This window comes from Columba livia, chromosome 1, assembly GCF_036013475.1.
Source record: "Columba livia isolate bColLiv1 breed racing homer chromosome 1, bColLiv1.pat.W.v2, whole genome shotgun sequence".
Lineage (NCBI taxonomy): Eukaryota > Metazoa > Chordata > Aves > Columbiformes > Columbidae > Columba > Columba livia.
The window spans coordinates 127,226,635-127,370,318 of record NC_088602.1 but is presented as its reverse complement, the minus strand read 5'-3'; the positions used below and the strand labels follow the sequence as shown (position 1 = coordinate 127,370,318).

General features: G+C 42.9%; 1 protein-coding gene across 1 annotated transcript; it reads left to right on the top strand.

Moving 5' to 3' along the window:
• The first annotated feature begins 24,068 nt into the window (after positions 1-24,068).
• TBX15 (T-box transcription factor 15) lies at positions 24,069-121,270 on the top strand. Its single transcript, XM_005506255.3, has 8 exons — positions 24,069-24,619; positions 82,436-82,649; positions 89,332-89,433; positions 90,839-91,010; positions 91,382-91,549; positions 94,955-95,019; positions 102,813-102,910; positions 119,022-121,270. The coding sequence occupies exons 1-8, from the start codon at positions 24,418-24,420 to the stop codon at positions 119,804-119,806; spliced, it is 1,806 nt and encodes a 601-aa protein (XP_005506312.2). The 5' UTR covers positions 24,069-24,417; the 3' UTR covers positions 119,807-121,270.
• The last annotated feature ends 22,414 nt before the right edge of the window (positions 121,271-143,684 follow it).

Here is a 143,684-nt window from a genome sequence, read left to right as displayed (position 1 = left end):
TCACAAGACCCACAGACTGGGACCCATGGGCTATGGCATTTGTTAGGGAATGCGTGGCAAAGGGGAATTGCCAAAAGGAGATACCCCCTTCTGAACCTATTAAAAGGTTATGAAAGCCTTACAGGTCACATGCCAGCATATTTAGGTGGATCATTGCACTTACTGGTGCTGTGTTTGAAATTGCTGTGCTGGAATGTACATTGAGTTCAACCTGTACTCTGACAGCTCATAACCATTATAGGCCAATGGCATTTGTCAGGAAGGATTGCAATCTTACATGACTTGGTTAGTAAAACTGGGGAGAGCAGGTTCCATATGGTGCAGTTGTTTGTTTTTTAAATCTATTTAGTTTTATATGTGGTTAATTATCATAATGAGGTAATTAAGAAAGAATTATTCAGTTTTGCAAAGCACAAAGTTGTGGGCTGACTGTCTGTGGATCTGTACTAAAACCTGCATTCGTTTGTTAGGGATCTGAAGAAGAGAACTACCATGCAAGAACTTGATGATGACAGAGTTTCTAAAGTTAGTCAAGACTAGAGGAGCACAGTGGATGGAGACAGAATGATGAGCTCCCTGAGACTTCTCTGAGATGCTGCTGAAGTGCACTTAGTGGGCACAGTGGGTAGTTTCTGCAGAAGCACACTCCTGACCCCAGCCACAATGCTAGTGTAGATGTGCCCTGCGGTGCTGTGAAAGTCATTGTAAGGTGTTATTCCAGGACTGGGTGGGAAAGAGACCAAATCACATCTTTCCTAGTATAAGAAAGAAGAGTTGAAAGGTGGAGAGGTATCCTTGCTGTTTTGCTCATTATTTCAGCTTCCTTTTCTTTAGCGATCCTTTTCCTTGAATATGTGCAGTAATTTTTGTCTTAGTCTCGAAATCTCCTCCTTTCCCATTCCTGTACATTTAGTGTATCAGAAGTACGTATGTGGGTTCTGCAGTAGCAGGCCTAGCACATCCAGGTAACTGAAGAGATTCAGTTACCTTTAAAGATGAACATCAACTCCACAGTGAATAACTTAATAAGATGTAACTAAAACATTTCTGCATTTGAGACATTTACCATTGTGGCCAATGGTTCCTACTAAGTCATTTTGTCACTTATCAGAAGACGCTGATAGTGAATTTCTGTTCTGTGCTCCAAATTCAGAGCACAGAATTTACTGGGAATTTTAGATTCAGGAACAATGTTTTCTTCAGCAGAGACTCCAGATGATTATTAGCTTCCTATATTAACTGGCACTCCTCCAGCATCTACGTACATGGCTGTCTCAAATAACTGAAGTGTATGTATATTGTACATGATCCTGGAATTTGTTTGTAACTCTTAAAGATGTGGTTAAAGTATACTTAGTTTTCAGACTCCATGATCTGGGTTCTCAGATTCTCCAGAAGACCTTGTGCATAGTTCTGATTTAGTGTGTGTTTACCTACAAACAATTCAAGCAAAACTCCTTAGCAAGATTATGGTTGCCTCCATTTAATGTTAGGGAATTCACATGAGTGAGCTGAAGATTTAAAGAATCACAGTGAAATGGGGTACTTGGGGACTGATCTGCATCTCAGTGTTTTGGGACCATAGGTTATATCAGAGCAAGTGGGGTTTTTTTATCCTTGGTGGGGGCCAGCATGATCCTAACAACAGTACAGCAGTAAATAGTGCTGATGAAAGCCATTATGTCAGCTTATGTAGGAACTCTCTGATTTGTTGAGGACTGTACTATAACATGAAACTTTAACTTCTCTGGTCTCTACAGTTTGCTAGATGATTGTGTCAGCAGAACTCTGTTTGGAAATGATTAGCCAACACCAAACCTAATTCTCAGATCCAGAGCCTTTGGATGTTCTCCCAAAATGGGGCTTTCCCAAAACATCTTGTTTTTTATAAGCTACAGTACCAATTTCAGTAGTTGCTGTAGGATCGCTATGACCCAGAGGTCTGTTCTGAACGACTCATTTGTATTTTTCTTTACTACTCTGATGCATGTGCTCCTTGGCCCTGTGGCACAAGAATCATGACAAAATTCATAGAGGGTCTGCGTGTGGTTCTGGCAATAGCAACAATATGGACCCAGGTGGGTTTGAGTCTTGAATCTAGTGAGCATGTTCTTTCAGTGGTCCAGCTGGGTTAGATTTATGTTCACAACAGATGGATCTTTCACCTGTACTTATGTCTCTGAGTTTTTGGATGCTGCTTGCCTGTTTATTTATAACTGGCTGCTTGACAAAGAGTATAGCATGCTAGCATAGGGATTCTAGTGGGAAAGGTTTGTTCAGGAAAGTTGTTACCTCACCAGGAAAACAAAAACTTTCCACTATATTTGGCTATCTAATTTCCTTTAAATGATTTGGGTTTTGCTTCTTTCTGAGTAAACTTGGCAATAATAGTTGCAACAAGAATGTTACTTTAATGTGTAGTCAAAAGTCTTGGAAGGAGCCAGGCATCTCCTCTCATCATTTCACAAATCACTTATATTTTGGGACTCTGCTAGTTGCTTGAGCCAGTTTCAGGTAAAATGCTGCAGCAAAACTGTGGTCTTATGTGACATTCATTGATCTAATCAAAGTTTTTGTGTTTTCATTTGCTTTATTTTTTTAACTGACTAGGTTGTGAGAGAAGACTTCTGTTAAACTTGGGAGTTTCCAACCAAGCTTTCTATTGCATAGTCCTTTGGTGACCAGATGACAGCTGAAGTAATGGAAAATTCTCTTTATTGTCACAAAAGGTTCTGTGCTGATTAACACTGTCTTTTCTGTTGGTTTTGTTGGTTGTGCTAATGAGCGTATTGTAGAAGGTTTGACAGAACAGTATTTTGTTTTGTGCCATTCCACCTGCAGCAGTCTCACATTATTATGCAAATGGCAGGTTCATCAATCTTTTTGCTTTTAGGCAGCAGCTTTCGTTTTGCAATTATTTTATATAAAACAAAATGCCAACCTCCTGAACTGAGAAATGGGCATGTGTGCCCAGTTACAATAAACAGTTTCACATCTGGGAAGATATTTTGCTTCTGTGATAAATTGCTGTCACAGAACACCATGACTGAGGGTGAGATTATCCACTACATGAGTGGTCTTGTGCTGCCTGTGGACATGAAACTGAGCTTAATGTCCGTTGTGCTGTCGTGCTCTCAGCACTCCAATGTGGCTGTGAAACAGGAACGGCAAATCTATGCCACACCAGAAAGCTCAATTAGTTCCAGATGTGCTATATTTGGTGCATCTGCAAGATGAAATGTCAGGACAAGAGTTCCAGCACCAAAATCTTTAAAAGTTATTAAATGTTTGGCAGTAATAGCATGCTTGTAAAAGCCTGGGTATGATCGAATGGTCTTAGCCTCATTCATATGGCTGACATGAGAAGTCAAATGGCTGTATGTGATGGTGGAGTAAAGTAAGCCATCTGCTTCCTCAATACAATCAATGTAAAGACAGCATGAATCTAATTTGACGGGTTAATGGATTAACCCTTACAGGTGGGAAGCAATAGGTTTTGGCAGAGTGAGGTGGTACCAGATCTCTCTTGCCACATCTCCCTAAGCCATTCTGAAACAAGATGCTCACAGTTCAGGTGGTGACTTCAGGTTGCAGAAAGCACAGGCAAGATCCTCCATGGACAGTGTCACTTGTCCCACGTACTGTTTTATCTATGACTCTCCAATCAGTTTGATTTCTGAGGCATGTCTTCGTTGTTGGTGTGACTTAACTGTCATTCATCAATGTGAAATGATGGTCACATGCTGATAAAACCAATGAAACTTCTGTTAGGAACATTTGACCTATGTTCTCTGCTATCTTTGGTGAAACTTCGTTCCTGATGCCCCAGCATTTATAGAAACGTATCATTAAGCTAAATACAGATGAAACTTATCAAAACAAGGCTATTCTCTGGCATTACCCAGATTTTCTTGTGTAGGTGGCCTCTGGCTTCATTCATCCTGTTTACCTTCATGTTTCCTTCCCTAAACCACATCCCTTTCAGAGTAAAGTAAAATCTTGTATATTGAATGTTGTGAGGCTGACTTTTTATTGTGACTGGAAACAGTTGTTCAAATGTATTTCAAGACTCCCTTCATGATGTTTGCTGAATGAATAACAAAGGTCTCAATAAGTGCCTCTTGAGTACTCAAGCCAAGAAGGATCTTTCTGAGTGGGTTGAGGCTTTCTCAGCCCACACTTACTACTTCACAGCCTGTCTGGCAGATGTTCCTACAGCAAGAATGGGAAAAAGAGCACTTTTCTATTTAGGCTTGTGGGCCAAATGTGAACTTGGAGTGGCAGTGTGGCATCCATTCTCTTTAGGCAACCCTCATCAACTTTCTGTTGCTGACGTCAGTGCTTGCAAACCTCCAGTGTTGAAGTTGTGTGGATATTTGGGGAGGGAAACGGTGGGTATTTACATTACATTAGCTGTGGTTCTTCAAGACTTGTTGTCCACATGTGCTGTGTGTCTTGCCTTCTGTCTGTTCTGATCAGAAAGTTACTCCTGAGATTCTTGCTTTTAAATATAGGCTACACTTTTTTCTTGCAAACAGGAAGCAAGGTGTGCAGATTGAATGCTGGTCTTCAATGGCTGCATCTCTAAAAGAATGCAGTCTTACATTCCTGGCACATATGTGGAATCCATGTGGACAAGGCATCTCAAAGGACCACGGTTTAACTATAGTTTTGATGCACAGAAAGCTCCTCCCCATCACATCCAAAACAGTTCTCAAGAAGCACTGAAGTTAGTGTCTAGTCAGAGGCTGGACATGAACAACTAAACCCATTTCCTTGTCAGAGCTGGTGCGTTCCCTTGGCCTGCGCATTGACAGGCAAGCTAAAAGGGCCTTGGTGGACCTTGGGAAGACATTTGCTGGAAGAGGGTTGCTGTTGCCATTGAGACAACGGATTCAACCTGTGACACTCCTGGCTTATGTTCAGCATGAACCCCCCCCAGGAGGAAGCTGTGAAGTGGATAAGTTTACTTTGTGGTCTGCATGAAGGCTGCAGGTTGCGTAGTGTTGGTGTGACCTGTGGGGAAAGTATCGTTTTGGTGTTTAATAACCAGTGCAGAAATGGCTCAGAGATGTGCTGGGATTCTGAAGACACAGGACAGTGTTCTGTGGAGCAGAGCATGTTGCTCTGGCTCCACTGAAGATGAAATGTGCTTTTGCTGTGGGCTTATTTGTAATGGACTTAATTCCTACAGAGGAAGTGTTGTTAAAATAGACTTCAGATTGACAATATACCTGCATAAAATAACAGTGAAATGGAGGTGATGAGCATCACAGCTGTTTTGCTTACCAGCACCACATGCTGGCAGGCTGCCTTGCAATAGGAACTCCTTTAAGCCAGCGTAGACCTGACTCAAAGGGCTTCACTCTACTTTCCACTTGCCTTTGAGGAGATGGATTAGCTGAAGTGTGAATGTCATCTTTGTGGTTTATGAGGATGTTTTGGTAGATGATGAGTGGTTTGTCAAGGGAGATCTATGGGTGGCCCAAGTAGATTTAATGGATGCTGGAAGGTTGGGGTGGGGAGGTTAGCTCTTGTTAGCTTTAAAAAAAAAAAAAAAAAAAATACATAAAATGTATCAAATGCATCCTCAGCTGAGGCTCAGCAGCTGCAAATTAAAATAAATAGGGGAGATTTCCTGTCTACTTCACAGAATGTTTTTCTGCAGCTTCACAGAGAAAACAAAACGTTCATCAGCAAGGCCATTTTGGTCTGTTGGTTTTAATCTGATTTGGGTCTTCATGTGCCTTGCAGTTTTCTGCTCCTTTAGTTTTATTTCTGCAGGAAGAGTTTTGCTCTTTGGTTAAGCAAAGAAAAACTAGGAATATGTTTTACCTTCTATTTCTGTTATGCCTTTGAGTAAGTTGCTTAACTGTGCTCTGCCTCAGTTTGCTATAAAATGAAGCATAGGAGACTTCATTATGCAGGTATCGGGAGGCTAAACTAATACTTGTTAAGCACTTTGAGCCTTCCAGTTGAAGATACGTTCACTTGACACCGAGTTACAGTATTTCTTCCTGAGATGCTCTATTAGCAGTGCTTGTGGCATGAATAAACAATGAAATATGCTGGAGGGCAGACAGTTCAATCCAGTGTAATAAATAATAGATCCAATTTGTCTGCTTACAGAAACCTGTAGGCTATTGCTTTCTAACATTTTGTTCTACTGTAAAATGCCTGAAAATATTCCGAAAGAAACTTACACTACAGTCTCTACTGCAACTCCTTAATCTTTGTCTCGTCCCTGCAGCCTGCAAGTGAGAGCCTCTGGCAAGGATCTAATATCAAAAGAAGGCCTAATACCACTACAGGGAGGGGAAAAATAATTACTAAATTTCCTGAATAGTAAACAGTTTGGTGGGTTTGGGTTGGTTGTTGTGGTTTTATTTTTTTTTGTTGTTGTTTTTCAGGAGCCGGTCCCTCTGCTCTTTTGGCCCTTGCTCTGCTGGTGGGTGTCTCTAGGTTGGGATGCCCCAGCCTGCATTGTTGCAAGCCTCCCCCTACTCCCCTCCCCGAAAATTGCAGCCAATGGAGAAAACAGGTTGGGCGAGGAAAGTGTCACCGGAGTTAAAGAGCGGTGGGGAGCACTGCTCAGTCCCTGCGGGTGGGAAGGAGCTTTCCCTCTGCGGGGGGGAGCTGCGACGCGCGTGGGTCCCTCCGCGGCCAGCGGGCGGGGGGGCGCAGTACGCACCGGCGGGCGCCAGGGGGCAGCCGTGGGCTCTGGACGAGGCTGCGGGAAGGGCAACGCCCCCCCTCTCTCCGCCCTCCGAAAGGACCCCCAGCACACGGCCGTGGTGTCCCGGGGCTGCTTCTGCATGTGCCTCGCTGCCGTGCCCGCTGTCTGGCTCGGCGAGTACACGGAGATGCAGCGCTGCGTTCCAAAATCAAAACTAGTCTCCACGGGGAGGGAGCCCGGCTTAGCCCCTTATTTGCGGGCTGCGTGCAGGAGGTCTCCAGTCAGCTCCGTGCCGCGGCGCTGCGCGGCTCCGCACAGGGGCTGTGCTGTGTCCCCGAGCTCCCCAGTGGCCTCTGGGCACCCAGCGAGCCTTTCCAAACGTCAAAAACCTTTAGGAGATGTCTTGAAGATCAAGTTGCGCGTTGGCTTTCCGGGCCCCTTGTTGTCTCACTCCCTCCCTTTGGGAAGATGCTTGCTTACTGCACGGAGCAGAGCCCCAGCACTCAAGGCCGTCTAGAGATCTCGGCGTCCCGAAGGGCCACTTCCTCGCCGTCCTGTAGATTTCAGAGCAGAAAATAGGGCAGAGCTTGCACCACCTTCAAGGTAGTGAAGCCCTGCAAGGGAAACGAAGGTGACTTCAGCCCCTTTCGGTCCGTCCGTCTCCCGACGATTTTTCCCCAGCACATGCCCTCAAGCGAGCCTGAGGCTGGGGATGATTTCAGTGGCCGACTGGTTTGAAAGCATGCGGGAGGGGACTGTGTGGGCGCGATCAAATCTGCTCCTCGAGTGTTATTTGCGAAGCCCTTCCCGCTTCCCTAAACATGAAAAATACGAGACGAGGATGGGCCTGAGCCGTCACCTCCGTAACATGAAGAAAGAGGCAGAAGCGTGCTGCACTGCCCAGGAAACCTTCCATTACTTTGTTTTCAAGGGAGGGCAATAGGATCGAAAGGGCAAAATGCACCTGATCCCGCTACTTGCAGCGAGGACAGAATGAATATTTCGGCAGGTAAAGATGCCTGCCTTCTTTCGCTGTAGTACGAGTTCCGACACACGACCTTTTCCTCTTGACTTTATTCGTTCCCCGCTGCCTCTGCTAAGACTAGCTAAATATGCCGTCGAAAGATAAACAGAGACGTGGTGTTTGGAAATCCACGGGCGATCCTGGCCGTGTATCCCAACCTTGAGTCTCTTTGAGACTTGCAATGTGATGCTAAACCTCGCATGGCCCTGCACCTCCTCGCCTCCGTGGGCTCGCCGAGTTGTAAGTGTCCGAGCCCCGGCGTGGTGGGGAAGGTGACGGAGGAGAGGGGCTAATCCGGAGCCCTTCGTCTTTGCCGTCCTCCTCGTGCCCCAAACTCGTGGGTGGGCAGAACTACACGCGTCTATGTCCCCACCCAGGGGCTATCGGGGGCTCTTAAATCAAGGCAATAATTGCCTTCATCCTATTTCGGCCGAAGCGAGCGTGTTGTGCTGAGGTACGGACTTAATCTGCGAGTTGCAGAGCACCCTGTCATGTAACATTCCCCGTGGTTTGAGCTCTTTGGGATGAGCGAGAGGTTAAATTCCATGTTCACGGGAAAATACCCCAGAGATAACGTGCGTAGGAGAGGCAGCAGCGACGGGCTGCAGTGCTTTTTTTTTTTCAGACATCTCAGCGGGGAAAATTGCAGCAACTTCCCTACGACGAAAACCAATCTAGGGGAGGGAATTAAAAAAAAAATTCTTTTTTTTAAAAGAGGGTTGATACGTTTGGAGAAATGAAACCTTGAGCCCCCGGCACTGTTCCGTTGCCTTAGTTAAATGCAGCTGATCATTTTTATTCTTGTCTCGGCAAAGCCCTGAGAGTCCCGCCGGTCTCCCCGCGGTTTCAGCGGCGACTTGCGGATACTGGAGCCCGCGGCGCTGCGGTGCCGAGTGCGGGCAGCGCGTCACTTCTGCGGGGCTCGGAGCAGCCGGTCTCCCTGCCCTGCCCCTCCTGGTGCTCAGCCTGGGCGGGAGGTCTCCGATACCGGCTTCTCCCGGAGTCCCAGAGGTCAGCGCCGCCGAGTATCTTTACTGCCTCTTCTACTTCAGGCGACTGAAGCGCCTACATCAAGGATTCGCGTTACACCTCGCAAACGCCTCAAACGTTGTTGTGTCCGAAATAAATTTTCTAAACAAACATTTGCCTCGCAAATACGGATATAATCTTCCTGGGCTTTCTTTTTAATGACTTCCATTGAATCAATGCTGCAAAGCTCTTTATCTTACAGCGCAATACGGAATGTGGCGTTGTACACATATGGTTTAGTTTTTCCCCCTAATTCTTGCGACCTGGGCAGCTTTGAGCCGGGAAAGGCGTATTTATATGTATTTGACTCCTTCCACATTCTAAGGCGCTGCAGTGTTATAGGATAGTTTGAGAGATCCTTTGTCAGAGATATTAAACTAAGTCTAGGACAAATATACTTTAAAGAGTATTCCGAGAAAGCGAGTCTGTCCTTAAGACAGAGCTAAAAATGCCCTGCAAAATCGTTTTTGCTGTTGCGGAAAATAGGCTAAGCACGGACAGATGAATTGTAATGGCAAACACATCAAGAATAAGAGTTAGGATTCTGTGTGAAAAAAAAAAAAAAAAGAAGAAGAAGAAATAAAGAGAGAGAGAGGAAGAAAGAGAGAGAAAGAAAGGAAGAAAGAAAGAAAAGGAAATAAAAGAAAAAAAGAGAAAAAGAGGTACATGTATAGCCGCTTATGAAACAGGATGCCTGCAAAGCCGGGAGAGCTGCTGGACGTGGGTGCAGGCAGGGGCTGCTAATGCGACGTCTGGCGTGCAAGGTGATGTGCAGTGCGAGCGGACCCCGCCGGGGTGAAGGCAGAGGGCAGGCGGGAGTGGGGAAGGTGTCGGGCACTCTGCCCGCGCCCAGGTACGGCCGCCCCGGAGCCGGCAGCCCGGCCCCCGCTGCCTTGCCACGCCGCCCTGATAGAGCCGAGGGTTCCCCGCCTGGGGAACCCCGCAGCCGGCACAAAATCACGCCGCCGGGTCCCCGCAAATCACTCCTCCAGGGCTGCAAGGGCTCTCTGTGCCACTCCCGAAACTCATCCCAGCTGGGAGTCTTCACCCAGGGGCTCGCCGGCCTCTCAAGTCGTGTGTGTGTGTGTGTGTGTGTGTGTGTGTGTGTGTGTGTGTGTGTGTGTGTGTGTGTGTGTGTGTGTGTGTGTGTGTGTGTGTGTGTGTGTGTGTGTGTGTGTGTGTGTGTGTGTGTGTGTGCGTGGCAGCGTCCTCTGTGTGTGTGTGTGCGCGTTAAGCTGCCGTGTCCGTGTCTGGTTTCTGTTTGAAGGCATCTAGAAGTGTTGTCTCTGGTCTCCACACTACCCGCGGGCAAGGCAGAGGAGGTGAGTATGAGTGATATAGCCCCTGGTTGTGACCCTTCTTCTGTGCTGTGTCCGAGCTGCCAGGCCATCTTGTCTCGAGTGTGATTTTTATCTTCGGCTGCTCAGGAACAGTTTACTCCGGGTTCTTTCTTCCTCTTAACTTGACAGGGAAGTGTCGGTGCGGTTTTATTTCGTGCAAGGCGGTGCCTCTGAAAGCGATATATGCTTCTATCCAAATAAATATATCTGAGTAAACTCCACTCTCTGAACTATGCCACTTCTTTCCAGGCTGAACTCAAGCTCCTTTTCTAGCTTGCAAAATCTGTGTCCCTGCCTGCCGGTCTGTACATCTGTCTGTCTGTCTATTTACCTTTGGGGTCAGGCTTTCTGGAGAGGCAACCTAGGTCAAACTAGTGAGTACTGAAGTATATGTCCAGTCCTTTACCAATTTGTTTTGGGTGTGTTTCCCCTCAAGAGCTCCCAAATTCTTTCTTATTTGACTAATGAGGCAAAGAAAGACCCGTCTCCTTCCTGAACAACTAAGGCCCCGAAACCAAAACCCAATCACAGCAATCAAAATTCAGAGGGCTTCCTTAAAGGAAATGTATTTATATTTAGGTTTATATACACGAACATAGACCGTAAAAAGCTCCCGAGCCGCGCCCGCGTGTAAACGAGGTGTCAACCCCTGTGTTTGTGAAAAGAGACAACACTCATCTTCTTCTAGCCGCATCTGAAATAGGTTACCTGTTTATTGATTCCGTTTGTTTGTTTGTTTGTTTTCTTCTGGAAATAAACACTAGCTGATTTCTGAAATCGTTTCTTCCCCTCGGTATTTCCCCCCTTTTTTTTTGTGATGTAGCTGCCGTTGCAAACGGGAAATAAACGATTTCGAGGTCTCGGATCACGCTCAGAGGACGAAAAGAGTTCAGGCCGACAACCCAACTCTGTTTCTAGACAGACATAGTTTAGAAAATGTCAATACTCTGAAGAAAAACTGCTCTCCGAAAGGACGAGCTGCTCGGCGTTTAGCCGTGAAAGCGTGGAGGAGGGAAGCTCTGCAGCTGCGGAGATCCTGACCTCGAAACGTTTGCTCTGCAGCTCTTTATGATGATTATTTGTACCGGGAGCGGGAAGGTGGGGGTGTCGAGCTCTTATTGCAACTCCGCTCAGGTTTACAGCCGCGAAGGGGGCTGTGCTGTAAAGCCGAGGTACTGAGAGCCTCCACTTTGGCAGGGAAACACCTCGAGAGCTGGTGGGACACCACGATTCATGTGGTACCGCCGAGGCGTGTTCTCTCCAGCGAGGCTTTGGAGCTTGTGCACCGGCTCAGTCTCGGTCTCTCAGGGAGGGGGAAGTGTTTGCTAAATTGTTTTCCAGTGCCGAGATTAAAACGAAAAGGCGGCCTTTGAAGCCTCGCTTATGAGACGCGCCACGCAAAACCCAGAAACTGAGTCGCCAGGGATCGGTCGTGAAACTTAAAGAGGGGATGGAGAGCCTGGAAATCTTTGCAGCAACAAAGAGGATTAATCGCCTAATACGGACTAGGCGGCGTCCACCCGAGACGTGCGTTTAAGAAAATCAAAACGGGAAGAAAAAAAAAAAAAAAAAAAAAGTAGCTACAATAAAAGCAGGTCACGTAAAACCTGCACTGTAGGAGACGACCCGCATGCCCGGTGTCAGGGCGGAGGGAGGAAGGTGTGACCCAGCCGCGTGGTATCTGCCGAAGCACAGCTGAGGGCTGGCACAGCTCCACCACCGGTGCAATGGGCATTGGGAGGGGAAGGATCGCCTCGGAGGCAGACCTGCAACTAAAGGCCCGGGGCCCCGGCCCAGGGTGAGAACTGCTTTTGCACTCCTGGTGACCCAGTTCGGCCTTTTTCAGTGCTGGAGGAAAGAGTCTGAGTTGCTCTTGGTTTCCTGAGCCGAAAACAAAGCGACGCAATTTCTCCTCCGCAGTTCTCTGAGGAATTTCTTCTCCGTCTCTGCTTTTATGTACATGTCCACTAACTTTATCTTCGCGAAGGTTTCTGTTGCCAGGGTTCTAGTTACACCTCCTGAGTCGCCATCGGCTTTGTCCTTGTCGCGGGAAACCTTAAATATTTCTTCTCCCTGCTACAAGTTGAAAGGCATGACCCTGAAGCTATTAAGGGGGCAAAAGGGACAAGGGCGCGGTGACAGAGGGTCAGGAGAGCAGGGTCGAAGCCATTGGAGCTGCCGCCTTTGCGGGCTCACCCTTTTCGGCCTCAGCCAGTCGCTGTGGGCGTCACCCCGTCCTGAGGACTCAGGGACTTAAGAAACACAGAGGCAAAGGAAATATATTTCTCTTTGCAAACGGAATAAATAGATGGCACTGAGGGCCACCGAGATCCCGAAGAAGTGACCCCAGAGGCAAGCTGGGCTTGGAGAGAGCATGGTTCCCCACCTGCTCTCTTCTCCCTTCCTGAGATCCGTGATGCCGAGGGCCCCGGGTCAGGCATATCCCTCCTATCAGACGGAACAAACATTTCTCTGCCGTTCCCGAGACCTGCCTCTCTCCGTCCCCTGCGTCCCCTATCAGACCGAAGGCGTCTGCTGGTGAAATCTTCCCCTCACCGCCGCCCTCTGCTCCTTCCCTTCAACTTATTGGGTTACACTCAGTTTCTGTGTTATACAGGGCATGTGCTGGACTGTTAGAAGCCTCTATAAAAGAATAAAGACTTAGTGGCAGCCCGAGCCTGAAACTCGTTTCCCTACACGTTATAACACACTCCGCAGACGCCGTTTAGTACCGATGGGCTTGGGGCTAGTAGAAAGACGAGTCTCGTATTATTTCTATTTGATCGCAAGAAAAAAGCCGTGTAAGGTGTTTCCTGTCTGCTCGAGATTTTGTACGGCCCTTTAGGCAGGTTATTTCTTTGGAAAACAGCCACGGAACCCATTGTCTTTATCCGATGCTTGAAAGATTGGGGAGGAGAGGAAGGAGAGAAATCATTGTTAAAAACCACTTTGAAGTTGTGCAACTGTTGCTGCTCAAATTTTTTTCTCCAGTCTCCAGATGCATCAGAAATCGTTACTTTGATCTCGCGAAGCAGCAATTTATATTTTTTAATTTTTTAAGAAAATGGCTGGGTAACTCGGAGCGTAATGGCAAACATGCCGGGAATGAGGTCATCGGGCAACGCGGGGAGGGCCCGGGGAGGCGGAGAGGGAACGCCGAGAACGCGGGAAGGAGGTGGCGGGGAAGGAAGGGGCTTTCTCTCCAAACGAGCCTGGCTGCGGGAACATCTGCTCAGGGCTAGTTTTACATCCCACCTCGTTCACAAGGGATAAGCGTCTGCCAGTGCACATAGGGCTGGTTGGAGCGTGCGAGGACCTTCCCTTCCCTGCGCCTGCCAGGGGCTGGCGGCGGGGCGAGGTGCCACGGCGAGAGACGCACACACGTCGGGTGATGAGGGGCTCAGGAACTGTTAAAGGCGCGGCTGGGGACATGGTGAGGGCCAGGGCTCGGCATGGCAGAGGGGCCCGTTCTCTTTTCGTCAGAGGAGACGGGAGAGGAGGAAAGTCCGCTGCTTTCTCTGGTCAATAGCCAACCCTTTTTGAGCGTTCCCAAGTAATTGTCGCCCCATACAAAACCAGGAGCCTATGGTTCCCTGCAATGATCCGAGCTCGGGGCTCGTGGGGTGGCGTCACCAAAGCCAACCTGACACGGTGCCATGCGCCGTTCTCTGTCGTCTGCCCCTTCCTACCCGGAGGCGCAAGAACGAGATTCCTGTTTCCTACGGTCACGGCCAGGGCTGGGCCCGCGGTGATGGCAAGGGCAGTGCCAAGAGTGCCCGGACGGGAGCAGCAGACTGCCAGCTGCCTCTCCAGGAGGGTCTGAGGGGGCTCCTCGGAACACTCCCGTCTCTGACCGCCCCACAGTCACCTGCCTAAGGGCCTGACTCCCGGGAGAGACCCACCCACGCGCAGGTCGGGAGTTTATTTTGCTTAGAAAAATCAAATGTGAGGAAGGAGCGGGGGGACGGACCCGAGAGTCACCGACTCCATCACTCTGCCGTTTAAATACGAAGCAGCGCCGTGTTCCCGAAGGGCTTGCTGGCCGTGAATTGCCAGAGTGGGCTGTGTTGAACCTGTCCTTGAACGCGGGTGGTTTTCCTGCTGATCAATCGCTGCCTGGCGTTTCCATCACGAAGGTATCTACTCCGGTCAGCCTGCTCTCCCTCCAACCCACGGCAGAGTGTGAAGTGGTTCTCTCGGGACCCTGTCGTGGCCCCGGGAATTTGTTTCCAGACCCTGTCAGCCGGGTGTCCGCGCTGGAGGGAGCTGGGCTCAGGGTCTGCCGTGCCTGGGGGCACCCTGCTCGGGATGCGCTGAAGATGTGGCCTTCTCCCTCGGCGCGGCTGGAGACGGACCCCCATCAGGATTTCGGTGTGAGGCCGCATGGGCCCACGCGAGTCACCAGCGCCACAAAGACCTGGCTCCGACCCCACTGCTGCGAAAGGGTGAGATGCCTCCAGCTGCTGGTCGCTGTCTAAAGTGCCCAGGCAGCTCAGAGCAGACACCTTTCCGCAAACTGGATCTTCGCGTGGGCTGGCGTGTCTCACGGCGACGGATGCGCGGCTCGGAGCGATGGGCTGACACTGCCGCAGCCCCCTGCTCCCCTGTACGGTGCGGGCCGCTCGCTCCCTCCCCCGCAGGGAGCCTCACAGCCCGGGTACGGCGGGGCAGAGGTGCGAAGCACACGCCACCGGAAAGCCGAGGTGCCCACAGGGGACAGACCAGGCAACCAGGCACACCGCCGCCTTCCATCACAGCGTCGGGGAGGGGAAATCTGTAATCTCCAGGGGAGTGGGCAGCCCGGTACCGCTGCAGATGGCTCTCCCTTTGGAAATGGGACCGCAGTGACCCACGGGGCAGGGGACAGGATCTGTCGCCACCGTTCCGAAACAGTATTTTTCAAACGGGAGAAACGGGGGGAGGACAAAAGTGCCAGAAACGAGACGCTGACACTGAGGAGTCGCAGGGAGAGATCAACAATTGGTGCCTATAGACCACATCAAAGGACTGCAGAGCAACAATAAAATGCCTTGAAATACTTCTTAATGCAATGTTTGCATTGGGCAAGTCCACAAATGACGCCGAATTTGCCATCACAGGGGAAAGAAAGCAGCAGTTGAGGAGGTTTAGCCAACATTCCTCTGAAACCCGGCTTCAGAGGGAAAAGAGACGAAAGGAGAGGGAGAGATTTTTATAATCCTGGAAGGCAAGAGGAGAAACCACATCAACGGAAAGCCATCAAATGCGGCAGTGGAGGATTATCAGGGCACAGAGGGATCTTAACAAATGGACCGATTTGCAATAAGATTTCTGTAAAGAAGAAACCTTCCAATCAGGACTGCTACGGGGGCATTTTTGACTCTAAGGCTGTTTCTCGGCCCTGCTATTTTAAGAGGCCACACTTGTCCCCCTTGCGCATGCCCGCCCCCTCGGGTGGGATCTGGGGGCACCCACAGCCGGAAGCTCGTCCTGGTCGCTGGAGAGCTTTCCCTCGGCGGGGTGTCCCGGTGCGGGACGCCTCTCTCACTGATGGAGAGGAAGGGAAGCGGGGGAAAATATGTGTGCTGGCAAGGGAAAAGGCTCTAGGTTCCGGTCAGACTCTGCCAAACAAGCAGTCACACTCAGATGAGCGCTTAATTGCTATTGTGTTTTTGTTTTCCAAAGGCAGAACCCCTATTCCCCGAGCGCGGCTGCAGCGTGGCACAGGCTGGCTTTGTCTGGTTGCAGTGCGGTCGCTGTCGTCACGCTGATCCCGCCTGACTGCAGCCAAAAGTCAGGAGCACCTATTTAGCCACTGCCACCCACGCACGAAAGAACCGCTGGACGTAGGCGGCTGAACACCCCCTACACGGGCAGCGGGTCCGAGCCCTGCAGCCGGGTCTCCTTCCCTCGCTGTCTGCTCATCCCTGGAGTGATGAAGCCTCTTTCACTCCGACCTGTGCTGATGTGCCAGATCCTTCTCTAATGCGTTGCCTCTTCTGTCCCTTCCGCATCCAGCTCTCCCACCTCACCCGCCCGAGCTCCACCGCAGCCAGCCGGCCGTGCCAGACAAGAGCCGGCGCCTGCTGCGAAAAGCCGGAGCCCGGTGCGGCTGAGCTTCCCGCGCTGGTTTCACACGAAACCTCTCGGTTGCTGCGCCCACCTCGGGCCGCCTCGGGAAGCGCTGCCGCGCTGTCTGCCCTCTCCCCGGCCGCCCAAGGGGCTCCGCTCTCCCCTGCTGCGAGGATGTCCGTGCAATTCGGCCCCTGCGGACAGGAGCTGGCTGCTGCACACTCCACATCACCCCCTCGTCTCCCCCCACGCAAAACATTGTTCTACTAGGGGCTGAAAGGCGGCATTGAGGGAGGGGGAGAGTGCAGGCTCCCGTGGCGGGCTAGGCACGCCGGCCGAAGCCCTGCAGCTCTGGCGTCCCACTCACGCCTACCTCCCACCAACCCCCGATCCCCCATTGGTCCCGGTCTTGCTTCCCTGCGGCTGCCGAGCCCCATACCTGCCTCACGCCTCCAGCCCGGAAAGCACGCGGGAGTGGGCTTTCAGCTCCCTGGGGGTGGGCTGCAAGCTCGATCCTCCGTCCCCTCCTCCGAGGATGCCACACGCCGCTCGCTTGACCCTGGACGACTCGGTGCCTCCTCCGGGTGCAATGCGCGGGTCGGGGGTACGTGGACAGGTAGAGGCCTTGCAGCCGGGGGAGCATCTCACATGCTGCCGAGATTGCGGCTTCGGGGCAAGGTCTCCTCTGGGGTATGAAGAGATAAATTCACTCATAACAACAATATCGCGATAGAAAGTGACCCCAACAGGAAAGCTACCAGCACTGAGGCGGGAGCGGGGGAATCTTTGTAGGTTTCCCCGCGTTTTCTGCGATGTGTGTGGCAGGCGAGAAGGCTGTGCCGAGAGAGGGATAAAGGTCCAGCTGAACCAGGTGGTGCCACACGGCGGCATCGCCCTTCGTCCTGTGTTCTCTTCCAAGGCTTTTGTCGTCCAGCCGGGAGAAAGCAAACGCACGGCAAACGGGGGACCGCAAGCACTAGGAGCAAATGTTCCCGGGACAGCCCAGCTACCCCAGCTCTGAGATAGCCCTGTCTCCAGTAGCGTTTTGGTTACTATAAACTAATAAAAACAGTATTAGAAACTAAGAAAAACTAGCTTAATAATAAATCTGGGTAGATTCCCGGTGCGGAGCAAAAACGGGCGAGGTTTGCGATGCAGAAAGGCGGCCCGGGGCCGACAGTTCATGACCGTTTTGTGAGGGCCGGAGCCGAGATTCTGGGGCGCCCGCTTTACACCGCTGTCGTGTTTCACGTGGCGCGAAATACGTCGTGTTTGAAGTTCCCCGGGGATGTGCCATGTACATTGCCCGCCGTGGAGGCCGGGGACCACGGTCCTGTTTATGTGGTCGTGCCTACCGCTGATAGCGGGGCGAGATAAACGCCTGATTTCTGTAGCAGACTGATCACATCCTGCAGCTACTGCTCTTTTGAATAGCCCCATTAAAGTCCGATCCGTTTAGGATCGACCCTAAACGGGATTGTTTACAGTATAACACATCATGTATGAGGTAGAGTAGCGCACAGACCTCTCTTGGTTAAAAGAGCTCTACTCTGAAGAGAAAAAAAAATAACCTTCTTATATTTATTTTTTTTGACTGAACACACATTGAAATGTTGTGCGCACCTCGGCTTTCTTCCCTGGAAAAGCGAACTTTGAATCCCGTCTCGGTAACAAGAGGCCAGTTGTCCGCCTACAGCGCTCCATACGAGAACCATTGTGTGCGAGACCCGCAGCGTTTTCCGGTGAACGCCGCTTTTTCGGCGTGTGCGAGGTGTGGGGACAAGGAGGGGACACGACAAGGGGAGAGTGTGACTGCCCGGTGGGTCCAGCCTGGCCCGAGGGGAGGAGAGAACAGACTGGGCCGCTCCCGTTCCTCCTCCCAGCCCTACAGTCTCATCTGGGGCGGCTGCAAGGTACCGTGACACCCTGTGCGGGTGAAGCCCCAGATCTCCACACCCATCACACTCAATCCCGCGCGTTTGGGAGCCGAAGGTTGCATGTAGGCTGAGGCAAAACAAACAAACAAACCAAACCAAAACAAAACAAAAAAAAAAAAAACCCACCCTCCGAACTTCAAAACCCTCAATCTATCCAAAATTTGAATAGCGGCAATAATCTGCGAAGAAGTAGCTCTTCAGCGCGCCGACATGTATGTGCTGTTTGCTACCGGCGTGAAACCGATTTCTTTTTATTTCCCGGCAGAAAAGTGGATCCAGACGCCCTGCTGGGCAGAGGCACCTCTTAGACAAAAATCTCCCCGCCGGGACTCGGGCGTGGGCTGCCCCACGCCTGGCCCCGGCCCGGTTTTCCAGGTGCGTCTGGCATCCCTCCGGCCGCGCAGCGGCAAGGCTTAGGATGAGCGGCATCCCAGCGTCGGCGGCCCGGGCCGGGCTCGGAGCAACAGCGTTGCTGACCCAAGCACGGCAGGTCTGAGTCCTTCGGGCTCAGGAAGATGCTTGTCGCCTGGTGGGCAGCCTCACCGGGACCGGCTCCTGTGCTCCGGTTCTGACAATCAGTCTGGTTAAAGCTCTTACCCTAGAGCTTGTCTAGATACAGCCCTGGAGGCGGATTTCCCCGGCTCTTTCCGAGTCCCCCTAACCCTCTAGATCTCCTTGGAAATCCCGTAAGGGAGGTTTATTTATTGGAAAGAAAAAAATACATCAAAGAACCGCTCTGAGATCTCTCAGTCCCTTCCTGCCGGCCAACACCACCCCCGAGCCCACCTGCAAACGGGTGCAGGGTCAGGAAAAATGAGACCCCGAGGAAACACCAGCCACCCACTGCAGATGGGCCCCGGGGAGCGCACAGGGGGGCGGCAGAGCCCAGGACCCCCCCTTTCCCTTCGGCACCAGCTTTCCCCTGTGAGCGACCTCCTCTCGCTTTGACACCTCTTCTCGCGGGGGGACATATGGCTGTCTATAAGGTAAAGTGGCTGGTGGCGAGCTGTGGACAGGCTCACATGTCTGATTAAACACCTATTTTCCTCCACGCCCCTCTCCTGCTCGGAAAAGCCAAGAGGACCACAGCCTTTTTGGGGAGACCTGCTCTCCAGTGGCCTTGCCAGCCTCTGCTCTCCGTGGAGCTGCCTGCTGCCTCCTGCCTCTCGCCACCCGAGAGCAGCAGCCACGCGGATTCACCTGTCAGCAAAATCTCAGCATGAGGCAGGGAGAAAATCCGCAGGGGAAGGTTTCTTCCCGAGGAGGAAAGGAGCGGGCGCGGAGGCGGGGGCGGGGGGGGAGATAAGTATATTATAGAAAAGCAGGCGTCAGGAGCAGCCGAGAGAGGGTCCCAGGGCGCCCGTGGGTGTGAAGTGGGGTGTCCCGGGCAGGCGCACCCCCAGGCTGTGTCCGGGGACTGCAGCGCACAGGGACCGAGGAACAGACCAAGCGCGCCTGTGTGTGTCTGCGGATTTTATGCATGCAGGGAAAGCCGAAAGCTGAGAAACTCGGCGACCCTGCTTTCACTCACACGGAGTGGGTTTGTCGGCGGCAAGTGAAGAGATCATCTAGACCCTTGCTTATCGTTCTGGGTTGTTCCGAGGTTTGGAGTGATAAATTCAAGATGCATGGCTTTTAACCCTGCCTGTGTTGTTCCAAGTTGAGAAGTCAGAAGGGTTTCTAGCCGTGATTTTCGTATTTGTCTGCGGGGGGAACGTGTTTTGTTTGAATTATTCACCATAGTTGCTTAATTCCAAACTGTTCCACGGGTAGGATCCGAAGTTCAGTCAGGTCTGATTAGTACCTGCGAAGAAGCGACTCTCGGAGCTGGAGGAAGTTTCAGGGACAATTGAAGTTCCCGATTCGCTTTCCCTCCGGGAACATTGGGGCCGGGATGGGGCTGAGCAGACCGGGGGGAACATATCTAGGACACGGAACATTTTGTTGCCTTAAGCCGGGGAAACCTGCAGATGCTTTGCCTGGTCTCCTTCTACTGTGCCGAAAACAGAAAAGCCAGAAATAGTGTAAGCGCGTTGGTTTGTGGTGCCGAAACAAACGGTGGAGAAGTCCTGGTAAAATGGAGGGAAAGTAGTGGCTGGTTTTTATAGTTCAAGTGTATAATCGGATTTTTTTTTTCCTCTCTCTCTCTCCTGATAGAAAGCAGATAAATTTATGAAGGGAGAGCTAAGAGAATAATTACAGGGTGAAGGTAGTTAAATTTTATTTCGAGTCCCAAAGGCAAAACCTGACATTTTATTGCAAACATCTGGAAGGCTTAAGAGACTGGCATGGTGTTTGTTTAAACACTAATAGATATTTTGATTCTGTAAAACACAAACAAAGACCATTTAAAAACACTTGAGACTGTAAATATTTTGTGGTGGTTCAATTCTCAAAGCCTGAGAAAAACGGGGGAAGGGGAGGAGGGGAACGAATCGACGGCATAATAGGGGGATAATTATGAATTAGTTAATAATACGCAACAATACCGTTTGTGCAGAACATAAAAATAAATTGCAGGCATATTTTTTTCGCAGTCACAATAACTGACCCCGCGCAGTCCGGGAACATCACCTCGCTGGAGTTTCCAAGCGGCGACTTGTGTTCGCTTTAAGCTCGGCTCTTAAGAGAGCACGAGCCTCGAAATCCTCTGGTCCGTTTTAAAAGATAATCGACGTTGCATTAAAGTCCAGTAAATCACCGGCTCACATTATCAGACAGACTTCAGCCTGCACTCGCTGACTAGTTTTAACATTGTTTTCAATTACTAACTTAAAAAAAAAAAAAAAATATCTCCGTGCTAGGTCTGGTTAAAGGACATTCAGTAAGGTTTTCCTTGCTGTGGAACAGGGTTTGAAACTGGCTGGACTCAAGTCCTTGCGAGCAGTACATCTGGACAGCACTCCCGCCCCACAGCCGGCTCCCCTTATTTATCTTTTTTTCCCCAAATATTTCCATATATAAACAAATATTTTCAGGCTCGCTCTGCGACAACTAGAAATCAGGAGTGAATGATTTCTTTATAAACCTCGGGGCCTGGCCCTGCGACCCTTGCTCCTGCCACTTTATTCCAGAGAGCAGTTTCCTGGATTTAATGGGAACTACCCCTGCGAGTAAGGGTCTGGACTAAAGACCAGACAAAATGACGCATTCATCTCTGCCTGCCGGGGGTCAGAGTTGGATCTCAGTGGCTGAATTCAGATTAAGCCTAGGCCAACTCCAGATTTACACCACTTGCGGGGAGCGGGGACGCGGTCCCTAACACTGATCCGCCTGAGAAGAGTCCCGGGGACCTGTTGCCGGCGGTGCAGCGCGAATGCGAGATTTTGGTGCAAAGCCTGAATCGAAATCCCATCCCTCGGCTGGAAAAGCGCGGGTTTCTCTGGGCGAGCCCTGTCAGTGCAGGTGGCAGAGATCCCTGTGCGGGAGCAGCGTTGCCTTTCCCCCCTCCGCCCCATCCCTCGCCTTTTTCCCAGCACATTCTCCTGTGCCGAGGGCCGCAAGGTCGCCGCAGGGGCTGCCCATTCCCTCCGCTCGCACTGAGAAGCAGCAATGCCTTCGTGTTTATCGCTTTTGCACCTCCCGGCGCAGACGGGCAGAGGGAGGGAAAGCTGTGCTAAATCTCCCGGGCATCGGCGTAGCGGCAGGGAGGAGGGAGAGGCGCGGCTGTGCCTCCGAGCCCACCCTGAACACCGCTCTCGACCACGGGGAGAGGCTCTCTCGCCCCTGGCAAAAGGGTCTGCTCCCTGGGGACTGCCAATTAGGGACCGTATTGGCATGGAAACTCTAATGTGTTTCTGCTTGCTGCTGTGGGGGCTCTGTGCCGCTGACAGGGCCGGCATGGTCTGACATGGGCTTACGGACCTCGCGCGCCGTCCTGGAGAGCCCCCAGGTAAGAGACCAAAAAGGGGCCGGGGATGCTTTAAACTGTCCACCCGTAAACCCACACTTAACGCCGTGGAAAACGTGTTTCTGGGCCCTTACATCAGCCCCCAAATTCTGTTTAAATCGCCATACCTTTCCAACACAATTTCCTCTCGCTAAAACTCTATCAATAATCCTGTTTTCTTGGGCTCCCTTTCTAAAATCTCCCTCCAACTCTTTAAAAGCCCTGATCGGTGTGTCCGGGGCTTTTGGAAATAGATAAACGGATTTTTTTTTTTTTTTTTTTTTTGGAAATATTCCTTCGCCGGGGGAAGGACATATAGCCGGGAGACCCTTGGTCAGTCCCGCAGCCGGATCCCTTCCAGCCCCTGCCTCTGCCACTCCCTTCTTCCCGCTGCTCCCGCACTAGCACTGGTCCCCGCGGAGCCGGCGAGCGGGGCAATGTGGGGTAGGGTACACACGACACCCCCTGTGGCAGTCCCACTGTGCCCGGCGCTAAGCACTCTGCGAGTGACCTGTCAAAGGCGATATACAAGAGGGGAGGGGAAAGGAACGGCGGGGAGGGAGGGGATAATGTCGTGTTGGGGGGGTGATGAGTACGTACAAACCCTGCTCCTCGGCCTAGATAACAGGGCTTAGCTTTTCCGGGAGTTGCCGAAAAAAAAAAAAAAAAAAAAAAAGGGCTTATTTCTCGCTTTTCATCCAAAATCCCTTTCCGTGCGTGTGAACCCCGGCGGGCTGTTGTCACGCTGGCGAGAGCCAGCAGAACTTTAGGCCGGAGAGAGGGGGCTGAAGGGCCCCGCCGTACCACGCAGACATGGGCACCGTGGGATCACTCTGGTGAAGTTCCCCCCACCATCCCGCCTTCCCCCTTCGCTTGTGTCTAACCCCATAGAAAAACCTCGCTTAAGAAAAACCTCCTTCTCCTTCGGCGCTGCTCGAAGCAGCTTTGTGGCTTCGGGGGGGCATCGGAGAAACAGCAGCGAAAAATAATCCCTTCCTGAAATTTGGTGTGTATCCTCGCTCATTTTTCCACCGTGCCTCGATCCATATTAATTCTCTCCCTTATTTTATATATATATATGTATATATATTATTTTTTTTTTTTTAAATTCTTAACCTATATTCTGTTCTCAGGGTCGAATTAACCCCCGGCGGCTTTCCCCGCTGTATTTTCCCTAGACGGTGTTTTGCTTGACTTTACGTATTTTTCTGTGGTCCTAGCAGCTAATGAAAACACAGGGTGCTTCCTTCACCTTCTCAAATGCAGCCCTTTTACCTTGACCCCGCGAATCCCCCGCGCCACTCGCGACCGAAGAGCATGGGAGCAGCTGCGGACCCGCCGCAGACTGGTGGGTTTCAGGGCAGAGGGAACAGGCGAGCAGAAATAAAATGCTGAATATCACCCAGGCAAACGGCCGGGATCTTTAGCTAGTGCGTTTGTTTTCGCTGAAGCTGAAGTGGGAAGAGGGATTTATACATACACACACACACATATATATATATACATATATGTATATACATATGTATGTATGTATGTATTTCCCGCTTCCCAAAGAGAAGGCGCTCCTCTGCCCGAGGGTGTCTGGGTCTATCTTCTGCCTCTCTGCCGGTGCCAGCCCACGCCGCCCGCTCAGCCCCGCCGCTCCACGGACACGCATCGTTTTGAAGTGAAACTCTCCCGATACGTTGTTGTTGCCGCGTCAGACACCGATTCCGCCGCAAGCGCAAGTAATACATAGTATTAATGACGTTTTAAAAATAACCACTCACCCGGCACCCCCGGGTGCTAAAACCCCTCTCGGGTACTTTGCGTGGGGATCCGCTAACAGAAGCCCCTAGGAACTGGGGTTGCGGCGGAGAGAGTGCGGGAGTTGTTACCTCTCTGCATTTAGAGCTATGGGTTTCCTAATGGCTCCCCGTTCTTCAAACAGTTAATTCTCGCGGCCGGTGCTCCAGGACTCACATGGCCAAAATTCCTCGCCCTGAAGCCCGAGTCTCCCTGCCCTCCCCATTGGGTCGCAGCTTTTGGGTCTCTCCCGATCTCTTCCTCCTATTGGCCGGGGACATTTTTTTTCTTTTTTCTCTCTCTCTCTTTTTTTTTCCTTGACAGGCGCACGCAGCCTGCCCAACTCTTGGAGAAAAAAAAAATCCCAGAAGTTTAGATCAATCAGAGAGAGACAGAAGGAAAGGGGAGAAGGAAAAAAAAAAAAAAAAAAAAAAGATGAAATCAAGCCTGCAACCCCTCTGAGCGAGTGCTGGGGACCTGGGCTGAGCACACCCTCCCGGCTCTGCCTACGGAGTATCTGCAACCTCATGTAGTGCCTTCAAGAGACTGAGGGCTGGTTCTTCTGGGGGTGCAGCTGGGGAGGAGTGGGGGGAGAAAGAGGCGAGAGGCTCTGCCTCTGGTCCCCGAGCTCTACACTCCCAGCCACTGGCCGCTCATCTGCCCAAGGGTCTGGGCTGGGGGATAAGATGAGTGAGAGGCGAAGATCGGCGGTGGCCCTCAGCTCCCGAGCTCACGCTTTCTCGGTAGAAGCCTTGATTGGGACAAATAAAAAGAGGAAACTGCGAGACTGGGAGGACAAGGGGCTGGATTTGTCCATGGAAAGCCTCAGCCCCAACGGCCAGCTAGGGGACAATGAAGACCCGACTCAGTGCCTGGACCTCAACCCCGGTTAGTGCAACTCCTTTCTGTTTGGGACCCCCCATCCCGCCCCTCTCCCTCCTCGCCACTCGCCGCTAAGCCCTGCCGGGAGCTGCTCGCCGGGAGAGCGGCGCCGGGCAGGGCGGGCAGCGCCTCCCGGAAAACATCCGGGACTGAGGGTAAAGGAAAAAGGGGGGTGGGATTTTGCGGAGATTCTTTGGATTTTTATTTTTTCCGATTTACGAGGACTTTTCTCTTACTCACTACTGTTCTTTCCACCCCAACTCCATGATGTCTCGGGAGGGAACGGCTTGTCTAACCCGTTTCCTACTTTTCCCTCTCTCCTCCCTCTCCGTGCCTGTCCATAGGGATGATCCTTCCCGCGTGCCTCGGGACACACGTTTAGCCTTGCTCTGGAGCTTCCCGACTACCGCGGGGGTGCCATGTTGATCGGGGGCATAGGAGTGGGGCGCGACTTACATTCCCGTAGGAGGGATCACCCCTCTCCTCTGCCGCGCGGTTTCCCGACACACTGGCCGCCGCGCCGAGTCTGCCCCGCGGAGACGGGGCCACTCTAACCGGAGGTTTCGGTGGAGGAGAAGGCGGGCCACTCAGATCAGCGTTGCGCCGAAGCGAGGGGCGCCGGCTCCGCGGGGCGGCGGGGACCGGCTGCACACCCACCCCTGCCCCACGGCGAACTCCCACGCGGGATCGGGCCCACCGGCGCTCAACGGCGCGGCGCCCGGTGGCAGCGCGGGGGGGGACGGGGAAAGGAGGTCTTCCCTCTTCACAGGGACATTGCTCCCGGCAGGGAAAAGGGCCTCAGTCAGCAGCAGGGGCAGCGGGCGAGAGGGACTCCGAGGAGTCCGGCCCCTGCTACCGAGCCCGGCGCCTCCCGGGAACCGGAGCATTTGGAACAGCGCCGGCGCCTCGGCCCCTTGGTCGGCTGCACGGTATTTGGGGAGAGAGCGGGAGCGAGCACGAGACTTTCCCCGTGATATTTTTATTTTTAATTTTAACCTTTTATTAGATTGTTTATTTTTATTTAAAAGGGAGCTGATAGCTTGGAGTGATCATTTGGCTCAAGCGAAGCCCTCGATCTGCTCTTGTCCTCCTGGCCGTTTCGCCCCGGCCTAAAGCGACCGTCCCGCAAAAGCAGCCGCGGACCCACGGCGACCCCGAGGGGTGAAAGGGCGCTGCCCCCCTCTGCCCCCGCACCCGCCCTGCCCCCGCGCCCTTCTCGCCGCCCCCCCCGCCCGCTTTCCATCGCCTTGAAATAGGACGGGGCGGACACCCCGCTATCACAATTATAGTGTGCAGAGAAAGCGAATTTTAGGTACTTTCTCTTTACTTTTTCTTTTAATATTTGAGTGTGTGTGTGGGGAAGTTCAAACGATTTCCGTGCACGACCTCTCAAGAAGAAGGGCAGAAACTTCCTCCACTCGTCCAAGTCCACCCCGCTGCACTTGGAGAAGAAAACACCTTTTGTTGTTTTTTTTTTTTTTTTTTTCCTTGACGTTCTCCGCGCTCTCAATAAGCATCAGCTGCCCAAACTCCAGCATAAACAAACAAGCAAACGAATAAACAAACAAACAAAAAAGGGGAAATAATTAGAGATAGAGGTGTAGAAAATATCTGCTTAAATTTTTTTTAAGTGCTTTTGAAGTGAGCCCAAACCAGGGAACTCCAGAGACCTCATCCCGTTCCGCTCTCAAGGACCGCATTTCAATTCTCTTGTAACAGCAGCAGCCTTTCCCGGTGCGGATCCTAAGGAAAGTAGGTAAAATCTGCTAGCTCCCTCCCATCGGAGCGACGGGCGTAAAGGAGGGGGTACAGAAGCGACCACTAAAAAAATAGCTCACGGTTTCTGAGTCTTATTCATTCAAAATAATAAATACGCGAATGAAACGACAAAAATCTGCTTTCCAATAACAGAGCGTATATGGGCATCCGTTTACTTTAAAAAAATATTTCATTATTTATTTTTAGAACCGTTTCTCATTATTTTTTAGCCACAATAAGAAATAGTTCTGGACGGTCTAGAAGTTTAATTTGCCCATTTCTCCATGAATTTGGAATAGGAGACTGGAAAACTCCCCCTGCGCCAGACTGGAGAGCGAGGGAGAACGGCTACTAATGCCTGAAACCTTAGAAAGCAAACGTGATGTTTTTCATAAAGCAAAGGAAATCAAGAACAGTTTGAGAAATCATTTTTAGGAGGTTGATAGACTTTAAATAAAGTCCGCGACTGTAATTTGCACAGTCACTTCATTAAACTTAAATCCTTCGCGGTGTACCTTTGCTGCTGGGTGAAAATTGATTAGCGGCTCTATAATGGCCACCAAATTCCATCTTTACAAGACCCAATTAAGAACAAAATTACACCTAAAGCATTTTAATCTTGCCAAATCTCCAGCGATATAGCAAAAAACAAAACAAAACAAAACAGAAAAGGTTTTTATTGCGTCCCAAAGGTTCAAAACTCAAACTCGCTGCCCTTGTGTAGCGTAGTCAATAACACAGGGCTGTTCCTTCTGCTGGGGGGGGGGGTATGCTTACAGAGAGGCCACAAATATTAGAGTGTGCGGTGGGAAATTACGTGTTGATTTTGCGTGTGATAACGTAAATCGGTCTAGCCCGATTTATCTGTCATTTCGCATAAAACCCCTCAATGTCAGCCCAGGAAGTTCTGAAAGACTGAAAACCGTTCGTCGCGGGCAAACAAACACCGCCGAGGGAAGAGTAAAACTTCGCTCTCCTATTTTGCAGCTCTTTTCCATGTAGACGGGTATCGCGATTTCTCCCCCACACGTTGGCCACATCTCGAGGGGTTTTTCCTCTCCGTTCCCACCGCGAGTGGCGCTCGGTGGCCCGGGGCGGGGGGCGGCCGGCGGGGCGGCCCTGCTCCGCTCCCGGCGTGGGGGGCTTGGCAGGCCTCTGTGGAGCTCTGCGCTGGGCTTGTACAAAACCCAGCCTTCGGCTGGACGTGGGAGGCAGCGCTTCTCGTTTGCCCGTTTTGGCGAAATCCGAAGAATTTACATCCGTGCCCGAACCCTTCGGCCACAATATTGGCAATCCTGAGTGGCTTGGAGTGCTCAAGAGACCGTTCCCGCGGCCGCATCTTCCCGGGAGAGGCGAGGGAGTTGTCGGTCAGGGGGTGGCGTGGGGAAAGGTGAGAAAAGCCAGAGGATAAATCTCCAAGGTTTGTAGAAATATCTCTTGAACATACGAGTTATTTATGTCTCAGCCATGAATCTTGTCGCCAGAGTTAATGTGCTGTTTTACGAGATTCATTTAAAAGGGGGATAAAGCTGGATTTTAATAACGTGCGGGTTTTAATCACGAAGTTGTGAAAAGGAATTCTGGATTACAGCGGCACTACCCCCTCTCTTTTCTTCCGCTCCCACTCGAGGCGCGCTGTGCGTGAGGCCGGGCAGGCGAGAGGCCGAGATCGCCGCGGGGCTCGGTGGAGCCTCCCCCGGTCCTGCCCCGCCGCCGGGCCGCCCCGCATCCTCCGCCGACCCTCGACTCTCGCTCCCGCCGCCGTTGCAAAGGGGAGGAGGGTGGTGGGGCGCAGGCGGCGGCAGGCACCCCTCTGTCCCCTTGGCAGGTTTGGTTTCAGAGGGCAGCAAAACAATGGGCTCGGATGTCTTCGGGGTATTTATAGATTAAACCTGAGCAGCGGAAAGGTCACGGGGGACCCAGGCGTTGCTTCCCTTGATGTATATATTATTTACCATCGTTCAGAGCGGTGGCTTTCGTCGGCCCTTCCCTCTCTCGTCCCAGGAGGGCAGGGACAGACCGAGGCAGAGCCGAGCGCGCACCTTTGCTCGTCGAAAGTTTAAGATGCTTTTTGGGGAGTTTTCTCCCCGCGGACGGTTCCCCCTCACAGCTCGAAACACAGCTTCTCCCTTAGGTAGGGGGTCGCTACACAGAGAGACGCTACACAGGCGCTTCAGAGGCAGAGCAAAACGGTGCGGCTAAAAATTTGTGATTTCTCGGCTTTGGGAAGGTCCTGTTCCTCGCTAAGGAATATGCCAGAGAGTTTGCAAACGAATTTCGCCAGTGCAGTCCTCATATCACAAATCACATCGGTGTTTTTGATCGCATATATTAAAAATGTACACATCAGCTACAAATTTTCGCGAGGTTTTTTTTTTTTAATCTGTCTGTGAAGACATCGCATAACGAATTGTTTTCCGTTCCGTGTGTTTTTCTAAAGCTATGCTAACAAACCACAGCAGAGCTTTGCAACGAGAGAAAACATCCCGGCGCATTTTAAGACCTACAATGTGTTTATTACAGTTGCTTATCCATAAGATTAAGATCCGATACCTTGACAAAGCCTTCCGTAGCTGGCAAGTGTAAAACCTCCCTCGCTTTCACCATGGCGTGCAGTTTTTCTGCCTGACCTGGGAGGTGGTACGAATAACCATTTCAACCCTGCTCCACCGCAGGGTATCTACTCCTCCTTGCCCTCGAACAAACCCCCTCCGGAGGGGCAAACAAAGTTTAAGAGCGGGAGAAATGCGATTTATTTTTCCCCATTCCTTTCTTCTACCACTGTTTCTGAATACAGAGTCCCACTTTTTGAGCAGTGGTTGTTGGAATCGTGAGTGGGGAGTGACTTAATTTGCTTCCAGACGTGGTTTCTCACTTCAGCTTTTGTTTGAGTGCTCTGTGGATGGGACTACGGTTTCAAGAGCCGGCGGAGAACTTTTTCTTGTCCCTTCCCTGACGCAGGGTGAGTTGGTGTACACCATCCTTCGCATGGTCCTTGAGGCTTGCCGATGGGCAATGCTCTGTAACAACGAGGTGTAAGACAGAGAGCATCAGTTTTGCCTTTGGCAGAAGCGCTTGGGACTGGGATTTATTAATGCGATGTCTTTCTAACAAATGTGTATGTGAGTGGGATTGTATGAATTCATTCCACCTGCTGGATCATGAGTTTCCCTCCTAAAGAGGGGATACTGAGCTCAGATCCATTGCTCCCTTGTGTATATGATGGAAGGAAACACGAAAATCTGACCCTTGTAATGCTCCCCCTGTACTCCGGCTGCAGAGCTGATGCTCTCGCCCTTCCCAGAGGAGAGAGTTGCAGGAGGCAGATGGAGCTGTCCAGATGAGAGCCAGGAGAGCCCTGTGGGGGCTCAGGAAGGGGTTGCCTTGGTCAAGTTCGTATAAATCTGAACTTCGAGCCGAAGGAGACAGAGAGTGAGAAGGATTTGTCTCTGTGGTAATATGTGTCTTACTGAATTGGTGAACTCCTGCTGCTGGGCTTGTGAAACTTTTCTTGTAGAGAGGTAAATCTCTCATGCTGTATTAAGAGGGCAGGTAATAGAATAATAGAGACAAACCTTACAGTACAGCAGAGTATTAGAAAAAAGGCAGTGTGTCAAACAACCTCTTCCCTTCTTTTATATGTGTTTTAAATCTGCAGCATTTTTTTTTTGCACAGGTTTATTCCATCTGCTGGGAAGGGCAAAACTGCTATTTCAAAGGCTTTTCTTGTCTTTGACAAGAAATTTGGGAGAATCCAAAGAGCTTCTGTTACAAGCAGAAGTCAAGTAATTCCTTACAAACCATCAATCACTTATCCCTCCTCCCACTTGGGACTGAGCGCTTATATCAAATATCAGCCCAGCTAGCCTCTCCTCAGGCAGAAGTGTCCCGCTTTATCTGTATCTGTCTTTAAGGAAAACTGATGCTTTTTTCAGATGGAAAACTTGAAAGATGTCTTCCAAGAGTTCTACATTCAGGAAAGAGCATTTGCACTGTTTTACAGCACAGTCAGTGCCACTGAGGTCACCTCTGTTCACACAGAACATTGTTCCTATTTTAATCAGTTGAACGCTTGTACAAGAATCTTAGCTTGCAGTCTTATGTCTTCGAAGTTTGAAGTGTGGATTTTCTTTAACTTTTTTCTTTCTTTCTTTCTTTCTTTCTTTCTTTCTTTCTTTCTTTCTTTCTTTCTTTCTTTCTTTCTTTCTTTCTTTCTTTCTTTCTTTCTTTCTTTCTTTCTTTCTTTCTTTCTTTCTTTCTTTCTTTCTTTCTTTCTTTCTTTCTTTCTTTCTTTCTTTCTTTCTTTCTTTCTTTCTTTCTTTCTTTCTTTCTTTCTTTCTTTCTTTCTTTCTTTCTTTCTTTCTTTCTTTCTTTCTTTCTTTCTTTCTTTCTTTCTTTCTTTCTTTCTTTCTTTCTTTCTTTCTTTCTTTCTTTCTTTCTTTCTTTCTTTCTTTCTTTCTTTCTTTCTTTCTTTCTTTCTTTCTTTCTTTCTTTCTTTCTTTCTTTCTTTCTTTCTTTCTTTCTTTCTTTCTTTCTTTCTTTCTTTCTTTCTCCCGTTCTCTCTTTCTCTCTCTCTCTCTTTCTTTCTCTTTCTTTCTCTCTCTCTCTTTCTCTCTCTCTTTCTCTCTCTCTTTCCTCTGCCTTCTGATCTAGATTAATAAGCTTTCAGTAGTTTAAAAACTGCACTGAAATCAGTCTACAAGCACTTGGAAAATTCCCGGACATACTGAAACTGGCTCATATGGCATTTACATCAGTTCCTGTTGCAAGTAAAATCTAAAATCTAAAGTGTGATTTAAATCACCCCAAGCATCCATATTGAGATCTGTAGTTTGCACCGGTGATGTAAAACCAAGTTCAATGAAAGAAGCTTAAATTTTCTAAAACTGACTCTGTTTCAGAGATCAGCAGAGTCTCCTGGAGAGGCTGAGCTTCTGAGTGCCCATTGATGGAATTACAGGATTTTGTGCTAGTCCTTAGCTCTCTGATATCCTCCTGTACAATACAATTACTTTGCAGGAATGGGCTGGGAAGTTAGGTTCAAATCTTGACAGCAAAAGCAGGGTGGATATACGCATGAATGATCAGTATCTTTTAGCCCGGGAGCTGTGGGGTTCCACCAGGAAGAGCAGCCGTGGGCACCCGGGTGTACAGGGAAATGGAGGCAACTGGGGGCTTCCAGCGCTCTGGTGCCTCATCCTGGCCAGAGGAGCTCTGCATAGCAGGACGCTGAAAGGTTTGGCTTTTTTGGCTTATTATTTGAGCTAGAGTTTCCACAAGTGGAGAGTACTGGGCAGAAATGCTGAGACTTTTTTTTTTTTATAATTTTAGAAAAAACATGTGTAGCTTGTTGGTGCTTAGTTTCAATACTGGTTAAAATAGGTTACAATCCCAACCTTTCTGCCTGTGAAAGATCTATTGTCTCAAAATACAGTGCCATTGCATTTCTTGTTCTAAAAGCCATAGCATGCTTTGGTGAGAAGGGCTAGGGGAAGATAACATGGTATTACGGTAAAATCAGATTGAAATATCTTTGCAAGCAGATTAAGAAAGTTTGAAACTCTGCTAGGAAATGCAGTGTCAGTTCAAATTCTAGCAACAATATTCATGCCAGGGGCAACTTTTCATTGTGCATTCTGCAGGAACAGAAAACAAAGAATGAGTAAATCAATCCAAGAAGTGACAAAAGCACTTATTACAATAATATTTACAATAATATTTCCATATACCATTTGCTCAGTTGAGCTACTGATTTGACAATATTGTGAGGATGGTGAAAGGACTGTCCTGCCTGACAGTGGGTTGCTCGGTGTTTGCTGTGTATTTGCAAATGCAAAGTTACAGCTGCTAGAGGGAAGGCTGCACTTAGCAAATGTCGCTTTTGCTGAAGAAAAGTGTATTTTTTTTGTGTGTGTGTGTTGTTGTTGTTTTTTTAACTTTATTGAGAAACAGAGAAACTTAGGTTTTGGCCAACCTTTAAATATTGTTTTCGTATCATCAGACTACTTCCCGCTTTTAAGATACGCAACCATTTGAAATATGGGTCTCCAAACCTCCTTGTTCAAATAAATTAAAAAAAATTATAAAATGAGTTTGCATTTTAAAAAATAAGACATTTTGATTTAGATAATAATTAAATCTAGCATATGGACTTTCAAAACTGCATCCCATTTTTTCTTCTCTGACCAATCAAAGTTATGTGCCAAATTCTGTAGAATTTCACAAATAAGTTTTCATTTCTTCAAAGCCATATTATCTTGGTTACTTCCATATGTATAAATAAAGAAAAAAAGTCAGCTAAAATCCTTCACAGCAGAATTCAATCCATGTCACGGTGGACAGTTTCACTGCACTGCACCTACGCATTCTTTCTAAAGCTTTTGCTTTTTAGGAAGGAAGTACAGGAAATATTCTAGAATTGTTAAATTGACATTTTCAGCAATGTCCACATTTGTAGCTCTTAGGAAGGAGCTTGGGAAGAAATTATTGCCAACTGCCTTTAAAATAACTTATTTACAGTTTCTAAAGAGTACTTAACCAACTGGTTATAAACTGACACAAATCATATTATTAATCAACACATTTATATGAATGCAGCCACAGCAACCTAATTGTTTGAAAATCAGTGGGCCAGGGCACACAAAATATGAATGTCTCGCAGTTCTTTGACTTAAGTCAGGGACTGGATGCACTCTTGGTTAGCATTAACATTTTCCCCATCACCAATGAATTAACAAAACCAGTCCTCTACTTTTAGGAGCTTGAGGAAATAGAGAACTGCCTGATGAAAAATCTACCCCAAAAGCAAGGGGAAAACTGAAGTCACCAGAGTGTCTTTGCTTGTAATGTGAGTGAAGAATTGTGCATCATAGACTTCTTAAGAAGCTGCATCAGTTAATATCAGTATCCCTTATATGACACCAAAAGGGTTGACTGACTATGTGGATGCTTATGGACAGAAAATAATTCTGAGAACACGTTGTAACATTTTGACCTGTGTGGTGTATACCATTAATAGACTAAGGAGTCTTCAAAAATTGCTGTTTTATACCTGAGTTGCCTCCAGAGCAGTTCTGTAAGTTTTAATTTGCTGAGACAGAAAGGAACTTGACAACAGATGGAGAGATTAACAGATAGACTTTTTTTTCTTTCACCTACTTGCTCCACTTGATTGTCCTCAATCCTGCACAGAGGATCCTGTTAAAAGGTCGGTTATTAAATACTGATAAGAGTTATTGTCATGACTTCTACAAGCATTGCTTAGTTTGATGAAGAAATTATCCCAGTGCTGCCTTGTCATCCCTCTTTCAGCTCTGCATGTAGATGTACTTTGCATGGATAAAATGCCAATGTATTTTATTGTGCTTTAAGCAATCTTTCTTACTAGGGTGGAAAAATAGTAGAAGACCTGTGGAGCATGCCCTTGTACTCCCTCAGACCTCAATGGAAACACTCCCACTGGCTTTTTTAAAAGAAAACTTCAGCCTTGAGGTTGTACTGAACTCTGCTGCTACCTTAACTTGTGATAAAATACCATGCAATAGCTGGGATTTGCAATCCTACATTTTCAGTCGACATATCCTCTTGCAAACCTGTGTATTGCCCCTGAATTTGTTCTGTTATTTATCAGGTATCTACCCAATTAAAAACCAAAGACACTGGGAGTGTACCATTAACATTGCAAAATACAGTAATGTGAAGCCTGCCTGGAAGCACATTTAGGAGGCAGCTGCTAAACTGTGGCCTGATTCTGCAAGATGCTGAGCATCTTCCTTTCAAAGGACTTTATGGTGCTGATTTTCAAAAGTGAAGCTTTTGTGACCTTATTTTCAGTGGCCTTAAGGATTTGCAATTTCCAGGGAGATCTTGACCTCTTGCTAGCTTTTTGCTGTGAGTTGCCCTAAATAGACAGTGATAGCCAGAAATTACCCACCATGCCCCTCCCCCGCACAACTGTCAGGATTGGAATAATTTTGGCTTATATATGGGGATTTCTTTTTTGTCTGCTGGAATACTGTGCAAGTTTGTGTGAATAAAATAATAATGACAGTGAGGTTAATCCCTTGGTGATCACTTTTATGCTATAGAAGGATCATGTATTCCTCTGCTCTTCAGTTTTCCTGCAAATGCCTGATAGTATGAAAACTATGAGGTTGGATCAGATACCAGTTTCTGGATTATGCCCCCATGCAATTTCTAAGTGCTCCTGCCTTTCCATTGTGTAATACAATAAAATACTGCTCCATACAAGGCAACAGGGCCATTATTTTTAAAATGAGAAGCTGTTTTTCACTTCAGAAAACTTCATCTTTTATGCCAGAAGGTTGTAGGAAGCTGGGAAAATATAGAATACAGCACATGGCTGTGGGTGCCTAATGGTTTTTATTTTGTTCCAGAATTTTAAAGATAAATAGAAGATTTATTATTGTAGGATTTGAGGGTTTCCTGTGCCAAGCTCCTTGGAGCAAATAAAAAAACCTCTTCATTTACCATCAAACAACCCTAGCAAAGTCTCCATCTGCCTAGCAGCAAGCCAGTCACGTTATTCACTTCAATGCTTGGGAGTGTTACCCACATAAGACTGTAACATCACAGTTCTGTTATGCAGGTCCCTGCAACACTGATCGAGCAGCAGAAAGCCTACACTTCCCTGGTAGAGACCGCTCAGAGTATTCTGTGCATCGTAATTCTGTTTACTCCATAACTCAGGAAATTGTGCCTGGGCTGGGGAAAGGGAAGGTGGCTGTGGAGGTGACTAGCAGTATGCTGTTACTGAAATGGACAATAATTAATAGCTTTTGTGAAAACATATAATGCAGCTTTAGGAAAAAAGCCTCCCCTTCTGCCTCTTGGAATGAAAGATTCAATTATGAAGCAGCTGCTTACTCAGAGTGTTTCAAGACTGATTGCTTGAGTTACATTAAGGTGCTGAGCATCATTTATCCAGGGTAATTCAAGAATAATTGATTTTAAAAAAACGGAGAGAGGTTTGACTGGGTACATACAAGACTCAAGAGCAAGTAATTCAGTATGGTTGGAGCCTTTAAAAACAAATAGCAGTTCATCCCCAAAAGGGGATGAAAAATGACTGGGGCATTTTTTGCCTCTGTCCTTTTACCACGTCAGATGCCCTGTCCCTGGTTGTGACCACAGACACTGATTGGACTGGGATGTTCCAGGGCTTCTGCAGGTGCTGACTTGTCCTGGGGCTGAGAGGTGGTAGGGGAATAAAAAAATTAAGGAGGAGTGCTGCCACTGCTGTACCTTAGCCCAGATCAGGACTGGGTGCCCCATAATGCTCTGAGGAACTCCCTTGGCTGGAACACGGGGCATAATGCACCAGTGAATGGAACAGGTCACCACTACGTTAGCTTCATTTTCATGTTGAGTTGGGTGTGTACACTGTCCTCCTGGGGATGAAATTATGGTGAAATCAGGAAAAGAAAAGTTAATAGGCTCAAAAAGGAGTAGAAAAGCAGACAGAAATGGGGATCACTGTGGGGGAGGATAGAGGGAGAAAGAGGCAGGAAAGGAGGTGGTTCAGGGCCTCTTCTCCTACCCACCGGCTGCCCGTGGCATCAAGAGAAATTAGAAACTATTTTCAGACACTATCCCTGCATCTGAGTAATCTCATTTTTGTTTGTTTGCTGTTTCCCTTTCTTTTTCTTCTTTTTCTTTTTTTTTTTTTCCTCTTTTTCTTTTTCTTTTTCTTTTTCTTTTTCTTTTTCTTTTTCTTTTTCTTTTTCTTTTTCTTTTTCTTTTTCTTTTTCTTTTTCTTTTTCTTTTTCTTTTTCTTTTTCTTTTTCTTTTTCTTTTTCTTTTTCTTTTTCTTTTTCTTTTTCTTTTTCTTTTTCTTTTTCTTTCTCTTTCTCTTTCTCTTTCTCTTTCTCTTTTTTTCTTCCTTTCTTTTTTTCTTTTTCTTTCTTTTTCTTTCTTTTTTCTTTTTTTTTTCATTTTTTTTTCTTCTTCTTTTCCTTTCTTTTTATTTTTCCAAAATAATAAATGGCATGATTTCTATAAATGAAATAGGCTGTTCAAAATAGTTTATGAAGGAAACTGAGTACATTATACCAGACAAACACATAATTGGTTGGTATGGTTTTGGTATATAGGAGGTCTGGGGAAAAAAAAAAAAAAAAGGAAAACCTCTCAATCAAGCAGAATTTTTCAGGAAAAAAACCCAGGGTTTCTTCTCATGGTCTTTGCTCTCCAAGTTTTGATGTGAAAAAAAATGATAATTTCAAGAAAAATTAGAAAGAGTCTTCTAGATGAATTTTTCTCTCTTACAGTGAACTCCATAAGGTATTTTAGAATAATGTTTAAAATCCTATTTTCTCCTTTAACTACTTTTATTCAGGACTTCAGCCTTTTTATAAACAATAGATGTTTCACATGGCGTTGTTTTAAGTCTGTTTTATTATACAGTTTCATTGACTGTACATTATTGATTTCCATTGTGTGCAAAAATCAGAGATTTCAGTCCTTTATATTACTAATATTTAAATTGTTGGTATACAGAAGTTTTTTATGTGCCTGAAAGAACATGGTAGTCATTATCGCAATGACTATAGTTATTTATTATATAGGTACATCTAGAGGCAGTTTGTAATTGCTAATTAAATTACGCATAACAAGTTTCTTATTGTTAAGGAAGTAAAAAACCTGTACTTGTGACAATCAGCTACTACAAATAATTTGGTCACGTGAATTATCTAACTGGTATTTCGCTGATTTTTGTGTCTTTCTTGGGGATGTAAGTAGAGGGAAGAGGAAGGCAGCTTGTCTGCACAGCAGCAAAGTTTATTAGAAATTACTTGTTCTTTTAATTAAGACTTATGAATAGTATTTTATAATAGTTTCTTATTACAATTATTTGTAGTTGAATGAGAATATTTATTTGTGAACTGACCCTTAATCATTATATTTATCAATATTCAGATAACTTCTGAGTATTCATGAAAATGCTTGACAATCATCAATTAAAACATAAATAATTACATCTCAGATACTTGTATTCACTCTAGTATTTACATAGTGATGTTTGCTGTGCAGAAAAGTGGGAGGAAAAAGCTTATTATTGTTATGGTCGTCTAATGAAGTATATACTAGTTATTTTGTATTTCTTTCCTGAAAAATAAAACTGTCTCCTTTTTAGGCTTCCCCCACCCCATTTTCCACTTTGTGTTTTTTTTTTTTTTTTTTTGACTCATTTTAGTCAAGACTTTTCTCCTGTAAATCAGGATGCTTATCCGGCTTTATTTCTGAAGCAAGAGGTGATTCCTGGTTAGCACTTGGGTTGTTGCATGTACTTGGAGTGTCAAATCTTTGCGACAGCTCGATTATCTCCTTTCATTACGTTTAACAGTACAGTGGAGTGTCAATCCACATCCAGGGCTTTGGGACATTGCAGTTGTACAAAGAATAGTATTTTCAAGGTGGTGCTGGTTAGTCACCTTCCTTTAATAAGACAACATTCACACCAACCATTTACACTGCAGTTGGCTAAACTTTTTCTCATGTACATACTAAGATGTGACTGTAATGCTTATGCTAGACTTAGATTCTTTGAGCACAGGTCAAATGCTCTTAACTCTTCCCTGGTATCTCTGTCATTAGGGAAACGGAGACTTCAGTCAGGATCTGTCGTCATTTTACTTGTGGTCTGAATTTGACACAATTTAATAATAAATTCAAAGGGATGGTCAACAATAATGGAGTAGGAACTCAACATTTCAGTACAGTTTCAATCCCCAAATGAAGGATAAAGAAATAGCAAAAGTTTCATGAAGTATAACAGGGGTTTTGTGTTGTTTCAGTGCACAATGAATTATAGGTTAAATCTCCATTTTATAAAGAAATATTTTGTGAAAAATAATATTGAATTTCCTGAGACATGTTTCCTCTTTCTCTGTCTAGGATGTGGGGAGAAAATCCCTTGCATCTTGTATATCTTAAAAATAAACAAGAGAAAAGAAAGCAGTAATTTTGCACTTGTGGGTGCAGAGAGGAAGCTGAAGGCTTAGCTTGCAGCATTTGCAGAGACATTAAAAGTAACAGAACTCCCATTTCAAATTTTGGCTTGAAATGCATCCTGATTTAACAAGGAAAGGACAGGAATCAGACAGTGATTGATTCCCTTACACAAGCGATCTGTAAAATTGGAGATCTAACAGTTTCATTTTCTTCAGTTAAACTTTGACTACCCTCGCACAGATATAATGGCTATTTTTTATGAGGACATGACTTTCAAAAGTAATTTTAAATATTTGTTTATTTGTTTCTCTCCAGAAGAGTCTGCAGATACATATTTGGGTCCAGATTCAACAAGCAGCTGAGAACTCTAGCCCATCCTGTTATGTTATTTAAACAAAAGCTTAACAGTGACAATGACTTATACCAAGTATCTAACATTCCCTATTTTTTGTGAATGTAGTTCTCCTTCTCTCCCTCTCTTTCTCTTTCTTTCTTACTTTCTTTCTCCCTCTCTTTCCCTAGAATTTATTTTGTTTAAGAATTGGGGATTTTTTTTTTCAGGGAAGAAATAACTTCTGCTCTTACTAGTTCAGAAAAAGTGACTTTCTAATACTGAATAGGAAAGAATTAGTGTTCAAATTTCACTTGTTATATACTTTCTCCATATTGTGTGCATGTATAAGCCTCTCTAGGTAGATAGATTTACAATATGTACATGTATATGTTATACTAATAATACTTTGCACATATATATATGTATATTAATAAGAATGTAGTCTAATCTTTTTCTAGATCCACTGAAATAATGAATTTAAACATTTAACATATTTGAAATATTTTAGAAATATCAGTCTTGACTGATCCTATTTTGCATTTACTGTTTGTTATGGAAACAAGTATTAGACACCAGTGTTAGGTTTGAAGGTTAGAAGTAAGAGAATCATGCTCTGCAAGAGGTTTCAGGCATTTGATAAGAAAAGCTACTTTCATTTTACTAAGGAATTTAAACACCTGCTTTTGTATAGGACAGCAAAAAAAATGCCTTGCTTTTTAACAGGAGAAGCATAAGTTTATGGATTGATTTATCCAGTTAAGTTTGCACGAAGTACCTAATGTTCAGGAGATGGAGACTGAACTGTCTGCTGTCTTTGGTGAGAGCCACTTGACAACAAGAACTTTACAATTTATCCAGCAGATATATTAGTGACAGCAAGGGTTTCCCTCCAGGCAAAAGTGGAGGTGAAATCCTCTCTTAGAAGGGCAATTCAAGGAATTCCCCATGTTAAACAGAAGTGCAAAAAACTCTTGTAATGAAAGACAGATTGCAAGCATTTTCCTAAGATTATCACTCTGCTAAACTGAAGCAGAGCAGCAGAAATTCCTGCATCATTTACATCCATGAGCAAGGCAAGGGCAAAAGCTGGAAAGAAAATATTCATTAGCGTGGGAGCAAACAGTTGTGAGGAAGAAGTTATACTTTCAGTCACTGCATCTCTTAGCAGAAGAAAATAATTATTTAGTACAAGCCAAACTAAGCAAACACTGGACTGTGTCATGCCATAAATCCTTAAAGGGACACTCTCAACTTGGATTTTAAAAAATTATTAGCTCTGAAGTCGTCCAGCTTCTGCTCTCTTTAAATACTTTGGCTGGCATTTAAAAGTGTATAAAACTTTAATTTCTGTTCCTGGGATCTTTCCCTCTTTGTGTTTGCAAAGGTGGTTTCTGTTAGCCAGTTTCCTCCTTGCTATCTGAGGCCCTGATCCCGCCAAAATGTATTCATGTCCCTTATTGCGGCGGGTCTCCCATCAAAATTCCTCCCAACAGGAAAGGTGAGCTCACAGTTATGTGTTTGTAGGATCAGGGCCTAATTGTAGAGGAAATGGAAACTGCACAGAGTTCTGTCCGTGGCACAAAGTAAACAATGTGGAGTAAAATATATTTCTTTAATACTTCAGTTATAGAAATGCTAGATGTGATGTGTAACTCTGGTAAGGGACAAACCCTTCAGAGAGGAATGTAATTTTTCAAGCTATAAGTGTATACGTTTAAGCAGAAATAGCTATAAAATAGCATGTATTGAAATTATTGTAGTTGTAAGGTGAGGAATCAGATTCTTTATTTTCATTCTATACTTTCCTTTCAATCTAAAACTGTCAAGCCCTTTTGTTGCTTGCCATTGAACTCCAGTGGGACTTTGCTTTTATTTCCCTGGTGCATGATCTTGTTTTGCATATTTAGCAGTTTTAATGATGGAACTTAAAGATAAATCCATTTAGAAATTGAGGGTTTTATTAAGCCACTTGTTATGGTGGCAATGCAAGACAGAATGTTAAACAAAATGAAACTATGATCCCTCATACATCCTTATTCAGAAAAATAATTTCACTGAAGCCATTGGGAGCCGGAAAATCTATTGGATGCAATTCACACACTCACTTGAATCTAAACTCTTAAACTGTGTTTGAAAGTGAAAAAGATGTGTGCTTAAATGACTTATATGCTTTCAAAAATGCCATCAAGATTTAAACTATGGTACTGGCATGCAGGGACATAATTAAAAATCTCATCTAGCCACAGCTTGTTACTTTTAACTTGTGCTAGAGCTGGTTGAGACAAAGACTGCAAATGCGCCGTTATCTTACATATCTAGCTAAGTCAGTGCACAAATATCTATCAGGCCCAGCATGAAGAATGGGAATAATAGGGGACTGAGCTGTTAGATGAGAAATCATCTTTCTTTCTGGGTATCAGTCTGAGAGAAAAGTTGGGGAAAGGTGTTTTGCTTTTACTGATTTTTTTTACTTCAGTTGCAGAAAAGTTATGGAGAAGAGAGACAATCTTTATTTCTTGTTCTCTCTTCCCACACAGTGGTGCAGCTATTTTACTAGGAGCCATCTGCAGAGCACAGGTGAGATGTTAGTGTTTAGATCTTATAAAAAAAAAAAAAAACCACGAACAACTGCATAGCAGCACTCTAGGAACATTTTATAAGAATTTTCCACTCCAAAGGCCTAGTTTTGTTCTTCTGGGCCCTGAACTCTTGATGACTTCCAAAGAGCATTTTGGTGAAAGAAGCAAGCTTCTTGCAAGCAGATAGACAAATGACTTGCATTATGTCCTGATGTCCCCATCACTGAAATGCCAGTTCCTCCTACCCCTTCCCCAATGGCTGTATCCTGTTGTTTATCAACATTTTCAGTGCCACATACTTGTCCCTTAATATACCAACAATTTCTGTCCCAACTCCTACAGCCAGGCAAAGGGTAGCATTTTCTCTGTACGGCTCCTGGCTCAAGATGTTCTGCCTCGACAAGCACATCAAGCAAGTAGCTAAGTGAACCTCTTAGTTGGAGTGCTAATTTGGATCTTCCTTTTCTGTTTAGCCATTGATTTTCACAGAATTTGTAGAAATGTAATTTCTTTGAGACCTCTATCCCTCTGTCTAAGTTGGTTGAATATTAATTTGGATCAGTCGGTCCAGAATATTAAATGGAAAGGTAAAATTGACCAGCTGATGGTCTACTGTGAGCCTAATATCCTAAGAAATACAGCTAAAACATTTGATACACAGACAGACAATCTACCCCCGTACATTTTGGTGGGTTGGACCAGATAACCTCCAGAGGTCCCTCCCAACCCCAGCCTTTCTGTAATTCTGTGATTTTGTGTTCCAGTATGGCAGAGGGTGTGAACAGTAGGGAGCTGAGCTTGGTGACAAGTCTTGCTACTTACTTGCCGCTTAACCTTAAACCAAGCTCAGGACAAGTTGTATTTGATCCTGTTCATTTTGTTTCAGTCAGTATTTGAGTGTTCAATCCATGACAAATAAACCTGTGTGTGTGAGAGACCCATTATCTGATATCTAAAGTATACTAAAGATGAAATAAAGAATGCCATTTGAATGCAAAGATACAGTCCTAGCTCTTGTTTTAAGAAGTTTTGTGGGTTAATCTGCCTTTTTTTCAAAAAGAGTTTGGGGTTTTATGAATGTCATTTTACTAGCTTGATTTTTCTGGAAAGAGATTTGAATTGTAACTCATTCAACTGTTGTACTGTAACATTACCTTAATGCTGACTCTGACAAACCATTCAGCAGCATTTTCCTGGAGATCATTGTGCCTTTGCCACTGTCTCTTCCATTGGTCTATTTTAGAAGCCCTGGCCACTTGTAAGAAAACATTTCCCTTATTTGGTAAATGTTAACATTTTTCTAATGGTAATTAGTACAGAATTAACCTTTCATATTTTTTTTCAGTGGTTTGATATAAATAATTACATCCTATGAGTGAAAATCTTCCTGGCAGGGAAATCCAGATTAAGAACTCATTTTACCACATAAGACTAATTTAAACCCCATATTAAGGGTTTAGTATAGTTTGTTGGCTTTTGTGTGGAACACTGGATATGAATTTCACCAGAATATTTATAGATACAACATTCCTCCTTTGTATCACCATCTGCTCGCCACCTCTATTTCTCTAGCTGAGCTTCAGGGTCTGTACCAGTGTCAGCGGAAGCTTTAAAATCTGCCATTAAAATAGCAACAACAGCAGAGATCTGCTGTTAAAATAATAGCAACAACATCCCTCTGTGGGATGCTAGGGAACACTCGACTATGTACAGACCTGATCCAGCATTCCTTTCCTGCCCTGGGAGCCTTTTTTGGGGGGAAAAATAGTAAAAAAAGAATGCATGGGCTGACTCTGTCTGTGTATAGCTAGATGGAAATGTGGAACTACTTTCTCCCATTGTCCTAACTGAACACTGGGGAGAGAGTGGAACAATTCATGGAAATACTATGGGGGGAATATAAAGAGATACTCAGCACATGAATTCAATATTAACAGAGCTACAACCACCAATAATGTTAATTTCTAGGTTTTTCAAATGACTTTCCATGTAATTGTGACTGAGCCACCTTCCATATGTATTATAGTTAATGGTAGCGAGATTACAGTTAATGGGAGCACTCCTTATACCTGATAGCAGTGGGACTGGATTTATGGGTCATCCTGAAAACACAGGTACAGTTGTGAGCAAGAAAAGAAGATATGAAAATATCAGTAATAAATAAAAATTAAATTTTTGGTAAACTTTTATCCAATTGTAAGGGGAAAACCGTTACAGCAACATCAGCTGATTTGATCCATGAGTGGTTCTTTTTTGAAAGGGTCTAAGTGGCCAATGATGTAAAAAAAGTTGAGAAATGTTCCTGGATAGCATCTCAGCATATGCACACTTCCAATGAATTCACACTGTATTCTACAACACAACTTTCTAGCACATTTTAATGTGTTTGACTAGCAGAACTTCAGGTATGAAAATAAGATCATGGTGGCTAGTGTGAAGGAAAAATATGATCACAGCAATCAGATATATATTGAGAGGCTTTATTTTCATATTTTGATGCTGCTTTGATAAAAAATAGCATAAGACTTTAAGGGCATAATCTGAAATACAATATAATGTGTTTTTTTTTTTAATTAGAAAGGAAGTAAGTGGTTTATTATTTTTTTTTTTTTCCTGGTAGAAGAATAATTCAGAATTAAAGGGAACAAGGCAACCATAAAAAAGGGTAAAAAGGACAAAATCTCAGGACAGAAAGTGCCTTTGTGCGATTTCTTATCCTGAAGAGTATGTGATGTGTGTGACCATTTGCAATAGACGTTAATGGTGTAAAATCAATGGAGTCTTTAGGTGTCTAAATACCTTTGTGGATCTGGGTATTAGTGCCAGTCACATTCCCTACTGAAGACATTGCCTGTATATTATTTTGTGTAAGTCCTAGTTTAATCACAATAGCCATTAATGTGTCTTTGCTTGGTTTTTGATTGTTAGAAGGAGACTTACGTCAATAATTCCTAATGGCTGGCATCTGGGAGTGGGATAGGACAAAAGACATTCTCTGGGGCAGCAAAACCTGTGAATTTCTATCCTTCAAAACAATAAACTTATTTTAATCAGTTTACATGGAAGTAGAAGGAGGTAGATTTATTTTGATGCAAATATTTGTTGAATAACTAGGCAGAAAAACAGTTCTGTGCCTTGTGCAATCACTGTGAAGAGTAGTGCTCACTGGAGGCAGCATAAGGAATAAAGTCTGGAGTACCAAGACTCTTATTAAGTATCAGCTGTACGCCAATAAAGTGACCACCTGGAAAATATTAGTGATAATTGATTATTTCAGAACAGCAACATTGTTATTGGAAAAGTGTTCAGCCTCCAAAATGCTCAAGATCCTGCTCAGCTGTATCATGATACAAATAGACAGTTGCAGTTTGATGGCAGAGTAAGAATATACACAAAATAATTAACAAAGAGCAACACAAAATGTCAGTGTACTAAAGAATTGATTAATGTATTAACGATGAAAAAGGGTAGCAGGAATACCATCTTTGTATGGAATTTTATTTCCTCTTGTATTGTGCAGGATTTTTTACCTTACTTTCCTCACGTGTTCAGACAGTGCTGTGGGGAAAGTGGAGCACTAAATGATGGTGTAAACTGCTAGTGTCACTACTATCAGAGGGAAAAAGGCTGCTGTACTTTGTTTTCATCTAAACTGTGCGAGTCTGTCAGCAAGACTATGTGGAAATGGACAGGAGACCAAAACAGGAGGGAAAAATAAGAGATCTCCATAAGATAAGGGAATCCAATTTATTATTTTTAATGACAGGCATATGGAATAGACACTTATCCCACAGTAGTAACAAGAAACAGTCTACCATTTAATAACTGTAGAAGATAGCATTTATTTTTATGGCAGGTCAAGAGCCTGATCCACAAAACAGATGAAACTGTGCTTTCATGAGCTCAGCAGGCGAGACCAATACTATGCAAGCCACAACTGCAGTTGGACCAGTCTTTGAAGTTAGTTGTATCTCTCTTTGCAGTAACAGGCACATAAAGCCCAATAATATTAGGGAAAGAAATCTTCAAAAAATTACTGTAGAGAAAAGGGGAAAGAGAAATAGTGTAAAGGAAAACAAAGACAAAATCCACATTTTTGTGGCTATAAATCAGTTCCAGTGACCTGACTGAATTTTCCATTTTTGTTACTATGTGAGGCTGACCCAGAAAGACAGAAGTAAGAATACAGTAGCCAACTGGGTAGAACAGCAGTGAGATAAGCATTGTCTGTGTAATTGATTATTTTTATTTTTTGTTCAATAAAAGCAAAAAATGCACAGTACAAGCCATACAAATGAGGTCAGACCAGGCTTTATCTTTTCCGTGTGCTAATGACTGCCTGTCAGTAATCTACAAGAACTTGAGATGTGGTCTTGAGGCTTTAATTTGGTTTTGCACATTTAGTGCTTTTTGCTTCCTTGGTCCATTAAGGCACTGTAGGATTTCTTGTACACACTCTGTTTTTTTTCAGAGAAGCAAATCAGGATGAAATGCTTAGAAGAAGATTCCCGGCCAGAGACACAATTTTGTCAAGGGTGTACCTGCCTGGCTAGGAAGAAGTACCCATCATTAAACAGTTTATTTGGGTACATCAACCATACTCCTTCTTGCTTATTCCTGCATACTTTAAGCTACTTTCTGTTCAGCTAGTTTCTTAATATCTCTCCCCCAACCGTTCAGCTTCCCTCTTTTGTTTCAGAATCCTCTTTCTTTGCTTCTCCCTAGAAAACTCACCATGCTTATACTCTTAGACCGTCTTGCCTACAGCAACATTACTGCTGATAATTCTCTCCAGATGTTGTTTGGCACATGATCATCACACCAGGCACTTCCTAAGCTATTTACCTTCCATTAAAGAGAAAAATAAAAACAAAACCAAAGACAATTTTCTATCTGGACAAGTGAAAAAAAAAAAGCCCCAAACACAACTAGAATATGCAGAAACTGAAAAACAAGATATTAAAGATTCATAAAATCATTAACATGATACAATTAGCATAATGGAAGAATTACACTTGTTAATAAATATAGAGGAAAGTAATGTATGAATAATGTATGTGCAATACATAAATATTCAATATTATTAATGTAAAATATCAGGGCTGGGGACTTTGGCTTATTATCTGGTGAATTTCTGCCTTTTGTGTAAGTAAAGAACAGAATCTGGATTCACAAGCACTTTTTCCTCTGCTGACTAATTCCTGGAAATATGACCCCTTGAGGTACTCCATCTGTTACCAAGGTGTCCCAGAATTAGCAGGCTGCATCTTTAAGGCGGAAAGGAGGGAGCCAGTTCAAGGAGGAGACTTGTTATCTTCCACATGTGATCATTTCACATGTATGGTCTCACAGCAAGAGGGATATCCTCTCTTCCTTCTGCACCAAGTGAACTCCATGTGAGCAGCAAGCAGACCAGCAGATCCAAGGGGATGCTGCTGTCTGCTTTGAGAGCTACAGCAGCTCTGGTCACATCCACTCCTGGTGCAAGCCGAGATGACAGAAAAGGAGCTTGCGTCTCAAGAGGTTCTCCAGCGGGAAAAATCGTTGCTACAGAATATATATTAACTCGCAACTGAGACAAATACATAGATGCAACTATATATCATTAAAGTTGTTTTCAAGCAAATTATGCCAGGAAGATGAGTAGCTTATGTGTTCTCTCTCATTCCCTGCATTGACGTATGTATTTGTCCATGAAAATTACATATATTTTAGAAATTATTCCATCTTGCCTTGACTTCATCTGTGTCAGTTGCTGAAAAGGTCAAAAAAGTCAGACAAGAGCTCTTAAGTGATTATTGCTGGCTGCTATTGCTGATAGAAGAGAGGAATTCTTACCTTATTATCAGATCTTTTTGTAAGATTTGATATCCTCCTCAGGAGAGTTAATCTAAATGGGTGACAGCTGTTGTAATGCTAGTAGAACTATACATTAGATTGAAGTAAGAATTCTTTATTTTTAATCAAGATGGTAAATGGGGCAAGACAAAGGGAAAGCAGCTTTTCCCGTTTATCTTTGTATATAAAGGAAGGCTGAATAAAGAGGTGGCTTCAATTTGTTTTTGTCCTTAGTCTCCTTTTCTTAGGCAGCAGCCATCTCAGAAATTTCCTCGCAACATTCTCATTCTGTATCAGTCTACAAATATGGTTTTGCCAACAAATAGAAAACATTCTTCAGCTGAGCTTTTTATTTCAGCTGAGCTCTGTAATAATGTCCCCCTCTTCCAAGCCTGTAAGATTTCCCATTGTGGGAGGCCTCAACAGTACAGAACTGTTTGGTTTTGGCTCTGTCTGTTGCCAGATGAAATTCATGACAACAGCTTTTCAAGTCTGTAGAATGCTGTCTGGTACACATACAAGTAGTGAAAATGGAAAATAATGTGAGTAAAATTCATTTCCACAAGTTTTTTTTAGCCCATCTCAGAAACCTGTGTTCTTGCCCCATTTCTTGAAGCTCTTTTTTTTTTTTTTTTAATGTATTTTATACTTTGGACCAGATTAATACACTATAACATATTAGAAGACCTGAGATATCCAGGTAACTCATTGAATCTTTAGGCCATGATAATTTTGTGTCTGAGATTTTTTTGGGGAAATGGAGAAAACAAATGCTTTTCTTTTATCTTGACTAACAATTTTATGTGTAGCAACTGCAGAAGCTGAGCTATTTGGGCATGTTTGGAACACCACTGCTTATGAGGCATCCTGTGCTACAAGTTTCACAGTCATTGTGGGTTCTGTCTCTGATCTGTCCCCCAGTTGCTTTATTTTGAGAATTCTGCTTAGTTCCTCATGTCCAAAACAAAGAGCTATCAGCTGTTAGCAGGGCCTCATCAACTGTCTTCCCCTCAATCCACTAACAGATGAGCTGTAAGATCTTCATAGAGCGTAAGGGCAAGTCCTCAACATATCTTCAGAATCATTACTTAATTCCTGCTCTATTTAATCAAATATATTTCTACACCCAGAGACAAGAAGTCCAACATGTATAATTTTCAAGCTTTGCAACTATCTGGGTTTTAAAATTTTAGTTTATTTGTTTCTTCTGGAAGAGAAACTACATCTTCTTTGTATGAACTTGATAAAAAGGTCTAATGACACAGTATTTGGTCCTAAAAGCATCTTTTCCTGCTGCCTTCTTTTACACTCAGACTTTTGATGATAGTACTCACTTCCTCTTTTTAAGTGAGTTATCCAAGAATCCTGTATTTTTATTGTGGTTCTGTAGGAAAGAAGTCCTTAAAGCAATTTAGAAGTTGTTGGCATTTGGAGAGTCAACCTGAGATCAATAAAATCTTTTGGTCTCAAATCGCCCAGCATCTCTTCTCAACATGTTACCAGATGTTCCTTGCTGTCCCTTTTGAAGAAATTGCCATATTATCATTTTTTTTTTTTAAGCCTGTCCACCATCTTCCCTTATATAATGTTTTGTTTTTCACATTTTTAGTTTAGTTCTGTTTAACAGATTTGCAAGAAATCCAGTCCCTCCAACTCCTGTGGATTTATGCGTTTTTAAAGTACCTTTCTGCTTATCTCAGACTGAAAGAGATCCACCAGGCCTTTATCTTCACTGTTTCTTGATTTCTAAAGATGGAAAGCTTTACTGGTGACTTTACCTTTTATCCTCACCTTACAAGCTCCCCACAGAAGTTTGTTACCTCTGTTTTCTTTTAGGTGATTCTGAAAAGCTATAGGTATTTCTTTTGCCCTAAGATATAAAACAGAGTTCCATTCATTTGCTGTCAATGTAATTTGTTTTAAATTGCATTCTTTTAAAATTATGTACAGGGAGTGAGGATACTGACTGATTACACCCAGAAAGATCAAAGGAACAGGATGTAACAAGCTACTAGAGACAGGGAACACATCAGTGCCTGAATATACATCACCTGATTGACAATAGTAAGAGCATCTCCTGAGTTATGAGCTTACTGCCTTCAAACATGACCAACACCTAACAAGGTGACTAGCTTTAAGTTACCTTTTTACCTGTGAATCCTGATCACCTTGTTATATCAAAGGCTGGATTCATGAACTGATTAAAATTCTCTTACTTGTCCTAAATTTTATTTAAAAATCTTTAAAAAAAGAGAAAGTGAAAGGTAAGAGGCTTGTCCCTTGGGGGAACAGTGTGAATTATACACTCTTTTAAGTTAGCTTTTTAGAGGTCACTTATCAGAACATATCTGCCATGTTCAAACACCAGTCTTTTAAGATGTAAAGGAGGTATCTGATTAACAAAACTGCCACTCATCTTGCTTCAGATGACCTGAAGGGCAGTGTGGTGTCTGTTCTCACATTGCATCTCAAGCAGCTTTCATTGTTGGTCTGTGAAGGAGCTTCTTATAATTGTACAGTTGTGTTATTTTTTTTAAATTTTTTATTGCTTGTAAAACTATTTTCCCTAAGCTGGTCTATCATTTCACATTTAAAGATGTAATTTGAACCAGTTCATCTGTTCTGCTGGCTTTCCAGCTGTTGCTTTTCTAACATTTAAAATTAAAGGCTGTTATTGTACTCCTTTCAGCTGATAATTTTATGAACAATTTAATGCTGCCTGTTGCAATAGCAAGTATGCCCTTTAACTGATAGAGGAGATGACTAATCTTCAGAAATCTTCGCAGACTTCTTACTACACTTTGGTTACTTTCTTGCTTTCTGTGTTTAATACTCCATATTGCTGCCCTAACATCCATTGAGTTAACTTCAGTCATTCTGAATTTCTCCTGTCGTCACCTGTCTTAAATACCTTATTTCTACCCTTCTGATCACCAAGCACTGCTGTGTGGTGCACCCTTTGGGGCAAAACTGCAAATTTGAGTGATGAGCAATTACTCGTTAACAGAAGATACTGACCACTAAAGTGGAAGGTGCTTGCAAAGTGGAGAGAGATGTTAGGAAAGTGGGGACGAGAAAGAAATATTATTTTAAAGGCTCTGTTATCCTGGCCAGTGGGGTTGATTGCTACCCTGCCTGACAGCCTGCACAAGAAGCAGATGTTTGCTTGCCAATCTGCAGCAATTAATTCAAATCAAGGAAGGACAGCATTTAAAAAGCTGCCTGAACCTGACCGGCAGTGTGCCCAGTTCAAGATGGTGTCTCGGCACGTTGTGTGCCCACTACCAAGATGGGCACATCTTGCTGTCTGCTCGGAGTTTTATTTCGTACATATGGAGGGGCCCTCACCAGCCGGGGTAACTTGGCAGTGCGGAAGACTTTGGGTGTCCCCAAAGCTTTTGCTCTCTTTGAAAGTCAAGGCAAGGAAGGCACCCTGCCTTGCTAGAGAGATTTCTGCTGCCCAGACGGGGGAAGTGCTGCTTGTTATTAAGGCTCTTGAAACTGTGAGCAGTTGTGAAAGCATGTTTGGAAGCAGGATATGCTCAACAGTGATATCCAGGGCTCAGAAGAGATTTTTAAGGAGTTTAAAAAGGAAATCAGACCTGATCAAGAGAGCTGGAAGATGATAATTTAACAGGGGAACCCTATATTTTGAGGGTGTTGCTTTCCTCTGTACTGATTTTTCAAGAAAAAAAAATGCATTCGAATATTAAAACCAGAGCTTCTGGAGTATAGTTTGGATGAAATCATGAAGTGGGAGAATGTGGTGAATTTGCCCACGCAAAGCCCAGTTTAAGCTTTTCCTTAAAAAGTCACATCAAAGCCATAAACATTGCAAGATGTAAAGCCCAACAAATGTGCAGGCAGAAAAATACCTCTTTCCATCTGAGCCTACAGAGGAGGGTATAGGATAAGTTAAAACAGTAAATGCTCTGGGGTGCAAAAGGAAATAGCAAAGCAACCTTGTTCAGAATCTAATGCAAACATTAAATTACTCCTGCAGGCTTTGCTGCAAATTTACAGTCATATCCATCTATTTGAGGGCTGTCTTTAGCACGGAAGCCAGTACAGACGTGTGCTCTTGATAATACCTCTCCTGTTAACAGAGATCCTCTGGATTCATGCCATTGCTGGGGGAAGGCGAAATGCATTATGGAATTTGGTCCATCTGCATTGGAGGAAAAGGAACTTGCTTTACATCTCAGGGCTCTTTTTTTTCAGCTTTTTTTCTGATTCAGACTCCTGCTGGTCTTGGAGCACAAAAGAGCTGAATATAGTAGATAACTGATCAGTCCTGTGATGTCTGCATCCTTTTTGTAGTGAAACTCAAAAAGGACTTTTGGCTTTCTAGCTTTAATAGCATTCTTTCACAGGACTGGCTTTTACTTTTAATGCAAGTAAACACAAACACATTACATGCTTAAATGCTGGATCTCAAACCTTTTTGAGTAGCAACAGGGATATGTTGCAGATCATAGACAGCATAGACTGAGTAACCTACTGAGGGCTCCTTGTGGTTTTTGTAGGATTTTCTTGTTATTATGCTGATTAGATACAGTATTTTACTGTTTTCTACAAATAAATGACATTAACAGCTTACATGTTTCTTTTACAGTGTAAAGCAATATGTATTTGCTATCACATGGTATTAGGAAAAATGCACATATTGACTTTCTGTTTGTTTGTTTATTTGTTTGTTTTTTAATATTAAGAGGGTCAAAACCTCACACAGAAAACGGGCCATGAAGCCCCCTTGAAGTCGTCATTATCACTCAAAACCAACAGCTTCTTCATTGTTCAATGCTTTCACACAAAAGCCTCCAAGATGAATGAGCACAAGGACTGAAGGAGTTATTTATTCCTAATGAAATAATCTAAGGTGCCTGTAACTGTATGGTAAGCTTGTGTGGAGTAAGGAATGGTCTGTCTTTGGCTCTGACAACATTCTTGGTTACTTTCACAAAAATCCAGAGAGACCCTTCTACCTTCTAATCATGATAAGTAACAGAAGTTTAGACACATGGAGTTTAAGAACCAAAGAGACCATGAGACTGTCTCATTACCTTTCCATGTGTCACAGATTACAGCATCTTCTTCAGTCACCTTTTTATTTGTGTAAAAAGTGTATTTTAGAAAAGCACATAGGCTTCATCTGAAAGGTTCAAAAGCAGGAGAATTCAGCACTGCCTGCAGCAGGAGTTATCACCCCACTGCTAAGAACATGTCTTCTTTACCTCAGAAAAGGGCTTCACCTTCCTGAATTGGTTCTTGTCATTCCTTCCTCCAGGAAATTAAAGAATCATTTTGTATTTCATGTTTTGTACTGTAAGGATATTCCTGCATTGTAATAAACTCACCCTGTCTTCCTTTGGTATATGAGGCAGGCAGAGCTCCTTTCATCTTTCTCTGTAACACATTTTTCTCCAGACCAGAAGTAATTTTGCTGTTTCTTTTCTCTATCTCATTGAACTTTAAATATCCTTGAGAAAATGTGTGCACAGGACTGTATTCCAGTAGCAGTACCACTACTTCAAAAAGCTATAAAAATCTAGATTAAACTACCTCAAATTCCACTTAATACTCTCCAGTTTAAATAGTTATTTGTTTTTTTTTTTCCCATAGCATTGCACTGGGAGTTCATATGGTGTTGCTTGTCACTGTGACTCCGCACCCCTTTTCAGACACACCACTGTTCAAAACACAATCCTCAGTTTGGAGGTTTGGCTCCCATTCTTGGTTCCTAAATATATAACTTTGTATTTCCCTGCTTTATCATGCCCTGTTTAACAAGATTTATATTCCATAGAATTATATGGCATAGCTTTATTTATATCTTTATTCTTTGGTTATTTTATGAATGGGATCCCTTCCCAGCTTCCATGTTCTTCTTGCCCAGAAAGAATATCAGGCTCATCAGCAGAGCTTCTCCGCTCATCCAATTCACTTCATACTGAAACTGTTCTAGCCTTTTAGCATTCCCCTGCATTTCCAAGATATATTCAAGACCATCACAGCAGGCCAGAGATCTCTTCAGCCAAGTCTCTTAGAATTGTTGTACACAAGTGGTCTCAGCGTGCCAAGTTGAATATGCTTACTCCTAGGGAACTGATCTGAATTTATCTAGCATTCTCCTCTGTTACTAATAAATATAAATGTTCTTCATCATTCTTACATTGTGCTGTCTTACTTCTGAGTCCCAGGCATGAGTAATTGTTATTTTGTATTTATATTAATGTATCTGAGTGCACTGATCTTATTAATTCAACATTCTCAGTTTTATAGTCTAACAGCTAATATTTATTGCTGTCTTCCGGTGAAGAATGTTATACCTATAAATTCTCTGATAACTTTAACCAATGTAGACTTCCTTGCTGGTTTTGGCTAAATTTACCCTTGACTCATTCAGATAACTTAAAACTCTAGCCAAAATTGCCTCCTTTGCCAATTGCTTCCCTCAAGCTATAGGTTCCTATGGTCCCCTACTTTTTTCCTTCACAAATCCAAATTGTACTGGGACACTGAAATGAGTAATTTCTAAATACAAATATCCACACACTTTTAACCAGCTTTTGCATCAGGCTTGAGAACAGAATTTGACCCTTAAACTGTTTACCACAAAAAGTGTTAATCTTTTTCCCCCTCCCTCAAACAAACTATTTTTATGAAAGTGATTATCTCAATGGAAGCTCTCACACCTGCTATCAGGAAGCCTTGGTGCGTGCTAATACTTTGCTGTAATACTAGAATTGCAGCTGCTTCTGGACTAGAGTCTCTTGGTCCTGCTGTCATTCATACAGACACAGGGCTTTCATTCTTTGGTCTTGTGACCTGGGGTTGGTGGCTACCAGGTCACCCTTGTTGTATGGCAGGGTTCTGCCTCCATCTTCAAGCTCTGGAGGAGATCCTGATGTTTGCTCAGTTCTGAGAACAAAACATAAGTTCCATAAGTTTGAATTCTTCCTGAGTCTGCTTTCCCACCTGCAACTGAAAATCAGAGTATTGCTATAAATGCATGTATGTAATCACTTATGGGAGGGAACCATTTTTCTTCAGGTCAGTGCTAGAAGAAAATGACAGGGGAAAGGAAGAAATAGGAAGAACATTCACTTAAAACTGACTGCCATCTGGGAGATGCATGTTCATTTCTGGCCAGTCCCCCACAGAAAAGTTGGTGAACAGAAATTATGTCTGACATTCAAGCTTACAATTCAGAGTAGACAGAAAAGATAGTTACCAAGAAATGAATTGGAGACCAGAGGTAGATTTTGGTTCTAGTAATACAAAAACATGGAGGCAGGTTCAGGAACAAAATTCCTGGTGCATGTAGCAGACATCAAATCTGAATCGAGGTTCCAGGTGCTTCCACAGTTAAAAACACAAAACATGCAGAGAACACAGAATACAATATTTTTCCACTTGAAATGGTTCAAAATGTGGGCATACAACGGTGTGACATATATTCATACTATACGAATGCTTTAAAATGTAGCATCATGGTTTCTATTGTAATCCTAGAGAGCTGTTCTGAAATTTAATGTACTTGTTTTTTGCCCGGGAGTGATTTTTTTTAGTTTTCAAAACTGAACTAAAAATGGTGCAGCTGTTTGTAAGAGACAGGATGAGGGTCCAGTAAACAGCCTAAAAGAGAAATCTGCCCCCTTTCATGCAGACCTTCAGGATGTAAAAAAGAACTGGACATTTTGTGGAGAGATATTTATATTCCAATCAGATTTGGTCCAAATTACCCCTGGCTTATGTTCATTTAAGGCTTTCCAGTTTTGGCCCACCACTGCTGTGGTGGGCAGACTCCAATCATAGAGCTCCTTTATCCTGCCATGGGAAGGAACTTGGGAACAAGCAGGGATAACTACTGCTGTTTCTCCTTTTTCCTATGAGAAGGCAAGAATTCGAGAAGGGGAAAACAGGAGTGATACCAGAGCTTCTCTTGCATTCCTTTGAACTGTCAGTGCCTATGCATATACATACATTTGCATTTGCACAGAATACCGAAATATAGAGAAATATAGATTTTCTGAGATTGCTTCCTTTCCTTCATTAAAAAGAAAACACTTCCAAATAATCTCCCATGAATAACACATTGCCAAACGCCTTATTGTGTTTAGAAACAGGCATATGTTCTGCTCAAATTTATTCATTTTGCTTAAGAAAACAGCATACTCTAAAACTGATCTAAAATGTGAGATTTTCACAACACACACCGGCATTACCTCACAAATAATGAAGGGCAGCACAACCAAGGTCTTATCCTTAACCATTAGAGATAGTTACAGTGTAAAAAGCTGAAAATCCTGATATTGACAAGAAAAATATAAGCGTTCCTAAGTCTGTCAGAGTAACAGTGGGCAGGAATAAGGCAGAGGACAGCAAGAAAAGGATCAAAATTTTGCACGTGCGAATATAGATTTGCCACCTTCAAGGCGACCAGTACTTGAAACTTGAACATTACTCCAGTTCTTTCTGTACACACCATCGGTAGGTATATAGACAACTCTGTATGCAGGGATTGTGTTCACAACGTGGTGGCAAGAGATGGTGAAAAAAATCAGGGAAAAAGGTCAGACATCGAAATGTCAGGGGTGTGGGACACCAGGAGCAAAAAGCTTGATGAGGATTTGTAGTGATGCATGGCTGGACTGGTCTGATGCTTTCTCCACAGAAAACATGCAGGCATGCTGCATGACCAAGTTGACTGAGGTATGTGGGAGAGAGCGCAGAAGTGGTAACCTAGTTTATATAGGGTTTATCAAACAAATATGGACCATCAGAACAGCTGACGATTCTGTATGAAAATCCCCCACTGCTGTTGCTTTTCCAGTGATCTTGTGACTTGGGCAGTGAGCGGGCTGCAGATGAAATGAGCTGTTTTGGCAGCTCACCACTTCGGTCTTCTTGTTGGACCTGTCTTCTTACTGCTGCCATCCTATGCATTTACCTCATGAGATGAAGGGCCTTCTGATCTGCAGAAATATGTTGGGAGTAAATGTAATTCCCACCAGAGATGACAGGGTTCAAGGGCTCTTTTCAATACTCCTGGTTAAAGCAGCGTGATTAGTCTGTTACAGTTTCTCTTCATTGACACAGTTGCTAGGTATTTAATTAGTTACTTAGGAGCTCCTGTAAGCTTTTGGAATTTGTTAATACTGGAAGTACATTAACCAAGGACTTTGCTACAGACAGATATCCTGGACTGTGAATTAATTTTACTGTATTACCTAATTGACATGGAAATCCTGGGAAGCTATTCTCTAGAGATGAAGTAGGTAAAATCAGATCAAGGTAATTTTAATTCTCAGTAGAGATTTCCATTTAAGTGGCTAAATGCATTTTAGTCAATCCACATTAAATTACCAACTTCATTGGTTTAATATAGTTTTCCTGAATGTCTCTGTGTAGATAGATCCTTGAAGATGAATTCCTGTAAAGTGGTGTGAATATATTTTTTTCCAGTTTTCTTGGGACCGATTAAAAAAATAAGGAGCTTACTTAAGGTAAAGTGAAATAATCTCCTCCTCACCTAGCTTGGAGAGGTCTCCATAAGGTTCAGGATCAGCTTTCTTAGTAACATTGCTTAATTAATTATTTCTAATAGAACCTTTCTAAAGCTCAAGAAGGAGTTTTTCAAATGCAGATTGCATCCAGGCAAGCTTCTGGTGGTAAAAGATGGGCTCATATGAGCAAGAGGAAACCTGCTCACACTGCATGTGGGTGGAGGGAGGAGGCTAAAAGAAACGTTCTGCAGAAAGCCTGTCTTTTGTATGTGCAGTTTGCTGACCTGATAAAGGAGACGCATGAAAATCACTGTAACTAACATGTATGGAATTTTTCATGACGAAAAAAAGAAATCGTCATGAAAGGAAAGTGTTGTGAGAAATAACGTCATCATAAAAATAATGGAAAACAGGGGCTTGGGAAGACTGAAGAGCAAAACTTCTCCTGAAAAAGGAAGGAATCAGGAAAGCATAATTCAGGTCACATTGACTGTGTGAGAGAGAATTACAGAGCAAAATCAAACCTGAACTGGGAAGGTTTTCTGTACTAACTATACCAGTGCTAATGGCTCTAAATTGGATGTCAGTTTCAGCTAATATGTTGATAATTTTTTCTTCTTCTGTTAAATGTTTTTCGTTTTCTGGTGTGCTGAAAATATCTCTGAATAGGACCTTAAAAATATATGAACTTTTACAACCCATTCAGGCAGCAGCACAAAGAATGCTGGAGAAAATTGCTTTTGGCTTGGGGGACTCAGAGGACAATGAGAAGCTTCTGAAACAAAAAACAAAACCCCCAAAAAACAAACCTAGTTTGAATTGTGTTGTGGAGTGGACCACGGGACCTGGTTATGGGAATAATTTCACACGGAAACCCAGTCACCATCTCTCACTACTGGTTTGCATTGTGCAGCAGAAGATGGATGAGTATTTTCTGTGTGTTGGTGGGGAACAAGAACTGTAAAAGAACGAACTATTACATACTGCTCTGCAAGGGGAGGACAGCTTCACTGCTTCAGCTTTTGAAGACAAAAAAGTTGGAATCCTTCCGTCCTCCAGAAGAAGGAAAATTCAAGGGAAAGCCTGCCTGCCACACTAGAGCTAGGGAAAACAATGTGACCCTGGAAATAACAGGAAATGAGCAGTTTGTAGCCAGGCTGCACAGTATATGGCCTGTACAGATTCTCAGAACTGAACATATTTTGTCAGTTTTCACAGAATAACTATTATCGGCTATTAATAAAGAACAAAAGCTATTTGGGATAACTACTACACAGACACTAAAATGTGTATAGGTTTAAATCCAGACCTCAGCACCTGTCTAGAGCAGTTGGGGCAAGAGGTGGGCAGGGAAGTGGGGTGGAAGGACCAGAGGGAAGGAAACCCTGGGAACTGCTTTGAACCTTCTCCACAGAGTCCCCACAGCCTCTTTTGTACCAAACAGAAACTGAGCAGGCCCTTCTGGCAGTGGCACCTCTGTTTTCCTCCTTGCCACCTTTGTCTGCTTTTCTGTGGGGCCCCATACAGACCCAGGTAGTGCACGTCTCTGTTTGGGCTCCTTTGCACCGAACAAGTGTGATGATGATACTGGATGTGTATTTTGTCTAAGAGTCATGAAACACATTTACAATTCATCAACTTCTTTTGAAATTAGACTTTTTCCCTGAAATACTCTTATGACATTGTTTATTTTTGCTGCTTTTCTGCTTCCATTCAATCTTTTGATTTGGTAACATACCTTAAGCAGCATTTTGTCAGCTGTGATAACAGTTGTTGCCTTCTGTATGATCCAGGACTTCATCCAATATCATGTGTCTTCTGCTGGTTTTCATCCAGGTGTCCTCCAGCATTTTATGGAAGGTGAACTCCTCACCTTGCACACACTAGCCTTCATACACAGTCCTGGGACTCCTCTTTGAAGGTTGAAAATCGAGAAATAAGGGCAAAAAACCTCCTTGGAAACAACTTCCTCAGTCAATAAATCAAGACACATTTTTAAAACCTACCTGCAGGATTATTTTTTTTTTTTTAGGAAAAACCTCAATTGCTGTGTGTACTTATTTGTTTTGCAAGGTATTTTATAGATCTCTCAGTATTTGCCTTAAAAACCTGTTTTAATTGAACACAATCACAATCACAATCTGTTCAGGCAGAACACCGGGTGGACATTAAATCCCAATTTTTGCCTGAACAGCCTTTGCATGCAGTCACATGAATGACAACTACAAATAATTGTATGGCCAGAACACTATGCAATGCTGAGAATTCAGACTAAAGGATTCACCTCTGAAATTCTCAGACTTCCCATTTTTTGGTTAGACAAAAAAATGAAAGAAAGGAAAAGAAAGAAAAGGAAGGAGGAGAGGAGAGGAGAGGAGAGGAGAGGAGAGGAGAGGAGAGGAGAGGAGAGGAGAGGAGAGGAGAGGAGAGGAGAGGAGAGGAGAGGAGAGGAGAGGAGAGGAGAGGAGAGGAGAGGAGAGGAGAGGAGAGGAGAGGAGAGGAGAGGAGAGGAGAGGAGAGGAAGAAAGGAAAAGAAAAAAGATAAGATGAAAGAAGAAAAGGAAGAAAAGAAAAAAGGAAAGAAAGGAAAATGAAAGAAAAGGAAAGAAAAAAGAAAAGGAAAGGAAAAAGAAAGGGAAAGAAAAAAGGAAAGAAAAAAGGAAAGAAAAAAGGAAAGAAAAGAAAAGAAAAGGAAAAGAAAAGAAAAAAAAGAAAAGAAAAGAAAAGAAAAGAAAAGAAAAGAAAAGAAAAGAAAAGAAAAGAAAAGAAAAGAAAAGAAAAGAAAAGAAATAAAAAAAGAAAAAGAAGAAAAGGAAACTGTTGTTATGCCTATGTGGCATTTCTAAACTGTGCCTTGTTTCTGCCTTGGAGTCCGTAAGTGTAGCCTCTAATGACATTGCTCCAGCTGCAGGAATCTGCTCAGCAAAAAAGGAGGAGGAGAAGGAGGATGGCTGCTGGCCATTTTTGTTTCCTAACATGCATGGGTTGAAGAAAGAAGAATTCCTTGTGGGATTTGATTTAGATTATTTTGGCAGCTGTAAATTACTCACAGCATGCTGTGGAGTTTGTGTTATGAGATATTTTCAGTTCCATCGAAATCTCATGCTAAAAAAAAGCAAACACCCCTCACTAAACTCGAAGAAAAATAAGGCAGCAGGACAGGAGATGGCTGCAGACAACTTTCAGCTGGCTTGTGCCTGCCTGTTCTCTAGGAGGAGTTTTAAGGAGCTGGATTCACCGCACAGGGGATCCTGAAGAAATGACAGTGGCACTGAAACTTTGGTTTTCACTGTTAATGGCAAAGAAAGCACTTTTCTTTAGATTTTGCATTACATTTATGTGCACTTACAGAGAATATTGTCTGTTAGTTTTAAGATTATGCTGCAGCACAGGTTTTTAGAGGAATTGGGGAGTAACAAGTCAGTACTTTCTAAAACATTGTTTACTTCTGTGGTTATGTCCTGAAGGCCATTTAAGAGTGATTCTTAGTCAGAGGGCAGAGCTTATGCTTATAAATTGTATCTCCACAAATAAACAAACAGACAAAGACCTGTGCTAAAGTTAAAAATCTCTTGTAATCTTAGGAGCATTATGTGCAAATACCTCTATTTTGTGGAGGGTTTTTCTTAGACTAATTTCTGTTTTTTTTTTTTTTTTTTTTTAAAAAGGTGTATTTTACAGCTTGCTATTTCTGCTTCTGCAGCACAGCCAGAATAGCAAGAGAAATGAGATTGTGTTCCATCAGGAAAGGTGTTGCTGCAACTAGAAGAATAAAATCTATTTCAGTGGCAGAGAATCTCTTGGAAGGAGCTGAGCTTGGGTCTCAAATCCCAGGCCAGCTTGCAAGGTTACACACCCCCCCCGCCCCAACCAAGAGAAACAACAACAAACACAAATATCTCCCTAAACTTGCTTTGCTTGCCGTTTGAGAAATTAGATGGATTTAACCTAGGAATGATTGAAGAGCGGGGGAACACAGGTGTCCTTGCTGACCTTTCAGTTTTTCAGAGCACTCATGCTCTTCCAGGATGTTTTACACTGTAACAGGCCTGTATGTGGCTGTACAGCCCCCCACACCAAATGGAGCCTGCAGCAGAGCACGACACTGAAAAATCAAGTGTTATGGTGGAAAGGGAACAAGAGCTGCTTACATTTCCTTCCATCAGCTGGATCCTTCCAGCATCTGTTCTTACTCCACCGGTCTGCCCAGTATCTACTTTATTTTCCTCTTTCCTGTATCACTGTGTATACTACAGAGTAAAATATTTTAGTAAGTGGGAATACACAAGACATTTCAGAAAAATATATGGACATGATAATATTGACATTTTTACAAATGTTGGTAAACAATGCATTGTAATAATCAAAATGAAACAGGGAATTAAAAATAGTTTCAATTATGAAACAATAATAACACCTTTTTGATATTCTTATACAAAATTGCATTTTCTGAAGAAAAGCTATTCCATCAGCATTCTTTGACCAGCTTCAGCTACAATTTCATTTTACCATCACTATCTCAAGTGGGCTAGAACAAAAAGAGTCAATAAAACTGCTGGTATCTTGTATTAGTAAATTAGTGTTCATGAACTTCCAACCTCCTTGTGGCCTTCCTTCTCTCAGTGGATCCTTTGCTGCAGGTACAAATGCACACCCACAGCCACACATCCCCACACACCCATCCCTGTGGCTGGCCCATGGGCAGCCAGACAGGCACCTTCTGATCTTGCTGGATAACATGAGCTTTGTGTCATGGTCCATCTACTTTCATCTCCACTTTCCAGTGTGTACAGCCTCATAAGGCACTGATATTACAGGCTTCTGCTCAAGAGACCGATGTTAGACGACCATGGGATCCAGTTAAGCCTTCTGCTGGTGGTCTCTCAACCTCCTTTGACTAAGAGGTATTGGTGGAGGTATTGCAAAAAAATTCTGTTGTTACTGTTCATTTTGTGTAAGGTGATGTGACCCACCCTCTTTTGAAGAGGAATTTTGAAGCCTGTGCAAAATGTTTTCTCCTGTTCCTCTGCTGGATTAAGAGCTGCAAAAGCTGGGACAGCTGGGCAGTTTTAATCCCTGGGTTCCTGTGAATGCTTTCTGATATTGGAGGCTTCTGCTGGTGGAGAAGAGACAGGTCATACCTCACTTTGGGGCCAGATTATATGACAGTGGTGTCATGCAGTCATCTGTTCACTTACACATTTTCTTTGCATGTTTTCCAAGTAAATCTATAATGGCTTCTACCTGAGCTTGCACAGGATGGCAGGGGAAGTCCTGGCTTTGGCTGTCTGAGTAGGTCCATTCCCAAGGTCCTCTGCAAGATCTTGCGAGAAATACTTTCTCAAGTATATTACACTAGAGAGTTAACTGTCCTTCAGTTCACTGTGTGATCAGAAAGAGAGCACAATGGAGAATAATTAGAAATCTCTAGTACCTAGTAAATGAGGAAAAATGCTATCGAAGTTGGTAGGTGTAACTCTTGTGATCAAGAAGAAAACTGGTATTACTTTGCACTGAATTAAGTGCACACAAAGAAATACAGTAGTGAGTTAAGATTCAATATTAGAGGAGTTTCATAAATTTCTTCCATAATCCAGCATATGTAGCTTTGTGCCAACCTGAGTGCAGCTGTCTTCTTGATGCAACGTGGGCATCTCACATAAGTACAGAACTTATACCTGGGGAGCACTGGGAAGCTGTTCAAACCATTCAGCAGTGTCAGAGTAATTTCTGAATTTCAGCTTGACTTGCATTTTCCACAGTGTGTTTTTTAATTTGTTTTTCTTTCCTGTTTTAATGTCTTTTTAATGTCTTTTAAATGTCTTCATGTTTATTTTACCTTATTTTTTGCCTTTTTTTTTTTTTTAAAAAAAAAAAAAGCTGTGCTGCTACAGCTCATTTTTGTCTTCTAATCTCTTCTTGCATGGATCTCTTTAGCCTTTTCCCATTCTCCTTTTCCTGCACTTTCTCCCCTTTCTTACTGATGTGCAACCTGAAGTGTTGCTACCTGTTTCCTCTGGAAGCATGTGCACTCACGGCAGTCTTAAGAGTTTTGGGGGCAAATATGAGCCAACAGGTCTTTCAGGGAATCCTACAATCAAAGCCTTAATTTTAATAAATAAAAAATATTGTAGCCTTCCCTGTGGCAGGAGAGGTGGCTCCTGAGTGCTTGCTTTGGCTTCCAGGCCATGAAGGAAATTCTTGGGAAAGTTTTTAGTGATTCAATTTGTTGGTTAGTAAGCCTGCACTCACTGAATTATTTTGTCTATGTGTGGTTAGATTTTTCTCTTTTTGCTTTATTTTCCCCCTTTTCCTTTATTTCATTACATCTTTGGCTTTTGTTTTTGTTTTTCTTTTCTCCTCTCTTAAATTAGTTTTCTCACCATAACACCACCACATCATCTATTTCCATCCACTATGTCTTTCCAGGTCCTTTTCATCTTGTTTCTTCTACCCTTTTTGTCCTTGTATTCTTCTTGTTCTTATTGACCCATCATACTTTGCTTGCTCCATTTAAAACTACTGAGAGCAGAGAGCTCTACATGTCTAAGGAACAAGTTTTTATGATGTTAAAAGTTAAAATTTGGAGTGTTCAACTTAGGAGGTCTGAAGGTTACCTTTCCTGAGACAATAACAGAATTGGACATAAAATTCACCTGTGTTTCTCCTGTAGTGGTCCCTGCTGGATGCTCTGACTTTAGGAGCAGAGCAAGGAAACTGCCTGATGTGTCTGTTTGCTTTGCTGAGCACTCAGGTAGCAGGCAGCCACTTGTCATTGCCTGTGGCAAGGAAGAGGGGAAGAGTGCGAAGGGATATGGACTGGGAGAAGGGATTTGCTGCCCAGATTCCTCATGTCCATGGCAGATTTCAGATCTCTTTTCTCTGGAGCCTGGCTTCTTCCTTCCATAGCCAGGATAGCCCTGTGTGGGGTGGAATGTCCTTTCTCAGCCAAATGTATGCGTGTGAAGGCTATTGAACTGGTGCTAGCATTAACAAGGTGGAATTGTTTTAAGACTATGTGGTGGATCTTCCTACTATAAAGCCAATAGCGGTGCTGTAAGCAATAACTTGAGGTGGTTCGTGCAAGTCCTCAGGCACCATGAGTGAGCCTGACTCAGCATTCTGTGCAAGGGTTTAGTGTTTGTATAGGAAGGCAGTCTGGTTGATGGTGAATCTTTATGGATTTACTTGTACTTTGAGGTAGCAACTGCAAATTAATCATTGTCCCTGTAAGGGAGTGGTTCAGATTTGAGCAATTCTGGTAAGTGTAACTCAGTTTGGACTTTCCCAGGATACTTTCTATTAGAACAGCTAAGCATAGGCACAGGGAAATATTCCTGGCAGGGGCTTGAGGGCATTGTATGTAAGGAGATGTGTGTGTGTCTTTGCTCTCGTGTACATGAAACCCTTGTGTAAACACTCTCAAACCAGCCTTGGTCTAAAATAAATAAGAAATTGTTCAAGCTCATTGAAGAAGCTGAAATATGCTAGTTTTCCATGAGATATTCTGCACAGAGTTGCTTTAAATTGTATGCAGAAATTAAAACATCTATTGAGATACTGGGATCTGTACTAAATCAGTCTGCGCTACCACAGAGGTTTTCGTTTTATGGTGGATTGTACTATCAAGGCAACCATGCTGCATTATAAAGTTTGAAAGCTCTGTTCATTCTTAGGCAGACTGTGCTGGTCTGTGTGACTGATTCGTATGAACTGCAATACGTTTTTTGCTCAAGAGCTGTACATTTCTGGCAAATTCTTTCGAGTGCTTTGCAAACCTTCGAAATAAAAAGCTGTGGAGTATTTGAGTGCATAAATAAATAGGAGGAAATCACATGCAATAAATCACCAAGAGTGCACAGTCTAAGGATTGTGAAAGAAAGTGTGAAATAGCAATGATACTGTAAAAGAGATATAGTAAAATCAGAAAAAACAGGGGGTCAGGTGCTATGCAGCCTGAAGGCTGCTTTGCTCCACTCTAGAAGCTCAGTATAGCAGTTAAACAAACATTTTATAGCTGGAGGTGCACATATTTTAGTTCCTCTGAAGCTGAGTGCTGTGCTACTCTCACTGTGAAAGTGAAATAGCAGCACATAGTCTGTGGGACTTATTCAGTGGGTCAGTGTGTGGGGTTGGGACAGAAGCAGTATTCACTGCATGTAGGTTTTCATGTTCAGAGCTCCTGCTTAGTTCCCTGACAGTTTCTGACCTGCTCTGCTCAGTCCTATATACAGCAAGAGTGGGGCAATCGGAGATGGATGCTGAACTCTGTGGAGCATCTCCTGACTTAACTGAGGCAACTGGGAAGTTGTTCTTATCTTCTAAACACACTGCCTCCTGCAAGCAAATATTGGTTTTCATGCATTAGTGGAATGTCACAGTATATTAGGCTTTAAAAGTAAGAAACACAGAAGTTTGTAAGGTTGGTCGCAGCTCTGGCCCCTGGTGCCTGTGTGTTACAGCGTGACCCCAGCACCACTGTACTTAATTTGTCAACTAATAAGACAAAGTGATGAGCTTCTTGCAGTTCATCCCCTTCACTCACAGTTGCTGGTGTGCAGTGTGTTTATGGAAATTAAGCTTAAACTTGACTGTAGGAGTTTAATTACAGGGGCACCGTTATGCTTGAGCATTTTCCCCATTAAATGATATTTATCAGTAGGTGACAGTGGTGAGCTCAGCTGTACTGTAACTGTTCCAAAATGGGTCTGGTGGGGGTAAGTCTGGAGGAAGGGTTGGAGGGAGAAGAATGACCTGACTGTGTGAAAGGTCCCATAGGAGAAGTCATAGAGATGTTTGCTGAGACCTGCAGCACTTCTGTGGGTGTGAAGGGAGGACAGAAAAGGTTGAGCAGGTTCTTGAAAGGAGAAATTTCATTTTTTTGTATCATGTACTAGAAAAAGGGAAGAGTGGAGGGATGTGATACAGCAGTGGGGTCAGCTGACAAGATGGGAAATTTAGGCTCACAATGGTGTTTTACACAAATGCAACTGTGGCAAGACCGTGCAGTGATCTTGTAGTAGACATGACGTCAGTACTGACAAATCATATGAATACTGGTGCTGACAAATCTTAAGGATTTATCATAAAAAGGCATAGGTTTTGCTCATGCTACATCAGTTTCTTAATGCAGATACAGCCTGCTAGTTTTATATGTGTTTTAAGAAACCAAGTCAGAGAGAAAGGACTTCTCAGAGCTTTGTAGAGAAATGTGTTATGCAGCAAACCCAGAGGAAGCTCCAGCTCTCTGTGTAAGACCTGGTCTCGCACCTCTAGGCATGGATAATCTTTGGTAACGACTCATCACAGATCTCACAGACAGGGTGGGCAACTGGCAGAGTCAAAAATAAAGTGAGATGCCTGTCCTAGCAATGTTCAATCTCATTCTTTTTTCATGCAGTTTTCCAGAAGGAGGATTTGAGAGAACACGTTTTTTTTTTTTTTTTTGTTTAATTATCTTCTTGTCTAATGGCTGTTAGTACTGCGTAGCGCTCTCTGCAAGCTGACCTACACAGGGCTTTTCTTGACTCTTCTATCACTGTTACAAGAAAAACAGCTGATTCTTTAGCTCAGATATAGACCTGAGACTTTTTTATTACCCCTAGAGGCTTCCCTTGAACTCTTGACTGGCAGTCTTAATAAAACCTTATTCTGTTTGCTCATTTTGATGTTAATGCTAGGCCCGGGGTAGAAAATAAAAATTTAATGTCAACTACTTTCTACCAGTAGATTTATGCTTCAGTCATTGCAAAATGTAGTATTGGCCTGTTCATGTAAAGAGTAGCACTGTACTTCTTACCTATTACTTGCTCTCCTATTTGTTTTGCCCAAAGAGTTAGATGAAAGTAGGTGTAAGTATAAACATTTTTGCTTTAAGTCTTGCTGCTCTTTCTGTCCTCCTGAGTTTGATAAAAAATGTAGGTTCATGTGAAAAAAAAGTGTAACATTCCTACAACAATTACTGGTATATTTTTGTGCCATAAATACATGAATGTTGTACCAGGTGTTTTAATTACCTGTATGCATGTCCATTTAAAGTTAAGAGGGTGGAAATCACAGCATTTGTATCTAAAGATGATGCTGTTGATTATGCACAGAGAATGGAAGAGCATTTGGGTAGGCTTTTAAAATCTTCAGTCAATTTATTTCCACAAAGCTAATCTCAGATTTGAAAACACAGCATTAGCTCTAGCAGGTCTTTAGAACATAGCTAGTGGGTTACAGAGTCTTTCAGCACCAGATCAGAATCTAAATCAAGTGCAGCTCGGGGTATATAACAGTTATCCCCAGCTTCATGGATGCATAGCGGTCGCTCTTTAAGATGAGTTTGATGAGTCTTAGTTCCTCCTCCTGCTGCACAAACTGGCTGCTTAGTCTTGTCCTCAGCAGCAATAATTGTCTCTTTCTGTGTGTTTCTTGGGGGTTTAGCATAATGATTATCTGGGTCCAGGTAGACCCTTATATAAGAGGTCCTACCAGGGTCAAAATTGTTCCATGGCAGATGTGATGCTTACAGATAGCTATTTACACCAATTTTAGTGTATTTGAATCTCTGGCCTGGTAAATTATGAACATATTATGAGGTAATTTAGATAAACTGTGTCAGAGAAAAGCGTTGGAGGGTGAATTCTAAGGGTGAATTTTTAATGCTTTTTTTCCCAGTCAGATAATGTTTTCCTGCAGTACCTTGTGCGTAGGATTGGGTGTCAGGGAAGAGGTGCACTCTTGCCCAGAAGGCAGCTTGTGGTGGACCTCCAAACAAAGCTTTGTACAGACTTGCTGAAGTCTTTTGAGAAAGACTTTGAAATTTGAATTGTACCACTTTTGTAAAAGAGGGGGAACCTTGCAAAACAACAACTAAAGAGTACCTTTACTGAATGGCTGGAGCAGCTGTAGCTGTAGCACCCTCTGGTATATATTCTTATTTCTCTTAAGTATAGCTGACAACACTTATTGCTGTGAGTTAGGTGCAGGGTAGCAAGAGAACAGCATGACGCCACATTCAGAGGTGGACCACAACTGGCTAGTTGCAGGAAGGGTGTGCTGATGCATGTGCCCTGTGCTACGTGCAGGAGAGAACCATGGTTGTTCCTGGGGTGAGGGAACGCTCTTTGTCACAGACTTTCCCGAAGGAGAGGATTGCTGTGGCTCAGGTTTCACCAGGAGAGACAACGTGTGCCTTCTGGTTGTGTCATGGCGTGGGGAGTGCTCTGCCACCTGTCCCTCCAGGGAGTGCTGCATGGCCACTTGCTGCTTGAAACCCAAGGGTCCTGAGCAGTATAAATCTTAGGAGTGTGAGGGTGAATGAGTGTAGTCGTAGTGGGTGGGGTAGATGTGGCTGGGACACCACAGGTTACCCTAGCAATGTCCTGCACAGGACACTTGCTCTGTGCTCCAAGGGCTTCTCTGCATGGCCGGTTCTTACCGAATCTTTTTGATTGCCAATCAGTGTAAGGTATCTTTTACTCAAGAGAAAAACAAAACCGGAATCATGCTTGATATCGAAGTAACCCAGAAGTATTCATGGCCTATAAGTCCATGTGGAGATGCCTTGCTGGATTTAGAAACACCAGAGTTATTACACAAAGCATGTCTCATGGATGTGACCTTCTCTGGTCCTCCCACTCAGTAAACAGGGGATTCATTTATTCTCTAGCTGTGTGTTCCCTGAAAGAAAAGCACATTTAACAGTAATATACACAAACGGAAGTTAGCAGTCTTTTAAATACTTGATATAATGAACTTGTGAGGGGTTTGCTACATTTGCAGAGAAGTAATAAAGAGGCAGGGGATGTAAAAGACTTAATGTTGCATTTGCTTTGCTGACTTCTGAGGAAATGTGTTGCTCCTGTTTTCCAGTGAGGCAGCCAAAGTGCGTTTGCCTTTCTGTAAATATCCTGACTTGTTTTAGCAGTAAAAAGACACCTGTGGCTGCAAAACTGGCATTTTGCAAAGACACCTTGAGATTCAACTGAGGAAATAGCCATTTAATTTCAGCCAGCCACTTGTATTGTATTGTATTGTATTGTTTCGTTTAGTTTCATTTTATTTTGTTTTACTTTTTTCCTCTATGCTTCAGTGGAACTTGCCTACAACTATACCATGTTGTTAGCGAGGAATACTGTGAGATGTGCTGTCTGCTCAGAGCTGAGAGAGGAGTCTGCAGGTGGTCAAAAGGCTTTTTAATATTGGTTTCCTAACACCTAAACACCATAAGATTTAAAGAAAGAACAGACTCTCCAGCCAGAATTCTGGATGCCTCATGCAACAAAAGATCCTGTTGAAGCAGTCCCACATTTCTCTATTATGTTAATATTTTCCTCTGACATGGAATGGAAGTGGGCAAGCAAGCTGCTGAGATGGGTTAAGAGGTCTTTACTTACATGGGGCACACAGAAGGAAATAATCTGATCTGCTTGAGCAAATCAGACCTGCAGCCTGCAATAGAAAGCAAGACTGTTTGATGAGAGCTGTGGAAAGGGAGAGGAAGAATTGCATGGCACTGAGGACACTAGCCTTGCTCACTGTCATTCCTTCTGCCTAACCTCTGAGGTGTTTTGTGAGAAGGTGTAAGGTGTTGGCTGGTAATACTTCCTGGACCGTCCTCTCTTTACAGCATTCACTGTCAAGAAGCCCGTTCCAACAAGCTGCCCTAGTTCCCAGTGTCTTCCTTCTCTTTTCTTACTCTGTGCATTTGTTCAACTTCAGTTTTAGCCTTGTTTCCTTCCCTTCCCCTTCCCTCCCTCTCTTTCCCTGCCTTCCATAATGCCTCTCACTGAAGAGCAGCCCAGCTGCTTCTCAGACCCTGCTGGGCTCCAGGCTGGAAGGGGTGGGTCACAGTTTTGCTTGGAAGCATCACTGTGGGGCTTCACAACTACGAGAGCAAATTGCTGTGTCCTCCTGTAGCCACACGGTCAAGCTCAGCAGCATTAGAGAAAAGCCTGAGCTGCTTTTCACATCAAATTTTACCACACAGGAAGAAGGTGACCAAAGTGTGATTGAAGGGAAGGTGAAGAGATGGGGAGGAAAGCATGCTGTATTGAAACTGTCTTTTCTTTGTCTTTTCCCTCATGATGACTGGTGGATCTCTTACCAGTTTAGTGCTTTTCTCCAACCACTACATGCTGTAGGATGGGAAGGGCTGAAAGGAGCTTATGAGCCACAGATGGCAGCATTTCAGCAACAAAAATGGCATGTAGAGGATGCACAAAAGCATCAGAGATTATAAATTAAGTGATGAAATAATATGTTTAGAGGCCCAACAAGGGATGTGCTAACTGGCTGCTTGTGCATTTATACTCCACTCATCATGAAACCCCAGTGACAGTTAAAACTCTGCTTTGCTTCTTTGGTCTTCTGAGAGACTTTAGAGCTGACCAGTAAGATAAATCTACAGCAACATCTGGAAAGGATGTGAGTGATCGTTCGTATATCAGAAAAGTTGCATACTTTTTCATTAAGACCTTTCATGTGCAATATGCTCAATGGTAACAAGAACTGGTAGATATCTAAGTTCTTGGTGTGTTGGTGTCAATGGCTGTCTTTCCATCTCTGGGCTCTAGTTTGATGATTTTGATTTTCCATTGTGTGTATTTTCTGCAGTAGCACACTATCAGTTTTTTCTGTGCCGCAGTTGTTTCTGATGGAAACCCCTAATTGCAGGAAGAGTTTCTCAGTATGCAAGCTCTAATGCTGGATGGAAGAGTCATGTTCAACAGGGCTTTTTGGGAAGCACAAGGAGATTGAAAATTCAATGTCTTACCTGTACATCTGTTTATGAATGGTTAATGATATTATCACTATATTTACTCTTCAATTTCATAGTTAACAGCACAGTGAGATATGTAGAACAAATCACATCACTCAGAGCTGATACTCCAAGACACTCAGAACCCTGAGAAGCTGTTGTTACATTAAAGTATATTCTTTTAGCTGTCAGGGATTTTTGCACACTTGAGATATGCAAACTTTATTTTAAACTTATGTTACGAAGGCTAAAGTACAAGTTAATGGTAAAGCAATTTCTTCTTCTTTTCTACTTCAAAAATATATGGAATATTTGCATTTTTACCTGTAGTTGAGATTGAAAATTTTGAGAATTTTGCAGATTTCCTTTCCACAAGAAAATTTCATCCTCATTTTCTAACCAGAAGTTCTAAAGTAATTTAGCAGAATACATGATATTTCTTCTCATCTGCAGTAAGACACAACAAGCCATTCTTCCTACTGGCAAACTCTAACATTTTCAAAGAGAAGGTGGTTGGAAAAAAAGCTCAATAAATTCAAAATATGCATCTAATTTTCCAAGTGTAGTACGTGCTTTTTAAAGGTTTTAAAAGAATGGATTATGAAATAGTTTAGTTTTGCATGACCGAAAATGTGTTGGTATCCATGCATACAGAAAATTGCTACCTCTGTTTTTGACATCCGTAAAGGACGCTGAGGTCACAGAAGCCAACAGGTTTCTGAGGTCACCACTGACGCATTGACATCAGTGGTGTGGTAATCAGGCAAACCCAAGACCTTTGTAACTTCACTGCTTCCAGACTGTGTGCTTTCCAGCACATTTTTCTGTAAGGTAGAGTTTGCTGAGAACATCACAGTAGGGCATCCTGTTATTTCCAGTGTGCTGAACTGAGAGCCAGGCAGGCATAAGCTTTCTGAATTAAAGTATTTTTCATAAAATGTCAAACACAAGTGATCACAAGTTTTTACCCACATTGTCCTTGAACATATTTTTTAGATGAGATGTGGATGAGAGAAAGGAAAACAAACTGAAAATTTCCAACATCTAGAAATGCTGAATTATGCAAGTATCAAATTTTAGCATTCAGCAGTGGGATGTTTTTAAGTTAACAGATACCTGGATATTTGAATGTGATTATTCATTCCCTTTTGTCAGTTTTATTCTGGCATGGCTTCTAGCCAGAAAGTGGAAAAGTGAGCCTCATAGCAGGTAAGGACATGTAGGCACATGTACAGGTATGACTGAGAAAAATAAAGAGGTGTATATCTGTATGCACATTATGTGTGACATCTGTGAAGTGTTTCATGTCATTATGCAGAAGGGACTAAATATGTGCTTTAAGAGTAAGTGAAAGTGCTTGCTTGAATTTCTGCATGTATGACTGTGAATACCAGTTTAAGAGTACATACTTTCAGTGAAGTGGAAAAGGTTACGCACCTCTTCAGTGGATTTATAGATGAAGTGTTTGTGAGTTCTGTAAAGACGAATGAAATTTATGGAGTTATTAGAGTAAGTTTGTGATTGCCGGATGTTAGAAGATGTGTGCACATGCATGCTGGTGCATCTATTGTTTGGATAATAGGATAGACATGTGGGACAACTGTGCAGTGTAGGTGTTATTACATTTGGGATCATAGCTTCAGCAGGTGTAAATCAGGATGGTTCAGTGGAAGTCAAGAAAGTCCAGCAGTGTGTGCTTCCTGGAATTAGTACCTGTGACTGTGTGTAGGGATTTTGACTTGTGGGGTCACGCTTGGCAAAGTGTGTCGGGATGTGACTTTTGGAGCTTGAGCTCAAGACAGTAAAATAAAAGAGAAAAAGCCAAGCCACAAATACACATCCAAAGAGCATGTATGTTAAGGGAAGAGTACATGCACTGAGACTTATCCTCCAGGCTAAACAACCAGTTTCATGCTGCTATTGCTCTGTGGAAGCTGTGAGATTGTAGAATATTGATCTTTTATGTAATTCAGTTGCTGGCAACGCCTGCATTAACAAGTCATGCAGCCTGACAGGAGCAGATCTACAGAGTGAAATAGTTGGTGTTCAAGAGCTGATGTCCAGACTGTCTGGCTTTTGAGTAAGGTTAATTTAATTTAATTGCTGTGGTGGAGCTGGGGACAGCCGAGTCTCTTTCAGCCATGACCTCATTCCTTGTTGCACTGTTGCTTACACCCACTGTTGTGCCACCTCTGAGCATGGGTATGAAGCTTGTGCTTCTCTGTCCCTGCCACCTTCCTCATCCTGACTATCTGCTGGATTGAGGAGGAGTGTAACTCAGTGTCTCCTTCCTCTGCTGTACATTAAATGGCAATCTCTGGCTACAGAGCTTCCTCCTGCCCTGGCTGCTAAATGCAGTCACAGCTTGGCTCTCATTGAAGCATTGTCTTTGTATGCGTTGCACAGAATGGTACAGGGTTATTTTTGTCTGACCAAATGCCACGGTATGGAAGTCCACTCATCTGTCCTTTCTTACCCCTAGGTCTGTTTCAGCATCAGTTGTCTTCTGACAACTACAGCTGCTGTTGATGTGCTGCATACCTTGATTTTTCAGCTCATCTGGACAGTGGTTTAATTTTTATGTTCTTAAATATCAGTGCCTGGTACAACTTCATGGATATAGAGTGAAGCATCAGCTTTTGCAACATTGAGCACTCCTAGAGTTTTAACACTTTCTGTGGTGAATAAGCTCATCTTAAGCATTGTTCACTTTTGCAAGTTATCTGATAATTTTCAAGTTGTTAAGATAATTGTTTCAAATTGGTGTGAGGTACATTATTGGTTTTAGTGGAAGGGGAGACTCCATTTATGGCTTAGCATGCGTGTCTGATATTTCAGATTTCAAATTAAATTTTTTTTATATGACACGATTGCCTTTCGTAGCATGGGCTGGAACAAAGCTTCTAATGCATCTTTTCCAAGTCCATGCACCATACTCTCGTAATGCAGTGCTGTAGCATATTCAGTCTCTTGTGGTTCTGTCTCTCATTAACTCATACCAACTCCATCCCATTTTCTCACATCACTTTTAAACATATTTTTTTATGTTCCTGGCTCAGTCTTGAAACAGCAGAAGTTAAAAAAATCAGCGTCATGCTCAGGTGCTTCTGGAGGATCTTCTCTCTCAACCCTACCTGCATGGCTACATAGTCAAAGGCAGGAAAACTGGCTGGTTTGGATGCGAATCAGGCATATGTGAAGCAAATAAAAGGAAGAATATGTTTATCGCTTGTGAAAAATGTCCCAGGCTCATTGTTTAGTAAAAACATCGGGTCACTCTGCAGAGGTGATCAAAACAGAAAACAAATCGTTGGGTTACAAGAAACTTCCCAACGGAAAGTACCATTGAAATTACTATAATTTCTACTATGTGAGCCAGTGGCTGATCACTGATTTAAAAGCCAAATATATTTTTAAGAAAGCAATCCCATACATACAGTTATGTGTTTTTGTGTGTGCGTGCGTGTGTATGTAATAAAAATAGAACATATTCAGAGAGAGCAATTAAAATGTATAGAGTCAAGAAGAAGGTTAGTTGTGAATAAAATCTGAAATGATTTGGAATACAGTCAAGAAGTTTAGACAGCAATCAAAATTGTACTAGTCTTCCAAAGTCTGGTTCAGAAAAGGGTGTAGGGGGGTTTGAAAGACACCCTGGCTAATACAGCATGTAGATGAAAATAATGTAGTTTAATGATTTGTTGAACTATTACAAACCCAAACATCAGTTCCACAGGACTAGCCTGATAATTACTGTTTTCCCAAAAGAAACTTGTAGATTGTGAACAAAACAAACAATTTAAACTTGAAACTTCAGCTTAATGGAGCTTCATTTTTATTGTAAAACCTTTCACATGGAAACTTCCTGATCAATTTCCTTTTGAAATGGTTTCATTTAGAAAGGAAATACAAGTAATACATAGAGTGGTATTTATTTTGTTATGACACTGAAGAAAATGAACACTCATACTAAAAAGGCAATGCATTTTAAAGTGAAAAAGGACTCTTTCTCATCTTGTGTGCACAGTTACACGGTGGAACTCACTGCCATGTGACAGCAGTGCCAGGACCTCCGTAGGACTCAGGAAAGTGTTGGACATTGCTAAGATGCCAGCTGACTCCCTGATACTGCTGTCATGATAACCATCATGGTATAGGGAAACACATGTAATGTATGTAATGTAATGAGTTGTATTCATACCTGCAAAAATATGGCAATATTTTCCAGACGTTGCAGTAATTTTGAATTTCTTGGTGATTTCACACTGGTCTCAGGGAGAATAGGTACCTCTGCAACATTAATCTTGTGTCATATTTTCCTTTATTACAAATGATTGATTTTTTTTTTTTCCTGGTTGGCAGAGTGCAGTCCAAGCCGCAGAATCCAGAAACAGACTGTCCCAGAGCTTGTGCCCACTCCCATCAGGGCAGGGCCTGCCACAGAGCTGGGATCTGGTTTCAGACTCCTGCACAATTTGTGGTTATTTAGAACCAACATTTTGGTTTAGGCTGGTCTCTAAATATTTGTTGTATGGTTTTATTTATAAGAATAATGATTCCATATTTATGGGCTACAGCATATAGTGCATCTAATGCCTGATCTCTTATTTTTTTTAGCTTTTCCTAACTTTCAAGTGCATTTTCACTCTTTAATTTTACACAAACTCTTGGACATTGGCCAGAGAAGTTCTCTGTAGTCTGTACAGTTCAGGATCTTGGCCAGATTAAAGTTGTCATCAATTTCACCTCCTTCTTCTTTTAATAACATCCCACTTTCTCCTTCATACTTCTAGTGTTTTTAAAGGTCGCCATTCTTTGCGTTGTTTTGCATTTTCTTGAACGATATGCTCTTTTATTTTGTCTCCTGATTTAACTGAATCTTATTTTTCTGCATGCTCTTTTTAAGCCCTTTACCATTTTAAGTATGGGCTTTCTGAATATTTGCTACCGAGCAGCCATTTTGTGAGATTGTGCTGGTGATCCCTTGTCCTACAGCAGCCCTGACTGACAGCTGCAGAGAATTTCCTTGGGGAATTTTAGAAATCTCTTGGTTTCTTCTATACTGAAATTTCAAATTGCATTTTCCTCTAGATTCCGTCAGTATCTAGTTGGAGATACTGAAGGCTCCAGCTTTTTTTTTTTTTTTTTTTTTTTTTCTGGAAAGACAACAGTAAAACATCAAACAATGACTCCAAGTTTTGCTACTTCAGTGGGGCTTGTTCTCCTGAAATGTGATTGCTAGAAGTCTCTGCTGGGGAAAGGTTGTGCTTACAACATACTTCTAAGCAAAGAGGTTACCTCAATCCAGAGATGGGAGAGTTTTTAGAACAGTTTTTGGTTGACATCCATTTGATGGGATATTTTCAGTTGTGATGGATAGTCTAAAGCACAGACTGAAGAGTTGCAGGCAGTTTTCCTGAGAGAACATGGTGAGATTGGGTATCAAGTTTACAAAGAAATCCTGTTCTGTGACACTACTCAGAACACTCTTGGTCACCCAGCTTACACTTCTGTAATGAGAATTTGTATTTGCCAAGGATGACTTCAGAGCCCAGCAGCCAGCATCTCCATTTTTAGCTGATGCAGCTCAAAACTGGAGCTGGTTTCTTGAATGTCTGGTCCTAAAGTGTATGTTGGCAAGATGTGTAAGTTTTCTTTTGCTCAGTGTTCTAAAAAAAATACAAAAGATTGTGAGATTAAAAAATCACTTTAAACTTTGACTCTGGCTGATATTCTTTCTCCTGGCTGGAGCAAGCACTAACTTTTGAGGGCAAACCCCCAGGTCTAAGTATACTAGTAAACCCCAGCTGCTTTGTACTTCTTTGCCAATACTGAGAAGCCATAAACCCAATTTAACTTGCTGGTTAAACTAGACTTACAGCTGTTTTGCATTGCTGAAGTGAGGCAGAGCAGCTGGAGCATACCAGTGAATCAGGGTGATTTTTTATTTGCTGGGTCTTGTGTCCCTTTGTTGAGTCTAATAGTTGTGTTTGCCATGGGGATATAGATGTGTAGTATTTCCATGTCCTGCTGGCCTTATACTCAGCCTTTGTTTTGGTAAGGGCAGCCATCCGCTTGGGTGTATTTTACAAGCTTTGCTGGTTCAAGTAATTTCATCAAAACACCTTATAAAACTATAATTTAGGAGGATGAAGAAGTCTTTGAGGTTAAAGTGTCAGAGGAATTCTTCACTTCAGATTCCGCTTGTCTCTCATTGATTTAACTCGTGACAGTTTTCAAGTCCCTGGATTTGTCTGTGCCGTATTTCCCCACATATGCAATATCTTCCAGTTTTATCTTTTTAAGTCTTGTTGATATTTATGCCATTTTGTCCTGTTGTGGTTTCATAAAAGGGTCTCAGGCTGGAAATTACTCAAATGCTTCTTTTGGCTGAGATTGCAATGCAGCATTAGTATGTATGAAGTTCTGGGTCTAGACAAACTTGTACTGTCCTCAGATCAGTAAATTCTGATATTGGTTACAACTTGTAGTCACTAATATTACTGGGGATTTGACTACACGATCTTCAAAAGGTCCCTGCCAAACCAAACAATTCTATGACTATTATCAGCAATAAACACACTACAAATTCTAGCTATATGTAGTTGGTAATGGGCCTGATGCCGGAAGAAGGTACAACTAATATGCTAGGATATGTGAAGGAATGGAAAACAGTTCAGGGGGACAAGCCAATATATAAGAAAACCTGCAGAACTCTTTTTGTGTTATTTGTTGTGTGAAGCATGTGCATATGGTTACAATCACCTGGCATGTGTTTAGAAACCTTTACTTACAGCAAGAGCAATTGCCAGATCAGCTGTGTAAAATGCTCACAACCATGCTAATCTGAATGGCTCTGTTGAACTCCACACTGCCTCATCTTTGCTGTGACTGCTATCTTTACCATAGCCAGACTTCTTGTGTAATTTTGAAGTTACAGAGATCTTTGTTTTAACTTCTGCCCAATTATTAATTACCGTTGGAAAACAGCTGTATGCCTGAAATAGTTGTACCAGCAGCCACCATACCATGGCAAGATGAACTACCACCCTTTCAAACTGTTCAGACTTAGCAAGTTTCTGTTCTTTCACTTTCATGGGGCCCTGATGTTTTGTACCCAGATTCCAGTAATGTTATACTGCTATATGCATTGTTCCCATACTGCTGATTTTGTGGAGTGGCAGTAGCTAGTTTGAAACTCAGAAATCTAAAAAGAACCATGAGATCTGTCTGCAACCAGCAGCAGAAACAAGGTGTCTGTTCTCTGTTAATTTCAGCTGAGTTCACAGGAAAAGAGAAAAAAGCGGTGTCCCCAAAATTTTCTCTGCCCATGCATGTCCAGGATTTTGCACCTTCTTTGTAGTCTGCAGATCCTGATTGCCAGCAAATCAACTGCAGGGGAGAGGGAAAGACCACCTGTTGCACTACATGTTCACAAACTTTGCAAACAAAAATAAACAGTTAAAAAAAAAAAAGCCTAACAGCTTGTAACAGCTGCCACATTCCACCCGGGAGAAATCTTTATGCTACTGGAATCTGACAGGATCGACATTAGATATCTACATGTATGCAAATTCAAAAAAAAAAAAAAGAAAAAAGAGGAAGAGAATAAGTCTTTTGGGGTCCTCTGGGTAGGTAGTTGTTTATGTACGTCATATTGTTCTCACTCCTCACTCCTGCAGTTTGCATTCTTTTGTACTTTGGAGTAAAACATTTCTTGAACGCATGAGCTACAAACTGAGTGGTTCTTGTTTTTTTGTTTTTTTTTTTTTAGTGGTTAAATATGGGGCACAGTATCCCTGCTGTGCTCCAGCTGCAGAGAAAATTCTGCTGAAGATCCATGTATGAATTTGCTTAGGAAATTAATATCTTTTAGTGTCTCGCATACCAGTTTGCCTCTTGTATTGGACTGACAAAAAAGCGGGGAATGTACATGAAGAATACTAGGCAGCTGAGCTGTAGTAAGAAGTCAGACAGTAGCAGCTTGCTGTTTTGTACACGCAGGTTCTGATCCTAGAACACATTGTGCTGGTGCAGGAGGCTGGTTGGAGTTATTTTCCAGCATCTTGGGGCACTCCGTGGGGATGCTGACCTCAGAGTCAACATGCCTGTGAGAATGGTGTTTCCTTCCTATCTGCCAACAAGAAGCCTGGGAATTTCTGGATGAAAAGAAATCATGAGCTGAGGATTTCCAGGGCAATCTGGAGACAGTAAAAATAGGAAAGGGATTAAGAAAGAAAAAATCTGAACTAGTTTAGTGTTCTCTTCGTAATCTCAGCAATGGCCACAATATTCCTGGGAGCTCTGAAAGTGACCCTGTGGTCTTCTTGGTAGGCTCAAAGGTTGCTGAAAGTATTGAGAAATTTCCTCTCCTCCAGGTCTAACACTGCTAAACTGAAGTAGCAGGATACGTGGTCAGTGTGGCAAGAAGGGATTATGGGAAGCCACCTAGTAGGGTAGTAGAAAGGGAACAGTATTTTTGCACACAGACAGTGAAAGAGAGCTATGCTCTCTTTTGCAAGAGTCTGTCTCTTTTTGACAGATCGGGGGATTTTATGATGAGTGTGATGAAACACTGTCACGGGTTGCCCAGAGAGGTGGCAGATGCCCTATCCCTGGGGCCAGGCTGAACAGGGCTCTGAGCAACCTGATCTGGTTGAAGATGTCCCTGCTCATTGCAGGGGGGTTGGACTAGATTATCTTTGAAGATCACTTCCAACCCAAACTATTCTGTGATTCTATCAGAAAAAAAAAAAAGAACATAAGGAAGAGAGAAAATGAGTGGAAATGAATGGGTTTAGAAGAGATTTGCAAGAAGAGGGAAGTGAAAGAGGCAGAGTGATATGAACTGTGCGATCAGCAAGAGCTTTGGAGATGTTCACCTCAATAGCTATGGTGCAGCAGGAAGGGGTCTTCTTCAAGCAGACAGGTGACTGGAAGTACTTTGTAAAGAAGGGTAGGTAAGATCAGAAGGTGCAAGTTCATGCATGTCTGTAAAAGCAATGACGAACACTTTGTCCTGAGACTGTCTCAACTGAAAGTCCAGTGGAATACTGTAGGTTTAGAAGCCTCAGTTGCATCTCACTTTCGCTAGTTGCCAGCAATGGATGAGCTTGGTTTTGAACTGTACTTTCTTAAGAACTGTACTGTATCCTAGCGAGAGAAAAACATAAAACTGTTTCAATTGCTACTTACCTAAGATATGCCCAAAAGTGCCACAGATTGCAACCTAGCAAGGTTGCAAAAGCAGAGAATCTTATATTGTCACTTTGGGGTACTGAATGGTTGGTTAGAGACTGATGTATCATTAATTAGTGAATGTCTTTTGCAATTTTTTATTTGTGCCAGCATGGCAAATTATATCCAAGAACGTGGCTCTCCTTCCACTTCTGTCATTGTAAAGAAAACCCTCCAAAACTCTGTTAAAGTCAGTGAAGTGACATTGGCATGCAATCAGTCAGAGGGGGCTTTGGTCTCTGATATTTTTCTGCAGCATGCAATTTCGGTCAATTCCCAGGGTTCCCCAAGACTCCAGCCACATGCCCAGTTTGAGAGGCTGTCCAGGAAATGCTGGAATGATGCCGGGACAGCATCTAGCCAGGTGCCATCTATTGGCCATTTACCATACTACTTCAGAGGATGCACAGTTTCTGAGTGCCTCAACCAAGCACAGATGATGTGGCCTAGAAGTCTTTTTAAATGCAAACCTATAGGTTAGTACCTCATGCAGGGAGTACCTTCATGCTGGAAGCTTTTCCCTAGGTCCAGTATCTTCAGAACTCCTCTGTAGTTTTCCTATACTTTATTAGTACCTCAGAGAAGATGTAAGACTTTTGGTTAATGCTTCAGCTCTTACAGTGATCTGTGAAGTAGTCTTGCTTTTTGTTGAAGTAAAAACTGGTTAATCATCACTAGGAAAACAAATGACCTAAGCGTAGAGACCCCTACTCAGGCTTACCTGTACCAACATTTTCAGGTAGAAAAATTTGAGCTAGAGGAAGCAGATAAGGGTCAGTTTGGTCCTGCATCACCGGGCTCCTGAAGCAGGGAGTAAACGTCTCAGCCCTTCTGTACTCTCAGATTAATTCTCTCTCATGGTCACAGAATAATCCCAGCAGGTTATCTCATATTATCTGGAATCAGCTTGTGTCTAGGATATCAGTTTTTAGTGTAGTACTGGTTGCCATGGAACAATCCTCTGTTGGTAGGTTTGTGCTACTCCTTTAGAGGGTTGGACCTATTATTGTTCCAGCCCAACTTGGAAGTCAGTGGGGGACATAAAGGACCCCATATTTGAAGTGAATTGGGAGCAACACATACTGAACCTTTCTAATGTACTACAGAATTTATGCTTCGTACAGCCAGATTGTCTAAATTGTTGGCAAAGTTCACTAAAACATCCTTCAAGCAAGTACACTATCCAACGACATATTCACCTGCAGTTCTCATAGAAGATAAAGGCTTCCTGATTGCACCAGGGCTGTAAGCTTTTCATATACTATCAAGCCGAACAGTTTATGTCCATACCACTGCAGCAGTGTGAATTTTCCGGAAATTTTCCCATGTGGCAGGAGGTGGGGCTGGTGGTTCTCCAGGTGGCGTCTTCACCCCCAGCCACTTCTTTACTATGGCCCTCTGCTCTGGTGAGCAAGCTGCTCCAGGAGATCCTGTCTCTCTGAAGCACTGTAAATATGACACTCAGCCTGCACATCCTCAGGGTTATTAAAACGTTTCTGGCACTTCATTGTACAGAAGGAATTTTAGCTGGGGTGATTTGATCACATTTTTAACACAGTTTGTTACTTTTTGTCTCCTCGAATTTCCCCTTCAGAGATATCTCTTTATTTGTTGAAGTGCAGAGAAAACTTACAAATAGCTGTTTTCTTACTTCACTATGATGCTTGTATTTAGGTGATCAATGAGGACAATCTAAACTACTGTTTCTGTATCATGTTTGAAATCTACAAAGCTCTTCTTGAACCATTTGCCTGAGTGCTTCACATCACTTTATTCCTCTGTCAATCCTCTATACAGTGCTAGTGCCAATGTGTTAAAAATCAGGTTCAAAACATAAGCACATTGCCTTGCAGAATGTATAGTGAATTATTTTGGTGTAACATCGGTGTGTACTGTGTTGCAAAACAACACTGCTATTTGCAAAATTCTGGCATAGTTGTACTGTATGAGAGCTAGGACCACATATATACCATATCTAACTAATCCATAAATTAGCTATTTTTGCAAAGAAATGGCCATCTCATTCAACATGCCAACCTGGACTTTTAAACTAGTCAAACCTCATGTTTTTGTTTGTTTGCTTATTTTTTGAGCAAGATTTCTTCTTCGTCTCCCCCGTAAAGAGAGGTGGTTGTCTCATGCTCTTTTCTGCAGTTTGCTTCAGTTTATTTCCTTGATAACCTATTCCATATGTTTACTATCTCCCCTTTTTTTCCTTCAGTAGCCTAGAGCATTTTCCTCACCAAAAGCTGCATGGTTATTTTCTCAGGAAATATCATTGTTCCAAAAAATATATTATAGAAGCAAACAAAACACATCTCCAAAATGGTGCTGCCAAATAACGAAATTAAAAAATGCTCATTATTTTTGATGACAAGGATATTAAAAGAAAAAAAACAATGTTGTTTAAAAATAACCATCTCTTCAATAATAGCATGGGAGGATATTCAATTAGTGGAATGTAGTTTTCCAGTGAGCTCATCTAATCTTGGATTGAAAAGAAGGGTTGAATTATTTTTTTAATTTCTATTTTATCATCTGTATTTTTTACTCCATTCCTAGCATTGTGGTGATGTTTGTTACTATTCACATTTTATGTTGAGGGTCCTTTTTTCAGCTGTTTCTAAAACTTCACGAAAATGCCAGATGTCATGGTGGAAACCCAAAGCCCCAAACCAGACCATAAATCACAACAACCTATAAATTTACATGCGTGTGTACATATATATATATATATGGCCATTACACTGTTCTTTAGCACCACCCTTGTTGGTTTTCCTCTTCCCTCCCTTTACCACTCACAGCAGGTAGAGCTGAAGTGTCTTACCTGGTGTGTTTACTTTGCAGATTCAGAGCAGAGCACTGGGTCAGACACAGAGGTGCTGGCAGAAAGGACATCCTGCTCATTTGGCTCCCATTCGGACCTTACGTCTGGTGGCTCAGGCCCTCAGCCTCCTCCACCTTCATCCATGGAAGAGATTCAGGTAGAGCTGCAGTGTGCTGACCTCTGGAAAAGATTTCATGATATTGGAACAGAGATGATCATCACAAAAGCAGGCAGGTAAGATACCTCTGTCTGTCTAGTTAAAAACAAAAAAACAACAACAAAAAAAACAGAAACAAAATCAACAAACAACCCCCCCCCCCACTCCAAGACCTCCCAAACCCAGACTGTAACAAAACAAATGTTTGTTGTTGTTGTTGTTGTTTTTTTCTTTAAGAAAAAGAGTGCTTTTTTCTTCTTGACAAGCCAAAGGAACAAATATGTAGGAAAAATTAAATGACTGTCAGAATTTCACAGCTGTATCTCCTACTAGCTTTCCTAAGACAGGTAAAGTTGTTTCATATTGCTGTTTCAATCAGTGGCTCCAAAGGGGAGCTGGCAGCTGCAGGAAACTGTTGAGGATAGCCTTTCCTTTGAGCAAATAAATCAGGAAATAATCATTGTGCTGTTGGCTGTACTGAATTTAAGATAAGTTATGAATTTGGGGGTGAGCCATTTGAGTTTCCTTTCAAGTTCCTATAGCACTTCATGAGCCAGTTAATTTAATCCCAAATATAGCAAAATTCTAACTCACCTTTGCACCAAATGAATTTCTTCCTGCAGTTCTAAATAGATAAAATGTTAATGACTTCCTGTATCAAAAAAATGTGTGGGCTTAGCGTTTCCCTCTGCTATTGCAACTGATACCATAACAGCAGATGTTAGGAAGAGCCACTAATAAGTCAGATTATTTTAAAATTAAAAACTCACCCCGCCATGCCATTAGCCAAGGGTAAGATCTTCATTGCTGTCTGCTACTGAAAAAGGCTATAAATCTGATCACCAAAATCCAACTTGAACCTAGCTGTAAATGTCTAGATTCCTCAAACTATAAAGGATCCCAGACTTTTAGACAAGTTTGTGTTAACAGGATAGCCCCTGTTTTCATCTAACGATGTTTTAATTCCACTTGATGCGGCACAGAAGGAAGTCAGCACCACGGACAGAGGCAATTAAAGAGAGCAAGCCACGTGGCTGTCCCAGGAGCTGTTCTGCCCCTTCCACAGACGTGCAGAAAGGAATTTCCCCCAAGTTTTGGGGAAAAAAACCCAGGGGTTTCCTATTGTTTATAATTTTGTTTCCTCTCTGAGCTCTCAGATTTTGCCAGGTCAGATAGACTTGGTGTTTCGTGTTCTCATGAAGTGAGCACTATTCCCAAGAAGCGTGAGTAATTTGAGCAAAGTTGTATTGGACAAACAACCTAGATAATCCCTGACAAAGGTTATCAGAACCAGATAAGCTCCTGGTTTTAGATATGTGATATAACTGGCACAGAAAACACCTTGTATCAGGACAGAGCAGGCTGCTGGTTTTTCCCTTTTGCCTCAAATGGAAGAGACAAAGTAACTGGAATTACAACATTTGCTATTACGCATCACCTTTTCTCTACACATGTCAAAGCAGATAAAGATAAAATTATTATTATTATCCTCATTTCATGGGAGGTGAAATTGACACCTAAACAGATTAAGCGATCTGTTCATCATCATTAAATATCCCACTGGAAGAACCGAGTTTCTTGCTTCTGAGTTCATTGCCCTGGTGCCTGGGCCATGCTGTCTCAGAAAATCAAAATAATATATTGTTACTTGTTGGATTGACTATAATTAATTCTCTTGTGATACATGGAGTAGATAGACTTAACAGCAGCATAAATATCTCAAAGCCCACCAACAGCAGTGCACACTAAAATCCCCAGAGCTCAGTGACATGAAGATGATCTCAGCATCTCACATATTGCTGAATGAAGAATCTGACCTTTCTGGGATCTTAAAAAGCCATACCCTGATTACAGGTTTCTTTAAAAAAAGTCACCAAAAGAGTTGCAAGATCAATGCCACTGCAATTTTGCAAATAGTTGAACACAACTTCTTAGAAAAACCTTGGCAGTATTGGCAGGGCTCCTGGAGAAGGAAGGGTTCGTGAAAAAAATACCAAAACACCACAACAACAAAAACAAAAAAAACACACTGTGAAATATTTGAGGAGATATAACATAAAGAAATTAAATACTTTGGATGACTTCAAAAAATGAAAAAACTCTATTTGGTCAGACTGATGCCCACATACAAAAAAGATTCTATAGATCCTTGGAAGTTTTTAGGAAATTACAACATTGACTACATTGCTGTTTTTTAAAAACAAACAAACAAAACCCAAGCAACTTAAAAAAAAAATGTGTCTCTTCTGCCTTCAAGCTATAAACTCTTATTTGTTGCTTGCAACTGTCTGAAATGTGTATTTTGTCACTTTTCATACAAAACTGTTGTTCTGACATTCACGGAACTTGCCATTTGTGTTGCCTTTCTGACAAATATAGCTTCCCACATCACATATTATCATAGGAAACAATAGATATACATCCCTAATTACACAGTAACAAGAGGAAGCTGATTAAGAATTACTGTGAGAGGTACATAGTTTCTTCCATGTGGGTACACAATGCAGCTGAACTACAGTTCCAGTGAAGTACTGCGCCAGGAAAAATGAGCCCCATTTAGTGAAGAAGCATCCCAGAACCAAACATTCAGATTCACTTCCCCTGTTCAATTTTTTCTCTTTGCTTCTACCTTCTCCCGTCCCCTCCCCTCCCCGCCCCCCCCCCCTTTTTTTTTTAAAAGCTTTTATTTCCTTAGATTTTGGCTCAAAGGTTCTGTTCTTCATGTTTTGAAGGAGAAGTCTCTATGTGCTGTGGAAAACCTTGGTTGGTCTCTATTTTCTGATTAAATATCTCTTTCCCTATTTATGCAGCTGTCAGAGGTGTTTAACAGCACATGGTAAGAAAGATAACTTTATTTTAAGGATTCTAAAACAACATGTATTTTCATAATTTTTAGTAGGGAATAGATGTAGGGACACCTGTAAGGACTGTAATAATATTTGTCTTTCCAAGTTTTTTTTCTGCAACTCAATTGCCTTTGCAAGCTCCAGCCTTGATAATTTTTTCACTTACAAAAGACTATGTATCACAGTACAGAGTCATAAATTACTGTGCAAATCATATATTATTTACAATCCTAAATAATATTCTTTCTCCCTGAAAGAAGATGCTTGTCATTATTTGAGTCCTGATGGCCAACTGGCTCACCACTGGCTGCCCACACAAAATCTATATCACTATTAAATATATATATATATATATATATTTTTTTTTTTTCTTTTTTTTCTGCTTGATGATGTTCTTCTCCTTTACAAGATCCCACCCTGCAGGGTGAAATAGAAAGGCATTCTTCCCTTCCCTTCCCTTCCCTTCCCTTCCCTTCCCTTCCCTTCCCTTCCCTTCCCTTCCCTTCCCTTCCCTTCCCTTCCCTTCCCTTCCCTTCCCTTCCCTTCCCTTCCCTTCCCTTCCCTTCCCTTCCCTTCCCTTCCCTTCCCTTCCCTTCCCTTCCCTTCCCTTCCCTTCCCTTCCCTTCCCTTCCCTTCCCTTCCCTTCCCTTCCCTTCCCTTCCCTTCCCTTCCCTCTGTTTCTCTCCTCATAGGTTTGTTTTCGTAAAGAAATAGACTTTTGGCACCAGATTTGAATGCAAGGAAATATAAGGTATAAAATAGCAATGAGAACTTCAAGCAGCCCTGTAAACTCAAGCATATTATAAACACTGTGCACACTTAATCTGCAAACCTAAATCAGATTATTTTGCAGCTTCTCAACCTGATTTTTTATGAGTGCGAAATGACTACTCTGTTACTGTCAACAGATAAATTGTCTTTTACTACGATTGAAAAGCACATCCCTTCATTTTAGGGTTTACGTTCAGCAGATGTCACTCTTAAGCAAATTTAATCTTATTTAGGTTGTTGTTTACACAGGGTATAAATCATTACACTAAACGGTCATGAAATCTGTACATTAAATTTTGTCAGTCCTTTTAAACTATAATCTGACTTCTGCTCACTAAGCTATATGTATAGGAATTTTTTCAATGTCTGAAGAGTTTCAAAGAATTGCATTTGTGGTTTGAGACAACCTGCCTGGTACCTCTTAATTTCTTATTCCTTAATGGGGAATTGCCCTCTCTAAAACCAAAATGTGAAACAGAGAACAGATTTATGTTGGAAGGGATCTTTGAAGATCTTCCGGCCCATGCTCCTCTCAGAGCAGGCCAACTTTGAAGACAGATCCAACTTGACAAAAACTTCACATGTGCTGGCTCAAGGGGCACAGATAAGATTTGATATCTTGAGACTCCTAAGGGTTAGAAAACGAAGATTTATGATACTGAAAAAAAAAGATAAATCCAGTTTGGGAATAGGCATGTGATCCTCCTTCTTTGAACAGCTTTCTCCTAGAAAAATTGAAAAGTTTAGCTATACTTTTGTGTTAAATGAAAATAAAAAAAAAAATCAACAAAAAAATAATGCTGGCTGCCACAATTCAGCTACTTCCTTCTATTCCTGAAAGTTCTCAAACATGGTTCCTAATATCAGTACACTACTGTGCTGGCAAATATTATTTTGATCAAGTTCTAGAGATCATTATATATAATTTCATATCAATTTTCTTCGCTTTTAGAGTTTCAGAAACATCATTCTTGTTATGGAAGAAGACAGAAATTGAGTGGACTGAGGCACATGGCTGTTACAAAAATGCTTTTTAATATACTTCAAAGTGGTGCTAAAATAATTGTAATAACTTATTTCATATCACACCATATTTCCTCTAAAGGGCTACTGTGTGTAAGTTCACAGTCTAAGTTTAGGAAGACTGTTTTCCTGCTGAGTGGTAAAGCTAGTATATAAATAACTTGATCATCCCAAACTGTTGTTGATATAAAACCTCCTCTTAAACTATATCAGATGTCATCACCTGCTCCCTATGAAAACAGACATCCTTGGTGTCTGTAGCTCCTGAATACAAAGCTAGCTGATATCCTTTTAGACGAAAGGCTCTTGACTCTATATTAACACAGCCATATTCAAATGACCTGAGTGACTTCAAACCGTTGAGCCTCCATTTTCCTATAGGGTTAGTGCTTCCAGGGGGCCAAGAGTCAGCCAAGAGGTAACACAGGGCACAAGGGCTTAACTAGGATTACACCTGAGCACCTCCCTAAGTCACTGCTACTTGCCTATTTCTTTACCATTTTCCCATTTCTGCACAGCTGTGCTGCTGGACACCTGCTGTGACAGTTCCAGGCCACATGCTTATGGCAAAGAAACTAGAGTTACTTTTACACATGCAGAAAAAGAAAAACAGTAATAATTTACAAAACTTTAAAAGGACACTGAAACCTTAAAGAAAGCAGTGGGATCAGCTGAGCCCTCTCTGGTCATTTTAGAGATTAGCTTCTAAGCCTGTTGAATGGTCTGCGGTAATCTTTTACAAGGTATTTCATAAGCAAACAACCCAATAGGCTATACTGCAACTTTACGTTATGCTGCAGGTTTGGAGAGAGCTTCTTGGAACACACAGTGTTCAGTTTTCCCAATACAGTGCGCAGATTTAGACCCAAAGAGACTCAGATTTAATCCTGGGTTTCTCATCAACCTTCTGAAATGTGACCTACCTCTTAAGCTTCTCCCAAGCCACCTCTCTCCAATTAAGGAGAGCTAGATTGTAAAATGCCATATCCTGTACCCATTTGGCTTGGCAGATTTATTGAGCCATTGTGGCAGAAACAAGGTAATGCCCTCAAGCCACTGAAGATTAATCCATTATTCCTTTTATATCCCTGAATTGTGCAACTTGCACCATCCGTTGCACAGATCTGCTCTCTCCTTAAAGGGTTTCTGCAGATAATTTTTATGTCTCTTGTGACTCTGCGTAGCTGTGCTCCAGCAGCTGTAGGGTGGTGCTCTCCCACCCCCCATGATAATCACCCTTTTTCAAGGCAGATACAGTTACTAACAGGTCAGAACTTTCCTTCTCAGTGGCCTGAAATGGAAGAGCTGTGTGTAGAGCAAAGGCTAAGCACCAACCTCCTCCTTTCCACCTTCTTCCACAAGTGGCTGTATGTGCCCTGGATGGGAAATAATAAAATAGTTTCTCACGGTCACATCCCTTCAGTGTGAATGTTTAGAGACATGTTTGGAGATGATGACATAAACTTTCCTGTTTTCTTCCTCCTCCAAGCTGTGTCCACTGATAATACTTTGAGAAACAGAAATGTTGGGCAGAGATTTAAATCTTCTTCCCTGACATTTCACTAATCCTTGATAGATAGAAGACAGTGTGTCATGATGGTTTCTAGGGATGAATACTTTTTCATGATTCCTGCATTGGGATTTTAATTTCCCCTTTAATATCTCCTTCCATCCAAACTACCTTCACTCCATAAGAACATATTTACTTATCAGAGGAGCAGGATGTAATTTCCTGTGAGCATCCAGTACTTTCAGAGTTTCTCTTACTTAAGACCTCTATCTTCTGGGCAGAAATCATGTAATTGAGTAACACACTCCTGTAGGACCTCAGCTAAAGTTTTGCTCATTATAAGGGCTGAGAAATCACTTAAGTACAGATCAACTGGATACTGGTGATCGGAATTTTTTTAAAAAGAAATGGTGTTGTAGCCACACTAACACAGACAAGTTTTGTCATTAAAATAGTTCTGAGTTGTTCTCTTCTGAAACAGTTATCTAGCTACAAACACCTTCAGAATAGTGACTAGTACACAGCAGAGCTAAGCTTGTGCTCAGAGAGGAACAGGCAGGAATTCCTTATTCATAATTTTCTTCCATATTTCTACTCTTCTTTTCTCAGGAGAATGTTTCCAGCCATGAGAGTGAAAATTACAGGCTTGGATCCTCACCAGCAGTATTATATTGCCATGGACATTGTTCCTGTGGATAACAAGAGATACAGGTAAGCTTTTTAGGTGCAGAGGTAGGAACATTGTGAAAACTCACTGTCAATGAAAAACACATGCCATTATACAGGTATGCAAAGGTATGCTGGAGGAGACCACGTTGATTTACACCAACATAGCTGATTTGACCAGAATCCTCTTCTCCTTCTCCTTCTCCTTCTCCTTCTCCTTCTCCTTCTCCTTCTCCTTCTCCTTCTCCTTCTCCTTCTCCTTCTCCTTCTCCTTCTCCTTCTCCTTCTCCTTCTCCCCTCCCTTCCCCTCCCTTCCCCTCCCCTCCCTTCCCCTCCCTTCCCCTCCCCTCCCTTCCTCTCCCCTCCCCTCCCCTCCCCTCCCCTCCCCTCCCCTCCCCTCCCCTCCCCTCCCCTCCCCTCCCCTCCCCTCCCCTCCCCTCCCCTCCCCTCCCCTCTCCTCTCCTCTCCTCTCCTCTCCTCTCCTCTCCTCTCCTCTCCTCTCCTCTCCTCTCCTCTCCTCTCCTCTCCTCTCCTCTCCTCTCCTCTCCTCTCCTCTCCTCTCCTCTCCTCTCCTCTCCTCTCCTCTCCTCTCCTCTCCTCTCCTCTCCTCTCCTCTCCTTCTTTTTTATTTTTTTTTTACTTTTCTTTTTTTTTTTTGTTACCTTTCTTTTTTTTTTTCTTTTTGTTTCTTTTGAAAATACATGAAACAAGTCACTGTTTGTAGGTAAGGACTGAAATAGCTTAGGAGAGCTAAGTAGAGACTCAATGAAGGGCAGCACACAACAGAACTGAGAGGTGTGAAATGGCTTAGGCCGAAGGAGCTGTGTGACAGAAAGAAAAAGTGTCTAGGCAAAGCAGTGTTAGAGAAATTCATGGCATGTATAGGATGGCTAGATCAGGTTCACAAAATATCACAAAAGACCAGGAACAAAAAAATATTTTTTCCTCTAATCCAAACATTTGTGTTACTATATGGAATTTCCTATTTTGCACCATTTCAAACCAGAATTCTGTTTTATCCATTGTTGTAGTAGTATCTATTTGATTTTGCTCTTTCTGGGTGAAGACACATGTTTTGCACAGTGCATATTTCCAGAAACTACAGGGAATTTATTAATATTTTCAGAGAGGGCTTTGTTTGTGTGTATTTTTCAGCCTCTTACTCTGGCTCAGAGAGGGTTAAGGAGTTTAGAAGGCACATGTGGCAGAGTTTTACAGGAAAAATAACTGCAAAGGTGGTTTTAATAATGAATCAAGCCTGAACAAGTGGCTCGGGGTAATCTGGGTTTCATTTAGAAGGTAGGAGGTTGCAATAAAGCACATTCTCCCCTGACTGCAAATGAGAGCTTGGGGTGCATGTGGTAGGGTGGCAGGGAAGGAGGAGCCCTGGAAACATTCCTCCAGGGAGTGACTGACAACTTCACTTGGCCATTTTCCCTTCCTCTTTCAGGTACGTGTACCACAGCTCCAAGTGGATGGTGGCTGGCAATGCTGACTCCCCAGTGCCCCCGAGGGTTTACATCCACCCTGACTCACTGGCTTCTGGAGACACCTGGATGAGGCAGGTGGTCAGTTTTGACAAGCTCAAGCTGACCAACAACGAGCTTGATGATCAAGGCCATGTAAGTTAGAAGCTAATAGTGGTGCCTTCTGCCCCAGCCTCCCTCTTCTCAGGCTCAAAAGGGTGATGCTACTCCTCCAATGCTCCTGTGTCCTGCTGAGCATGCCTGCCTATAGCCACTCTCGAGAGTTATGGAGCTTTTTTCCCTACTTCAGCACTTTTCTTCAAAATGTTGCCTGACCCTATAAAGCAATAGAGCTCCTTTCTCCCTGTACGTAGCACAAATTTAATCTCATACATACTTGTAAGAAAAGGGTAATTTTCTTCATGCTGGTCCTTAACTCCATCACTGCTTCCTTGTACATCTGCATGTAGTGCAGAATATTTGAAAAAAATAAACAAATTTTTCTTCCTCTTTTGTTTTCTTTTTAGATAATCTTACATTCAATGCATAAGTACCAGCCTCGTGTTCATGTCATTCGCAAGGACTTCAGCAGTGATCTTTCTCCTACAAAGCCGGTTCCTTCAGGAGATGGGGTGAAAACCTTCAACTTCCCTGAGACTGTCTTCACCACAGTGACAGCATACCAAAACCAACAGGTAAAGCTTTGTGCCTTCAGGCTCATTTTATGTTGTGTGTTCATCAAAATATCAGTGTACTCTCTGTGTCTGAGACATTGGCTTCTCTAGGAAACATAGCTCAAGAAAAGTGTACATTTTACAGGCTCACTGTTTTTTCTTCTGCACAAAAAGAAACTGCTTGCTATGAGCTAGTACATAGACATGCGCTGTCTAGCTAAAAAACCATCTGCAGATAAGGTGCCTGCAGTTTTTATTGTGAAGTAAGGAGATGAGATCAACCATGAAGAGTTGTATTGTGTTCACTTTTTCTTGCTGCCTTGTGGTACAAAATACAGTGTCCTGTTGTGTAACGCACTGCAAACTAGTCCAGATCTGTTATTTCAGAGAGAAAACACATAGGAGTTTTTTCACTGCTAAAATGAAGGAAAAATTTTAGACAAGAAGAATCTCACCAGTTTTCTGACAAAAGAAGCCTTTGAGCATAAGCAGCAGCAGTCCATGTATTGCTTATGAATTAAATTCTCATGCAGAATACACATTTGATTCAGGTCTTGTGCAGTTCCCGATGGAGAGTGTCACTGTTGACTCCAGATACCGTAAGAAGACATTGTCATAGCAGAATCCAATCTGCAGAGGCCTTGAGTACTGAGCTTTGTTACTGATCTGCCCTTTTTCTTAAACTACGTGCTATTAAGAAATGTAATCTCAGTCCACAGTAGTGTTTGATTGCAGAATTCCCTGACTACCCCTGTTTTCCCCTAAGATATGATGTGTCTTAGAGGAAACTAATTACTAGGAAAATATGATTATTTGAGAATGTAAGCATTTGAGGAATGGCAAAAGACTTTTGGAAAGGTCTTGCTGTGGATTACACACATTTGCTCTCCCTTCTTCGGTGGCCAGTGAAAACTGGTTTCCTAGTTTTTAAGGAAGAGGTGGCCTGCTTCATTCCTTCTGCAGGCGTGCTTGTTGCACACATTGAGAGGTCCTTATATCTACCCATTCCCTTTGTAGTCCCCTTATGTATTGCTCATCTGTGGGAGTTCTCAGGAATTCCCATTAGACTTCATATCGCCTCTTGCCGTGCTTTCATCTCAGTGTACTCCTCTTCTCTTGTTCATGTACACACACTCCGTCTTACTCTCAGGTGAGAGGGGCTGTGCACATCCCATTTCCTCTTAATGCCATTCTCCTTACTAGGGTGGGGGTTGTGATAGCATTAGAAGGGACGTGTAATGTAATTTTTCCTAGCCATGTGAAACAGAATCTCAGTTTCTGAAGGTTTTTGTTGTGTTAATAATGTGTCCGCTTAGAGAGGTACTCTTGTTAACTAGAATGGGGGTACAAACGGGCTTGGAATAAAAATAATCTAATATCAAGCCTGTTAGGAAAATAGATTATACATTTTTTCTGCCATACATTGCAGAGGAGTCTTGAGTCAGAAATGGTACTTCTGGAGAATAACTTCATGAACTCAGTGAACATCATCATATCTGGTATTCTGGGACTGATGGACAGACCCATGTCAAATCAGTTTAGGGCAAATTGTCATATTTAGCCTATTTGTAACAGTTGTGAATTGTAACCATTTAGTGAATTGTTACAGAGTTTTATTTTGCAACATATAAGAGTGCACACTTGCTGACAATGCTCCCGCGACTGCTTCTGAATACCCACTCCTAACTTTTTCTCAGTCTGATCCCCTTGAATAGACTTAAATCGGGATCCAAAATGGATCAACTATTCCAGCATAAAAAAATATTGCAACACAATGGTGGATTTGCTGTCATTCCAGGACTGGAAATTTCCTGTCCCCTACACCCAAATGTGTGTACTCCACTAACTTTTAACTATAGACCAGGCATGGAAAGAGGATAAAGAAAGGAGAAGAAATGACAGGAAATAAACCTGTCATTCTTCCCTGATAACCTGATCTATAAGACATAATTACACAGGTAAGGGAGGGAACTCGCGCACCGACACTGTAAGCCACCTCACTGTAAAGAAGCACTGAAATTTCTTCCTGTGTCTCTGAATTCCAAACATTTGGGGATTTTGTGGGGAAAAAAAAAAAAAAAAAGCCCTGCCCCCCAATTTATATATATATATATATATATATATATATATATATATATATATATGTATGTATAATACCAGTAAAGGAGATTCTGATGGCTTGGAAAACTGCTTAATTAAAAATAAATTTAAGTCCCCTGAATCTGCCTGCATGCCCTCCAATGGCTGAAAAGCTTTGCCTTATTGGAAGAAGTGTCTCTGGAAACAATTGTAAAATGTTAGCAAATCCACCACAGGGATTCCCTCTGCTGTAATTCCATCCTCCACAGAACATATCTATCTCTGTACACACAAGTCCCAGGACAGCTGCAAAGTCAGGGTAGCGGAAATGAAGTTCACAAATTAAGCTTCTGCAAAAATAGGAGCTGCATTCCAGATCTGAGGTTAATATCCAGAGCAAAATCTTGGTTCTGACAGAAGCAAAACACCTGCAAATCCGCTTCAGATCAGTCTGTATGAAACCAGTATGTTTTGAGAAGTTTCAGCAAAAACACCTCTAAATTGATAGTATCTGGAGATCTTGTTCTCTTCCCGCTCTAGAGCCATGTTCTCCAGGACAAGGTGAGATGGCAGGGAGAAGGTCTCATGCTGCATTAGGTTCAGGAATAGCCAACAGAAGAAATGATATCATAGGCTGCAAGGTCAAAATCCCAATGTTATTTCCATATTTATCAACATGGAATTCGTGTTTAAAAACAAAGCAGGAAGGAAGATTCCCCAAAAGCACTCAGTCTGGCTGTCTTCTTCTTTGTTTACAGGAGGGGAAAAAAAGAAAAAAAAATTGTTTCCAGACCAGAAACCCTTGAAGGGTCACCCAGATGCTGATGAGAACAGCAGCACTTGGTACATGTGACCGGGTGGCCAGCTGCTGTCTTTAGAGGCTGTAGCTTGTGCTCTGCTTCTTCTTTTCTCCTTGGCATTGTTTGAAAGTCCATGAGTGCATCCATCTGCTGGTTGTCTAGTGTTGAGGCTGGGAAAACCCAGATACCAGTGAAATCTGAGCAGTATGCCTGCTTCCCAAACCACATGGCCCTTGATGACTTATATCTCCTGGGGTTTTGTACCTGGGTCCAAGGTGTGCCTCTTCCTTGGGAACAGCTTCTCAGCCCCAGTGCTGCATCAGGTTTCCTGAAGTGCCACATTTCTCCCTCTGGCACCACTCATTTGCTAGGCAGATAATCTGTTCATAGTTAACAGAAGGGCAACTTTATATAAGTCTGAGGAAATAGGTATGAAAGATCATAATGTAGGTGGCTTGGGCAAGAGTGGTAATCATCAGTTATTTTCATTTGTTGAAAGAAAAAAAAATTGGAGAGATCAACTAATTATCTTTTTCTTCCTTTGTAGATCACCAGATTAAAAATTGACAGAAACCCATTTGCAAAAGGCTTCAGAGATTCTGGAAGAAACAGGTAAGAGGAGCTTGTGTTTCCTGCTCATTTCTTCTCTGATGAGTGCACAGGGCATGTGTCTAAGGCTGAGGAAGGCGTTTTGTGATCCTAACTTAATTTTACAAGAGAAGTTTGCTGTAGACTAGTTCTTAAAGGAATTGGAAGGACTATTTTACCTTGCCTAAACAGAGCCAATGTATAATGATGGCTCCCTGAGAAAATACTTCTCAGGTTAGCCAGCTAGACTGACTGTATTTGTTTTCTGAAAGTCTCCTTCAGTGCTGCTCCTAACTCTGCCTGGATCCTGCAGTCCCAACCCCTGACAGGGTTTTAGATATTCTCAGACAACATATCTGCAAAGACAGCTTACCCCTTTCCTGCTTGGTGACATTTTTCTGTGACTGTAGTTTTTTGCTCTCATATATTTAATTTCCTGTTCACTGCTACATCAGTACTCCTTCTATTACCAATACTTTCAAGACTTTTTTCTTTGGTACATATGTGGGGGGTTTTTGTTTGTTTTTGTTTTTCATGCTGAATAATTAATTTGTGTTCTTTTCTGTTATTCTGTTTTTCTGTACTTTTCCACTCGTTGTTGAGAAATGCTATTAAAGCTTTTTTTAACATCTCTGATAAGTTCTTAGTAAACTGTTCATATATTACTGATATGGTGCCATGATATCCAAAGAATAAGGAAAAATAAATGAACTTGCAAAGATACTGTAGAGATTTTGTTTTGCTTTGTTTGTTTGTGGTTTTTTTTGTTGTTACTAAAATTAAGAGAGAGAAAAATGGAGGATTGCAGAATTGCAGATTATAAAACAGACAAATTGGTCACAGGCTAACACTCTGTACAATAATGAAAGAAGTAGGGAAATGGACCTAGAAACTTTTGCTTGTTCTTTATTATATGTAGAGCTGGCCAAAGGGCATTTTTAAATTTTAATTTTCACAGAAAATTCCAAAACTTGGGGCACAAATGCTTCATTTATGTTAGAAGAAAAAAAAAGTTTCTGATAGGTTTTCAGGATAGAAGTGCAAAAATGTTCTAGATTCAAACAATTTCAGTTTTTCTCCAGTGATGTCAAATTATTTCATTCTGTGTCACTTTTGTCAGGATTTTTACAAAAAGATTGAGTAGAACACCTTAGACATTATTTAGAACAAGTTATTTTTTTAACAACACAATACTAAGACAGGAAATTTAATAAAAAGACATTTTGTATTAGTAAAATACATTACAGAGTTATCACAAAAGACTAAGAAAGTTGAAACAAAAAGTTTCAACTTTTTCTGCCATTAATGGATTCAGCAGAGTGGGCAGCAGATCTAAATATTTCAAATCTAAATGACATGGGAATCCCTTAAACCAGTGTGACAAAGGCTTTAAACATTAAGTTAATTATACAATTAGACATATATAACTACATTACAAGAAGCCTAGGGTTGTAAAGCAAGGCTGTGAGCCTGCAGACCACAGTGAAAGTTGTGTGCACAGCTCTCATTTGCTGTCCTCATGGGCACTGTAATTCAGTTTTTACTTGCATGCTCCTCTTGTGTGTGTTCACGAGGATGACCACCTCATTTATGGTTTAGTATGGGAAGTATTCAGGGAACGGGAGATGGCTCTGTATTTCCCATCATCCATTCAAATGCTACACCCTTGATAATCACAAAGAGGACATGTTATTGACCTAGTGACTTCCTAACTCAGCTCCTCTTCTCTCATCTTACTGTAGCTATGCAAAAAGATGTTACCGCCCTTATTTAATCCCCACTGTGAGCATTAGTTCTGGTGCTTGAGGCACTTGTGTCTTTTACTCTGCTCTCCTCTCTTGCATGGGTGAAGAAGAGCATGTGCCATGGGTACAAGGTCCTCCCTGTCTGCAGAGATACAGCTACAGGGGAGGCTGGGCTTAGAAGAGGGATTGATGCAGTTCCAGGTACATGGTGGGCGAGATTAATGTGGAAGGCATTAATAAGGTCCTAGCCCAGTGAATTTGGACAGCTTCCTGAAAAGATTGGGAATTACTGATCTTTGTAGCTCATTGATTTAAGAAAGGGCAGGAAATTGCTATATGGCTGCAGCTGTGGGGAAGGCTCTCTGCTGATGTAAAGAGGAATTAAAATCTTTAAGGTATTACACATCAAAGAGAACAGCCTGAGGCTTTAGGAAGAAAAAACAGGCAAAGGTATTTGCAAGCATATATAGCAGTCAGGCGCTTGCCTCACAAGCAGTGGTCTGGCTAAGGCTGCACTGCTGTTGTCAACTAGCGGAGGACACAGCTGCTCCCTTGAAAGAGGACATGCACATAGATGTACACATAGGGAGGAGAAAAGCACTAAGGCCCAAGCCATGTATGGAAAGAACTCTCCAAATGAGACTTTTCTTAACTGTGCTGGCTGGCTCCTCTTCCACTTGTGAATTTCTAATCTCATCAGGATCACTGTCCAACAGGATTGAAGACTGAGATGCTCTGTAGCTTCCCACATCCTCACAACAGCTTTGGTCAGCTATGGTGCAGTGGACTCTAGCTGGAGAACATCCCGCTGAAAATGTAGAAACAGGGCAATAATTTAAGAAAAGGGCCATTTGTGAAGGAGGCAAGTGTAATATATGTCTAAGAGGTTTTCTGTATAAGGTCTTAAAAGGAAAAGTATGGGAGCAGCAGGGGCCACAGAATGCCTGAGGTTGCTCCAGAGCACCATATCCCAGAGTAATCTGGATAGAGAATTAGAGCCATGGTTAGAGTTTGCCAGCAAAAAATGAAGAAAAAAAAAAAAAACCACAACAGCAACAAACCCAAAACCAAACCCCCAAACAAACAAAACACCAAACCAATCCAACAATCTGCCCCCCCTGCAATCACAACCACCACCAAAAAAAAACCACAACCCAACCCAACAAACAAAAAAAAACAAAAAAACCCAAACAAACCCTAACAAACAAACAAAACCAAACACTGAAAAAAACAGAACATGATGGGAAAAGAGAGACTCTTAGGCCACTTCTTCCCTAATACATTTCCTTCTGCTTTGTGTTGAGGCTTTTCCATGGAATGGAGATGGATATTTTTTTCTTCACTCATTTCTTATTCTGACATTGTAGGGTTGACTATTATAGGGTTATAGGGTTATATAGGGTTGACTATTATAGGGTTGACTATTGTTTTTAGAAAGAGTTTCTCCTTTAAATCTTCCACTGCCATTAGCTCACTGCCTTCCTTCTGAGAGTGATCTGCCTTCATTATTGCAAGAGATTGCTAAAAAACTGCTGCTTCAGGACATTCTATCATGGCATAACTGCCTGTATTCTTCTGGGAGAGTGATCTTTTCAGGGATCCCTTCTTGGATCTCCCTCAGTTGTTTTCATAGTTGTCTCCCTTTCACAGCTGCCTCAGTCCTTGCACTGGGAGAAGGAGCAGTGAGGTGTTTCAGAGTGAAGGATGCAACAGCTCAGCAGCTGGACATTGTTTTGCAGTCTTTGAACCCTCAAACTGTGTTGACTAATGGTGGTCAGCAATCAGACCATGAACCTTGAAAGATTAGGGAGTTAGTCTGTGTTAGAAGGCCAAGTCTTATTTCTCACTTCTTAGAGATTCCCTTTATGTGATTTTTGGGTCCATCTTTGCTTTATCTGCAAAAACACAGGAAGCATCTGTAAAAGTGAAACAACAGAACTGGTCCTGATGGTGAAAGGATACCTAAATAATGTACATATGAGGCAAGTATTTCTTGGTTGCTTTCCTGAACTTCAAGAGACTGAGAACCAGAGTTTTTGACATGTGGAGCTCATCTAGGCAAATGTTTGGGTAGAGAGGGTGCAGGTTTAATGCCATGTAGCCTATTTTTGGAGACTGAGTAAAGTACATTTGACAGCGGGATGCTTGGGGGAGCTCCTTATCCAGGAGGAAGCCAGAAGGGACAACAGTCAGGAAACCCAGCAGGGTGATGGGAGAAAAAACCCTAAGCTGAAGGCAAGCAACACCACTTTCTTTTCAGATGTGGGCAACTGAGGTGAATAAAAGCTGTTTGTGTTGGAAATGCTCTTTGAGCTTTTGTCTAGTGTAAGAAAGCCTGGAGGGCGCTTGGAGCCAATAGTCTGGTTTCCCCAGTGAACAATCAAACGATGACCTGAATCCTGCCTGCAGTGGGAACGGGAAGGTCAGCCGTATGGCATGGATTATGGAGGTGCACAGATAGCTTGTACATATTTTTTCATTTTTCAGACAATGGAACTGTTTCATTTATTGCCTATTATTAAAAGTTTATAGCACTAAAAATAAAAAAAATGAATGAAAAAGAGAGAGCAAATTTTGGATACCTTTTAAAGGACTGACCTTATTAAAATAAAGCTGGCAGTGAGTCCTCTTCTGATACTTTTTTTTTACTTCCTTCATAAAGATGGTGTGAGAGGGGAGAGTTTATGGCCTGATAGACAGTTTGAAGTCAATTTTTCAGTGCAGTTCTTTGGAAGAGAGAGTAGATGCCACATGGATAATATTCAGCACACTTGGTACCAAGCAGCCCTCACCAAAGCCCAAAAGAAGTTGTTGAGCTGCTGAGACTTCAGAAATGTTGAAAACAGCATTTATTACTCTCCCAAAATGTCTCTTAATTGGCCAGGTGGGCTTTGTTTCCCCATTTGGGGCTGGAACACACACAGAATAGCACTCCAGTATTTCTGCTGACTAGGACAGTGCTGCCTTTCTGTTCTGATGGTGGAGGTCTGTGGTGTGGTACCACACTGATACCATAAACTGCTGTGGGAGAGAGGGTTGTTAGAGTTGACAGTGATGGAATTTCTTGATTCCCACTCCCTCACCCTACCTATTTCTTACAAAAATAGCAATGCATCACACACAGAAGAAAAAAAGATACTGAAAGATTGAGGACAGAGTTGTAAAATCACTCACACAAAGGTGTTCTGACCCAAGCTGTTTTTGCATGGCTGCATATTGTTTATGAGCAATACTGTGTACCTGGGGTGGTAGGTACCTATCAGGGTAGTACATGAGGCTGCTCTTTCATGGATCTTATCTGATACATAGAAGAATGTGAAAGTTCAGTAAGGATGTATTCTGCTTAGATATAATTTCAAAACCCCCACGACATTTGTTATGCACAGATTTAAAAAAAACAAAACAAACCAAAAACAAAACAAAAAAAAAGAAAACCCACAACAAAAAACCCCACAAAACCAAAAAAAAACCCAAACCAAACAACAGGAAATAAAGGATGATCTAGTATGCAGGGGCCTATATTTTGTGTAGGAGAACTGGACATAACTTTGAACTCTTATCACCCACATACTTAGGGTGTTTTAAAATGGATGTTCAACATGTGCACCCCTCTGAGGAACTCTCACTTGGGGCAGGAAGAGGAAAGAGGTGGTTTTAATCCAGCTGTGGAATTTGGCATCCATTCTGCAGGTACCTGTGGCTGCAGTGCTGCCCTGAGCATGACATGGCAGTCTGCGAAGCTGCACTGTTGCTACTGTCAGTGGCAGTGTGGAACATGGAGGGTGACAGGAGCCATGTCTACAGCAAAAGGTTCTAGGCCTCCTGCCCTGGAGGCCTGGGAGAAGCATGTGGAGAAGGTGGATTGCTGGTGACATCCCTCCTTTCCCTGTTATAAGGGGCAGAAAAAGAGAGAGGCTCAATTTGCTTTTCAAGCTGCTCTGGTACACTCGGTGCTGCCATTTACCCTTTGTCAGCTTGAAGGTAGAGTGGAATCCAAAACCCTGAAACCAGTATATTATTTCTAACTTACTCTTTTATTTCTTCTTTTTGTTATCTCCTGACTATTCTCTATTTTCCTTTTCTTTTAGAAGTACTTACTATATGGTACTTGTGAGAACTGCATTAATACAAAGGAATGTTGTTGATGGAGAGCTAGAAACTGAGTCAAACTGAGCTGTGAATGATGTAGGCTGCAGTCAGAGGCAGGGGTAATTGCTTTAACCTGCCTTTACTGTTTCCCTGAGTCAGCTCCTGTTAGGGACTGGAATTTACTGGAAGGGAGTCATGAGAGCAGAGTTAGAAATCAGATGCTGCTGCAGAGTGGGGTTATGTGCACGGAGATCTAATGCCTGAGCCAGGCTGTGTGAACACTGGTTTTAGTGAGCTGGCCTCCCTGCTTTCCCTCACAATCCTTGTGGCAGACACAGACCAGCTGGATTATCACAGCTGGAACTTTCAGTCTGCCTTTTTGGATGTATTACTTGGTTTAAATCATCAAGGCAGGTCCTTTCAACAGCAGGTCTTCTTGCATTGTGACTTGCTCAAGGCATTTTATGCCCCCTGTATGTACCAGAAAGTCCTCCCTCAGTGTTTGGGCTGGGGATTGTTCCGCTAGGCTGCAAAAAGGTATTGTTCTCTTCCTGACTGTGTGTGTCAAGAAGCAGATGGAGTCTGAACATGTTTGGCTTTCTCATACAGGGAGCAGAGGAAATCTTGAGGCTGGTACAGGCAATAGAAGAGCTGCTTTTGCACAGAGCCCGGCTTAGCAGATGGGTTCACATTCTGTGCTGCCTTGTTGTCTCTGAGCTCCATGAGCTGGCAGAGGCCGCTCTATTAACCAAATAGTTTTGTTGTAATGTGCTCAGCACTAGTGTGAGACCGCTATGTAGAGATGTCTTCTGTTTCTACTTCTAACAGCTTAGCAGCTAATAAACACCATGCGACAACCTCTCTTCTAAACCTCCTCTTAAAATACAGAGTTTGGTTTGCCAACTCCAATGTATTTAAAGCATCTGAGCTTCCGGGGAGACTTTGGAAAGTTAACTGAGTGAGTGGAGGCACGTGCAGAAAGACATTTTCAGAAGCAAAAGGCAGCTCCAGTATCAGCTCAACATCTGATGAGAGGCTCTGGGGATGTTAGAGCCTTTTGCATTGAAAGGCGATATGTTCTTGCATTTGACAAAGCATCTCTAGTTGTGTTCAGTCAGTGTGAGGGCTGTAATCTGCTGCTGGGAAAGAGGCAGGGTAACGTGAAGTATGGGGAGTGGAGTGAGATGCAGCTTTCACAGAGGAGAAGCTTTCCTGCGAAAAAACTCTAGGGAATTGTCTCACAAAGAACATGAGGGTCTTTTCCGGATACTGCACCTCTGTTCCCACTGAGCCCACAGAGTTAGAGACTCAGCAGAGCTAGTATTCTGTGAAAATAAAACCAAACCTGAGGTGCCAGCACTTGAAGATGAAAAACTGTTTTCATTTAATTTTTTTATTTTTCTCGATGATACTGTCTTTGCAGTGAGTTAGGGACCCAAAGCAAAGATGCCACTGACATTTTTATAAAAAGCCTCTTATGCATTTCTAGTTGAAGTCCAAAGCTTAGGAGAGTCCTTTTTTGACAGCTTCCTATAGCACTTCAGAACAGTGTCTACAACCAGGAGGTGGTAGGGAAGGGCAATTCACAAAATCTCTCTGATTCTGTAGTCTGAATCCCAGACCTCCCTCATTTGCATGACAGCTTGCATCCACAAAGTGTGAAAGCCTGCTCTAGTATAAAGCATGCCTTGAGGTCCTGTGTCCCCTGCAAAGCAGACAGAAAGTTTGTGATCCTTGTTAAAAAGAAGGCAGCACTGGAAAACTGTTAGGAGCTTTAGAAATTCTGTGCTGGGGAAATTTCGTTTTACTCTGGTGGACAGCACCTGTGCAGGAAGGCTCGCTTGAGGAATTCACAGATGCCAAGGTGACCTTTCAGTGGCTGCTGGCAGCCTGTTAAGTGAGGTCAGAGCCCTCTTCCCCAGCGCTGATACCCTTGCCAGCTGACTGACATTCTTCTCTCCTTGTTTTATTTTCATTGCACAGGACGGGGCTGGAGGCCATTATGGAGACCTACGCCTTCTGGAGGCCCCCTGTGCGCACTCTCACCTTTGAAGACTTCACTACCATGCAGAAGCAGCAAGGTGAGTGTGCAAAGGGCTGTAGAAAGAGCAGGAGAAGAGGGTGTAAGAGCAGCAATATGGTCTGCTGTGTGTCTGCTGGCCTGGGGGATTCATGCACCTCATTGAGCTCTTGACTGCTGTGAAGGAACACTGAGCAGAGAGGATGGATGGAAACAGGGGACAAGCTGTGCCTTATGAGGCGTAATGCAACCACTTCACCTCCCTGGTGTTCCTAGTGCACCTAAGAGCTAGAAGGAGGAGCAGGAAGGACTGCAGGGTTGGGAGAACCAGTCCAGGTACATGGCATGAGTTAAGTGTGAAGAGAGCACAGAGAGACCCTGAGGAAATGCTCCAGCATGTCAGGCATGTTGTTCTCCATTTATATTTAGAGTTTGCCATTTGTGTGGCAACACAAGGGGAAGGGAGATGTATGTCCTCTGGAAGGTTTAGGAGGCCAGAAATGTGCCTTCCTATAGGATCACGCTGCCTTACTTTCAAAACCTGGTGGCCTTGCTGGAGAGACTTTCTGTTGGTACGAGGCTGGGAGGAGTTATTGGGTAGGCCAAGTGTTTTCTGCTTGTTTGTGCTGTGTCTTTTCATAGCTTCTGCCCTTTACATCTCTCATTTGTTAAGTAGGGCTTTCATCTCTAGTTTCAGGCAGTGTTACAATTTTTTTTTTTTTCTTGCATAGCTAGGACTTCCCCATTCATTTCTTTGCAGCTATTTCTAATTAAAAACACAGTGATCACTGGGAATTGAACTTTTTTCTATTCTAATATAAATGGAAGAAAAGAACAATCAAAAACTGTGTTCAAATGTTTCACTTGTGTTGTTAAACAGTCAAAACCAAATGCATGTGCTGTGTAGCAGATTCTTCATCCTCTCACACTTGAGCTTGATGTCACCCCAAAATTTCGCACCAGGCCTTGAATCCACCTGAGGATGGCACGGTCTCCTTCAGAGGATGGGTAGCAGCAGTGGGTAGCAGCCAGGGCTGCCCATCGCTGGGACAGGATCAGAAGTATCTCTTCTGGCTGTCAGTCTCCAACCCTGGTTTCCTATGCAGATCTCTGGAGCCCAGGTCACCTGCTAAATCATTTTTCTGACGGCACAGCACTAGAGAAGGACAGGCCACACTCCTGTGGCTGTGTTAGACTCCCCATGCATGACCTTTAAACAACTGCCTAACCCTGCTTAAACAGCACAGCATGGGCCAGGAGAGGCTTTGCATAAGCTCAGGGGCTTGTGTTGATAAGCACTTGCGGTGGGGTATGTGGTCAGAGATGGGTTAAAGCAGGGATTCAGGAACATTTTCATCACTCACCGAAATAGAAACACAACAACCTCTTTTCCTGATCATGATCACTGAAGCAGCCTCCCTCCTCTGTCTCACCCCCTATTTGGGCTCTCACCGTTCCCCTCCCATTGGTTATCAGATAACATCCTAGTGGCAAGTCCAGCTATTGCTTATGTGGTAAGGTAATATTAGGAAAGGAAAATATTTAATGTATTTTTAGCTTGTTTTAATATAGTTCATCAACTGAAAAAACAGGAAGCAAGCCAGCTCTGTGCAGACCACCACCACTGCACCACAGACCATGAGATTTAGGGCAGCCCTTAACTAAAGTTGTGTCCATGGGTCAGTCTCCAAACTTTGTAACTCATTACAAAACAATGCTCTTAGCTTTTAATTTAGCCATGCAAAATGACCTCAAGATAAGGGATCATAAATATCCCCTCCCTCCATCATAGTGCTCAGCTCTCCAGTGACTGCTGTAACTAGCTGACCTCTGGTCTCAGTGATAGGTGCAAAGCCAAGGTACAAACACACTCTGTTTTAATTTCTGGCTGCTGGCACAGCCCCCAAAGGCCAGCAAAAAGATACCAGTTTGGAGGCTTCAAAACTACTGGCAGAAAGAATAAGAAATGCTGAGGTAGGTTTAAGCCACATGTGATTCTTCCCCCCAAATGTAAGATGACCAGGATGTGCAGTGTCCATCTCCTATTCATCTCCTTGCTTTCAAGCACATGAACTCTGTGACAGGTAAGTAAATCACCAGTGTTTAACAGCTGACCTCAGTGTAAGTTATTGCACCTTGGATCCTCTGAGCCTTAGCCTGTCTTTTCATGTAAGGGTCCATTGCTTAGGACTCAACTCCTCTCCCCCACCTGAAGTTTCAGTGCTCTGAGCTGCATGCTGTTATCTCATACCCCTGCATATTTATGAATTAGAAGATTTCAGGGTATTATTTTAATAGACACGCACTTGAATTCCAGATCATGTTGCTGTCTCTAAAGCTGAGTGAATGTTCGGCATTTCTGAGGAATTGCGAGCCTTCATTTTATCCCTTGAATTGTTAGCTGGGAAACTGCAGTGCAGCTACAGGAGACTTTTGGGACCAGGTGTGTCCCACTGCAGCTTCCGAGGAAGGCATGTTTGCTGCAGAATCAAGATAAGAGTAGGAAAAATTGCCACATGCCTAGGAAAAAACATCGATGAGGAACGAGTTATGGTTGTTCAACCTGGAGGGGAGTGAGACAGTGCAAAATAGTACTGTAATAAGATGCTGTCTATGCTGGATAGGAAAAAAAAAAAAAAAAGAAAAAGGCTGCAGTCATATGAAGTCTTGTGAAGTGCTGGAACAGATCCTCTGTAGAAACTGTGGAATTCAGCTCTGATTTTCAAGAGATCAGTCCCTCTCACTGTGGTAGGAAAAATGATGCTTTCTGGGGTGGAAGTTTGGGACCTAGGCAGTATAAGTATGGTGCGTTTTCTTCTTTCCGGATGGATTTTCATGTGCTAAGGATTGCTATGGGTTCTTAGCTTTTATTTTGTCACTGGGTAATTTTTTCATTAAATAGAAATGTTATCTGCCTTTTCCAAAACTGTTTCATCAAGCAGATCTAACTGAATTACTGGATTAGGTTAGATATTTCACTGAGAGAAGTAACTGTAGAGGTGTAATAGATTTTTGGAGAGCATTTAACTTGTTGCCACATGTGACAGCTTGGAAAAATTAGCATTAGCCCGTATTAAGAAATGAGTAGCTGACTGATCTCAAAGCTGATGTGATAAATGTGAAAACACCATCCAGTGAAGATAGTCCCTATGTTGCTCTGCAGAGACTGGTTTCAGTACTAACTTGTCCAGAACTAAATGAAACAGTGCAGTTGCTAAAAGGTACAAATCTCATAAAGACTTTAAGGTTGTCAGTAATGATGGGGACAGAGGTATGAAGAGTAATACATATTGCTTGGTAACCTGTATGCATTCAAATAAAGCATGACTTTTAGTTCAGCCAGATACAATATCATGTGTCTAGGAAAAAAACTTTGGATGTACATACCCACTGAGCGTGCTGGAAAGTGTTGGCACGGACAAGAATTTGGACGTGTCAGTGGATAAGCCACTGCACAGGCAAGGGACAGTGTTTGTAATTCTGCGATAAAAAGTGACATGCAATCTTTGGCGTAGGAAAAAAAAGTGGTAAACACTGGGGAAACAATTTCCTAGCTGCAAATTGACACTACTATATGGTCTTCCACAGTATGTATTTTTAAAGAATGGAAAGAGATTGAAGAGGATTAAGCAAAAAAAAAAAAAAAAAAAAAAGTAGAATGAGCTATTGGATAGATGAGAGGAGATACCTGAGAATGAAAACTTAGCTTACAAGGTTAATAAAAAAGAATATAAAATACTGAATCTTCATGGCTTATACTATCTTGCAGAGAGAAGAATACCTGGTAGCATTGTGTCATCCATCCTCAATAGACTCTTGTGACTGCAGTTTTCATGTTTCTATGACACAACTGTATGGAACATGCTTCATTCAGGTGGCTCTGATTTTTCTATTCTAACTGAATGTTCATCCCTTTTTGTGGGATATTAAGAGATAAGGAGAACAGAAGTTCCCACTCATCCACCTTCTTCATGCAATTAATTGTTTTACAGGTTTTTATATCCCTCTTTGCTTCTCACTGTGAATAGCACCAGTCATTTCATTTCTCTTAATGCGGAAAGTTTTCCAGGTTCTTAACAATTTTTTTTTAATTTTAAAACAAGTCTGCACAGAGTATTTCAGATGCATCCACATGATACAATTATCTAAAGGTAGTATAATTTTTTCCACATTATGCTTTCTTCCATTCAACATGCCTCCTAGTGCTTCACTAATTTGTTTGGCCCAAGCTATATGTTGAGCAAGGGCCACAGTGACAAACCAAATCGATACTTGGCGCACTGGATGCAGCTGTTTCATACAGGGATTAAATAACTTTCTAATCTGAACAATGACAGGTTTCAGCTGCTACACAAACTGGGGAGCCTGATATCATGACCAATCACACAGATGCCTGGTGAGGCTGACTCTAGCGGTCCACGAGCTTTATTTGCATGTGTTGCTGTTGAAGTAAAGTGCATCAGTAAGTCTCTGCAGGTCTGTGACCATAGTGATCAGTGTTTCATCCTACCAAGGAAAAAAAACTTGCCGTGAAACCCTCTGGCCTGAGTACAAAACCTGTCTTTTGGAGCACAGAATCAAAAAGTCATCATGGCTTTACAAAAACAAGCACCATGTTTGACACAATCAAAGCAGATATGCAGCCAGTTTGAAAACAAAAAAAACTAACAAAAAAATACCCCCAAACAAAACCTTTGCAAGACTAGATGATCTTTTGAGGTCCCTTCCAATCCCAAACATACTGTGATACTGTGAAATGTGCTCAAAATGGCAGTCCAGGGGAGGCTGACCTTCTGGAGAATGATGTCACCCACTCTGCAGTCTACTTTTTACTAGGGAAAAAGGGGGCTTGGGATTATTGAATGCACATGGCAATGAGATGTGGGGGAAGCCAAGAATCCATTAAAGTCTTTAATTGGAATATATTTTCAAAATCTAGATTGAACCTTGTCCAGATTCTCATTATAAAAAAAAAAAAAAAAGTATGGCCCAGTTTCTTGGTTTTAACAGGGAATAAAAAAAAAAAAAAAAGGGAGGAGGAAGGGAAAAGAACATAAGAAGAAAATAAGAGTTCCAGTAACTCTGGGATTGTGTCACTTTCCAAGAGTAAAAAGAGCCATTGCTGGCTTTTATGTGATGTAGTTTCCCATGGGATATTGAGATGAGCAGATCGCTATCAGTGACTGTAAGTTTTCACAGAATAGCAGAATGCTAGGAATTGGAAGTGACCTCAAAAGATCATCTAGTCCAATCCCCCCACCAGAGCAGGAACACCTAGACGAGGCTACACAAGAACGTGTCCAGGCGGGTTTTGGATGTCTCCAGAGAAGGAGACTCCACAACCTCCCTGGGCAGCCTGTTCCAGTGCTCTGTCACCCTCACTGAGAAGTTTTTTCTCAAATTTAAGTGGAACCTCTTGTGTTCCAGCTTGATCCCATTACCCCTTGTCCTATCATTGTTTGCCACCGAGAAGAGCCTGGCTCCATCCTCATGGCACTCACCCTTTATATATTTATAAGCATTAATAAGGTCCCCCCTTAGCCTACTCTTCTCCAAACTAAAGAGACCCAGCTCCCTCAGCCTTTCTTCATAAGGGAGGTGCTCCACTCCCTTAATCATCTTCGTTGCCCTACGCTGGACCCTCTCCAGCAGTTCCCTGTCCTTCTGGAACTGAGGGGCCCAGAACTGGACACAATATTCCAGATGGGGTCTCACCAGGGCGGAGTAGAGGGGAAGGAGGACCTCTCTCGATCTACTAACCACCCCCCTTCTAATACACCCCAGGATGCCATTGGCCTTCCTGGCCACAAGGGCACAGTGCTGGCTCATGGTCATCCTGTTGTCCACCAGGACCCCCAGGTCCCTTTCCCCTACACTGCTCTCTAATATGTAATTTCCCAACCTATACTGGAACCTGGGGTTGTTCCTGCCCAGATGCAGGACTCTACACTTGCCCTTGTTAAATTTCATTAGGTTATTCCCCGCCCAACTCTCCAGCCTGTCCAGGTCCCGCTGGATGGCAGCACAGCCTTCTGGCGTGTCAGCCACCCCTCCCAGCTTAGTGTCATCAGCAAACTTGCTGTTAGTACACTCTATTCCCTCGTCTAAATCATTAATGAATATATTGAATAATATTGGCCCCAGTACTGACCCCTGAAGCACTCCACTAGATACTGGCCTCCAACTAGACTCCGCACCATTGACTACCACTCTCTGGCTTCTCTCCTTAAGCCAGTTTGCAACCCACCTCACTACTCTATTGTCTACACCACACCTCCTCAACTTAGCTGTGAGGATGCTGTGGGAGACTGTGTCAAAGGCTTTACTGAAGTCAAGGTAGACCACATCCACCACTCTGCCATCATCCATCCACCTCGTTACATTCTCATAAAAGGCTATGAGGTTGGTCAAGCATGACTTACCCTTGGTGAAGCCATGCTGACTGCCCCTAATAACCCTCTTATCCTTGATATGCCTTGAGATGGCACCAAGGATAAGCTGTTCCATTACTTTCCCAGGGACAGAGGTGAGGCTGACCGGTCTATAATTACCCGGGTCCTCCTTCTTGCCCTTTTTGAAGACTGGAGTGACATTTGCTTTCCTCCAATCCTCGGGCACCTCCCCCGTTTCCCAAGTCTTGGCAAAGATGATGGAGAGCGGTCCAGCAATGACTTCAGCCAGGTCCCTCAGCACCCGTGAATGCATCCCATCTGGACCCACGGATTTATGGATGTCCAGACTATTTAATTGCTCCCTAACCCAGTCCTCAAATGGTTCTTCTTCACTTGAATATGTGTCTTGGCAAGACAACTGCTGCTGTCTCTCTTATCAACAGGTATCTTTGGTAGCAGCAGAAATGCTGCTGTCTCCAGAGGGTGTGAAAACTGGCAGTTGAGTACAGCTCTAACTGTCTTCATCTGAGAGGGAACATCGTAATGCTGCAGTCTTGTGTTGACAAGGATATGCAAAAAAGGCTCTGTCTCTTCTGTGTGGAAGAGGTTCAATCTGCTCATTTACTGCTGGAAAGGAACAATGTTTTCCTGTAGTAGTGATGAGTCCAGACAGACCCTAAGGCTGCATGATATATCAGCAGACGGGAGACAGATAGCCTGAGCTGAGGTGTTGCTGTTTTTCCAGCTTCTCTGTTGGTAAACATTCCCCTTTTTGGGCAGGCATTACCTCTGTCTTGCCAAAGTTTGTCTGTACTGCTTGTTACTCATTTCTTCTCTGATATAATACTCTTTTCCGCATTGGATGTGGTGCTCAGAGAGCTGCCCTGACTGCACCCATCTGAAAAAAATTGTGGATGCACAAATGTGTATTGGCATCAAGTGGAGGGAAGACTCAGCTCTCCAGAACTTCATCTCAAGGCATCAGGTATGCCTTGAGGCACAAAGAACCAAATAACTGCTAAGATCCTTTCAGCTTTATCTGATATTCCAGATCCCCAATATAGCATCTCCCAAAAGAGTGAAGCTGCTGATGTCAAAGGAGGCTGAAAAACCTGTGAATACCTTTGCTTTTACATTTGCTTTCTGACAGCAGCCGTTGGTTCTCCCAGCTATGCCATGAGGATAATTCAGATGCTGCTTCCCCTTCAAAATCAATTGTGAATGGTCTAGGCTATTGGCAGAAGGTTTGGTCTCAATTATCTTCTTGATTTTTTTTTGACCTTGAAGAGGAGACTGGAAACAGAGCAGTTGTTGCCAGCGTTATTGGGATCAAGAGCTGATTTCTGCTGCGTGCTTCAAATGGCTGGTAGATTGTTTCATCTAAGCCAAGCAATGGAGAACAAACTGTTCCAGCTTCTTGGTTGAGCTGCAGACACTTTTTCTTCAGGGTAGGGGTGTTTTTGGTGCTTCAAAGTCTCATCTTTCACAGTGAAAAGCTAAAATACTCCCCGTCAGTCTGTGCTGCTCCCCAATGACTTGAAAGGAGCCCAAAGCACGTTCTTACTCCAGGGAGGTGTTTGCACCAAAGTCTAATCACCAAAGCCTAAATTCTGTTATCTCATGGGTGGTGATCAGATTTCACGTGAACGTATGGAGAGGGACAATGATACTTCAAAGATTTACACGATTTCCTCAGGGTGGCATATCATTTTGTCGTGAGTGGAAAGTGGCGTGTGCTTTGAGCTTTCCACAATACTGTGACATTTTTCCTCAGTTCAGAAATTTTGAACCACAGTGTCTCTGGAGTTTTACGGTTGTTTATTGTATTTTTTATCTTTTAATGTGCTGGAGCTTCCAGAACCTGAGTTGACCCAGCGTAGACTCCATCAAGAATGGCAGAAGTTTGCAATTTGGTTTACTTTTGTCACCACCAAAGAAATTGCCATGATTTCAGTTAATCTTGGCTGCAAAGTTGCAGCAGCTTCTGTTGTGGCTTTCTGAAGGATTTGTGCCACAAGGAGTCCTTTTCTGCATCCTGTTTCCATTCAGTGTCATCTCCTGGGGTAGCTTTCATTACATGTCCCCTTTGTCAATGTTGGTCCCCAGCTGATGGTTGTAGATGAGAAGGATAGTCCATAATTATCACCAATGAGCAATTTTCTCTACTAAAGTGGGGGGCTCACCGTCGCCCAAGCCTGAGTTGATTTGATCTGTCTGTACTTGAAGATGCAGAACAGGTGGGAGCTGGTGTACATCTCACCATAGTATTGTGTATGCCACAGTACAACTGTTTACACACAAGACAGAAAATCACGTCCAACCCGCCTTCTCCTGAGATGGCGTAGAGCTGGCCCAAGATTACCGTGTGTTTATATGGGGAGCAGAAAGCCTTGTACTAAAGACAGTCTGGAGGGACTTACAAGGGGATGTTGTGTCTCACTTCTGGGAAAGATCTCTTGGTGCTCTGGAAGTAGGTGGGAAAGGAAATTAGATGTCTTCAATTGTACCTTTTGTCCACATTGGAAAAAAAGGGTTGTTTTTTACCATCAGATCTTGAAAGTATTTTATCTTGGGGGTGCCTGAGGCAAGTTTTATCTCTAATGTTCTGACTGCTCAGTTTGTGTTGCAGAAATCTGTAAGAGCTAAAGGGAAGTAAAGTGTTATTCTTAGTTGTTCTAAATTTACTGTTAATCCCAGTGACTCTTGTAATTTGAGGCAAACCTATAAAAAAGATCCTTCTCTATAATTCACTAACATTAAATATAATTTCTTTTCATTCCTCACTTTTGTGCCATACAGTACATACTTTCCCCCTTAAATCTACTGCTGTAACAATCTTTTTTGGCACTCTGTGAGCTGTATCTCAGAGAACTACAAAGCACTCTTTATATTTCCGTTACCAACCCAGCAACTTGGCACGAGGTAAATTTTGTGTCTCATTTGGGCCTTTTAAAGATTTTACCAGCGGATTCATAATTTGATAATTGGCCAATGGCTCTAGAGAAAAAACAGGCAGCTACACTCCATGAAGACAAAAACGGCTCTCTTTCCTATGAAAGAGGGAAGTTCTCATTCCTAGAAATGGGGAAATAATGAAGAAATAGTCTAACACGTAACAAATCAGGTGTCCCTACCCTTGCTTAGTGAGAAGACAAGGAAGAAGCATCAAAGCTGTTTGGTTTTTCAAGATGGTGAAGAAGAAACTCAGAGGGGTAGTAGTGGCACAAGAAGGATGGGATAAAGAATCTTTCAGTCCTTCTGAAGGTTATAGGTTTGAGTTTTGGAAAACTAGAAATGGGAAGAGAGACCTCAGGCTGTCAGTTATACTTGCAAGGCAAAAGTTGTCATGACATTTGAGAGCAGGAGTGACACCTGATTCTGTGGCATTTAGATGCCTAGACATGCAAGTAGGTGTTGAGCAGGACTGAGGCATGTGCTGCTCAAAGCAGGAATGAATCCAGATTTGTACTAGGCCTGGCTGTTAAAGGACATGAGATCAGATGAAAACAGTGGCACCCTCTGGCCTCATAATCTGTCAATCAGATCACCTGGCAATCTGCACAACCCCTCCTTCATTACCATCTAAGATTTCCACACTCATGCAAGTACGTAATTTTTGTCCTGCAACCAGAAGCTGCAGTAACTTGGAAAACAGAGACTAAGTTTCATAAAGCCATATCTGGGGTGCGTGTATGTGAGAAGTGCACAGAAGAGGAAGAAGATTTAACCTTTTTGTTCAAATTTTTTTCCTGCTTGCATGCCTTTACATTTATTTACTGCTGTGTCTAAGTGTAGAAGATCACAAAAAACTGGGAAAAGATGGTCTCCCTCATGCTTTAGAAAATCCCTTTACACATGCGTACGTGTCTGTAGAGCCTTCACAAAAACCAGGCCTTGCAAGAGTGACTTACAGTACACCTGCATGCACAGGCTTCTCTGTCTGTGCTCCACGCTGGCCAGCCATGCCAGCTCCTGGCCAGCTCCATTTGGAAAACTGGAGAGCTGCATTAGCATGGCTCTGTGACTGAGTGAATATAAGCTGCCTCTCAGGAGGGCTTATTAGCTCAAGCAAAGCACGAAGAGGAAAGCCATGAGCCAGATGAATGACTAGTGGCCACAGCCCATCTTTTCCACACCCTCAGGTGCTCAGACACATGCCTATCACATGGTGCAGATGCTGACGTGTTGGGTGTGTGTCAGAAGAGGGCCTGTGGCTCCCTCAGGAGACTGATCAGCAGGGCTTTGCACTGATTGCTCCCAAACATTTGGTGTTCAGGCTAGGTCCTGCTCACATCTGGAGGTGGAAGAAGATGGCTGGTATAAGGCTGTGGGCCAGACACTGTCCTACTGGGCTGAGTAGAGCCTCTGAGCCATAGGCTGGCCATGCTGAACCTGCAGCCCATATCTGTGTCCATGATAAGTGAAACTAGCTTGGAGGTGGAAGTGGTCTGAACTGTTTAAGAAGTGACTGCATGCAAAGAATAACTTTGTGATGGCTGATACATCAAAATCTGAAATCTTAAGACAAATCACCTTGTGGTTCCCATCCTTGTTAGAAAGTCAAGGCACAAGCTCTGAGGACCCTCAGCCACATCTGTTCTTAATGAGACTGTGAATACCAGTTTAGCATTGTTGGAGCCCAACCATGCCAAGAGCTGGAGGCAACAATTGAGTTGTCCAAACGACTCTAAAGCTCTTGCCTGTTGCACAGGACATGGAATTCATGTTCAGATATCTTGTGTTGACCGCAGCTTCATCTTGTGCTTGTTCTCTTCCTCTGCACTAAGCAAGGATTTTGAGGACTGAGAGGTTTCTATGGAGGCACTGCCGGTGATGGTAGCAACCGATGCCTGGAAATGTTAGGAAGGAAAGTAGGCTGCTGTTGAGTCCAACGTGTGATATATGTGCACCTTTCAGATAAAGGAGGTTGGGATAAGTTGTGGGTCAACTGGCTAGTGTGATGTCATTCATGAGAAAGATCCTAGAAATTTTTCCATGCTCAATTGCTTCATGCTCACTTGGCACTTATGCTCTCTCCTTTACCTCCCTGTTGCCAGAAAACTCCCTTGGCTAATACTGGCTGCTGACAGATGTGTTTTCCATTTACACAGCAGTGTTAGAAGTTCTCTATGTGACCTGCCCTGTGTGGAAGAGGTCCTCTTTGCCTTTCTGACACTCTGGAATGCTGAATGCTTTAAAAATACTCCAGCCCCTAGCTTTAATGCACATCATACCTGTGGACTGGGTATGTTTGGACTTGCAGTTTACCCTGATGTTGTGGTAAACACAAGCTCAGTCTAGGTAAAGGCAAAAGTAGAGGTGTGTTGGGAACATACAGAGAGTCTGCACCGTTACCAAGGCTTAGAAGGACACAGGTGACAGGAAGTAAAGACCAGCCATAAGCTAGTTGAGATGAAATTTTAATGGCAGTTCTTATTTGTATCCAGATGAGAAGCTGTAGTTTCTTCCCTAAACCTTATGGGAAGGTATCTGATATTGGTGCACAGCCAGCATTTCTATATGGTGTTCACAAGAGGGCATGCTGGCTTGGGGAAGAAGGTTTGCCTTTACATCCCACCATATCCACAGGCTTTCCATTTTCTGCCATTATTTCATTCTTGTTTTTCTCACCTCCTATCTTTACCAATAATTTCTTAGTTCTTGGTCCAGTTTTTTTAGCATTCTTGCACTAGATAATTCTCCACTTCCCCTCTTCAGAAATGTTCCCCTCTGTTTGATAAGGTCAACTTAGTTACCACTTGTATGCCCAGTCACAGAGCAGGTTCCTTTCAGGATAGCACTAGTACTTGGCTAAGCCCTGAACATAACGGTGGGACACTGTGAAGACAGACACATCCATCTGCCATGTGGGGTGGGGTTCAGATATAAAGGAGAGGTGTTTGAAGTTATGGACCTTGCATTTTATACATATGTGACTTGCTGACTGTACGTATCTGGCACTGAGGTATGCAGGGCCAGAAATGGTCTTCAGAAGACTGGACATAACTGTGATTAATCACTCTTGAATAATCATAAATGTTGAGATGAGAGATACTGTGACATCCATGGTAAATGTTGTTGGTGTTGGCAATTATTTGTGGGACAATAGTAAGCAGAGAAAAGGAAAACGGGAAAATTATTGAGGGATTCATTTTGTTTTTCCTTAAATGTGGTTTCACTTGACTTAAATCAGACCTAAATGTAGCCTTGTGTATCAGTTTAACTAGATTGGTTTGTATCCATGCCTTCCATTAAAACGACATACACATCTGCGTATCTGAGGCTGTAGTATGGTATGGATATATTTGCTGGGCTTGCTGCCATCTCTAGGGGTATTTGGCTGACTTAGTAACAACTACAGTCCAAGTCGTAACTTCACAAAAGTCCAGGTTGCATTTGACCCACACTTAGTGCTGCCAGCAAAGATGAATCAGAAATACTGTTCAGAGCAAAGTAGGGCTGTTTGCTTTTTGAAGAGGGTGAGCTGAGATGGGCCTTGCTTTGTGTTGTTTCCTGATCCACCTAAAGATGTATTCTGCAAATGATCAGAAACTTCAGGCTTCTGCATTACGCTCTGTTGCAGCAGAAGTCTGGTGTGTCCCGTGCTTATGGCTGGCATCTGCAGCAAAGCATTATTGAAAGACAGTTATCAGGTCTGGCATTTGCTCCTGTTGATAGATCTTTCACCTCCTCAGCATTTTAAAGTTAGGGAGAAAAGAAAAAAAATCTTTTGTTTCCTAGTTACTGTGTTGTCACTTAGAGGTTTTTCCGTTGGCCTGCAAATAGGAGCAGTTCAGAGCAGAATCACTTTAGTGCCCCTTTTAGGGTAACCAGGAATGTACAACTCAGTGTTTCAGTTTCAGAACCATTAAGAATACATTGTAACTGCTAATCAGAGATCTGTACTTACTCTCTGGAGACAAATCCTCGGTTGTGGGTAGGACAGAATTGTAACTCCTCAGCAGATGTTTAAAGCCTAATGCTCAAGGTAACTGCTCTGTGTGCTTTTCTCCTGCGTAGTTTTTAAAGGTTAACAATGGGGCAAAGGACGACTGAAACAAACACATTGTAGTTAATAATTCATTCGACATATTTTTCTTCAAATACATCATTAAATGCTCATACATCTATACATATGTATTTTTACTTATTCTCCAAACACTGTCAGCAAGTAAGTCACTGTTTGAACTTTGCTTGTGAAATATATGGGATAAAAAATCAAGTGTGGAATTACTGTGGGTTAAATATATCTCACTTTGTGCTGTATTTGTTTTGTGATTATGTGACCTCTGTATTTTGAGCTTTGATAGTGAAGTGATGATATAAGAACTCACCTGTCTGCCTGCCCTCTCTGTCAGAGGTTATCCTCTTTAGTGCAGGGCTAACAGGGAAATGTGTGTCTATACTTGTGTATCTCAGTTCAAACTCACTTTTATCAGCAATTTCAACTAAAACAGACTTTGCAGAGACACTGCTTGTGTAGAGGCAGATGTTCCCTGATCCTACTGCAGTATTGACAATGTGTAACAGAGAGACAAGGAGAAAGACTGGAGAAGGTACCATCTTCATTTACCACAACAAAATTAGGCAGAGATTGTCTGCAAAGGACTTTTAATGAACCAGAGAACTGCACCTTTTAAAATAAATACTAAATTAAAAAATTACACAAAAAAATCTTAGAACTTTGGAGCAAAAATGGACTAGCAAATTCGAGTGTTTCAGTGTTGTTAATGACGGAATATAGAGAGCCCCTTATGCCATTTCAAACTTCAGATTTTCTCAGTAGTCATAATGGAGATTGGACTAAATACTTCTCTTTTATGCTTCTGAATGAATGTCAAAAGAAATCAGTGGCTTAGCAATGAGCATTCATCCCGACAGTTGGTAATGGGAATGACTGCTTTGAGTTAGCAATACAGAAACATGCATTTTCCTGATGCTGCCTGAGTCAGTGGCAGACAATCCAGACTGTGCTTACCCAAGACTGATTTTCTTATTTTTCTGGCTCTTATTTCAATTTTTTTTTTAAAACAAAAAAAAAAAAATCCCAAGTATTTTAGTGTCTTCAAAGTTGTATTTTCACTCTAAAGCCCCATTTTGTTTAATCCTAGATGTGTTAGAAAGAGTCAGATATCATAGAATCATAGAAGAGTTTGGGTTGGAAGGGACCTTCAAAGGTCATCTAGTCCAACGCCCTGCAATGAGCAGGGACATCTTCAACTAGATCAGGTTGTTCAGAGCCTGGCCTTGGATGTCTCCAGGGATGGGGCATCTACCACCTCTCAGAGCAATCTGTTCCAGTGTTTCACCACCCTCACTGTAAAAAATTTCTTCCTTCTATCTAGTCTAAATCTACCCTTTTTAGTTTAAAACCATTATTCCTTTTCCTGTTGCTACAGGCCCTGCTAAAAAGTCTGTCCCCATCTTTCTTATAAGTCCCCTTTAAGTATTGAAAGGCTCCAATAAGGTCTCTCTGGAGCCTTCTCCAGGCTGAACAATCCCAAGTCTCTCAGTCTTTCCTCATAGCAGAGGAAAGGGTTCCAGCCCTCTGATCACCTTTGTGGCCTCCTCTGGACCTCCTCCCACAGGTCTGTGTCTTTTCTCTGCTGAGATACAATCTCACATTCTCACCATAATGAACTGACACAGAATCCATCTTTCTAATGCATCTCTTAACCATTAGCATCACCTGTTCTCTTTTCATCAAGCAGCACTACATTTGGTTCCTCCCCATTTTGCAGAAGACCTAGACGGCTCTCAAAATCCTGCTGATTTTTTCCCACAAGGTGACACAAGAGAAAGCTGTCCCTTACTTTTGAGCCTCAATGTGCAATCTCTGCCTTGCTTAAATTTTATCTGCACACTCTCATTCCCCCTTTTCCAGTTCCTTTGCCTCTCATCTGTCATCTTCTAGCCTTACCAGTTGTATTCCTAGTTCCTCTGGTTCTACTCATCCCTTGGTCAAATCTCTTCACCAGCACCTCCTCGCTCCTTTTTAGAAGAATATTCAGTGTTAGTTGCCCTAATGCAGAAATGTGATTTCATACAATTGGAATAATTGGAATGAAAAAAGTTTTGCACCAGAAAACTACATTCCTTTTAGCACAGAACTGATTTTCCTGATTGACTAAGGAAACTTCCTCTAACTCAAAATCTCTTCTCAAACTCAAAATTGTGCCATCAGCTTGTTTATATCATTTTCAGTTTGTTACTGTTCTTGGTAATATTACACAGTACTGTTTTCCCAGGTCAGAATATGTGAGCATTCCTGCTGTGAAAAATTATCAATTCTATCATCCATACTATTATCAATGTATAATACATTGATACTACCAATGTGCATATATATCAACATTTTGTTAACACCAGTACACAACATATGGAATTCCTTTTAGAGTTGAAACACACAATTTAAAATCCTGACACATCCTCTTTCTCTGCTTAGAGGAACAGACAGATATCTGGACTTACAGAGTGGTGCTTTCTTGCAGCTTTTCTCACTGCCTTTGATTACTCTATTGCATGCTTGCTTCCTTCTCCTGTTTTAAAAGGGAAGAAAATCTCTGTTGAAAAACAAAATCATAACAAAAAAGCAGCAGGAAAGACCAAGGGATGCTATTAATAAAATGTGGTGTCTTGCCAAGAAAGGCTGAATTTTCCATCAGCCATTTTTACCACCCTTGTTTCTTTATTAAACTAAGCTGTTCTTTAATGAGACCGTCTCATTTTGCAGATGTGGTCCTGGGCTCTGAACATCCTCCCATGTGTTTTGTTTTACAGGAGGCAGCACAGGCACCTCCCCGACCACCTCCAGCACGGGGACCCCGTCACCCTCTGCTTCCTCTCACCTTCTCTCTCCATCCTGCTCACCTCCAGCCTTTCATCTGGCCCCCAACACTTTTAATGTTGGCTGCCGGGAGAGTCAGCTTTGCAACCTCAACCTGTCTGATTATCCCCCGTGTGCCAGAAGCAACATGGCTGCCTTGCAGAGCTACCCAGGGCTGAGCGATGGTGGCTACAACCGGCTGCAGAGCAGCACTGCTTCTGCCTCGCAGCCTTCCGAAACTTTCATGCCTCAGAGGACTCCATCCTTGATCTCAGGAATGCCAACTCCTTCCTCCCTGCCCAGCAACAGCAAGATGGAGGCATACAGTGGCCAGCTGGGGTCCTTCCCCAGCTCCCAGTTTCAATATGTCATGCAAGCAGGCAACCCTGCCTCCACCTCGTCCTCTTCACACATGTTCGGTGGTGGCCACATGCAGCAGAGCTCCTACAATGCTTTCTCCCTGCACAATCCCTACAATCTCTATGGATACAATTTCCCTGCTTCCCCCAGGCTGGCGGCAAGCCCAGAGAAACTCACCACCACCCAAAGCACTTTACTCTGCTCTTCCCCGTCCAGCGGGGCCTTTGGAGAGAGGCAATACCTTTCCACTGGGATGGATCATGGGATGCACATGATCAGCCCACCCTCTGGCAACCAACAGACGGCCAATGCCTGTGACAACAGACAGTATGGTGCCGTTCAGGGCTCCTCCTCACAGATGTCTGTGCACATGGTCTAACAAGAGGTGCCTCTCCTTGGCATCGAAGGCAGCTGGACCTTCATTGTTTCCATGGGTAAATCCATCCCAATATCTTTTTGTCTTCAAACTTATAGTGGAACTAGTATTGTAATGATAAAAAAGAACACAAGTCACCTATGTATGTGCCACCGAACCTTGTGGAAAGCCTTGTCTGACAGCCATTGCAGCTTGTTGTAGCCCAGATCCTCCAGAACTGGCATGGAGTATTTGCTCTTTCTGGACATTGCAGAGAGAAGGTATGACTTTAATGAGAAGCTGGAGAGAAGCAGGTGAACATACCATTTATGCATTAACTCTCAGCTTGTGTGGGCTCTTGGAGTGGAGGGAACCGTGTCCCTGTACTATCTCCTCCAGGTGTGGAAGAAAGGCTGCCTCCCAAGGCTTCATCCTCTGAAGCTGAACTGCCCGTAGCTTTAAAGACCTCTGCCTTTCCAGACTGTCCCTCACTGCTGAAGCAGCTCAGCCCATTTCTGAAGCCAACAGTGGCCCATGGCTCCTTCTCCTTCTGTAGTGCAGAAATGGCACTGCTGGGCTGGAGCTTCTCCTCCCAAAGAGGTTTCTGCATTTTCACTCTGGCTCTGTCCAACTGGCAGTTTCTTTGCAAGGGTCGAGCTTAAGAGCATCCAGCTGACAGACAGAGATGGGAGAGAGAGAAGAGAGACAAAAGCTTTAACCCACAAGTGAGCCTCAGGCATAAGCAGTGACTGATCTTCAGAAAGATGCGTGGAGGTTCAGCTTCTCTTGGCATGACCAGAAGTGATGCACACAAACCAAACGGATGACAGCCTTTGAGGGGAACATGTGTCCCAGAGCACTCGACCCAATGGGAGGAAACTCTCCAGACTGAGCTTATGGGAAAGAGCAATGAGAAAAGACAGACCTGCTCTACAGAAGTGAAGCCGGCTTTCCTCACTTTGCATGCAAGCATTGCCATAAAAAACCATTAGCGTTTCAGGAACAGTGAGGCCGAGTATTCGCCAGCCTCCTGCCTGCCACATGATCCCTGTTTAACCAAATAGATCATTGCCTTTTGACATCTTTATTTTCTCTTTTCTTCTTTTTTTTTTTTTTTTCTCTCTCTCTCTCCTTTTTTTTTTGTTTGTTTTTGTTTTGTTTTGTTGTTTTTTGGTTTTTTTGGTTTTCAAATCCTTTAAAAATAAGAAAACAATTGTAGCTTGGTGCAAGCTATACATTTAAGTTGTGTGAAAATGCAAATACCAAGTAACAGAATACAGATATTATTGAGATTTGTTGTGAGGTGTTGTAGATAAATGTATTTATATGCCTAGTGAGGGATTCAATATTATGAATATAAAAGAGGGCAATAAAAATGGTATGTAAAATATGTATGAAGAAAAAGGTGTATAAAGATTTGCCCTATGCACGGAACTCTGTTTCTAAGTGCCAAGCACAGAATGCGCTAAATAAATCTTTGCAATTGTTTCCTCTGTGTTTTTCTCTCTCTGTGAGGCTTCCTCAATGGTCTTCTAGAGACAGACATTTTCAAAAAACTGTCACGCGTGTTTGCACAACAGAGGAAATTAAGACACAGTGCTAAATTGTGAAGTCCAGGCAATATTACAATAAAAATAAAATTCTGTCTTCTCAAGAAATTTTAAAAATTGAGTGGTTGGGATGTGTAAGGCACCTGCCTTCACAGGAAGTGTGTCTTATGGATACTTAGAGTTATTTTGATTGTTGAAGTCTAATAAAAAGTGATTAAGAGTAATTTTTCACATTTAATATAGAAAATAATACTTACAAATGACAGTAAAATTTGTGTCTCATTTTCAAATGTCATTTTGGGGTATGTGTTACCTTTTCATTTGCACTACATTTTCTATATGAGATCAGAACATTAACACTGAAAACACTGGGGAAGCTGAAGTCCCCTCAAACCTGGCTGTAAGTTATATCTGCAGAATTTACAGCTTTCTTTGTGTCAATAAACTTTTTTTTACTGAATTGAAAAAGCACCAGGAAGGCAGAAAGACCTTGAAAGACAAATTTTGCAAGCATTTCTTCATTTTTATTTTTACAGCAGAAGATAAATATACCAATGCTTTTCCCAGCTCTGTGCCTACTCTGTCCAACTGCATTCTGACTTTTACTGTGTCTAGCCCTGGATGCTTCATAGAAGGGTTGGAGACACTATGAATGGGAGTGAATCTGTCCCTCCTTTTGCTATCTTCTGTTAAACCCTGTCTTTACTGAGGTGTACCCTGCTACATTTGGACTCCTCCCAATTTGGCATAACTGAAAAAAGTAACTTTGATAAGTCTATGAGCCATTCAGTCTTCTATCAGTATCCATTGCTTTATATTTATTGACACCAAATGTCATTACAGTTGTGTTGCCTGTTTACTTTGTTTAGCTCAGTCTTTCAGATGTTTCCTATAAACTTCACTAAAGCTGACTTTTACTTGGTTTCTCCTACAAGAACTGCTACATTATTGCTCAAGTCTTCTCCAAGTGGCTGACAAGTTTATTGATTTTGAACCATCCTTGGGAATGAATTGATCTCCAATGTTAATGCTTTTCCATGATCAAAATATGTAAAAAGCAACACCAGCATCACTGGTGCCTTCCTAACCCCATCTGGTTCACTGCCTTCCAGACTAGTAAGTTTGCTCCTGTTTGCTAGTAAGCAAACTAGTGAGTTTGCTTCCTCATACACACAGATCGCGCAGCCCTTTGAATACCAGGGAAAGAAATCACACTGCTCAAGAGCAAAACATTGCTCTTTCTCTTTTATTCTGTTTAATTCTTTGTGAGTCTGTATTGCAGCTAATAAGAAAGTGTGATTTAATGAAATCTAAATAATTCTCAGTACCAAACTGTGTGTTTCTTGATGAAAACAAGAAATCAAAAATTATCACTGGAAACAGTCACTGAAGAAAGAAAAAGGTATAACCTTCAATATTAGCATGAATGGATTCCTAGTTTCTACGCATTTTAGTAGGAAGTGCTGGCTAAGAGCTTTTGGAATTGCCACCCAGAATCTTCAGCAATATCATCCTTCAAGTTATTAAGCACCCTGTCCCTGATCCAAAAAAACTCTTCAGCATACTGAGATATTACTCCATTTTATTTGCTTTGGTATGAAACTCATTTACCTTAGGGTGAGCATTTATTGACCATATTTATTAACATATTTATTTAGCTCTTATGTGGCACATATATACAATGAGAAACATTAGTTAGATAGATAGTTATTCCTTCATTTTAGCATATGTTTGTGTGTTTTGTTGATGCAGGATCAGAATATTCATCACCAGGACTGAAAAAGAACAGGAAAAAAAGAATGAGAGAGGTTTCCTGGTCCCAAGATGTAAAGCTGTAAGTACACAAATATGACTGTGTGAAAGTTACACCGACAGTATATGAGGATTAAAAACAAGCTAACAGTGAAATTGGGAAAAAATGGTAAACTTTTTCCTTGGTTGTCACTGTGCAAAGCAAAAATAGAGCAGTGTCTGGAGGGCAGTATCAAAGATAACAGGCTAAAGCATGTTAAAATTATGTACTTAGTGTTCAGTGAGGTGCACAGCTGAAATCCTCCTAGGATAATACTGAGCAGAAAGCCTGCTTAAGGCCTCAGCATCCCCCTCAGAAACACCAGGTGAGTACTGAATTTGAAATGGACCCAGGTATGACAGAGGCATCCCATGTAAAGCAATGGCTCCTCTCTCACCACCACCTCCACAGGGACACAAAGCTCTGAGCTATTTGTCATTTTTTACCAAGGCTTCCCAGATCAGAGGTGATGGCAATGGGTAATGGGAGAGATGCACCCGTGCCAGTCTGCGGGATCCGCCTGGGACCAGCTTACCTGGTGGGTGGCCCAGGTTGCAGTACACACAGCAGCTACCCCTAGAAAGCTCCTTTTCCTTGGGTGACTGCCTTAACCACAGGGCTTGAGAGCCCACCTGTCATGGTCATGCTTTCATCCAGGAGCCCTTTGATTGCTTGTTCGCAAAACATGTGTGCGTGGTAGGCAGAGGTGGCAGCTGTGTGTTTCCTTTCTCCTTCCTTTCCTACTTTACCACGAACATTTGAACCCTTTGGCCAACTTTAAGCAGCTTTGACAGTGTGGTTACAGTCACAAAGATTTAAGTTCTTACATGTTTCTTTAGATGACACAGCAGAGGAGGACAGGGCCCTTATTAATTTTCCCAGTGCAGAGAAGGCCACCATGTGATGTCTCCTCATTCAAAGAAGCCACACAAGGAATAGGTATCCTGTACTCCTCCCTACCCCAAAAGTCATCTGGCATATGCATGTTGTTAGACACAATAGGATCTATTGAGAGCTGCAGAAATCAGGGGTCTTTACTTCACCACTCCTAGGCTGACTCATTTGCTATTAGCCCATGTAGGCTTCTGGCTTCCAGTCCCAGAGAGAGAGAGATGCTGGAAATTTAAAAGGTGAAGCATCATGTACCTCTTTGAAGAAGTACCCTTTTTTTAAAAAGTCCAATTCAAATGCCAGGAAGAGTAGTGGAAATCTTGATGGTAGGAGATCCCTTAACTTGCAGCACTGGCTGTTCCAAATGCAAACCTGGCAACTTGTTACACAAACAGAAAAGATGGGGCAAAAATAATCAGAGCAGGTTCGTCAGCTTTGCAAAATTTATTTAGCTTCATTCCTTGACGCACACTGACAGGCACAGGACATAAATATTACTGTGACCACAGTCAGTGCAGCTCAGCAAAACCAGGACATTGCACTCCAGTGCAACATAGTGTTCTTGGAGGGAATGTAAGCACTCTGACCTAAAGCAAAATGCTTAGGTCACAAACATAAATAAAAACTATGACATTATGTTAAATACACTACAGCAAAAACTACAGATGACTTGCTCGTATGGCTAATTTATTGCATCCTGGGTGAATCTTTACTAATGCAGGTGAGGGCTGACAGTCATTTGCCATTAAAAAAACCCAGGCATTCAGATTTTTTTTCCCCAGCACAACTAGGTGTATTGACCTAGAACACACATTCTATGTTAGCCTACCACTAGCAGATGTGTTTTTCTGGGTGCTGTTTGTTGGGCATCATTCTAAACAAAACAACAACAACAAGGAAGTGCACCCAAGGACTAAGCAAAGGAATGCCTGAGCATGCCAATTACATGCTATAGATGCACTAGAAACGCAGCTATAAAAGCAGTTGCAGAACTTTGTAAGGAGAGTGCTGGTGTGGCCAAGAGGTAATTTGCTATAAATAAGACAGTTTCTGTTGGAGGACCATCTGACTCCTTCAGTGCTGTTTCTTCCTTAGAGAACCAGCCTGCAGAACCGGGAGTTTTGGCCGGGTCTGTAACCCAGGATTTTGAGTCCACTGATGGGACCATTTCTGAGAACTTGTCTGTTGGTCTGCTGTAGGCTCCAGATGACCAACAAAACCTCTGCTGGAAAAGCGGCTCACTCAGTCTTCTGACTGCTCCTTCTAACTTGTCTGTAATTGCTATCTAGGAAACTGTATAGAATACAGCTAAATTCCCTGCAACTCTTTTCAAGAGTTGTTTTTCCATGTCAGTAACTCTTGCTTTATTACCTCAGAAGAGTAACATGACCACAAATGGCTGGAGTGGTGTGTGGAGCACACCTCTTTAAATATTAGCTCCTTTCTACAATAAAAATTTCCGACAATTTGAATGTGCCTGAAAGAAGGACTGGACTATAAAAGAACATTTCACACAGCTACTTGCTGTCGTGTTGCGATAGCCCAGTGGAGAGCACGGCTTCTGTGTTGGCAGCAGCTCGTTCAGGGAGGAGAAACAAACCTCCACAGCAGGGTTAATTGTGCAATAGTCTATCTCTGGAGCTCGTCTTTTTTTTTTGACTCAATGTGGAACTCATTGCATGCTGTGGGGGAGAAGGATTAGGAGCCTGTATAATTTTACACTGGTTGAAGTTCCTACAGATGCTGTTCTTATTCCAGTAATGTTCTAAATTTGTTGAGCATTTTGGAAGCTCTGACATTCAGCTGGATGATGACCTTCTCTGCTGAGATAGGATGACTTCTGTGGGCTCGTCTCGGGTGCTTTCACAAGCAGTCCTAGGCTTTCTTAGGTCATGTCTCCCCTTGAGCATCCAGCACCACACACACCTCAGGGAACTATTTTCCAGCTGACTGGATGCAGCAGTTCTGCAGAGACACTGAGCTGGCTCAGTGGGGACTGTGAGCAGAGACCATCAGTCCTTCTCTTAGGATGATGAGCAGGGTGGTGTTGGTTTAGCCAAAAAAGAGAGGCTGCCTGCAGGTATTCTCAGGGAAGGTGCCTGTGTCTGGGATGGGATTTTCCCTCCAGACCACACAGATGACAGCCCTGGGGACGTGCTGCAATGCCCACCACCTTCCCAGTGTTTCCTTTGTAAGAATCAGGGGTGCCTTGTGAGGGGTGACATGGCCTTGAGCTCCTCTCCTATCAGAGCTGGTTTATAACATTTCCTCTAATGCGCAGTCAGGTAATTGCACATTAATAGAGTTGCATTTTAAGCTGGTGTCACTGGGCCGGGAACAGGGGCAGAGGAAAACTGCAGTCAGTTTGTTATATTAAATAGATAATGTGGTCTAATGACTGGAGATGTGAAGGACTTACCTCCATCTGCCTCTCCCAGTGAAGGGGGAACAAGTTGCAATGCAATTAAACCAGCATAAACTTAAGTACAGCCTGCCAACCATCCAAACCAGGGCTAGCACTGTGCTCCATGGTTGCTATGCAAAGGTCTGTATATAGAAATATTAAGATTAGTTAGAAAGAAGCATGAACACAGATGTGAGTGTAAAAGCCCTAGAGGAATGTGAGATCCAGGTTTCAGAAAATGATAGGTACTGACAGCCAGGAACATGATAAACAGCATTGAAACTGGTAAACACTGAAGGATGTGTTGGTTTCACCAAAATCACAGCACGGATGATCCAACAGCAGAAAACCTGAAATCCAGTAATGGGACAACAGCAGCAAGGCTACAGCACACTGTGTGTGCCATTTCTCCCACTGTAGCCCCAACAAGAAGCCAAGTTTAACAGCAACTACCCAAAAGGAGCAAGGAGAAGACAATGTGCAGCAATGTCACACAAGATTTGCAATGGGTAATCAACCAAGATTCCAAGGTGAAAGCTCTATACCTGTGACTCCTGAAGCATATACAAAACCCATCCAAACACCAATGTGAACAAACACCAGTGAAACAAAAGCCAGAAGACAATTGGTCCTTGTGTGCAAGTTACTCTGCCCAGAATACACGGAGACATCAATTTTGGAGCTTGTGAGTCCCAGGTGTGTGTTGGCAGTGTCATGTTTTTAGAAAATGAAATAAAAATCACTTCAGGTTCTCTACAATCTTGCAATTTTATTTTTTTTTTTTCCAGGAGTTCCTACAGCTGTAATATTACCCTGAAAATATGCCAGCTCTGAACTCTATGAACATGACAAAGTCAAGTTTTACAGAAGGACAGAGGAAACCAACCAACCTCAGCTAGTGAACTGAGTGGAAAAAGTAAAGATACAGCAAGAAAAGGGAAAATCGAGGGGAATATAGAGTAAAGTAGCTTGACAAGCTGAATTTAGGTGTGGAAGAGTCACAGCTCTAAAGCTTGAAAAAGTACTTCAGGAGCAGTCCTGGGTGGGCTGTGAACTAGATGCCCAGTTCTAATGATATTTTCCATTTCTAAGCCCAACACTTCTACAACAAGAGAAACATACACCATCCATGAATTGCCCATACAAGGCAAGTGGGGAGTTCACAATTTCAACTGAGCTTGAATCCACACCTAAAAAAATTCTCTAGGTTCATCCATCCGTAATATCTATGTTTTTTTCTCTCTTCAGCTGTTACCACAATTGTGCCACTGGGAGGTTCTTTAATTCAGTTCTCTACTACTTTTATCCATGTTTCCCAGAATGCTAACAGCTGCAATATGAGATTATTTATGATTTCTAAATATCATCTTCCAATGTATCTCCCAGGCAGCAAAGCAGCAGCCCAGCAAATCTCAGTGAACCAGAGCTGCCTGTAAGAATCCCAAAGTGTCCAGCCATCCATTTCCATTTCCTGGCTTCACTGGCTTTTCACTGCCCTTTTTCAGATTTCCTTCTGGATTTTTTTTTTTTTCAACAATTAGAGAAAGAAAAATGTTATTGGCTGCTGTTGTTCCATCCCTGAACAGTCATAGCAGCAGCCCTCTCTTCTAGGACTATTTTGGTGGTCTACAGAAGAAAGAATAGAAGTTCTGTCCTGATGTTGTCCACAGACACAGATATGGTGTCCCCTGACCCAGCAGCCATTGCACGAGTCTGCAGTGACTTGGTTGGATCCCCTCTCACAGCCTTCTGGTCTGGTCTCAACAGCTGGCATTCTATCCATTCCTCCATTTTTCTCACCCACTTTAGGTCTTGTTTTGTCAGAAAGGTGTATACTTTAGCATGAACACATTTCTAGTGCTGCAAGTGCATATTGGATCTCTGTCACTGTGAGAACGAGTTAACTGCTTTTCAGCAAAGTTGTTGGGCATTTATGTCTAAAGACTTTCATATAGTGACAAAATTCAATTTCAGATTTTCCATTAAATTCTATTTTATATCAATTAATTTTTAAGAGGCCTGATGCTTTATGTAGCCAGAAAGGCACATACAGACTCCTCTTTGTGAATGTCCTTTGAAATTTATCCTCTGCTTTCCATGGCCAAGGTAGTTAAGAGAATAACCATGTAATCCGTGTACCTCCCTTGCTGGACGAGGCGGTGTAGTCCCATTTTACAGACAGTAAACTTGCTCTTGGCCATGTATACCCTATACCAGTCTCTTCTCCATTTATTGCAAAACTCTAATGACTGGTGGAAGCAATGACAAAGTTCTTATCTTTGCCAATTTGGTACTGTATTAAAGGCAATGTTGCTTGATTTATAGTTTCAAAATTTGTCAGATGGAGGGAAGAGCTTGCCATGTGATGACTGTCACCACCAAGCATAGGTAGCCTGAGCTATATTTCTCATGTCTTTGTTGAAACATCACCCAGACATGCATGCTCAATGGGACCAAGCTTTTTTTGTTTGTTTGTTTTTACCATTGACCCACGACAAGAGGGTGGTGAAAGAGTTTCCAGCAGAAGCTGTGAAGGCTGTGGATTGCACAGGCAGGAAATCTTGACCATTGCGTGCTGCTCCAGCTCAGTCCTGCTGCTGGTCAGTGGAAATCTCCAGGGCACAACTCCTGGCTCCTTACTAGCACATAGAGACAAAAAGTACACCCCTGGAAATGCAATACTTGTGCCGACACTACTCTTCAGTTTGGTTTTACTCCCTTCGTCTGTGCATGGATAAACACAGCCCTGTGCCAGCAGCCTGGTCTAAGTGCACAGAGAAAAAGAGACAATTGTTCAGACAATATGATGTGGAGGGCTGGGGAAAAGCCGTGTTGAAAATGTAAAGGACATTTGCGTTACAAAAAGGTGTGAGAGCTGCAGGAAGAGCCAAATTAAAAAAAAAAAAAAAAAAAGAAAGTAAGTACTTCGAGCAGCCAAATTAAACAAGACGCAATAGGGGCCAACTTTGCCTCCCAAGCATTTCACGAGCCCACACCCCAGAGTTCAGGGGGTGCTGGAGGAGGGGGCGGGGAGAACCATGTATCCCTCCATGTCTTATTTAACTTGGCCGTGTATAAAGAACTTTAACTGTTTCGTGACTTTCCTGTTTCTATAGCATTCACATCTTCGAACTTTTTGTTTTATTTCTGGGTGCTTTTTGTTGGGTGAGTTTTAATTCCTTCTGAAGACAAATAATTTCTTTCTATTTAGAAAAATAATCAGCGGAGGCAAAGCGTAAAGTCATTTTGGTCATAGTATCTTGGAGGAAAATAGATACAGTATTTTGGAAAGAATTTGAAATGAAAACACAAAGCCTGATGGGATTTAAATGTAGAAAACCAAAAACTCAGTCTCGCCCCCTCTTTTTCCTCCCCCTATTCATGAGGTCACCATTTCTCATCTCACAGACTATGGCATCTTGCCGGGATGCTGAGGCAGCCACCAGAATAAGTGTTCTTGCTCCTGTGAGCACAAAGCAGGATCAAACTGGCCAAGGGAAAATAATCAGGGTGGTTTCTTGATGCTACAAAGAGAGAAACTTTGTAGAACCAGCAAGAAAAAGACATCCAGAAAATGCAGGCAACCTTTTTTGTCTCCTCAAAAATTTGTTGCTTAAGCGCTTGAGAAAAAGGAGACTGGATGAAAATGTGTGATATAGTGAACGTGCACTGAAATTCAGCATTGTTGCTTGTAAACAGTTTGCTTGTGAAGGAAGGGTGTGTGTGTGTGTACAAAAGCTGAGAATCAGGAGAGGGTCCCTTTGTGCACAACATGTGGCAGGACCTCAGGTCAACAAATTTTACTCTAATCCTGTTTGCTAGCACTTTGCTGCAGCAGGCTGACCCTCTGAAGAGGGAGGGCTGACACCCTTGACATCTCAGCCCTACTCCCGCTTCTGTGGCAAATGACTTTTCTCACAGCAACTCATATTACCTCTGCTCAGACCTTGGGAGGTGAACCTGTGTCCAGCCCTGGCCTGGTGTGAGCAGCACCTAAGCTTTGCATCCCACGTATTATAGTTCTCAGCCCACCTGGAGAGGATGTGATCAGTCTCCGACACCGCATTGACCAAGTTTAGCTACAAATAATTCCCCTCTTTTAATAAATTGTGACCCACTTGAGGGCAAATTGAGCAGGGATTTCTCTGCAGAAAGACCTTGCAAACTCAAAGGACCTTTTGGCTGTGTCTATGGCTCCTACATGCTCTGCTACAACTTCTGAGACAACATTCACAAAAAGTGAATGCTCTAACTCTTACCAAGTCAGGCTGTAGCACAATTATTTTCAGTGTACATTTCTGAGTTATTTTGTTGCTGCTTATGGCCAATGTGGACTTGAGTTGAAGATCCAGTTTAAAAATGCATCCTTATGACTATTACCCAAATGCAAGGAAGCAGGAAAACTTAATACAAAATAAAACATATGCCCATTACAGAGAAAGAGAGATTTCTTTGTTGAATTTTGCTTCTGGATCTGAATTGTCTCCAAGGAAAACTGATGGCATTAAGGGTGTGGAGTCAGTTTGTCTAGATAGGATAGTCCTCTGAAACAGGGGAAAGTCTTAAACATGTGCTTAGCAGCAAGCAAATTCCTAATATTCTGTCCACACTAACATGGATGTCCACATGCCAAAGCCTCCAGCCAAAGTGTTCAGCTCAGTTAAAAGCACATCTGCTGCCTGTGGGCATGAGTTAGCTACCAATGAGGAGCACAGCTCCTGTCTGTAAACCTGCAAAACAGAAAAAACACCATTCAGCGATTTACTGCCATGCTGACTTTCTTGCTCTAGACAAGATGAGCTCGAGCTCTCCCTGACAAGACTTCCAGCCTACACGTGATGTTAATCACATAATTCCATGTAATGGCAGGGGATTCTCTTCTTAATTTTCCTTTCCAGTCTGAAGGCTTCCACTATCCATGTTCTTCTCAGCTACGTAAGAGCAAACAGGTGTTTGTTTCTGTGCAATGCCATACAGCACTTTGGCTTGAAGCTCTCCCATACACCTCCTGGACTACACACTGGGATTTTTCGACGGGTTTGCAGTTGTCTCCAGTATTTCTGAAAGCCAAATAATCTCTTTTTTATTCTTTTCTCGTTGTCTGCTGTTACTTTTGTCCGGATCAGATGGAGCTTTTCAGTCCTCTAGTGATAGTTTTTTTCTTACATCACTTGAAGGAATGTAGGGATGAGCGCAGAGTGCCTGGCTCTGACACTGACAGATCTCACACTGCTCCCAGAGAGCTGCCCAAATGTTACAAAGATGAACCATATGGGCAGCCCCAGCACTTGAGGCCATTAATAGGAATTTTTAAGCAACCGTGATTGATGGGGCAGCTCTTACAAGTCTGAGATCAATGAAAATGCAACTTGATCTTTTGAACCCAACTCCTCAATTTTTTGTTCCTTTTTCTGCAGAGAATCCCATAAACCCGTTTCTGTGCAGACAAAAGCTGTCTGGGACACTTCATGTGGATTTGTCATGCATTTTCCTTTTGCTCCCCCCTCTGCCCCATTTGCAGTTTCACATGCAGTTTGGTTTTGAGTCTGTCTTTGTGATTTGCACAGTTACTTCAGTGTCAGTTTTTTCTGTACTTGTGATTGGACATTATGTTGAGGGTATTTTTTGAGACTCATTATTTTGCATTTGTTTTCAGCTTAATTAATTCACTCCTCATTAAAACTTGAACACCAGGGAGAAAAAAAGTGGTAAGAAAAAAGAAAAGCAAAAGTCATTGAAGATGGAGGGAAGGCTGAATGACCTTCAGGAGAAAGCAGGAAGCTCAAGAAAAGAACAAGAGATAGGACCATGTCTAATAAGCCTTGAATTATCTGATGTTGATATTTGCCTCTCATGATCTGCTGACACATCCAAAACAGCTCCGTCTTTCAACATTCTCTATCAGGCTCTTGACCAACAAAGAAGTCACTCCCAGTAACTTTGGACTGAGCCAGTCCTCAGCCAAGATGTCAATAGTCTTCCAGCAGCTGGATGCTCCTGGAAATGAAAGTCTCTAAGAGGCTGGTGGGCCACTTACAGCTGGAGGAGAATGAGCCTAGAAAGGCAGAGGGAAAGGGTAGCTTCTTTGAAAGCCAGTCAGGGAATTAGAGGGAGTCTGGAAAGAAAGGGCAGGGAGTAAGGATCACGTGGAGAGCTGTAGCTAGCTAAGGCCACAGCTTGGGGACACACAAGAGAGCTCAGGGTACAGGAGGGAAGGGGCCAAAAGCAATGCAGGTGACATGGGTGAGCTGGAGGGAGCAGAGAGAAATGTGAGGCGTAGCAGGGTGAGAGGGCAGAGTGGTCCAGAGTGAGGATGTGAACAGCAAAGGGCTGCAGAGGTGGGATGGGCAGCATGACAGTGAGGAAAATTGTGAGAAAGGCAAGGGAGGAGCCTTGGGGAAGTTAGAAGGGATGTGGTGGGAGAGGGGGAAAAGTGGAGAGACAAACAGCAACTCTTTCTTCTACAGTGAGGGGAAGAGCAGGAAATGGAGCCTATGTTTTACATAGGATTGACAGCTGTATTTTGAACTTGAAACAACCACATATATGTCAAGAGTTGGGGAAACGTCCCTTTGGGCACTAAAATGAAGAAAGCAATGAAAGGCATGTCTATAGTTACACGATGCCTAAATCAATGTCAGTGCAAAAGGGATTTGGAGAAGGGGCTGCAGAGGTAGTATGACTCATGGGTTGGTAGTGCCTTGGGTGGGTTATCTTCCCTTCCCTTGGCTAGCTGTGGGCTCAAACAACCCAGTGCATGGCTCAAGGTAGATAAGTTTTGACAGAGTTTTGGGACAGGTTGCACATACTGGACTTCCAGGAAGAGTGAGGATCTGTTCCCAGAAATCCCAGTTTGAATGCATTTTCTAGAGCACACCAAGCCTTAATGTGGTAATGCTCTACTAAAAGTGGGGAAGAATTTTTTGCTACCCCTTCCTGCTTGACCGCTCAGCATAGGGTTGGGCACACTTACCAGTTAATTATGACACATGCTAACGAACAGGAGCATTGGTGGTAGAGGATGTAATGTAGTCACTTGGAGTTATGCAGCACTTCCGAAGCACTGTGAATCACCATTCTTGCCTTTCTTTGTGGCTGACAATGCAAGGTTCAGCTAACAAAGAAGCAGAGAGGTGGAATGAACCAGTTAAGAATGGTGTGAGTCTAGGAATTGGCATTATTCAGTCTTAGTTGCAGGCTTAGCCCACCCTGACTCATGCTGCTTCCCTGCTCCTGGCCACGATTGTCAAAGAGCAAGTCTAGGTTCAGAGCACAAAAGCCAACTTGGAAAAAGAGTTGCTGATGACATCGATGGCATTGGAACTACCCTACTCTTCATCACCTATGAAGAGCATGAAGAAAACTGAAGGTGTTCCCAGGACCCAGTGACACAGCTTGGCTCCAGACAGCTGATCACCAAAGTAATCTGGGAATTTACAGTATGTGAGAAAATTTCCAGTGTAGGCAGGCTTTCATTACAGTTCTGTGTCTCTTTTTTCAGTAGGGAAGAGTAAAATCTTTCCTCTGAACAAGACCTGGTATTCTCCCTTACATTATGAGGTTTCCAATACTAGTCCCTTCGGGATATAGTCCCTGACAGGCAGAAGGAAGGGTGGCTACAGCTGCAGGGTGGAAATGGCGGGTCCAGCACTCTCCTCTGGAGCTTGCGCCCACTTCTGGGAGAAGGGTAAGGAACTGCTAAGTGATGGGGAGTGCTTGTGCACTCTACAGACCTCAAGTGCCCCAAAGTGTTCAAGCACTTTGATATCTTCTAGCAGTGGGCACAGATCCAGTTGCAGCTGTATGCAGCCTGGAGACATTAATCTTCAAAGCCCTTCAGTGGTGTCACACAGATCATTCACAATGTAGATGACTTCCAGGAACTCACCAGGGTCTTCTGGAACACCCATATTGCTGATTTGCAGTTCGTAGTGACAATGTAGTATCCCTAGAGATGCACTTGCACTAGACAGGTTCTTCCGTTAAAAGCCTTAATATTTGCAAAATGCAGTGCTCCATCAGAAAAATATTACACTCATTTAGCTGGTGGTAATGACTCAGGCATGCCTTAAGCTCCAGAGTGCGCCACTAACAACGCTACTAACCTGACTGTTTTGGACTTTACAGTCTTTTCTTTGTAACTAATACATGTGATTAACATTTTCTTTAAAAATGGTCAGTGGAGCAGTGAGACAGGCTGGCAGTGTTAAAAATTGGAGCTGTGTCCTCAAAGAGCAGATACATGCTGACAAAAGACAGGGACAGCTTCCTACACCCACAAAGGACTCGGGCCACATAGTTTGGCTTCACACCCAACTTAGAGTGACAGTGTCGAGAAGTGAATGGCAAGCTCAGTCGCCATGACTTTCTCAGATACTGGCTGCAATTTCTGAGGTTGCCAAAAACCACAAGAAAGCAGCCAGATAGCATCACTGCATGTTGGAAAGGCTCATCTCTTGTGAGTATCTACTGACTAAAAGCCCTTTCATTGCCATTCCCTGGCTTTTCTAGGTCAACTGCAGCACAGCACTGGGTTTTAGAAGGAAACTCAAACCAACCATTCATTGACCTAGCTCACCTCCCCTTGCAGAGAGTGTGGCTCACCTGAGCACTACTTGAACCAGGGGCGTGTTTGTTTCCTCGAAAGAGCAGCTTGGTCTTATACAGTCTCTGCAACTTGTCACATTTAGTTTTTCCCCGCCATAAGCATTAGGGAAAGACTAAATGGTTGCAGGGAAGTTCCTTTCCTTTTCCTTTCCTTTCCTTTCCTTTCCTTTCCTTTCCTTTCCTTTCCTTTCCTTTCCTTTCCTTTCCTTTCCTTTCCTTTCCTTTCCTTTCCTTTCCTTTCCTTTCCTTTCCTTTCCTTTCCTTTCCTTTCCTTTCCTTTCCTTTCCTTTCCTTTCCTTTCCTTTCCTTTCCTTTCCTTTCCTTTCCTTTCCTTTCCTTTCCTTTCCTTTCCTTTCCTTTCCTTTCCTTTCCTTTCCTTTCCTTTCCCCTTCCACTCTCTTCTTCTGTTTTTAAAACTTCTTTTAAAATGACACTGACTCTCCTACTTACAGTTACTGATCTGGAGCTCAGTCAGCCTTGTTGATCCCTGCTGCAAGTGACAACATTTCTCACTGTCTTTTATATATCAGCTTAACAGCCTGATAACAACTGAGCAGGCCTGGATATTCCTGGCATTCTGTGTGGATACTGTGCGAGGCTTGTAATATGGTACTAGCTATATTTTGCTGTCTCTTGCTCTTGAACTGTTACCTTCTTATTCCTTGAAAAGGAGTCATGAATTTCATATGGTCCAAATTAAGTGAAGGGCTGAACACTTGTGGTGCTGTAGGTTGCCTAAAGGATTTTAGGCAGAATCTCAATATTTCATTGTATGCCTGCAAAGTCCAGAGATTTTTTTATCAGGAAGAAAAACACAAATTTTGCAAACTACAGAAATGTTTCATCACCTGAGCCTCTGAACTCTGCTTCCATGCACATTTAATACCTTTTTAGTGCACTATAGTTAATGCAGCTATAAAGCAATGTTGTTACAGAAACTTACAGTCTCTCAGGGATATTTCTCCATTTTCATGCATTGGTTCAATACTATAATTGCTTTTCATGCAGTGGAGCATCTTCGACCAGGTGTTTTTTTAAAAAAATCTGTAAGCACCTATGGGCCATTTCCATTACCTTGGGTTGCATAAGGTATTATGTGTATACAAATATTCACTTTGAGCTCTGCCTGGCAGAGTAATCTGTACTGTCAGCAGTTCTTTTCCAAGCCATTATAGCTTCTCTCCAAACCCTGTTCCTATTCTCAGCATCCCCACATCTGCAGCACTGGCTCTGCACTCCTGATCCACCACCTGCTCTTCATCACCAAAGCAATGCTTGAGCATTTTCCAGAGCATTTTTGTTGATTTGAATTGCTGAAGAATAAACAAATACTGCTCCTGATGTGCAAACTCTTACTGCCTTCAACAACAGTTTCTCAGAGCTGCTGCTAAGCTTATTCTCCATTTGACAAGGATGTAGGCAAGAGTCAAAAAGCTGAAAGAACAAAAGTCTTGGCTTCTCTGTTCTCCATTATCCTAAAAACCAGACCTACACACTGTTTTGTGGAGTTGTACTGTTGGGGAATTGTACTCTTGCACCCCAGAATTTGCTGTTAGAAAAAAAAAAAGATCCTTCTCTAGGTCTTAATTCTTTTACTCTTGAGTCCCCAGCACTCCCAAAGGGTGTTCAAAATGCCTTTAGCACTTGGACTGTCCTTTTTTAAATTTTAGAAAAGGCTGAAGAGTTTGCCAGTGGTTTTGCTTTTCCAGCATGAGTCAAACATACCTGCCAGATTTCTCAAGAGGGGATGTAAGATTTTCCAATTTCCAAATAGGCCAATGAAGCATAAACATATCGAAACATAAAATGAATGTGTTTTATGAAAGGATTCTCTGTTGTCAAGGAAGAAGAGCTGGCAAACACCTGAGGGCACTGGGAACTTTTTTTCCTCTGTGACCTGAGACTCTTGGGAAATTACCCTTACCAGCTTGAAGGTGCAGGAATGTGGTGGTGTGAAACTTCCCCTCCATATGTTGTGGGCAACTTAATGGAAAAACCTGTAAGCATTGCAGAATGTCGTGAATTGTTAGTAGTATTACTATGTCTTTAGATAGAGGCATGTACTGTGCATTTTATTCCCTGTAACTCTCTTTTCTTAACAGTTAATTACTGTCTAACAAGGAAAGAAAAGTCAGAGGTTTCATGCTTGCAGGAAGTATATAGTGTCAATGGATTTGCATAGTATTTAGAAGAGTTAGAGTTACATTGCATTGACGCAGTTCTACAGCACTTGCTAATTCCCTCTTCTCCCCAAATCCTCCTGGCTCCTGCTCTTGTTTGTTTGAACATACCCAGCCTGTTATTCCTCTCTCTACATGCTTAGCAGTTACAGGACAATTGCCGTTTAACATATTAACACTGCCTTTAATATTCTGCAGCAGATCTCAGACTGACTGGGCATCTAGATGGGGTCCACTGCTTCATCCACAAGCACCAGATATAGTCCCCCTGACTTCCTGAATGGCAACCCCAGACATTTGTCTCTTGCTGTGTCTTTCCATCTTTCTTTCCATGTCAAAATATTACTCTCCATTCATAACATCTCTTCCATCAACTGCAGTAAACCAGATCTTAAAATCCCATTTGATTGCCTAGCAAAGCAGAGCATGAACCATTCCCAGGAGAGCTTGTGTGATGGTGATCTCCATGTCAGAGGCAGGATTTATATATGAAAAATTTCTATCCAGAGTTCAGGTTTCACATAGATATTGCCTCATTCTTACGCACACATGGCAGCTTGTTACTCAGCAAAGTGCCTGACCAGAAGGAACAGAGCTGTTACACCATCTTCAACTCTGATTTTGGTAAAGGGGAAAATCTCCCATGAACCATCTAACAGCATTGCAAGAGTGACCCTGGAATACTCCTTGGAAATGCCCTTTCTTCTTTCCACTTTGAGAGCTGGTTTCAATTGCCCTCCTTTTGTGGCAAATGGGGGTAGAGGTGGTGACATCAGGCCCTTCTTGTCAGGCCCTTTTCACAAGGAAGCATGCATTCAATTAGAGGATTTTAATTAAAATAGTTTTCTGCAGCATCCTGTTTCCAGGCCCTGCTGTAAATTTAACTTGACGTTCTCTCATTTAACAGGTGGGTGAGATTATTCTGAGAACTGCCAGATGGAAGAAAGCAGACATAGGGCTGGCTGTTGAGATGGAAGAATGAAGAGAGGAAGAGAGAAAGCAAAAGTAAGGAATGGGACAGATAACTGCTGCATATCTGTCAATATTTACTACGTAACATGCTATCCCTTTCTGTGATGGTTCTTCGTTGCCATATGCGTGCGACTTCTTAAATTTCTTTTGAAGGATAAAAGTGGTAACTCCAGGATCAACACAGTTGCATTTGATTTCCTTTTGGAATAGAGCAGTTCAGGAATAACCAATGAATGGCAATCAATGCAAAATTCAAAGTACCCTCAGCCTACCCCCCCCCCCCCCAAAAAAAAAAGAAAAAAAAAGAAAAAACAACAAACCCAGCTTTTAACCTGGAAGCTGGGAAGCACAATAACAGCTGTGAGGCTGCAGTGGTAGCCATGGGAGCAGGCAGTTCACTAGCTGTCCCTTCTGCCGCTGCAGCTGTGTCAGCACCAGCTTCCAGATGCAATGGGTTAAAGGATATGGGAGAGAAGAGATTGTTTCCAAGAGGTTAAAACTCAGTGGCTAGCAGGAGGAAGGATGAGGAATGTGGAAAGCTGCCAACTGGGAGTCTGTGGGGTGGAAAGGCTGGAGACAAGGGGTGACTAGGAAAGGAAGTGAAAGGGACCAAAGGAACAGAGTAAAAAGGTGAAGGACAATCTGGGAAGGAGGAACCTTAGGGAACAAGGAAGGAAGGAAGGAAGGAAGGAAGGAAGAACTGCTGGGAGTTGCTAACCACAGGGTGAAGACTGAGAAAGCCACAGAGTTGATAAGGAGAGGAGTGGGGAGGAAGAGGAACAAAGAACCTTATGCTCTCTTTTTTTCCTTTGAAAGCAACAAAACATAAGGGAATTGAAGACCAAACTTAAGGCTAATGTGGAAGGTTGCCTACACAGATCTCCTTTCACTGTGCTATGTAGGACCGTAGTAGTCTTACCCATCCACCACATGGCATGTGCTGCTAGAGGTGAGAACTCCAGAGCAATTCAGGGTAGAGGATGCCTGAGACAGTACAAAGCTACGGTGCAAGCAAAGAGGATGTGATAAATCCTCAGACAGAAGCACTGTGCACTGCTGTCATAACTCACAGCGGTAGTGGAACTAGTCTCACTCTTGCATTGTTTGCTTGAACCAGCTACTTTCAAAGGAGACTTTTGCAGAAGAAGGCTTAGCAGATAAGGCACTACTGGGGAAAATTCCTTGTAAGCCCAGTCTTTCTTCTTTCCTTTTGGTAGAGGTTGGTTTAGGCTCCAGCTTCAGAGGTCTGGAGCTTTCAAAGCCATTGATTACCTCTTTAGATTTGCTGTTCTAACCCCACAGTAAGCATGATTTAGTTGTAGATTGATAAACTTGATATTGTCCAGGTAAGCACTGAGAGTCTTTATGGTTTCCCCACAAATAATGGGTTTTCAGATAGAGCTGTGGTCAGTCCAGAATGGACACAAGAAAATTTCATGGAGATGTAACCCCACTGAAAAGCCTACCTCTAAGACAGAATAGCAAAATACATAAGCATATTACACCTACATTTGTGATTAGACTTTGCAGTGTTGTGGGCAAGTGCAGCTCTGCTTCCATTTAAGAAACAGAAATATTTTTTTACACACCAAACTCAAAACATATTATTTCAGTTCTCCAAATGGGAAAAATCCTATATAAAACAATCTCCCATTACCAAAAAAAAAAAAAAAAAATTACTCAGTGGAAGATTCTTCACCAGCAAGCACAGCCTAGGCATTTGTACAAGCTGAAGCTTACATTGGAAAGTCATCACACAAAATCAAGTGCTTTGGCCAGCAAACATACTTTTATCAGTCACGTTGTAATCACTTTCTAAAAAGAGACCTTAATTTTTTCCAACAGGATCTGCTCTCCATATTATTGCATCAATGGTCTTTAATTGCATCAGTATCCTTTAAGTCTTTACCAGTCATGTCTCCTATGACTCTTTCTGTAATTTTCCCTGGGACTGATGCCAGGCTAACATGCCTGTGTTTTCTTGAACAATCCTATTTATCCTCATGAACACAGGAACAACAACTAGCATTTTTTCCAGTCATCTGGAACTGTCTCAGTGTTCCAGGACCTGTGAATTATCAGCAGGAATGGCTCAGAATGTTCTTCAGCAAGTCTCTTTTAAGCTCTGTGATAAAATGCACCTGGTCTGTGGACCTTAAAATGTGCAATTTTAGTAATTGTTCAGAATTTTTTCAAGTTACTCTTGAAAGTATTTTCAGAGATTGACAGGGAAGAAGGACCCACCAGGCTGTATGCTGAAACCTCCTGTTTATCACTGACTTGGGATACAGATATTGCCCAGGTACTCTTATATTAAGTTCCATGACCCAAGCCAAGGGCAAGGCACACCAGAAGCCTCACAAGCCCTGCTCCAATATCCCTGCAGAAGCAAGGAAGTGATTAATGAACAGAACTGACAGCTCTGCAAATGAAGTGCACTCTGCCCTGTAGAAGAAGGTGAAATCTCCTCCAAGTCTATGCCATTGTGACCTTGTGGAAGGCCCATCTGCACCTCAAGTAAGTTGAGACCATGACATTGAACAAAGTGGCACAGGATTATCATCCCCAAGCATCTGCAGCAGAAGTGCTTTGGAGCACAGAACAGCTCTTACTCAAAAGAGATGTCTTTGACTTTATGTGATTTCTCAGCCTTCAGGAAAAAGCAAAGCAAGAAAACAAATTCTTCCTACAAAAGCACACCAGAACATGTCTGGTCAGCTGAACACTGAAGAAAACTTCTCTTCTGATACCTGCAGGGAACTAGAGGAAATCCTGATGAACCACATTTGCTTTCAGCTGTTGCTTATTTAGAGAGTTTTACAAAACTGAAGGGGGTTTCAGCATACTGAGGGCAAAGAGAGATCATTTTTTTTACTGAGAACTTTGATGGATGTGACTTTCTCTGAGCCGTTGCCTATCAAACTGTGGGGTCTCATGCTGGAAATGACTCTAACCATTGTTAATCCCCTTAGAAAAAGTAAGAATTCCCCCAAACTTCCAGTTTTTCACAGATTCCCAAGATTTGTGACAAGAGTGTGATTGAGGAAGTTTCCATCACTACTTCAAGAATCATTGTTATTTAACTTACGTAGCTTCTGTCTCACACCTTCCTTCGCTACAGATCACAAACTTTTTACTCCATCCATAGTATCATAAACTCCACCCCGTTTTATTTTGTTTGTAGAACTGAAATACAGCATGCACCAAACAACTCTGATTTTATAATTTTGCTATTAAAGCTGCCTGTATCCAAGCCAGGCTTTTTTTCCTAACTCCTTTTTTTCCTTTTTTTCCTGATTTTATTTTTAATTTTTATTTTATTTTATTTTATTTTATTTTATTTTATTTTATTTTATTTTATTTTATTTTATTTTATTTTATTTTTATTTTTATTTTGTTCATAATGTTCTCTTTAAATCCACATTGGTCACTTTTATTTTAAAATCTGCTTTGTTTTGACTTATAATACATGTATTTTTAATTTATAAATTATATTAATCACCTTCTACTGTCTTTTTCTCAATTTTTTAACCTCACAACTTGCTGTTTAATCACTGCTTTCAGATAGCCTTTAAACCAGGGTGGTTTCCATTTGGCTATCTCTCTATCCATAACCTACAAAATAGCATTTTATGCAAGCACGCTATGATCTCCTGTGAGCATTCATCTGGTAGGGGATCCACAAAAGACTCCCAGGCCTGGCTAAGCTTTCCCAGGTTTTCCAGTCAGAAATACTTGCAAGTACTGGGAAATGGCCTTTGGAGTTTTAAAAAAAAAAAGTTACTGTTTCATGCAATTCTGTTTGCACATGACAAATATACTTTTGCCATCACTGGCATTGAGGCTACTAATGACCCTTAGATTAGTTATTAACTCCTTTTCCAGCACAAGAGTAGTTACTGAGACACCTCATCCTGGATGCAGGATACTACATGTATGAAAAATACCAGCTGTTATTTTTACAATCTCTTAGAAGTTTTGTCACCAGTAACATATGAAGTCCAGCAAATACTCCCAAGATTTTTGTTGGCCAGATGTCTGTCATTCCCCACCCTTAGTGAAACCAGTTAGACCATTAGCCCACAGGCATCCAAATTTTGTGATTCTGAAACAACGATGACTCTCCTGTACCTTTGAGCCTCTCTGATGTCTGTAGACACAGTTTCTCTGCTGCTATTCCTGCTGGACAAATTGTAACTGTGAATTTTAATGCCCATATCACGAGACTTAACCCATCCTAGTTGCAAGGACTGCTAGTTTTTTGGCTCTAAAATTGACGTCACCCTGTTTGGTTATTATCTCATGCACAGGTGAAAGTATCACACACATGGAGGTATCTTAGGACTTGGACCTCATCAACTGGTTTGAGATAGGTGCCTCAAAGTCTTTACCTCTACATGCCACGACTGAGTATACAGTCATCTCAGGTCAACCACAGCCATCATGGTCTGACTTCATGCTCACTCATCTCCTTTGGAAAGAGATCTCAGTTTGTGGCCAAAGCCCAAGGGGACACAACTGTGAAGATTTCTTATCATTTTAGATGTACAAATGTGAGCTAAAATATTGTTAAGTTTATGTGAACACAGGTTTTAGTTCTGATTCTGTTAGAGTAACAACATGGCCTAAAGGATTAGTTACCATGAAGGCTGCCAATTCTTGACCATATGGACTATGCTTCATACCATTGACCACTGCTCAGAGTTCTACAACTCCCATAGCCTTGTTTATTCCAAGCAAAAAAAAACCAAACCAACAAACAAAAAAACCCCCCAAAATCAAAAAGGGATAAAGTGATTTAGGAAGAGTTAATGCCCCCGAACAGATGCATCAGCAAGAGATGTGACAAAATGTCAAGTGGAATGTGCCTGAGGGTTTGGAATTTGGCCATGGAGGCAGCAGGCAAGTCCTCAGGATGGCATGTCCCCCAGAAGCCTGGCATGCTTTGGTGACAGCTGTGATTTTTATGGCCAGCTTCAATGACAGCTTGGGAGGGGTCAGTTCTGCTCTTTTCTGACAGGAATTTGGTTTGTCATCAGATTCTAAAATCCCTCTGATTTATGGCATCAGCCACTGCTGGTGTTTCGCTCAGATGCATGTTCTCTTCATACTCCTGGTGGACAGTGAGGTTAAGGTACAAACACTGATGTTCGAATTAAACTAATTGGGAGGAAAAAGAAAGTGGTAGGTCATGAGATGATAGGAAACACTGAGAAAAGCTGGCTCCAAAAATGTCTCATTAAGAGCACTTCATCTAAAAACGGACAGTTCTTGCACTGCCATCTGAACACCAACTCTTCTGTTAACCTCCACAGTCCACAATCTGACATTTAATCATGTTTCAGGGAAATAAAAGATAACTGAGGTCTATCACTTGGTACCATGTCCCTATTTGCAAGTGACAAAGCAACCTCCCAGAAAGGTGATCGGCTTAGGACAAAAGCTTTAAGAGTAGGTGTCGAATGCCTCCAGCCACATGGGGTAAGGGCCATGTCAGCACAGCACT

Excerpts from the sequence above, each read along its gene's own strand:
- TBX15 (XM_005506255.3), top strand. The coding sequence starts at position 24,418 with ATGAGTGAGAGGCGAAGATCGGCGGTGGCCCTCAGCTCCCGAGCTCAC. Across the intron at positions 89,434-90,838 it reads GTGGATAACAAGAGATACAG|GTACGTGTACCACAGCTCCA; the intron begins GTAAGCTTTTTA and ends TTCCTCTTTCAG. Across the intron at positions 102,911-119,021 it reads TACCATGCAGAAGCAGCAAG|GAGGCAGCACAGGCACCTCC; the intron begins GTGAGTGTGCAA and ends TTTGTTTTACAG.